Source organism: Dipodomys spectabilis, unplaced genomic scaffold (genome assembly GCF_019054845.1).
Source record: "Dipodomys spectabilis isolate Male_0828 unplaced genomic scaffold, ASM1905484v1 ptg000023l, whole genome shotgun sequence".
Classification (NCBI taxonomy): Eukaryota; Metazoa; Chordata; class Mammalia; order Rodentia; family Heteromyidae; genus Dipodomys; species Dipodomys spectabilis.
Window position 1 is genome coordinate 2,263,582 of NW_024870700.1, and position 144,179 is coordinate 2,407,760.

The 144,179-nt window shown below is 42.3% G+C and overlaps 1 protein-coding gene across 2 annotated transcripts; it reads left to right on the top strand.

Moving 5' to 3' along the window:
- The first annotated feature begins 9,434 nt into the window (after nt 1-9,434).
- On the top strand, nt 9,435-87,845 carry Ets1 (ETS proto-oncogene 1, transcription factor). 2 transcript variants are annotated; one of them, XM_042674959.1, is made up of 8 exons: nt 9,436-9,881; nt 50,670-50,789; nt 52,584-52,784; nt 56,032-56,109; nt 57,315-57,563; nt 62,510-62,770; nt 82,125-82,243; nt 83,873-87,845. In XM_042674959.1, the coding sequence occupies exons 1-8, from the start codon at nt 9,800-9,802 to the stop codon at nt 84,086-84,088; spliced, it is 1,326 nt and encodes a 441-aa protein (XP_042530893.1). In that variant the 5' UTR covers nt 9,436-9,799; the 3' UTR covers nt 84,089-87,845. The 2 variants fall into 2 exon arrangements, with proteins under 2 accessions (XP_042530894.1, XP_042530893.1); XM_042674960.1 differs by lacking the exon at nt 62,510-62,770 and having other exon boundaries at nt 9,435-9,881.
- The last annotated feature ends 56,334 nt before the right edge of the window (nt 87,846-144,179 follow it).

Sequence of the window (144,179 nt, forward strand, 5' to 3'; positions counted from 1 at the left end):
GAGAAGTCTACAGTCTTCATTTATTTATTTATTTTCTTTAAAATTCTAAACATAACTTAGAATATTTAATTCCTAGAAAGGGATCTCTCTTGGGAACCTGCCACAAAAGGGTTTCCTTTTGTTCTGTCCTCCCAGAATTAGCTGCTACCTCCCACCCAGCTGTATTCTTCCACTTCTTCCTGCCAGGTCCCCGGTGGTACTTCCTACATAAGTCCCTTTTTTGTTGTTGTTCAGTAGTGAGGCTTGAACTCAGAGCCTGGACGCTGTCCCTGAGCTTTTGTGCTCAAGGCTAATGCTCTACCACTTTGAACCACAGCTCTACTTCTGGTTTTCTGGAGGTTAATTGGAGATAAGAGTCTCATGGACTTTCTTGCCTGGGCTGGCTTTGAAACCACAATCCTTAGATCTCAGCCTCCTGAGTAACTAGGATTACAGGTGTGAGCCACTGGCACCTGTCCCAAGTCCTTTTGGTGATGAAATCTTTCAAGAAGATTATCCAAAGCCTGGTGCCGGTGGCTCACGCCTGTAATCCTAGTTACTCAGGAGGCTGAGATCTGAGGATTGCGGTTCAAAGGCCAGCCCAGGCAGGAAAGTCCCTGAGACTCTTATCTCCAATAAACCACTAGAAAACCAGAAGTGGTGCTATGGCTCACGGGGTAGAGTGCTCGCCTTGAGCTGAATAGCACAGGGACAGAACCCAAACCCAGAGTTCAACCCCCACGACCGACAAAAAAAAAAAAAAGAAAGAAAGAAAATTTTCCAGTTGGAAAAAAACATGTGTCCCATTCATCTGATTAAATAGATTTTCATTAAGAAGGAACTTTTGTATTGTTCTTACTTCTCTTTGTTTTTCAACTTACTTATCATTATCTATGATTTTGAGACCCAAGCCCTTGAATGTACTTCATGAGTCTGACTTATGGTGCCTCTGTGCACACAAGTGGGAATTTCTCATCTCTTTTTCACTAACTCAAAGAAAGGTTTGTATTGCATGATTAGCTGCTTTTGCTTGCCATGTATGTCATCACCAGCACAATACTATCCACTCTCACTCCATCATAGGGCCATAAAGAAATGCCAAACCAGCTGGATTGGCTTCTCAGAAATTCCTCAGAGCCTAACATCTCTCTTTGGCTCTTAAGAATGCAGAGTCGTGTGTAAGCTATAATGACAGTGAAGCTGATATCTTTCTTCTTTTTGCTAAAAAGTTATAATTCATTATTACTTTTTACATAGTTGTACAAAGGGGTTTCAATCCAACAAGTCAGTTTATGAGTACGATGCATCCATAATCATTCCTTCAACAGTGCTATCCTTTCTCTCCAACACCACTCATTCCCCCAAGTTACCTGGCTTTTTATTTTCATAGACTTACCTCTTCTTGAGGCTGTTTGTCATTGGTCAACCTCACAGAGATGGCATGTTTAGTGATGCTCAAATATTTCAAGTATAAGTAATTAGGTTAGGATAATTTTTTTTCTTGGATCTAATAATCCTGTATATTTAATGAACTTTAAATTCTGTCCACACTTTTCAAGAGAGTACAGCTCATGCCCCAAAACACACCAAAAAAAAGAGAGAGAGAGATTTGAAGTAGCATGAGAATTTAACAAGCACTGTACATTTCTTTCCCTGTGCATTAGATTTAGCATCAATGCAGGGAGAAGAACCTCATTAATTCATTAGGATACTATCATGTAGCTCAGTGAAAGATATTTAAGATAAAATAAGATGCTTACAGACAACTAATATGGTACACTAAATTAACTGCTTGCTCATTTTTCTGTGATAATTAGGAAGTTGTACAAAGGGGTTACAATTCTATAAGTCAGGTAATTGAGTGCAGTGCTTCTTGGACAATGTCATCCCTGACTTCACTTCCCCCATTCTCTCTAGCCACAAGTTGCATAGTTCATTTTTTACACAGTGTCTATCACATACCATGATTTTTTTTTTCTTGGGACTCTTATATAGACTCAGCTCATCATAGTTCAGGTGCCATGATGAAACTGAATCAAGCCCATGGTTTCCTCGGTTTGTATGATTGAGATCAGTAAGTTTTCTGTTGCCATGTCTTTATGCCCCACTAGCAGATATACAGGTTTAAGTACAGAGAGTATACCATTTTAGCACAAGCAAGAGAGGCTAAGCCTTTTTTTTTAACCTGTCTCTGTGTGCCTGCTAGGCATCCAGACTCAGTTGGCAATCCTTGCTCTTTCTCTTCCTGTCCCCACTCAACCCATTTGTATTGTCTACCCATCCTCTTCCTTTCTATACCTGTAATTAAAGGGTATGTTTGAAAACAATGCTTCTGAGGAAGACTGGTCACAGTGTATTTGAGATGGTAAAGGGGATGTGTATCAAACATTGCGTTCTCTTTCTTGTAAAGATTGGGGGGGGGGGGAATTGAGCTTATTAACATACATTTTCCTTATCTTATAAACACTATGCCTAGAAGCTGTATATCTGACCTTTATGGCAATCAGTGAAAAGAAAGACAACTCAAAAGTTCAGAAAGTCCTGAAGACTGCTCTTGAATGGTCAGACATGATGAGCAGCACACTGCATAAAATCTCTATACTGATGATAAAACCTTTGGTTTGTTGTGTCTTTTTTTAAGTAAGTTTTTTTTATTGTGAAAATAATGTACAGAGTGAGCCTTTTGTTCCCCCACAAACAACTACTCCTGCCTACACTTAGAAGAAAATTCACATGTATATTGTGATCTTAGGAATATTCTTCTTTAAGAGGATAGCTGGTGGAATAAGCAGAGTAACCAGTGGTTAGAAAGGCATAAACTCCTTAATCGGTATCATTTATTGGGCTCCCAGGGTCTTCAATCAAATACCTTAGGTATAATAAGGACAGATGTTTCCACTGCTGGCTGCCCTTGGGAATGTGTGAGCCAGGCCCACATATTCCAATAAATTCCAAGAAGGCAAAAGGTGCTGAGGACAAAAGAAAAATTGGTGGGCATGGGATTAAAGTTTCTAAGAAGGAAATTCTTTCACATGGAAAATACACACATGGGGGGAAAACCCAAGAAATGAATCCTATGCTTATGTTGCATCCGTTTTTACCTTGACTTCTCCTTGCATTGTCTGTGATCTCCTGGGCTCTGTCTGCTCCATTCTATCCTGGATCCTTTGTAACTCTTCCAGGTGAGGACCTTCCATTCAGGTGACTGTTGTAGTTCTAAGGTTCTTAAAAGCTGGCTTTGTGTAGGTATTGGATAGATTATCAATGTTTTATTGTTATTATAAAAGTGATATATGTAAGTCTGGTGATGAGTTCATTTTTTTGTGGACAATATCATCCCTCCCTCTCTCCAAGTTTTTCCTTCCTGTTCCACATTATCAACTCTTAATTTCATTTTGGAATTTGGGGGACTTAAGGCCCAGAAAAACAAGGGGTTGGAATCACTGACTCTTACCTCCTACTTTACATCTGGCCCTCAGCATGACCCATGACTTATCTTTCCATCCTTCCCACAGAAGATCCCTTCTACTGCGTCCTCCTTTACCCTCTCCTGACTGGCTTCTAGTGTGATTTGTTTCTTCTGCTAACTCTCAGCCCCAAAAACAGGATGGAGAAATTCTCTATCTCATCTCTGCTCCTTGATCTCCGGGATGATACATGTTAGTCCTTTGGGGCAATTGACTTTGGCATTTAAGAGAAGGAAGACGGTTCCACAGTGAAATTATCTTCATGTGAGAGTCAAGCCACAACTGCAGAGAACATCTGTTTTGAAGTTTGATGTTGTCTTTGTAACCCAAGAGACAAGCAGGGTAAGATCAGAGAAAGGCCTTGAACCACCTGCAGCCCCAGTGGGAAGGGTGGGAATCTTATTCTCATGAAAGAGACCCTGGCCCTCCCTTTCTGCTAGGCTATTAAAGAGTGTTGGCTCTCTTGCCTTCTGTGCTAATGCCACTGTCTCTCTGCCTCCTCACGAGGCCAATTTAGGACAGTGTAAATTGGGATCCCAATTATATGATCCCTACAGGCTTGAAGAGCAGTGTGCATTCTGCATTTACCAGGCTCAGGTGGGAGCAGTGGTCCCCAGAAAGATGCTCTGTAGGCTTCAGAGAAGCAAACTGACCCTGGGTGTAGAAGAGGTAGCCTTGATTGACCACTAGCCTCGGCTGTCTGAGCTGAGTCTGATTTGCTGCAAGGACACGTGATGTCTAAACTGATGCATTCTAAAATGTCGCTTGGTCTGTGGATTAGGCCAATCCAGCCCACATTGTTGGGGCTGCAGATGCAGATGAATGGTTCATAATTATAGTCTAAAGAAACTGCAGACAGCAATAGAGCCAAGCCAGACCCTTTTCTTCTTATAGCCCATGCCAAGCTGTCTCCCACAGGGAATGAGAGAGTGGTTATTCTGCAATCTACTTGTCCCAAGTCAGCTCATCTGGTGTACAGAATGGGGTGTGATTTCTGGAAACTGAGTCTGAGCATTAACATGCTCCTGTATACATCTGATCCTGTTCTGTGTTGCAAGGGTGATTGGAGTGGACTAAGCCAGGCATCCTTGACTTCTCTTCTGAAGAGACAGTAGTTAGGGGATCCTGACACTGCCTTGCAGCCTTGTTCAGTTGTGTGGCCTTGGGCCAGAGTGATTTGCTCTCATTTAGACTCAGTTATTCTCTTTGGTGCATTGGAAGGGCTATGCTTGCCCATCACCAATAGCCTTCTACACAGTTTGACAGTGATGACAAAGGTCTAAATTTTTTTCCTCCAGAAAGTCATCAGTAACTGTGACCTTAAACAGCAGGGAATTTGTTTTGTTTTGTTTTTTTATTTTTAAATTGAGAGCCAGATGCTGGTGGCTCACAACTAGCTAGTAAGGAGGCTGGGATCTAAGGATGGTGGTTCAAAGTTAGCCCAGGCAGGAAAGTCCAGGGAACTTTTATCTCCGATTATCACAAGAAAACTGGAAGTGGAGCTGTGGCTCAAAGTGGTAGAGTGCTAGCCTTGAGCAAAAGAGCTCAGGGACAGCGCCCAAGCCCTGAGTTCAAGCACCATGGGGGAAAAAAGGGATCCTAGCTAAAAGAAAGATTTTTGGTGAATTCTCACATATTTTACCTGATCTTAAAACCAGAAATAAAGACTTAGTTGAAGTTTTTCTGGTGTAGACATGGTGCTAAATGCTTTGTGAGTATGATTTCATTTCATCTTGTCAAGAGTCTTAGAAAGTGGGTCATGTGAGGTGCTGGTGGCTCACACCTGTAATCCTAGCTACTCAGGAGGCTGAGATCTGAGGATTACGATTCAAAGGCAGCACAGGCAGATGAATTCAAGAGACTTTTATCTCTAGTTAACCAGTCAAAAAGGCGGAAGTTGGGCTATGGCTCAAGTGTTAGTGTTGGCTTTTGAGCAAAAAGCCAAGGCTGCAGTGCCTTGAGTTCAAGCCCCAGTATCACACACACACACACACACACACACACACACACACACACACACACACACACACACACAAAGATGCTATTATTTTCCCTTCTCATATGTGGAGGAACTGAGTTTCAGAATTGTTTAAATGACATACTGTGCTAATTCAGCCAATTAATTAGTACAGCTAGAATTGGAGCCTGAATCTTATACTAGAGCCCACAGTGTTCACTACCATAGATCTATTTTATTATAAAGAGTTTTCCAGAATAAATAGACCACCAAGTCTTCTCCCCCTCCTTACCCCCCCCCCCCAACTGTGGCTCTGTTATCCCTTATTGTTTATTGTATCTTCTAAACAATAGCTAATGCGGCTGTTACAGGCTGTGGAGAGCCAGGGTGGTTTTATTCCCTGAAGCAAGATGAGGTTGTGACACCAAAAGGTTAAGTGGTTTGGGTGAGGTCACTGAGGCAGCCTGCAGTCAGCAACACTATCTTCTCAGTCCATGACCTGGGTTCTCAGGCTGACCTAAGGCCTTTTGGAATTTGAGTTTCATTAATAAAGTTATTTTAACTTTTATTTTCTAGCTCTGATTTTTCCATTTTATTGCTGTTTGATAAAGATAGACATTACAGAGAGATAGCCTCAGGCACCTTTCTTACCCAGCGTGCTTTTCTCTAAACTTAACAGATACAAAACAGCTTAAGTGTGTGAAGCTTCCTTTTTGAGTATGATAGGGATTTCTACCTTCTCAGGACAAAAAAAAAAAAAGAAAGAAAGAAAACCAAAAAACCATAAAAAACAAAAACAAAAAAAGCCCCACAAACAGCAACAGCAAAAAAAACAGACCACAAATGCAACTCCAACAGGTTGCAAATCGAGAGCTTGAGAGTTCTGTCATAAAAAAAAATCTTACATTTATACCAGTAAATCAACATCTGTGAGTCATAAACTCACTCTGGATCAGCCGTTAGTGGTCTGAATGTTTTCCTACCTACCTTCAGTGCAGCATATTCTAGCTCAAAACTCAGAGATTTGTTTTATTTTGTTCTGTTGGAGTTCAAGATTGAGGAACAGACAAAATGCTTTTTTATGATTGCTTGAAATGAAGTATATTTTTTACCTTTTTAGCTTTGTTGAGTTTGAGTAGAATTGAGGGGAGGAAAATAGAGGAACAAAATTTGCATTTTTTTCTTTTTACATTTTTCATGTGCTGGAAGAATTCCTATAAAATAGTGACCATTTTCTTCTTATTTTACTTGCCTAGCTCATAGTCTGTCCCCCAAACCCTGTAACCCTTTTTTGACTTGATGTGGAGCTTGATGTCTTAGTCAAAGAAGTTCCAGCACTTGGTAGGATGTAACTGAAGTCTAAGGAATGTTTGAAAATTCAAATCTGTTTTTGTCCCTAATGCAATAGTAACAGAAGAGCACATTAAGCAAAACCAAAGATACGTCACCCTACCCCCTGTACAGTACCTGAGTCACCAAAAAGCTGATAGACCTTCATTTGACACACTTAATGACCATCTGCAAAGGTCTTAGGCATTCAGCAAGGCACTTACTTCTTTTAAGATGTCAGATAGAAATGTCATTTGAAGTTCCTAAGAACTTGTAGAGAAACCTATGTGAGTCCTAATCAGAATAAAGAAATGCATTTATCAAAAAAATGATGAATCAAGTATGACAGACCTGACTGAATATTAATTTCTTATTGCATTATTAATGTCTCAAATATGTAAAATATTTTAATTTTGCCTCCTTAGTTCTTTCATCCTATGTTTCAACAAGATCCAAGGTGTAACTTGATAGTATGAACATTGTAATGAGTATCATATAGAAGTCTGTGGGGTCCCTACAAATCTCCTCAGCAGTCCTGTTTCTGCTCTGATTGCTCTCTTCCATCCACCAAATTCCTGCTTTGAACATTCAAACATTTTGAGCTTCTGAACTTCAGGACTGAGTTAGAAAATAGGATGATTGGCTGGCTGATTTGTCATTGTTGAAAGATTACAAGTGTCCCATCTATTTCTCTCCCTCTGTCTTGCTTGAGTGGAAAGTGTTTACAGTTGAATTATGGTGGGCTGTTTTAAAGTCTCATGTGAATTTTAGCGTTTAGGTTAGAAAAGAAAATGGAAGAGCAGACCTGGCTAGAGAGAAACAAGTGATTCCAATCGAGCTGTATTTTCCAATAGAGAAGTTTTTACACGTGGAATAAAATATTTCAGTATTTTTCATGAGACATCATCAACAACAACAAAAATTTCCCCAAAGCAACCATTGACTTAGCCAGTTCTCCATCAATGTCATTGTGAACAAGACAGGCCCCAGTTCAAGACCCTTTTACTCTGTAGCTTACTTGGATGTGTGAATGTACAATTCATTCATCAGCTGTTTCCCTAAGCTTTTCCCAGGACCCAAAGTGTCTGTTCTTGTCATCTGGAGGCCAGTATTGTTTTCTCATACCTTCTGGAAACACAGCTGGACCCCAATAGTCTTTGTTCCTTCAAAAACTTAAGATTGTCACATATACATATTTTTCCTCTGGTCTCTGACCAAAAACCTAACCGGGTGTAATCTGGAGGTTGGACCCAAAGCCTGAGCTTTACATTTATTCTTGACTCCTTCCCTGATTTGCTGTGAGAAGCTTGCAAGTGGCTAATGCTCAGAGGAGAGGAAACTGGGCTTAGATAAAGGTAAGCAGGTGTATTGAAATTTGCCAGAGGCAGGGGCTACAGTTGGAAGCAACTGGTAGCAGAAAGCAGGAAGCAGTATTAAAAATAGCTTTCTTTGAGGTTGTTCAGGAAAATTTATTTTTTATCTTTTAAAATCTAACTCAGGTCTCAGTGGTTGTATACAGGCATGGATCTACGCACTGGTTGATTTGTTGGTTGAGATCAATTGTCTCCAGGTATAAGCAATGTGTCTGTGGCAATGCGGGCATTACTGGGATTCATTTTGAGTTATTTGAAGTGTTGGGAGTCCCCAAATGTGTCCCCCCCCCCCCACCTTCCCCTTTCCTTGCCTTCCGGTTAAGGGCTTCAGAGATTCACAGCAGAGCTTGGGCTGACCTGGCCGGGGAGGGGTGTAATTTGAGGTGGTGGCAGGAGGTTTATTAGCTTTATCTAATAGTTATCCTGCAAGACAAAGCCTCAGCCTATGATCACATAATTAGAGGTACGGAATAACGAGAAACTCGCCGTAGAACCTTATGGAAGTCTGCGATGAGGCTTCAAATGTGGACTCCCTACTCTGGACTCCCTTCCCCCTCCCCCGTCAATCCAAGGGGCATTTGGGTCTACATGTAGGGGGTCTACATGTAGGAGGTCTCCCGTCGGCAGCCTCAGCCGGGTTGCAATCAAATGCAACCATCCACCAATGCTGCCTCCGCCTCGGCTAAACCTTGGCGAGGGTGGGAGGCTGGTTCCTGAACCACCACCACCGCCGGGACACTCGGAAACCCTCGGAGGACGTCGGCCCGTGCCCCCCACCCCCGCCCGCACGCCCCTGGGTGCCCGTGCCTCACGTCCTGTGTGTCAGTCCTTGTGAATGAATGAATGATGCACACGCACTGGGAAAACTATTCTGCTACTGGGAGGAGGGGGCGCGGCGGGTGACCAAGCCCTCAAGAATGCGTGGAGAATCCGACGGACTTTCCCGAATCTGGCGTAGTGGAAGCGGCCCGGGCGCGGGGTGCAGGGTCCTTCCCTCCGGGCGGGTCTGCCGCGAGGGGAGGGTAGGCTCGGTGGGGTTACCCACCCCCCCAACACTCCCGAGCCCAGCTGCGGGGAGGCCAGGCGCGCCCCGCCCTTCCTTTCGCTTTGGGCTGAGGGCGGTGATTGGCCGCGGGCACTCGGGAAGGCCACGCCCCCTGGCCACGCCCACCGCCCCCGGAGAGCCGAGCGCGCGGACGGGCTCGGGGGGCGGGGGGGCCCTCCTCCCCCCCGGGCACACTGGAGGAACGCCCTAAAGAGGAGGGGAGAGCGCCCGAGCGCGGGGAGGGAGGGAGAACGGGGACCCGGGGAGCCAGGGAGCTGGGGTAGAGCGAGCCGCAGCCGGCGCTGGCCGAGGGAGCGAGCGAGCGAGCGAGAGGCGGGCGAGGGGGCGAGGGACGCCCGCGAGCGAGCCAGCCAGCCAGCAGGGACCGCGGAAAGTGTCAGCCTCCCGGGAGACAGCCCGGGCGCGCACGGCCCCGGCCCGGTGCGTGGACAGCCCGCGGGACAGCCGGGGGTTTTACGGAAGAAAGTCGGCATCGCCTCCCCGTCCCCGTCCCGTCCCCGTTCTCTGGTTAAGAATCCTCCCCCCTTCCACCTCCCCATTAAAAGCACCACCACCACCACCACCACCGCGACAACTGTAACCGCCAAACTTGCGCTCACCCCGCCTGGCCCCTAACTCGTCCCGGATCATGAAGGCGGCCGTCGATCTCAAACCAACTCTTACCATCATCAAGACGGAAAAAGTCGATCTGGACCTTTTCCCTTCCCCGGGTGAGTGGTGATTGCCAAGTGTTCCCCCCCCCCCCACTACCCCCTCCCTCCCCTCCCCACCCCAGTTCCAGGGGTCCCCTCACTTTCCTTCCACCGCTCCCTTTCCAGACAGTTCATTTCTCCCAGGGATGCTGGTGGCAGAGGGAGGGAGGGAGGGAGAGGCCACAAGGAGGGCTGTTGGTGGCCCAGGACCCTTGGTTTGGGGCATAGTTATTTTATTTTCACAGCTGCGTTTTGCTGAGTGGTGGGAAACAGCTTATAGAATGTCTAGCATCCCCTTTTCCCCCCCTCTTCCTCCTTTTAAAATCTCTTCTTTCCGATGCCCTCATTTCTTAATCATAGCAAGAGGACCTGACACTTAAACTTCATGTCTTGCTTTCTGCAGCTTCTAGAATTGGAACTGATGGGAGGGACGGGGCCGGGGCGAGGGGTGGGGGAGTGCAGTTAAGTGGGCTGTCTAACGGGCTGGCCTTCCAGTTCCTTTTCAAATAAAAGTTGCCATCCCAAGCTCCCTTGGGTCGTTGCGGGGTTGATGATGATGAGGCTGTAGGGAAAGAACTGAAATTATACTTTTTTATTCTGGTATTCATGCAGGTTCCTAATTAGATCCGTGTTTCAATTTGGCTATGTTTAGCCCTTTTGGTACCAAAGAGCCTAGAAGAAGGAAAACATCCCAACACCAGACATGACTTGAGTGTGTTTAGTTCATAATGTTGCCTTAAAGAGAGAGAAAGAAACTTCATTGTATCATAGACCCAGATTATGGTGCTAAGCAGATGGAATCAACTCCATAGGACTTCTATAGTCTGAGAGGGGATTCAATCTGCTTCCCCTGCCACCTCCCCCCCCCCCCCCCCACACACACACTTAGAAAAGAGTGGTTTTGGAAGTGAAAGTATCTAAAAGATAGAGGGAAAAGTCCTGAGTTCTGGAAGAGATTTGTTACATGCACCTCTGTTGTATCTGATTGTCAATAACTTTAGATGCTGTTGTCTGGCCTTTGCCTCTGTCATAATTAGCTGCCTGCCTTAATCCTTTCTTAGCTTAAACTTCCAATGGAAGTCAAGCTGATACTTTGACATTGTGAGGTACTTCCAAAATGTTAATAGAGGCATTAAGGTCTTTCCCACTCCTTGCCAGTTTCCTAGTATTGAAACCCCTGGGTTGCTCTGCAAAAGAAGGCTGGACTAGTTTCTTGTCACCACATGAGCATGGCCAGCTGAGGCCCCCAGCCAAGATTTCAGGCAGGGGAGAGCTGCTGTGAAGGTTGCATTTGGGGGTTCCAGGGAGCCAGAAGAGGTTCTGTGTGTCACAATTGATCTATACCATACCGAGGAGGAGTGAAAGGATCGTTCACAGCGAAGATCTAAACTTAACTAATAGACTCTTTCTTTAAAAATGGCTTGTTTACATGTGTTGTTATGTGTGTTTATGGGGAAGAGACAGAGTCGGTCATCTGGGAAATATCATGTAGATATGTCAGTTCACATACCTACCATGGATATTTCTTGCTGGCACTGAATAGAGCCCCTGGCAACACATGCTTTCGATCACAGCAAACAGCTGAAGCATGTTCTTCTGGTAATTTAATATTAAATATTAGAGATTTAAAGTATATGGGGCTGTTACTTCAGTTACGGATAAAAATAAGCCCTGGGCAAGTCAGTTTCTTTAGCTTTCCTATCTATAAAATGGGATGGGATGAAGATGGTAAGGCCTAATGCTACTGTCCACATCAACTATAGTATGCATCTTCCTTCCTTCCTTCCCTTCCTTTCTTCCTTCCTTCCTTTCTTTCTTCCTTCTTTCCTTCCCTTCTTTTTTCCCTTTTCTTTCTTTCTTTCTCTTTCTTTCTCTCCCTTTTTCTTTCTCTCTCTTTATCTCTTTCTCTCTCCTCTTTCTTTCCTTCTCTTCCTTCTTTCTTTCCTTCCTTCCCTCTTCTCTCTCTCTTTCTTCTCTCTCTCTTCCTTTCTTCCTTCCTTTCTTTTTCCCCTTTTCTTCCTTTCTTTCTCTTTCTCTCTCTTTCTCTCTTTGTCTCTCCTTCCTTCTCTTCTTTCTTTCTTTCTTTGCCAGTATTGGGACTTAAATTCCAGTCCTGGGTATTTTCCCTTAGATTTTTGTTGTTGTTGTTCAAGGTTGGCTCTCTACTACTTGAGCCACAGATCCGATTCTGGAGTTTGGTGGTTAATCGGAGACAAAAGTGTCACAGTCTTTCTAGCTGGCTCTGGCTTCAAACTGTAACCCTCAGATCTCAGCCTCTTGAGTAGCTGGGATTACAAGCATGGGCCACCAGAACTGGCTATGATATGTGTCTTTATAATGGCTTTTGTTGTTGTTGTTCAAAAAAGGTTTCCAAGCCGCCAGTCCAGTTTTGTAAGTAATTTTCGATCCAACAGCATTTCAACTTGTCAAAGAAGTCAGGCAGTCTTTGGCCATTTATTGTCCCGCAGCTTTATTTCTAGCATTTTCAGGGTAAGCGAATAAAGAGTGAAACCTGAAAATACATATAGAACATAATAACGGACTTTTAGCTATTTTTTTGGACTTCAGTTGCTTCTATGTAAATAATATACGCATGTCTCAGAAAGGGAACACAAGGGTAAAGAAAAGGTAAGTAACTTAAGTGACAATGTACAGAAAGCCAGTGGGTAAAGTCAAATGAGTTTCTAACTTCTCAGTACCTATTGTCATGAGCAACGTTGCAAGTTGCCTTTGATAGCTCCGCCTAGAAACTTCAGTTAGTATTTACTCTTACAGGTGCAAAGATGGAAGAGCCCTTGGCCGGGGCTGCCTGGTTTTTTACCAGGGGAAGGACAAGACTTTGTCTGAATAGAAATTTGCCAGCAGACCGTAGAGGACATGCGTTTAAAGTTTAACTGCTCACAGTGTGGCTTTGTGTGTCCACAGCTGTGAATTAAATAGTCATCACAATGACTTCTTTGGGTTGCCTGGTTTCTTGTGTGGAGACTACGGTTGTGGGAGTGTTAGCTGGCTTCAGCGATTAAAATAGAATTTCCTTTCTCCTCCCCATCTTTCCCAGTTTGGTCAAAGAGAAGCAGTAAGGAAGTAGAGTCCAAACAGGAGTCAATAGGCCTAGAATATTTGCCCACCTATGTGGCTGAGACATGCTCATGAGCCTTTAGTATTCATTTTTTTCTTTTGTACTGGTACTAGGATTTGAACTCCAGGGCTGTGCTGTATTTTAGCTTTTACGTTGAAGGATAATATCCCTCTACTACTTGAACTACAGCTCCCTTTCTAGCCTTTTGGTGGTTAAGTGGAGATAAGAGTCTCACAGATTTTCCTGTCCAGGCTGATTCCAAAACTCAACCCTCAGATCTCAGCTGCCAAAATAAGGAATAAGTAGGATTATAGGCATATGCCCTGTGTGCCTGATTCTTTATTCACTGTTATTCTTTATTGCCATCATAGAGGATTTTTGACAGTATTACATACCAAATTATCATACACTGTGAAATAACCTTGACATTGAATTTCCCATGTAAGTGTGAAGTAGAATATTATTCTATCTGATTGTACTGTGTCTGATCTTAAATAGGCTCAAACCTAACATGGTCATTGAGTAGTTTCTGGTTTTTTCCTTGGTGTGGAGTTGGCTGAGAAGGGGCTGAGACTACCAAGGCTGGGTGCCAAAGCAAACACATTCCCAAGCCACTTCATTTTTCTCTCCTTCCCCATTCCATTCTACCTTCTGGGCGATATGAATCAGCGCTCTAAGTTCTAATTCTGGACTTGTGTCCATTAATGAGACTAAAAGGGCCATCCATCCCTAAACCCCATCACACCCTAGCCGAGTTGGTTCTTCCAATGGAGATCTTTATTGTCCTTAGTGAGGGGACAAACCTTTTTCCTTTCTCAGTGTAGACATGAAAGGATTGAGCTGCCAGGCATGTAAGGATTACTTGCTCACTGTGTGCCCTGATCCCCACTGACCATGCTCTGTTTGTGACAAAAGAAAGACTCCTGTGGTTCAGAGCAGGGACTCTAGAGCCAGACCAGGTGATCACTTAGTTACTGTGTTGACTTGGGGTAAATTACTTAACATCTCTGTATTCTAGTTTGTGCAAGTGTAATATTACTCAATGTGAACACATGAATTTGTGCAAAATCTTAACACAGCACTGTCATGGATTCTGCTGAAGAGTTCATTCAAAGGCATATCAATAAAGATGACCCTGATCAATAACAGGACTTTCGGTGGCACCCTTGAAAGGTTTGATAGGGAGGTATTGTGGCTACATCACATGCACTGCCCCAAACTATTGTTTGAGAGTGCACAGAGGAGAAACTTAAGACTTGCTTGCTTCACTGAGACCTTGTGCCAACCAAGATTCATGCTTGCTCCAGAAAGCAAGCGTGGTGAGCAGATAATTTTGAGTATCTTGAGGGCTGACAGGCCAGGGGTTGGTCAGTTATCTTGGGCAATACAGACTGACATTGTTACCTCAGAGCAGGAAGTCCACTGAGTGTGTGGATGAGGGGGACATTTTCAGGGTTGATTGAGAACTCGTTTTTTCCATGATGCACGATTGAGAAATGCATCATGTTTCGTTATTATAAAATAGCCTTCATTTTATTTATTTGGTTGGCAAAACTTACATTCCTGGCATTTTTGGACAGTTTGTGTTGCTGTGTCTTTTTTGGGAGGGGGGGAGGTCCTGTGTAATTTTTTTTTCCCCTTCTTAAAGAGCCCAGACCACATTGTAGGAACATCATCTTCTCCTAGAAGCCAATGTAACCTATGGTCAAGTTCCCAAACCCTGGTTTGCTCCACTGGGTCCCATCAGTTTCTCTGCTGGTTAGTGTAGGTCAAGGAATTTCCAGGAAAGAGTCTCCCCGTTTCAAAGAGTGTGGTAGATAATTCTCCACTAGCCATCGTGTAATTACAGACAGTTCTCTGGTCTGCAGACATGAATAACCCGTGGCTGCGGTGGCATTCCATGGGCTTGATTGAAAGATGGACTCTTGCCATGGAAAAGTTATAGGAATCCTTCTGAAAGATGTATTGAGCTTGCATTGTGTGTTTGCCGCGTTCATAGAAAAGAGCCCCCTTTCACACATCTTGCTTGCTGTGGGGAAAGTATTATTACTCCTATGTTTTCAGATGAAGAAAATGATATTCAGAGCAGTGCTTTGAATCACATAAGTAACTAATGAGATAGAGCATGGATGGTTTTTTATTTTTATTTTTTCACCTAAAGTTTAAAGTACGGTGTTATTCTTATGAACTTTGCAAACTAAAACCTGATTGTAGCTGGGGGACTGGTGGCCCACAGCTGTAACTCAGTAGGTTGAGATCCAGAGGATCACAGTTCATTGCCAGCCTGGAAAGAAAAGTCCTCTGGATTCTAAAATATCAACAAACAGCTGGGCTGGAAGCATCCAGATACATTGCTTAAGAAGCTTAAGGGGCTGGGCCACACTGACCTTGGGTTGTGTCCAGAGTGCTAGGATTCTTGTGTTTGTCCTCCAGATATTCTTAGCTCTCACAGGTAGAAAGGATTATATTCCCTTCCAAGGCTAATGTGCCAGGATCTAGGCACCATCTTTAGCTTTTTCATTCAAAGCTAGTGCTCTAGCACTTGAGCCATAGCTCCATTTCTAGCCATTTTAGTGGTTAATGGGAAATGAGAGTCTCACAGACTTTCTTGCCTGGGTTGGCTTCAAACTGCCATCCTCAGATCTCAGCCTCCTGAGTAGCTAGAATTATGAGCGGGAGCCCTGGTGCCTGGACGACGTTGCAACTTTTTTCAAGCCTCTGGATCCTGCCTGCTTTACCTCCTTTATCACTGATGCCTCTGTGTTCCAATTCTGGCTGGGGAAAGATGGAAGACTGGCAGAGGGGTTCATTTTCTGATGACATGCTTGATGTGTAATTTTCCGGCTCACAAAGAGGCTGAGGGACCACAGAAAACAAATTCTATTTTTTTCTCCCTAAAATTTTAGGGTTGTTTTGAGTCTGTTTCATATGTTAGGGAACACCACTTAACGTGCTCATGGAGTAAGGGAGGGAAAGACAGCCCCAAAGGCAAGTGGCTAATGGAGAACAGAGTCCTGCCTTCTCTGTGGCCAAGCTGGTGGTTCCCTTATCGTGACCCATGGAGAGTGTTTTCCCCAAAGATTAGCATCCTTAGGGAATTTGTGCATGAGCAACACGATCATCATCTACTGTGCGTGTCTGTGTGTGTCTGTGTATCTGTGTGTCTGTGGGTGGTGTGCTGGTACTGGTGCTTGAACGCAGAGCCTAGGTGCTGTCCCTTAGCTTTTTCTACTCAAGGATGGTGCTTTATCACTTGAGCCATACCCCCACTTCCAGCTTTTGGGTGGTTCATTGGAGAGAAGAGTCTTATGGACTTTCCTGCCCCAGGCAGCTTTTGAAGTATGATTCTCCGAACTCAGCCTCCTGAGTAGTTCGGGTGAACTGCTGGTACAGGACTAGTCTTAATACTTTGAATACATTTTTATTTGGTTGCTCTATCTTGACACACCACTCTCATTGCTCTGCTTAGAAGGAATGTCTGTGAGGATTTGCTGCTGTGCCATTATGTTCTGGGGCTGCTCTTTGCTCATGTATGTTGTTCTTAACTCAGGGTTAGGAATGTCAAGGTGATTTTCAAATCTTGTGCCTTTTTACTTGTCATGTGACTCTAGTTAATTCTTTGCTTTTTTCCCTTCCCTCCCCAGCACCAGTAGGCTAATTCTACTTGGCTGTTTTTAGTGACCTTTTCTTTTTAATTGTATGGTTTATAATCTTTAAGCAAAAAGAATTGGTCTGTATTGTAGGTTGTGGTAGGTCTGATTGTATTGGCAGAAAGCCATGCTTACAGATCGACCAAAAATATTGCAGTGTGAGCCGTAAATATTTATTATTTGGCCAACTCTGTCATATTTCCCAGGTTCTTTGCAGTGGGCTTGAAGTCAAAACTGTCACTTGGCACTCCAAATGTGACTCTTGTTCGCTGCCCACACAACTTTTCTCAGCTGCCTTTTTTTTTTCCTGGAACTTTCAGTTTTGTCTCTGAGAGTTGGTTGTAAAACAATGATTCAGAAAATGCTTTTTAGACCCAAGTAGCCCTGGGAATACCATCCAAGGAGCAATATCGATAATACCACAGAACAGCAAGTTATCCATGGGGACTTGTTAGCAGGTGGGGTCACCCTATTACACACTAAATTTGGGCCATCAAATGCTTGCACTCTCTCAGTCGCTAATCTTGGGGTTATGCCATCCAAAGTAAGCAAAGAGAACTGGATTAAGAATTTGAAGCATTTTAAGTTTAGCATGGTTTTCCCCAACCATGAGTTATATTTTAAAGTCATTGTTGATTCATATCATAATTTTGCTTAGAGCCTGAGAAACAACTCAAAATCAACCTCAAACAAGTTCACACGAAGCATTTGAAACCTCTAAGGTAGCTTTAGGTAGCTGTGGTAGCCGTTATTTCTTGGGGTGGTGGTGGTGGTGGTGCTAGTATTGGGGTTTGAACAGGGCTTGGGTCCTGTTCCTCAGCTTTATCACCCAAGGCTGATGCTCTGCCACTTGAGCCACAGCTTCACTTCTGACTTTCTAGTGGTACCATCCTTGGAAATAAGTCTCATGGCTTGGGACTTTGACTCTCAGATCTCAGCCTCCTTAGTAGCCAGGATTACAGGTGTGTGCCCCCAGCACCTGGCTAGTAATTATTTTTTGTTTTGCAAAGTTCTGCAGAAGAACCATGAATGTTTTGCATACTTTGTGTGTGTGTGTGTGTGTGTGTGTGTGGTTTATGTGTGTCTGCTTTTATGTTCACACGAATGAATAAATGAACTTTTGAATTGGAAGGAAGTGTCACTATTACATAAGTGAAGACAATTAAATTTTTTGTTTTGTTTGAATGTGTATTCAAGATGAGACATTTTACAGTTGAAATAAGAAGGGACAAAAGAAACAATTTTTTCCCCATTAAACAATGTAGATGAAACAAAGAAACAAAAATACACTACAAGCCTTTAGTGTGTTCAATTGCAACATTGTGTTTTTGGCTAAAAAAAATAAGAGGGGAGAAGGACAGGCAGAGTACTAATAAAAGATCTAGTAGAAGGATAAAAGAGCAAGAGGACCCTTTTAGAAAGAAATGAAAGAAGTTAAGAGGATTTTCCGTAGGCTTTGGGAAGGTCTCCATCAGGGCCAGGTTCTGCGTTTGACTGACTGGACTTCTGTTCTTAGGTAGCCAGATATGCAGATATGGGTCTTTGCTGTTTGTGTGGCCATTTCTAATACTTGAAACCCCACCTGGGCTGATAGCTGGTCAGAATAGTTCAGATATTATCTTCTGTGTGTTCTAGGCACTTCTGTGGCTAAAAGTGTAAGAGTACCAGTGTTTGAATTTAGGAAAATATGTGCGTTTTCTGCTGGGTGGACTCTCTATTCTAACAGTTCTAGGCTGTAACTCTTGTGGGCCAGCTTGAAGGAGATTAGAAGAATAGACAAAGGGCCTCCAGGGCCAGTGGTTATGCCTATGATTCTAGCTACTCAGGAAGCTGAGATTTGAGGATTCTGGTTCGAAGCCAACCCAGGCAGGAATGTCCATGAGACTTTGATCTCTAATTAGCTAGCAGAATGGCTAGAAATGGAGCTTGTTGCTTAAGTGCCAGAGCATCAGCTTTGAGCAAAAAAGCTAAGTGCCAGTGCCCAGACCCCTGAGTTCAAGCCCCAGCATCCTCCCACCCCCCCAGAGAGAACAGAGAAAGGAATGTTTTTGATATAGAACATCATATGTAAAGAATACTAAATTTAAAATGAAAGAAAGGCAGGTGCTGGTGACTCATGCCTGTAATCCTAGCTACTCAGGAGGCTGAGATCTGAGGATCATAGTTCAAAGCCAGAAAGTCCATGAGACTCTTGTCTCCAATTAACCACCAAAAACCTGGAAGTGGCACTGTGACTCCAAGTGGTAGAGTGCTAGCTTTGAACAAAAAAGCCCAGGGACAGCACCCAGGTCCTGAGTTCAAACCCATGACTGACAAAAAGAAAAGAAAAGAAAGAAAGGAGGCTTAAACCAATAAGAAGGCCAAGTTCCAGGTTATTGGAAAAGAGAAAAAGAAATTGGTGTAGGGCCAGGACCCACGACAAAGCTTATGGGATCTCAGGATGGTTTTTGCCTTTGAAAGTAGGTAGGTTAAGGACAAAGTCCTGGTGTTGAGTAGGTTTATGAGACTGTTGATTCTTTTTTTTTCTTCATTATTTTCCCTCCCACTCAAACTGTTAGTTGTTAAAACCTCCATATCAGTTTATCAGAATAGGCGTTAAACCTCAGAGAACATGACAAAATCAATCAGGTACCCTTTTGTTTGAGGTTCAAATGGAAAATAACTTAGTTTAGGCATGGGTATCTCTTGAAGTTGTTGTTTGTAGGTAATTTTTTAAAAGTCTTTAGGAACCTTTACTATGCACCAGGTGCTGTTTCTGTTTTAAGTGGTATTTCTGTGCAACTTCAGTTTTGTGCTATGGTAATTTTTTTGCTATTAATATTCAAATAAGAATGTATTGTGTATATGATTGTGTGTGTGTGAGTGTGTGCTAGTACTGGTGCTTGAACTCAGCCTGGATGCTGTCTTTTAGCTTTTTTTTTTTTTTTTTTTGCTTATGTGGTGCTGAGGAATTGAACCCAGGGCCTCAGGCATGCAAGGCAAGCGCTCTACCACTGAGCCACCTTCCCAGCCTGTCTTTTAGCTTTCTATGCTCAAGGTTGGAGTTCTACTACTTGGACCCCGGCTCTACTTTCAGCTTTTTAATGATTCATTGTAGATAAGAGTCCCACGAGCTTTTATGCACAGGCTGGATTTGAACTGGGATCCTGAGATCTTAGCCTTCATAGTATAGTTACGATTTCAGGCATGAGCCACCAGCATCCATCTGGTGGCTGTATCTGATTCTGATACCTTTGTGAGAAGTTTGCAGGGAGAATTTTTAATGGCAGAATTTCCATGTGACTAACTTACCTACTCCTTGAATTTCTGCAATTGTTCTATTTAATATTCCTTGTCCACTATTTAACTTAATTCTATACACAATACATAGTATATCTTACATCATCCAGATTCTAATAAGTGCACACTGCAATGAGGAATCAGGAATGGTAAGTAGCATAGTAAGTAGTATAGTAAGTAGTATAGTATAGTAGCAATTATTACTGGATCTTAAATAAGTAGAGGGACTTCTCTGGGGCTCATCATTGGTTGGAGAGGAAGGAGGCTTTGTTCTAAGCCATGACTTTGTCTGTATTTGTGTGACTTTGGGAAACTTTCATTTATTCTGAACTTCATTTTTCATCATCAGGCAAATAAATGACTTGGAGAAGGTACCTACAAAGGTTCTCCTATTATTTACTTTTTATGGATTTTGATAAAAATTTTTTGATGCCTTTCCTGGGGCTTGAACTTAGTCTAAGGCACTGTCCCTGAGGTTTTATAGCTCAAGACTAGTGCTCTACCACTTGAGCCATAGCTCTACTTCCACTTCCAGCTTTTGGATGGTTAAATGGAGATAGGAATCTCATGGACTTTACTTCCCAGGCTAGCTTTGAACAGCAATCAGCCTTGTGAGTGGCTAGGATTACAGGTATGAGTCATGGTTGCTCGGCAGGCTTTTGATAATATTTTAAATAACCAAGGCTCCAAAAGAGCACAGTGTTACTTAAGAGGTAGACAAGCACTGGTAGCTCAAGCCTACAACCCAACTACCCAGGAGGCTGAGATCTGAGGTATGTGGTTTGAAGCCATCTTGGGCAGAAAATGTTGTGAGACTCTTACCACCAATTAACTTCAGAAAACTGGACATTGAAGTGTCCCTTAAATGTTAAAACACCAAACTTGAGCAAGGAATGCCAAGCAAGAGCTGTGAGTTCAAGACTCTATTCTGCCACCAAAAACAAAACAAAACAAAAAGAAGAGGTGGACAAATCCCTAAGTTGTGTTGATAATAACCACTGGGGAATTTGAGGCACATCTGGAAAAGGCAGCTTTTCCACAGAGAGAGGTGATGGAAAAACTGATGCAGCTCTCTCCATGGTATTTTTTTTTTTTGGCTGGTCCTGGGCCTTGAATTCTTTTTTATTTTTAAAATTTTTTATTGTGAAAATACCATACAGAGGGGTTACAATTACATGGGCAAGGTAATGAGTACATTTCTTATCAAGCATTGTAGCCTCCTCCTTTGTTTCCCCTTCCCATCCCTTCCCATCCCTCCCTACTGTTTCCCACCCTCTCCCCCCCCCCCCCAGCCAACGTTGTAAAGTTTGTTTTTGACATAACGACTTGTACATCTCATTGTTGCAATGGGGTCCACCTGTATCACGTATCCCCATTTAAATGGTTTGTTTTTGCCCTTCACAAACTATACCAACATCAAAAACAATGAAAGCAGGGGTTATACCATGGGGAAGGGACATACAAAGCAACAAAGAAATCATTTTATAAATAAGTTAGAAACAATCACAAGAAAGAAAAAAATTTGAGTACTTACTTATCTTGGGGTTCATTTCACCTAACATCAACTTATCTGACCTTTTCTGCTTGTCTCAGACATCTACTAGTTATTGCAAATAAGGGAAACCATGGGACTTCTGTTTCTTTGGGCCTGGCTTACTTCACTTAATATAATTTTTTCCAAGTCTTTCCATTTCCTAACAAATGGGGCAATGTCATTCTTTCTGATGGAGGCATAGAATTCCATTGTGTACATATACCACATTTTCTTGATCCATTCATCTCCTAGGGGCATCTGGGTTGGTTTCATATCTTAGCTATGGTAAATAATGCTGCAATAAACATAGGTATGCTGGTAGCTTTAGTGTGGTCTTGTGTGTGATCATTTGGGTAAATGCCCAAAAGTGGGATTGCTGGGTCATAGGGGAGCTCTATGTGGAGTCTTTTGAGGAACCTCCATACTGCTTTCCAAAGTGGTTGAACAAGTTTACATTCTGGGCCTTGAATTCTATGCCTGGGTGCCACCCCTAAGCACCTTTTGCTCAAGGCTTGCACTCTACCATTTGAGTTCCAGTCTCACTTCTGGTTTTTTCTGTGATTAATCAGCAGAGATAAGAGTCTGACAGACTTGCTTGCCCAGGTTGGCTTTGAACTTTGATTCTCAAATCTCAGCCACCCAAGTAGCTAGGATTACTGATGTGAGCCATCAGTGCCCGGCTCTATGGCCATTTCTAAATGCATTGTCTTGGGATGACACTGGACTTCCCTCTTGGTCACACCTCCCTCCCTCTAGGTCTCCTAGCCTTCCACACTTCCTTTCTACATAAGCTTATGCTCCCACCAGCATATAGTGGCTCCTGTTAGGGTCTGAGCTAGAGAAAGAAGATGGAGGCTTAGGAGTTCTGGGAAGTGGCGCAGGCAAGCCCAGCTGCATCCTCAGGCTTGAGCGTGATGGCTGAGTAATGACTTATTTCATCAAAGCTGCCCCTTTTCGTTGTTCTACTCTGTTGAGAAACAGTCCCCTCCTGTAGTAGGAATGCATTCTGCTGGGAGCTACCCTGTGTACCTCTTCCTGACAGGCCAGTGAGTCAAGGCCTCTACCGCCTGTCTATACACTGGGAAGGGCCCCGGGCCTGCACGATGAGGGGCTGGCCACAGATGGTGTCTGGGCAGCTCCAGGATAACCCTTCACAGGCACTGCCTGCTAGTGGAATCAGGGACAGGCGAGGTGCCACCTGCTTTTGGCTTGTGGGCCATCCAGGAAGCTACAATTGCCCTTGGGTGTGGTAAACACCCCCCCCCCCCAATTCTAAGGCGTTGCCCTGTTTTTATCTGAAATCTCTTTTTATTGATGTCTTTTTTCCCCCCTTTATTTGGAGAAAGATCTGTCCTAGTTAATCTTTGTCTGTGAGAAGCAAGGCCCTAAACTCAGCAAGCCAGGCTTTACTTTGGGTTGGGGGTGGGGTTGGAGTGGAAGAAAAATGGCCATGCTGCTAGGTGGAACTTACCAAGGAACTACTGCTTATCCCTGAACTGCTCATCTTTCCTTTGTTGTTGTGTTTTTGCTAATTTTTCTGGTTTGTTTTAGTTTGCTGACTTTTGTACCAAGAACCTCATTGTGTGTGTGTGTGTGTGTGAGTGTGTGTGCACGCGCACACGCACGCACCAGTCCCTGAGTTTTTTTGCTCAAGGCTAACACTCTACCATTTGAGTCATGGTTCCACTTCCAGCTTTTGTTTTTTTATTTGTTTTGTTTTTTGTTTTTGTGGGGGATTTTTGGTGGTAAATTGGAGCAAGTTTCATGGACTTGCCTCCCTGGGCTGGCTTCAAACTGCTATCCTTAGATCTCAGCTTCCTGAGTAGCTAGGATTACAGGCGTGCACCACCAGTGCCTAGCTAAGAACCTCATTCTTTTACCCTAACCCATAATAGTTAAAGCATGATTCCCCATTTGCAGATGAAGAAATCCACGTGTCCCAGGTTGGGGACTTGCTGAGCGGAGGAGTTTAGATTCAAACACATCCAGCTGTAGCCAACCATACAATTGTGTCTGATGTCTTTCCTGGAATATTTGGCTATTTGTTGAATTTGGGTGAAACATTAAGATCTGTGGAGAATCGTGTTCACCAACCCATCTTAATATTTGCTTCGAACCTGGTAGGGCAGTGAGGTTTGACAGGTGGCTTCACCACCCTGAAGCTCCCAGGACTCCCTGTGTAAGAAAGGGAAGTGCAGAGCCATGACACCAACTAACTCTCCCAAGGGTATTGATCCAAAAGTGGCAAAGTTAGGAGGCAACATCAGAATTCACCAAATGCCCTGTGTTCAGGCACACACATACACTTAGCTGATGATAGTAAATGTTAGCCAGGGATGGAGATGTCCACTAGGTATTCGCTTCTCTTTTGCTAGAGGTAGACATCCTCTACATGTTTTACTTATATTTAATGAGTCCTCCACAGCTGGCAGCTGTGGAACTTTGAACAGGTTACCGGGAACCCTGTGCTGTGGGATCGGGGTATGTGGCAGAGGGATTCACAACAAGCTATTGGTCAGACTTAAATAGCATGGCAAGTTTGTTCCTTCTCAAGAAACAAAAGGAAATGTCATTATATCAAGTTACCTCTCAAACTGGGAGATAAATACAGAATCTCCCTTTGGGAAAGTTGACCTTTGACTTAAAGTGCTCTCTCTCTCTCTCTCTCCCTTCCTTCCTTCCTTCTTTCCTTCCTTCCTTCCTTCCTTCCTTTTTCTTTCTCTTTCTTTTCTTTTCTTTCTTTCTTTCTTTCTTTCTTTCTTTCTTTCTTTCTTTCTTTCTTTCTTTCTTTCTTTCTTTCTTTTCTTTCTTTCTTTCCTTCTTTCCTTCTTTCTTTCTTTCTCCCTCTCCCCCCTCTCTCCTTCTCCTCTCTCTCTCCCTTTTTGGGGACAGAGACTTGAACTCATGGCCTCTCATGTTCTCATTGGGCTTTTCTTCACTCAAGGTTGGCACTTTACCACTTGAATCACAGCTCTATTTCTGGCTTTCTGGTGGTTAATTGGATATAAGAGTCTTAGGGACTTGCCTGCTCATCTAGCTTTGAATTACAATCCTCACATCTTAGCCTCCTGAATACCTAGGGTTGTAGGTGTGAGCCACCAAGTAGCTCTTTTTCTTTTAAAGCACTTTGAAAAGAATTCTCCAATCTCTGCCTGCACTAACCATATGACTGTGCCTCAAATTATGCTTTTTAGCAGAAGTTCACCTTTATGATAGCAAGAATGATAGGTAGCTAGAAGACTGTGTCTGGGTAAAGCAAAACAGAAACAAAAAGAAAATTTTGAGTCTTCCAGTGGATGTCATGGGCAAGAACTATGTAAGAACTAGTGAGTGCTTTGAGCTTTTCCTTTGTTTCCATTTGAGATAGAGGGCCTTCGCTATGGTGAAGAGTTGAGCAGAGTTGCATTGGATTACCTCCACGGTACAATGTGTTGTTTTGAGCAATAAAAGCAGGCCTCACTCCCACCCCACCTTGTTTCCGTCATGCTGGAAGCTAGAGCATTCCAAAGCCAAATGACAGGTTGTTAGCCCGACAAGAACTCCCTTGGTGTGGTACTGTTTTCCTTGCCAAGTAGGTGTAAATCCCCAGTAGCCATTGGTGCCAGAGGCCCTTCTGGATTATGGGGCAAGAAGGGAGTGGGAATGGGAAGCCACGGGTGGTTCATCTGATTATAAGCAAAGAGGTGGTGAGAAGAGTTTTAAGCCTGGCATTTTGCAATCTGAGCATTCACTTAATTCTTGGTAGGGAAATTGTAGAGCTCATGAAGTCAGTCTTAGTAGGGCCACACTGAGTGTCTTCCCCTTACCTCGGGGTTTAGTTTCTGGCTTTGGGCTCTCCACTTTGGGATACTTTGGGTGCCAAGCCTGAAGGGTCCTTTGTTTTTAACCTTTGCTTGGATTTAACAGTTTCTATGTGGTCCACTAAGCAAGTGTGCATAGGCAGTCTGCTGCCTGGTGTGACATTCAAGACTCTTGAGACTGCTTTTCCTGGAACTGCTAGATGAATGTTCAGTATTGTTGTGGTATCCTACTTGAAGGAATTTTCTCCTAGTAAATGAGCTACCTTTCCTTGGGAGACAGTGGGAGAGTTAATGAGTTCACACTTAGAGTCATTGGCGAAGTAAGGAGTGTTCTTCAATTAGTGGGAAATGTGCCGTGATTCTAAATACACATGAACCTCTCCAGGGCGAGTCCTATGTCTCTACGCATCCTTGATTTTAGAGATTAAAAAGTGCAGTTTTATACCTTCCTTGTTTCCTAATGGAAATCAAATTGTTTGTCAGAATTTCCAGGTGCATTTTTTTTTTTACTGGTCTTGACACCTATCTTGTGTCTGAGGTACAAAGACTAAGAAGTGACACTTTTTTAGAGGACTTACTAGGTGTCAGGTACGTTGCAAGATTCTTTACAGAAACAGTTATATTCTTTCATTGATGTTGCTGTGTTCTGCCCTGTTGTGTGTATACAGAATTGAGTCCTAGAAAGGTTCAGATAATTTTCCAAAGGCCATAGAGCTTCAAAGTCAGAATTTTCTTTTTTTTTTTTTTTGGTCCGGTCATAGGGCCTGAACTCTGGGCCTGGGCGCTGTCCCTCAGCTCTTCAGCTCAAGGCTAGCGCCCTACCACTTGAGCCACAGCGCCACTTCCGGCTTTTTTTTTTTTTTATTTTTGCTTACGTGGTGCTGAGGAATCGAACCCAGGGCTTCAGGCATGCAAGGCAAGCGCTCTACCACTGAGCCACCTTCCCAGCCCCCAAAGTCAGAATTTTCTACTGAGCCAGAGGCACTGGTGGCTCACACCTGCTACTCAGGGGGCTGAGATCTTCAATTTGAAGCCAGCCTTGGCAGGAAAGTGTGAGACTCTTACCTCCAATTAACCACCAGAAAACCAGAAGTGACACAGTAGCTCAAAGTGCTATCCTTGAGGGAAAAAGCTCAAGGATAGATCCTGGGCCCTGAATTCAAAGCCCATGACTTACACACACACACACACACATTTTGCACTAAGATATTTTAATTTTTTTAAACTAACTTTAATTAGATAAAGGAGGCCCAAAGGGACTTCAATTCACCATATCAATTTAGGACTGCAAGGCATCTTGATCAGTGTCAGCCCTCTGTTTTCCCTGGCCTCTCTCAACTCCATTCAACCTCTAAAGAGACTTGGTTCCATTTTTGACATATATACATTGAGTATTTTGGTGGTATTCACCCACCTCTCAAGATATTTCTTAATTACGTTATCTTGCCTACTTAGGCCTATTAGAAGAGAAAACATGCAACGTTTTTGCAAAAGGACTTGATTCCTGGGACATTATTCTGGGACAGTTTTAGAATGGACATTACTGTCAGGGTTAGGAAGAAAATATGTAATTTATTGATAAATATTTACTAACATAGGGATGTGTGATAGGGGAAAAGGGGAAAAAAATCACATAATTTCTTCTGTGCATTTTCAAGTCCATGATGGCCAGGTGAATAAGGTCTTTTGTTGTTGTTGTTGGTGGTGGTGGTGGTCATGGGGCTTGAACTCTGGGCTTGGGCGCGATTCTTGGGCTCTTCAGTTCAAGGCAAGCGCTCTACCGCTTGAGCCACAGTGCTACTTCTGGTTTTCTAGTGGTTTCTTTGAGATCAGAGTCTCATGGACTTTCCTGCCCAGGCTGGCTTTGAACGGTGATCCTCAGATCTCAGCCTCCTGAGTAGCTAGGATTACAGGCATGAGCCACCGGCGCCCGGCCTACAAGTTCTTATTAAACTTACTGAACTTGGAGGTGGAACTGGGGTTTAGTCCCCCATGTTCTAGTTTGGAAAATCGAGGAATGAAGTGAGAACCCCACCCATGCCAGAGAATTTTCTAGGGAGGTGACATGCACCTACATAGTGTAGGCCTTGAGGCCACTTAAGGCAATAAGAATGTTTGTAGAAAAATAAACATGCATGGAATGCATCAACAGCTACACGGCAGACCTGGAATTAACCTCTGATTCAGTGAGTTTTTTTTTTACTAACAGCTTGGCGCCGGTGGTTCATCACTTGTAATCCTAACTACTCAGAAGACTGAGATCTGAGAATCACAGTTTGAAGCTAACCTGGGCAGGAAAGTCTGCAGCATTTGTATCCCTAATTAACTACCCAAAATCCAGAAGTAGAGCTGTGGCTCAGGTGATTGTGTGCTAGCCTTGAGTGAATAAGAGACAGGGCTCGGGCCTGAGTTCAAGCTGGAGTAGTGGCCAAAGACAAATAAGCCAAAACCAAATCCAGAAAAACATTTCTAGATATTTTGAAAACCTCTTCGGGATTTTCAGGGCTATGCCTTTAGCCATACTTTTTTTGTGATGGATGGGCTGAGGGAAGAACTTTGAAATTTAGGTGCTGGAAAAAACAGCAGGGACTAAGGGTCTTGCTTTGGATTTATAGAGTTCTGCCCAGCACATGCCTCTTACTGGCCCAGGGCAGGCAGTGAGTGACCAGCAAAGATGAAGCAATCTCCTGTCTCCTTCTGCCTTGCTTTGTAAGAAAATAATATTCTTTTATAAGCCAGCCAATTCCAGAGAAGTTAATTTTGAATTTCCTAAACTCAATACAAAATACAGCAGAGTCAAAATGTAATCCACATGCATATCCATTGGTACTTGGGTCCTTGTTTTGCTTTGTTTTATTTTGTTTTGTGCCAGTACGGGGGCTTGAACTTAAGACCTGCACTCTTGCTTGGTTTTTTCTCTCAAGGCTAGTGCTGTACCACTTGAGCCTTAGCTCCACTTCCAGGTACTTGATTCATCCATATTTGCCAGGTAGATTGATTTATGCCATGGTTCGCTTGCCATAATTTCGTGGTGTAAATCATTTTAATCTTTTTCCGACTTGGCAGGTAAGACCTCTTAAGTCAGTAGCAAATGACTTACATTTAGGTGGTTTTCCATGCTATCTAATCTCTTTGAGCCATACCTTATCACATTTATGATATTGTTCACAATAATACTTTGCACTGCAGGCTAGTGAGACAGCCCTAGGTTTGAATTCAAGCTTGCTCTTTACTAATTTGTCCTTAGGCAAATTAAACTTCCTAAGCCTTGCTTTTCTGATCCTTTCAACGAAGATAATCATAGAGATCTCTCAGGGCTATGCAAGGATTAGAAATAATTCCTGTAAAATGCTTTTTCACGCCATGGGGACTCAGTGAATGATGTTATCACCTTCTCTCAGCCAACCAAACTGTGTACAAGTGTTCACCACGGACGCTGTTATTACTTGAGTGGTTCTTAAAACTGTGGTTTACTGTTAACCTGGTTACAGAAAATTTTCCACTTGACACCCCTCTAACCAATCAGGCCAGAGCCGGTTCCTGGGGCCACTTTGTATCATGTTCTAGTCTCTGTGATGCACACTTCTGGTTGCCTGAGTTGGGGTTGAGATTAGATTTGCAACCATAAGGCATTATTTCCCAGGTCTTGCTCTTTCCACCCTTAACTGTGAGGTTTCTTAAAGTCAGTGTCAGGAGGTAACTTTATTCCACTGCGGAAGCCCTCCCCCTCTTTGCTTTAGGACCCTGTCTTATACCTGTGAGATGGATGGAGGAAAAATCTGATGGAATTACACAGTAAGGCAGGTCAGTCCTCCTTTTCTCCCATGTGTCACTTCCTGAGATCTCCAGGTAGTGAACTTCTTTGACAAACTCTTGAAAACTTGTCTTTTTTTTTCCTTCTCGGCCACCTGTCCCCTGTCCCCTAGAATATACCTTGTGGGCTCGCCCATTTCTCACAGACTTTTCCCTAAAGAGCTTTGCAACTGGAGAATCCAAAGGAGCCTTGTGCCTCTGTTCGTTATCAGTTTCTGATTGCAGCATGTGATTTACAGCCAGAATCTGGCATCTAGAAAAGGAGATCGTGTGTCTTTAAACAGCTGTGCGCCAGTGTGTGTAAATGCGCTTGCTAATCCAGTGACTAATTCATATAGTTTAAACCAGCACTGAGCCGGGCTGCCAGGGCAGGGCTGTAGCCTAACTGGATATAACCCAATTATTTCTTTAGTCCTCTCTGTATAGCTGTCTCTGCTTCTGTCTATCTGTCTCTGTGCCTCTGTCTCTGTCTATGTGTCTCTTCTGTCTTCTCTGAACAACAATCAGCAATGGTCTTTGGTTACTCTCCTTCTTGTCCTTCCCCCCACCCTCCTGGCTCTTCACCCCTCCTTTTTATTTACTCATCTGAGGGTGAGGCTCTGCTACTTCTGAGTCAGGGCCAGGGAACCAATCAGAAGTATGTTGGGGCATTCCAGGGGACAGAACTCATGTTCCCTCTTGGAAAAGAATTTCCTCCAAAGCTCCCTTGCCCATTGAAATGCTGTGACTGGGCCTCGCTCAGTTCCAGTCCGGCAATGATGCTGTCTTCCCTGTATGTTTGCCTGAAGTTGCGGTCCATTTGCCCCTCCTCAGTCACCATCCTTTCCTGGTGGGTCTGGGGTTTGGGAAAGACGCTTCCACTCAGTGGGCAAGTGCCAGACTTCTTCCCTGAGAATCTTATAAATATAAAAAAATGCAAATGTTGCCTTAATTGAGACCCAGGGTGGCCTCTTGTGGGAGCATCTTGGGGAGTTGGAAGGATTTGTTTGTCTCCTGGAGTCTGGAGCCTTTCCTCTGGGTCCTCAGCCTAAGTGTTCCCAGAAGTTGCAGACACCAAACAGGTGTCTGGCCCTGGAAATGGCCCCTGCCCAGCTTTCCCCACAGTCTCAGTGAGTGCAGCCCCACTGCCACCTCAAGCTCTGCCATGTGTCAGAGGTGGCGTGGGAGGTCCCAGCCTCTGCCTGGCTTCTCTCAGTAATGCCACCTGTCCCTTCCCTGGCATCATCTCTTCTACCCCAGGACATGACGAAACGTCTTCCTACTCACTCCCTCCAGACTCCTGCTGCCCCTTGCACTGTATTCCATGCCCATTGCAAACCCTTCTGTGTTTGCGGCATGCTCAGAGTGTGCCTCTGGGCATACGAATGCAAAATGATTGTCTGAACTCATGGGTATACCTCAGTGGCTTTTGTTTTGTTCACTAGAAGGGGCTTCCACATGAAGGGGCCCTGGTTAGTCATTTTCAAGGTATTCCTATTGTTCCATGGGTCAGTGACACTTTTCCTTCCCTCCCTCCCTTCCTTCCTCTCTCTCGTTCCTCTCTCTCCTTCCTCTCCTTCCTTCCTTCCTCCCTCTCATTCCTTCCTTCCTTCCTTCCTCCCTCTCCTTCCTTCCTTCCTTCCTTCCTTCCTTCCTTCCTTCCTTCCTTCCTTCCTCTCTCTCCTTCCTTCCTCCCTCCCTTCCTTCTTCTCTCCTTCCTTCCTTCCTTCCTTCCTTCCTTCCTTCCTTCCTTCCTTCCTTCCTTCCTTCCTTCCTTCCTTCCTTCCTCTCTTTCTCTCTCTCTCTTTCTTTTTTTCTTCCTTCTTCTTTCTGTGCTCCTGGGACTTGAACTCAGGACCTAGGTGCTATCCCTGACCTTTTCTGCTCAAGGCTAGCATTCTACCACTTGAGCTCCACTTCCATCTTTTTAGTGATTAGCTGGAGATAGAGTCTCGCAAACTTTCCTGCCAGAAGCTAGCTTTGAACCATGATCCTCAGATTTCAGCCTTCTAGGATCTAGAGTTACAGGTGTGAGCCATCAGTGCCAGGTGGATGGTGTTTCTTTTCTTTCTGAACTCTGGGCCTGGGCGCTGTCCCTCAGCTCTTGAGCTCAAGGCAAGTGCTCTACCTCTTGAGCCACAGCTCCACTTCTGGTTTTCTGGTGGTTTATTGGAGATCAGAGTCTCACGGACTTTTCTGCTTAGGCTGGCTTTGAACTGTATCCTCAGATCTCAGCCTCTTGGGTAGCTAGGATTACAGGCGTGAGCCACCGGCGCCCGGCTCTTTTGAAAAAAATACCAAGAGAGTTCACACAACAAAATGCACCACTTTAAAGAGTATCTTCAGTTGTTTTTGTTTTTAGTACCTTCACAAGGTGTGCAACCATCACCAGCATCTAATAGCAGAATCTTTCAGCACCCCTTCAGATGCCCTCCACCCATCAGCAGGATGAGCTCTCTGAGCACATACCTTTGCATAGCTCTACATCTCACTCATCCCCAAGGACCTGCTCTTTAATTCCTCCTCCACAGCACTCAAGCTCAGACTGTGTCTGAGCACTGGCTTGGTTAGGCCCCTCTGGAGTGAGCAAGTGTATGTCTGGGTGGAGATAATGAACGCTTTCACCAGCTGCAGGCACACAGTTCAGCCCAGAGAGCATGGGCTGTGGTGACTGCAATTTCCTAATGGCTTCCTGATGAGGCACAGCTAGTTATTAGTGGCGGATGAGGGCTGAGAATCCTGGGCCTCCCTTTCCCACCTGACCCAGGCAGATGCAGAACAGCCGTGTCCACCACCCACTTTGCATTGATCACGGTTGCTCTGCTTGCCACTTATCCGTCTGACCTGCTTATTGATTTGGAGGTTAGGTCTGCCTGGGGATGAGTTTGCTGCTGGGACAGCTGGCCGGGGCTGGCTGCCGTGGATCTGTGTGAATGATGCTTGGGGACAAAAGTAAGATTGAAGGAATGCTGAAGTCTGGGCATTCAGGGACATTGGGAGAGACCCAGGGAGAAGGCTGAGAAGACATACATGTCTTCATTTGGTATATCCTTCCTGTAAACTTTAGATCCTACACTCTTTGTGCATTGGCGTTTAGGACCAGAGCTGTTTGTACAGCTCTGTCATTTAGGCTGTGGGAGACTGGGGGCGGGAACTATAGAGATCATTTCACTAGTTAGACAAACAAATTTACTTCAGAAGCCTGAGTCCCTGGCTTTGTGTCCTTGCCTTGTCACTGGGTTTGTTGCATTCCCTTACCTCTATCAACTATGTCTTAGTTGCCCCATTTGGTCCCCAGTGGGACTGGAATGGTAGTGTTGGAGGGCTGTCAAATGACATGATGACTCCTTGTTTTCCTTTCAAGTGATTTTAGTTTCATATATCTGAGCTGGGAGCCAGTAGCTCTTGCCTGTAATCCTAGCTACTCTGGAGGCTGAAATCTAGAAAACAGGGTTCAGAGCCAGCTTGGGAATGAATATTGATGAGATTCTTATGTCTGACCAAAAAGCTGCCAAGTAGAACCATGGTTTAAGTGGCAGAGCACCAACATAGAGAACAAACTAAGAGATAGCACCCAGACATTGAGTTCAAGCCTGAGCACCCTCATTATACAAACACAAAAATCCATAGATCACTGAAATCAAAACCAACTAAAATCTTTACTGCTTCTGGATTGATGAGACTGGCACTCTTAAATTTAAGAGCTGGCATATATCATGATACCCTACCCTGGCATTCAAATTGAGGATTAAAGATTGTACTTTTATGGTCCTTGGTATGCCATAGGAACCTCTCTCCAGCTCCAAGGAGACTCTTTAACTAGAATCTATGCGTTGTCACTCAACACTGTAAGTGGGAGCCAATAGCATTGCAGGCCCATAAAAATCCCATCATATCTGTTGGCTCTTTGGGTGGGTTGTCCTGCTGTGGTTCTGAAGAACTTGGAAAGGAATAGTATGCTGAACCAGGGCTTGTTGGTAGTGAAGACACAGGAGAGACCCCCCTAGCCCTCCTTTGCAATGCATAGCGATAAGGTAGGTCAACAGCAATGGTACAGAGAAGTACTGGGCAGGGAGTCAAAAAGTCTAGAATTAGTAATCATGTGATGTGTGGCAAGTTGAGGTCACCTCCCTCTTCTCCATTTCCCCATCAGTGAAAGAAGAAGTTTGAAGTAGATGACGTCCAGTGTGCCTTCAAACTATGGTCCAGCAATAGAGTTGGAGCTCTGAGCAACAACAGAGCTCCTCCTCTCCAGGAAAGCCTCCTTCCCATTCATCTCCTAATTATGTCTAGTTGCCTGGAGGGAAAACCTCCCTCCAAGGAGTTGATAAAAGTTTTATAGCAAATTTTGCTCTTTTATCTATAGATTAGAATTGAGGGTAAGGTAGGAAAGCAGAGACAAGGAAATATGTAGACACTTAAGAGGAATGAAGGCATGGAATGATAGTTACTGCATTGGTCAGAGAAAAGGGGGAAACTGAACAGATAGGAGGCCAGAAATGATAGATTTAAATAGATCTTCACAAACTGAGGAGTTCCCTCAGATGGTGGGATGAAGAGTGGACCTAATGGTTTAGGATGACCAACCATGCTCCCTTCAAAGTTTACTACCTCTCTGGCTTCTGAGTACTTCCATAGCAGCTTGAGAAACTCCAGCTGGGACTCTTGAAATTATTACCTGAAGGCCTCTAAGTCATGCGATTTCTGGCTCATTAGGGACATACATTTGTTTTTACAGAACTGAGTGGGGGCTCTATTCCATGAGTGGTTGAACATTGAAAGGCTGAATGTGTAAATTCTAGATGTTCCAGGCTAGGGTAATGCTATTGGTTTTGAGTCCATTTACTGAAGTGCAGGCATTGTTGAAGACTCTTGATAAGTAGAGACCCAGGGCTGGCTTAGGTTTAGGCACTTGCCAAACATGCTATGGGTGGGATTTTTTTGTTTTTTTTTGCATCTTCTCTGATGTCAGTCTTGCTTCAGGGTAGGAATGTGTGTGTCTCTGCCTTTTCGTCACTCCTACCATGTGCTTCCCATGTGGCGCTTTTGAATTATCCTGGGATGAGTCAGCAAGGCCTTTGGAAAGAAGAGAATGTTTAGCCTGAAGGGAGTAAGGATGGAGAGAGAGATGGAAGAGGCAGTGTTTGCATGAAGTACTGGACCAGATCAGGTAGCCCATGGATCCACTTTGATAGCCACTGTTTGGTGTATTTTAAATGGTCCAAATCTTCCTCTGGGATTTCACCTCTACCATCTGCGTTGAATGAAAGATATATGAAAGTGTTTGGTGTTGGTGACTTTGCATATATTATCTCTGTTGTTCTGGTAGTCCAGGTTTACTGGCATGCTCTCCAGATGACAGGAAACCTGAGCATCTTCACTCATAACACTTCTGAAGTCACGGAAGAGAGTGGAAGGGAATCTGGGGTAACAATAAGTGGGTTATTCTCTGTGAAATATACTAAGCTCTTTAAATGAAAAAGAGGGGAATAATCTCTTTTAGACTTCTTTGAATATATCTAAGTACTGATTTTCCCAGGTACCAAGAAGAAATTCCCTGCCCAGGACTCAGGTATTAAGTAAAAATCTGAGGGGAACCTCTGCAATGAGTCATGAATTTCTTACCTTTGGGAGAGTCCAGGTTGAAGTTGAGCATTTGTTCAGCTGTGATGTTGGATGGGATTCAGAGACGGCAGTTGCTGACTTCAGTGGCCTGTGAGTGGAGAGTTGAAGATGATGAGTGACGGAAACACACAGGATGACAGCTTTGAGGGACTCGCTGCTAGAGCTCTTCCTCCTCAACCTTCCTCAGCCCTCTTCTGGGGCACACACTCCGTGTTTGTCACAGGCTAATCTGACTACTGCTGGCCCTTTTTAATAATCGTCCAGGAAGGGTTAAGGACATAAGTAACATAGTTGGAGAGGATTGAAATTGATGATCACCCCCAAATCGGGTTAAAGATGAAATTCCAGAAACTTAGAGAAGGAAAACAATCATTACTGAGATTTACCTAGCCCTGTGTTACTTCAAATCACGGTTTCTTGGCATCATGAGGCTTCAGTACAGATTCTCTTGTACTTTACCACTGAGCTGCACCCCTAGCTCTAGTTCTTAGTCTCTTTATTCAGCTCTAAAGAAGGGAGGAGGGCACTTTCCCATGGCAAAGCTCTTTTGTAGTATCCCTGAGTATGTATAATTAACAGATTTGGTAAGTGGAGCGATGACTTCAGTCATTGGTTGCTTTGGCCTTAGCATTCCCATTCTTTCTGTGACTGTCATAGAGATAGGTTTTAATTGCTTTGGGTTGGGCGATTTCTGATTACCCTTCTCAGAGACGGTATGCTTCAGGAGAGGGCCAGCAAACTGCTTCACTTGGCTAAAGAGATCCTCTAGTCTAAAGAAGGAACCATGTGAGCAGAAAATGAAGTCCATTCCTAAGCTGGCAACATTCTGGTTGATCTCATCTTCCTCCCAGCTTGGGTCCAGTTGGAGCTATGCGTACAGGGCAGACTTCCAGTTCCTCCTGTCTGGGACTCACAGGGGCAGATATAAATAGACCAAGACTTTGTCTGCAGGCATTGTTCCCTAACTGCCCATTGTTTCTTGAAGCAGAGCATTGCTGTGTTGCAGTGCATGCTCTCTCTCTCTCTCTCTCTCTCTCTCTCATTTTCTCCCCTCTTTCCCTCTTATTGTACACAAGTCTGAATTCTTACCTTCAACACTGTCCACCTACCAACTTTGCACTTGTTTGATACTTAAGGAGGAACTTGAACAAACTTACCCCCAAGTGTAAAATAGCTGAATCGGAGAGTCTCCTCTTTTGGTTCTAGCCTGCTTTCATCTGAGCCTCTGCCTGAGAGATTTGTGGTTGAGACAAAGCCAGGTGGGTGTGGTGATGGTGGATGAAGAGGATTAGTAACTGTTGAACAACCAAAGGGTCTTGATTAATGTGCCAGCCTCAGGGTAAGACACCGTCCCTCATGTTATACTGTGAGCCATTCAGGGAGGCTCAGTGCTTACTTGGCCTTTGCCTTTTCAACATTTTTGTTGGGGGCTTAGAGCAGAGGAAAGTTGCAGAAAGCAACTGAGTGAATTATAGGTGATGCAGAGCTGATATGGACCGTTAATGGGATGAGGATGAACTTGTGACATTAAACATGATCTCCATACATGGAAACATAGAAACACAGATCACAACAAAGGTGAAGTTTAATACAGAGACATGGAAAACTCTGCTTTTTTATGCCAGTACTGGAGCTGGAATTCAGGGCCTCCCACTTTTGATTAGCTTTTCTGTTCAAGGATGTTGCTGTGCCACTTGAGCCACAGCTCCACTTCTGGCTTTTTGGTGCTTCTTTGGAGATAACAGTCTCATGGGCTTTCCTGCCTGGGCATGCTTCAAACCACTCTCCTCAGATCTCAGCCTCCCTAGTGGTTAAGATTACAGGCATGAGTCAAAGGTATCTGGCTTTCCATTGACTTTTCCATGTTGGCTGTTCAGACCTTAACCAGGCAAAGTTTAAGGAGTGGACTGGTCATGTTGCTCTCATGTTTCTCCTGAGAAGTGTGATGTTGGATGCCTATGATATTCTTTTAGAGACATGTCTTGAAGGACTGCTTCTAGATTTGAGTCAGGAGTACCATGAGCAGTTGAAGGAATCAAAGAGTTTTAAAACCTGGACAGAAGGGATGATAAAAAGAAAGAATAAAGCAGTTGAGAAGCAGTTGGATATAGGATGCTAGAATTTGACTGTGTGGCTTTGAGTAGTAGAACCAAGGTTGATGGATAGAACTCCAAGAAGACAGATCTTTGACTCAATATGTGTGGTTATTTGTGGCTTAGGAGAGAAATAAGAGCTTCCAAAGTAGGGACCTAACTAAAGGTGTTCAGTGGAGAATTTCTGGGCAAGAGTGCTTGCTTTTGATCTTGGTTGGTAGGGATAGGGTATCATTGAGAAGCTTCATCTTCTACACTGGGAAAATGACTGACATAGTCTTTTTTTCGTTTTGTTTTGTTTTGTTTTTGTTTTTCTCTCCTGGGTTAAAGCTGACAGTCTCACAGTATGAATGTGTGTGGGTATGCATTTTCCTTCTCTGTCCAGATTTATTTATTAAAAGAAAAACACATCTGCATAAAAAAGCCTTTAGAAAGGCAGGAAGAATGTTGACTTTGTTTTTCTTTCTGAAGCACTAGGACATGTGGGGTTTCTGCTTCCTCTGAGGGGTGTTTGAAGACTGGCTTTCATCTCCAGTGAGGCTTTTTTTTTTTTTACCCCCACTGGAAAAAAAATGGCCCTTCTTTTGGTTTAAAAATGTATTTATATCATGTATAAATAAGAAAATGGGGAGAGAATTTCCTTTCATGATTTATGGAAAAATATTGCTTTCTGAACATCATTAATTGGGAATAAGTGACTGCTGCTGTTTCCTAGCCCGTTCCCACATGGCTTTGTCTATACTGAAGTTCTTCTAACTTTCCCTTCCCTGCCTTCTGCTGTCTTTCCCTGTCTCACCTCCCATCTCTTAGCTCTTGCTTCTTCCTCTGCTGCTTCCCCATGGCTATGACCCTACCTGCCCCCATCCAGCTCTCTCTCTCTCTCTCTCTCTCTCTCTCTCTCTCTCTCTCACTCTCTCTCTCTCTCTCTCACTCTCTCTCTCTCTCTCTCTCTTTCAGGTTGCCTTCCCTCTGCCCTCCCTTCTGCCCTCCCTTCCCCAGCTGGCTAGCTAGTTAGCTAGCTAGCTTTGAGTCTCAGAGTGCTGTCTCTGTGTTTGTTTCCTGCGTGGGAGGGAAAAGCAGGCCTTGAGAAAACAAGTTCAAAAGTGCAGAAAAACTTTACCTCTTCCAGCCTAAATAAACGGGCCTCTCGCCTCCATTTGTTTGCCCAGAATTTTCCATTGCCCATGAAGAAAACTCATCCTCCACCTTGCCTAGCTTGGCCTTCCTGGTGAGTCTCAGGGCTCTTCCCTCCTGACCATGGCTTTGCTCCCACAGGACATTACAGATAGGCCCTGAACTGAGGTTCTGGGTAGGATGTGCAGTGGCCCAATGGTGCCTAGACCTCAGTGTTGAAGCTGTTTGTCTGTAGCACATCCAGATAGAGACTCTACCCTTCTCCAGATAGAAGAGAACTCCTCTTCCTCCTCCTCCTCCTTCCTTCTCCTCCCTTCTTCTTCCTCTTCCTCTTCTTCTTCTTCTTCTTCTTCTTCTTCTTCTTCTTCTTCTTCTTCTTCTTCTTCTTCTTCTTCTTCTTCTTCTTCTTCTTCTTCTTCTTCTTCCTCCTCCTCTTCTTCTTCCTCCTCTTCCTCTTCTTCCTCCTCTTCCTCTTCTTCCTCCTCTTCCTCCTCCTCCTCCTCCTCCTCCTCCTCCTCCTCCTCCTCCTCCTCCTCCTCCTCCTCCTCCTCCTCCTCCTCCTCCTCCTCCTTCTCCTCCTCCTCCTCCACCACCACCACCACCACCACCATCATGATAATTGTGGACTTGAACTCAGAGCCTAAGTGCTGTCTCTGAGCTTTTGTGCTCCAGGCTGGCCACAGTCTACTTCTGGCCTTTTGGTGGTTGATTGGAGATATTATTGCCCGGGCTGGCTTCAAACAGCAATCTTCAAATCTCAGTCTCCTGAGTAGCTAGGATTACAAGCATGAGTCTCTGGCACCCGGCTATAACAAGAGATGTTTTTGTGTCCCATCATTTCTGCTTCTTGTGCTTTGAAATCTGCAAATAGAGCTAGAGAGGAACTTGCTGGTTTTCTGCAGAAAACCATGTCTGCAGAGCAGGACTTTAATGCTTGTTTCATCACTTTACTACTTACTATCTTGGTCCAATCACTGAGCCTCAGTTTCTTCATCTATAGGATGAAGGAAATAGTAAACTTGGTTGTTCTGAGAAACGTATTAAAATATAAAAGAAAAGATTTTTGAAAACTTAAAAAAAATCCCTCTATTCAGATAGCAGTGATGATTGTTTTAGGTGGGAAATAGGTGAAATGAAAATAAGTAAGCAATTTTAACTGATCAGCATCTTTAGGACCAGGTCTTCAAGGCTGCTAGCCAACCAGAAGGAGGAGCAACTAAGGGATAATAGGAAAATGTTGGCTTATTTCAAGTTGCTTTATTCTTAAACCTCAGCACCCTGACATGAATTTTGTAGTTGAGGGCAGGACAGCAGATTATAGAGGGTGAGGCCTGGGGCTCAGTGGCTCAGTGGCTGAAGCCCTGGTTCCATCCCTAGCACCCAAACAAAAACGTGTGGGATGGGAGAAGAGTAAGTAGGAAGCAAAACAGCTGTCTGCCAGGTGGTAGAGGAAAAGGTCCAACCCAGGCTTTCCTCTTCCTGCTTTCCATGGGGCTTTTGGCTGTGTGGTTTTTTTATGACAAAGAAATCAAACCTTTCCAGGGCTATTAAGACCTATAAAAAATATGTCCTGTGGTAAGAATCAAGTGGAATCATCTATGTCAGAAATTATGATTTGAAACATGTGAAACACTTTGTAAGTGGCTTAGTTTAGTTAGAATCACTCAAAGATTTGAAAGTATCTATTGAGTTCTTTATTTGAGATGGTCCTTACACATGATTCCTAATTGCTGTAGTTAAAACCTTTTTTTTCCCTTCAGTTGTGGGGCTTGAACTCAGGGCCTGAGTGCTACCCTTCAGCTTTTTCAATTGAGGCTAATACTCTATCACTTTGAGCCACAGGTCTAATTCTGGTTTTCAGGAGTTTAATTGGAGATAAGAGTCTCACAGACTTTCCCACCTGGGCTGGCTTCAAACTGCAATCCTTAGTTCTCAGCCTCCTGAGTAGCTAGGATTATAGGTGTGAGTCACCAGTGCCTGGCAAAACCATTTTTTCAAAAACATTTTTTTTTTGTTGGTCATGGGGCTTGAACTCTGGGCTTGGGCACTATCCCTCAGCTCTTCAGCTCAAGGCGAGCGCTCTACCACTTGAGCCTCAGCGCCACTTCCAGTCTTCTGGTGGTTTATTGGAGGTAAGAGTCTCACGGACTTTCCTGCCCGGGCTAACTTTGAACCGCCATCCTCAGATCTCAGCCTCCTGAGTAGCTAGGATTACAGGCATGAGCCACTGGCACCTGGCACAAAAATTAAAAAAAAAATTAGCTCCTGTGCTGGGGGATGGAACCAATGAACTATATATACTCTTAGCTCTCCTGACATTCCTTTAAATTATGAGAGTTGCCTTTTTTTCATACGAAAAAAACCAGACAGATGACTAAGGTAAAAAATATATAATATATTGTATAAATTTAATGAAATATATTATTTAATATATTAAATAATAAAATATATAACACACACATATATATATATAGAGAGAAGCATTTTGAACACAAAATTATACTTTATTTTTGTGTCATAATGATTCTAAGATGGCTCTCAGATAATTTTGGGGGGGATGGAACTGGGATTTGAACTCAAAGCCTCTTACTTATTAGGCACCTGGCTCTACTAGTTGAACCTCATATCTAACCCTTTTTGCTCTTAGTTTGACTTTCAAATAGGGTCTCATACTTTTGCCTTGGCCTCTCCAGTGACTGACATTACAGTTGTTCACCACCACACCCACTTTGCCTTTGAGACAAGATTTTTTGTTAACCCTCACCTGGGCTGATTTTGAATTGTGACCTTCCTATCTCCAACTCCTGAGTTGCAGGGATTATAGGCATATATCACCCTGCCTGGCCCTCAGTGGAAGTTTTTTAAAATCAAAAGCTCCGTTGGATTCATGTACCTCTTAGCAGACTTGGAGGATGCAGACTTGGTAAGAAATTATTCTGCATGTTTCGTTGAATCCCCTTTCTACAAATACTTAAAGATAATACAAAGAAAAAGTAGATTAGTCTACTTTGTATAAGGAAAAACAAAAACAGAGCAAGCCAGTTTCAAGTGAATAATGTCTCCAAAGGGGTTCTTCACTCATTTTTCTCAGTTGTTTTAATTGTACCCAGACAAAGCACCAGCTTAAAAATACCATATCTATGTGTTTAGCCATCACATTTTATACTATGTGCAAATTCAGTCAAGTTTCCCATAATTTATTGAGCATGTAGTGTGTATTAAGGCTTCTGCAACTTCATATACCTTTTATGTAGCCCTTATTACAAGGCAGGGAGAACAGCAGAGTTCTGTCTTAGCGTCTTTGGGTCTGTTTCCTGGGTTGTCATTTGCCATGACTGCCTGAGAATACTTGTAGGTAGATATCCTTCCAGCAAGCCATCTTCATCCACTTAGCTCCTCTTCCAGGCCATTTTTGCTCAATGTTTTAGGTGGGAGATTTTCATTACTCGAAGGAAAAGAACAAGAAAATGTAGCTGTAGGACCCAAGGGGGCGGTTCCATTTTTCTGGCTGGGATCCTGGAACGGAAGAGCCTCTCTGGGTTTCCCTGAACACCTGGAATTGATTTGGACTGTGCTCTGCCTTCTAGTACATTTGCTGAGGTGGAGGCTGGTGGAGTGGCTGGGAAAGACATAAATCTAGTGATTAAAAATAGCTTTTGCATGTCAGGTGCTTGAATGCATTTGGGAACATGCCTGCAATCCCTTTTTGTCTGGCAGGTCTGAACTCCAGCGCTGCCGAATTACAACTGCTTTCATTTGTTTTCCCTGCTTCCTTACCATGTAATGGTCAAGGGCTCATTGAAACCATGTGTGAGCCTGGTGAGTCACCAAATTCTTAGGACTTCAGTGGTAATAATGTGTTAAAACTCCCTTTTGGGGGGCTGGGACGATGGATGAAGGGAAGGAGGGAAAAGTCTGAGGTCACTTCCTACAGATGTTCATCATGCCTTAGCTGGCTCTGTTGGTGTCTTTCTTAGTCCCAGCTGCAGGACTTGTGTCTGGCTTCTTGGCACTATAACAGACTTATCTCTCTTGTTTAGGACAGTTTCCCTCTGCGAAGGGGTGTCTACCTCGGAGTTGGCACTAAACAGTGAGCCTTCTCTGGTAGCTGTGTGCATTGGCAGCATGGCACGATGCGGTAATTCCAGACTAGCTTGCGTATTTGGCCAATCAGGTCAGTAGAGGATGCGCTGGGGATACTCAGTGCTGCTTCTTTCTCCCTTCTTTGGAGTGGTGTTTATTGGCTGATGCCTGAGAGAAGGGCAGGCACCCAGCTATGTTTCTCTAACCATAGGGGTCCATTCTAGGGAATTTGTGTCCCATTGTTTGGGACAGTGATGAACTGTTTGGTTGGGATGGGTTTTCTGCCTTCTGCTTGCTTCCCCATGGTAAGGGCAAAGCTCCATTTATTGCTCAGCTCTTGCTGAGCCAAGACTTCTGCTTTGTCTCATCAGTATGTTTATGAAAATTAAGGTAGGGTCTGAAGAGGAACCATCATCACCTTTCTTTGCATTAACCTCAGTAAGAACTTGGTGGATTAAACCAGCTCCTTGGGATTGCCTCCTGCTTCTGTCCAGGTTTCTAGAGCCTGTTTGCCAGGATTAGGAGTGGAGAAGGAAGACAGTGGCCCCTTTAACTCTGCTTCTGGTCCACTCTTCTTGAATGAGATGGAGGCAGTAGATACCAAAAGATTTCAATTCATTTTGATTCTTAGCCCCTCTATGGGGTACACCTTCATAGGGGCCATTAGCAGCTTCCATTTGTGTTGGTTTGAAGGATGAAGGTATTTTGTCTATAACACTTGTCCTAGGTAGCTATGGTCCTACCTTTGAATCAATTACCCGATAGAGGCTCTGGTCTTTCTATTTAGTTATTTTTAAATTTTCTTCTTTAGCAGTTGTACATAGAAGTTACAATTCTATAGGCTAGGGTTATGAATACAATACATCTTGATCAATGTCGCCCCTTCCTTCATTTCCCGCTTTTTATTCCTACCTTCAAGTTATATAGTTCAGGTTTTACATAAGATACTTTGAATATAATGACTGCACTAAAAAATGTTCCTTTTTAGAACATTGAAAAGTTCAGGGGGCTGTGAACGTAGGAAGAATGGTCTCTGTCATCTTCAGTGTGCAGAACCTGGCTCCGGCATCAATTTTTCATTCTGATTTCAAGTCATTCCTCTTTGTCCAACTTTTACCACTTTTCCAGATTATGATGGTGTTGCCAAAGTTCTGGGCTTCAAATAGGCCAGTAAATGAAATGGAGACCTTGATATAAGCAAAACCAAAGTAACTCAAAGCCTAACTTTCCCTGTTCTCTGGTATATAAGCATTCATACTGAAGTCCTCTATTGCAAACACACAGTGTGCTGATAAAATTGAGAGAGTAAGAGGACATGTCACCTAGGACTAACTCATTGTGTGTGTGTGTGTGCGTGTGTGTGTGTGTGTGTGTGTGTGTGTGTGTGTGTAGCACATGCACACATACCCATACATGTGGGTGAGTTGAAATAAAACTGTAATGTTGATAGATTTTTGAATAGGGGTTCACTATACTATTCTCTTAGCTTTTGTGTATGTATGAAAATTGCCAAAATAAAATACAAACTTGATGAGGGATATACATACTACTTGGAATCTATATCGATTCCATTCAGCATTCTAGACACAGCTCAGATCTCTTCTAGAAACAAACGAGAAAGTGTGGTACCCAGTATAAGAATGCCGGCAAGAATGAGACCAGAACCCCTAGTGTTTTTGTTGTTGTTGTTAGTTGAACACTGGGCCTGGGCACTATCCCTCCCTCAGCTCTTCAGCTCAAGGCAAGTGCTCTACCATTTGAGCCACAGCACCACTTCCAGTTTTCTGGTGGTTTATTGGAGATAAGAGAGTCATGGACTTTCCTGTCTGGGATAGCTCTGAACCATGAACCTCAGATCTCAGCCTCCTGAGTCGCTAGGATTACAGGTGTGAGCCACCAGCGCCCAGCTCAGAGCCCCTACATTTTGACAAGAAAGCCAAGTGCACCTTGTGCAGGCTATTCCGTGTCTTTCCCCCGCATCTTCAGAATCCGGTCTTTCCCATTTGTACAGTTGCTCTTTCTATTCTTCTCATAAGAACCATAATGTCTCTTGGTTTTCTTTTGCTCTGGGAAACATATTTCAGCATGCTTTTATGTAATGAATTAACCTTGTATTATGTGAGTAGTGGCCCACTAGGTGACTCAGGTGAATAGAAGAAGGGCAGGAAGCCAGCATTTAACCTCTTTGCTTCATATGTCAAGAAGAAAGCCTCACTTCCTTTTGTTCCAGGAAAGGAATAGAATAGGAATAATTCTTTTAACAATGTTTTTATGGACAAGCCATAATGAAACTTTGGGTTTCTTAACAATAATTTTGTTTAAGTGTTCAGTGATCTCAGTTTTATCTAATTCTGAACCAAGAAATAAAATATCTTTCCTCTCTCGGTTCTGAAAATGTTTCAGTTTTCTGGCTCTGATCTATTAGACTCTGGATTTTAAGAGTTGAAAGACCATGTAATTGTAACCCCTCTGTACAATATGTTCTCAAATAAAATAAAATTAAATTAAAAAAAAAAAAAGAGTTGAAAGAGTGTTGGCCTTGCTTGGTTTGTCCTATCCTGTGACTTTAGGCCAATCCTTTTATTCTTTGGAAAAACTAATAAGGCTTCCTCATCTGTAACATGGAAGCCTTGTAGCTTTATCCAAGTGATACTAATGGTTCAGACCTTCGTCAACTTTAATCTGTAATTGGGAGTGTACAAAAGAAAGTAAAAAGAAGGAAGGCTGAGGATTCTAGAAGTCCTGTTACAAGAATATTGTAAGATATCTTGGCAAACCTGAAGGCAGTTTTCAGATCTAAGGCACATTATTCTTTCTTTCACATTGCTCTGATTATGACAATACCCAGCACATGTGGCTGCTACCATTGTAATCCACTAGGGTTTGGCCCAGTCCAACCATCTACATAGGACTGGCAAGCTCACTTGAATTTCTTGTCCTTAGCTTGCCTTAGATGTTCCAGTCTTCTATGTATCATTATTGAGAACATAAGAGGAACTTCTCTATACAGTAAGTACATAGGTCTTGAATGTCTTCCTGACTGAAAGTCCCCCTGCCCAATCAAGTTTAGATTCTGTGTAATCTCATTGGTATGAACCATTCAGTTTCAGGGAACTCAGTGGTACCAAAAGACCCATGAAACACCTTGAAGAGTTCTTGGAAGCTGAGCAACCCTTAGCTTGGAGTAACATACAAGTGAACCCTTGTTTTGCACTTCACTTGAACTGTGGATGGGGTGGTTTGTGTTTGGCCACAATGAAACATGAGCAGGTGGTTTGCTGTGTTCAAAATGCTGCTGGCTCAGTAAAAGCCACAGATGTGCAGAGAGCTGCTGCCTTCTTCTGCCTCCACCTTGTACCAGCCTGGGATAGATTTTTAGGTGCTAGCTTCTACAGTTCTCAAGATCCTGGTGTAATTCTTATAAATCTGAACTGGCATTTAGGGTCCTGTGGAACAGTTAGTGGGCAAGAAATCTAATCTATAATCTTATTTATACCTCTAATTTCCACTCATTGAATGAATATGCCCAGTGCACTTGGTAGTTATTCAAGTACAATCCCCAGAATTTTCAAACAAGTTATTTGAATTTCAGATACTATTTTAACACATCTCAGTGTATTTTTCCCACAAAATTCAATTAGCTAATCTCTGTGGAGGTACTGATTGATGTTTAGATGGTATGACTAAAATTAGGATTATCTGAAATGGAATGAAAAAGTATTATGATAGATAATGAGGTAAAATATATTAAGAATGAGAAATTTGTCTGTTTGGGTTAAATCTTAAGATTCTTTGCTTTTATAATGATTTCACTATTATCAATATCAACTGGGTAATTAGCAGAACTGTTATAACCATGCAGACAATGTAGAAGGACTTATTGCCCTAGTATTTTATGTAATAGTATTTTGTATTAATGTCCACTTTGGGTTGTGATTATTCATCATCATTTAAGTGTAGTGCCCACACAACTGAAAAATGCAATTGTTCACTTAAAGATAGAAGGAGAATATTTTTTTATGAAACCCCAATTCCACACTTTATAAATATAAACAAAAAACCAGGGCACTGGTGGTTTACTCCTCTAATCCTAGCTTCTCAGGAGGCTGAGATCTGAAGATCTCGGCCTGAAGTCAGCCAGGACAGACAGATTTTAAGACTCTTATTTCCAGTTGATCAGCAAAAAGGCCAAGGTAGAGGTATGACTCAAGTGGTAGAGCTTAAGCATGGAGCAGAAAAAGCGAAGCAAGAGCACAAGGCCCCATGTTCAAACCCAAAAGAAGGAAAAAAGTAATGGGTGCATAGCTCTTGACTTTGCTTTCTTTGGGTCCAAAGGCAATAGTATGACAGCTGCTGGAGACCAGGTGTCTCAAATGTGTGGAGATAGTTTCCTTCAGCTGGGCTGGGAGCCCTCCCTCAGGGTCGCCAGCACTTGAACCTCCCACAACCAGAAGGATAACACCAGGCAGGCGTTCACCTCCAGGCCTCTGTGCAGCTGCAGCTGACTGCCTGTGGACTAGACTACTGGAGATGGCATTGAGGTGCATAGGTGAAAGTAATCCCAACTGTTTCCCTCAGAGGGAACAAGCCGGAAGTGCTGTGTCCCAAACCGGAAGTAGAAACTTGTAGTTTCCAATAGAAGTATCTGCTTCTGACAAGACCATATTAACGGAGTATAAGGCGTGAGAGGATTTAGACTGAGGTTTTTAGCTGTCCTCCGTGACATTTACTTCAAACTGCTACCCCACTGCCAAAGTTTTCATGTTTAGGAGACACCTGGGTCTCCCAGACAGTTCTCATCCTTCAATTTCAGTTTTCAGTGAGACTACTGCCTCTTCATTAGGCCTGGTTTGCATTTTTCCATGTGTTGCTCTATCCAATTTCCGCCACCAGTGAAGTTCTTTCATCGAGTTCATAAATCTAAAGCAGGGGAACACACACACACACACACACACACACACACACACACACACACACACACACACAGATCAAGCTCATCAATTTATGTTGGATGGGGGTGAAAGGAAGGAAAGTTGATTGAAATTTGGAAAAATTTAATTCATAAAATATTTGTTGATTGACTTGTGCGAGGAGCTGGGGTTGCTGCGATTTTCCCTTCTCAGAACCAATACTCCCTAGTGAACTAAAAAGTCCCTTTCTCTAGTTAAATTGACTTCCGCTTTACAGGGGAGACATTTCTGGACCTGCCACTTAGCTGTTCTTGGACTGGTAGAGTAGGGACAAACGGGGAGCATTAATGGGTTTCATAAGTGACTCATTTGATGATTACTCCATTGTTTGAAGAGCTGGGTATTATGTAATTCACACTCCCCCCCCCCCTCCTTATTTTTTTTTTTTACAACAATCTGGGATTTTCCATCATTTTGTCAACCTTCCTGGAGACATGATGATTTTTCCATCAGATTTCTTTTGGCCACGTCCCGGGGGCAATCCAAATTTACCACTCCCTGGTGCTTCAGATGCCCTGTCATTGGCAAGGCTTGGAAGAGCAGCTACAGTGAGCCCTTCTGGTCTTCCTGGGCAGGACCTAGACTATAGGTCTTTTCCTGACAGCATGGCTGAAAAGCAAAGGCACTGGAGGGCAGGCACTGACTGTCCGTCTTTTGTGCCAAGTCCCTTTCATCCATTTTGACATGCAGATACAATATTTTTGTTCCTTTATTTTTATTTGTATTTATTTTTAATGTATTTTTATTTTCTTTAGGTCATAGTTCAAAGGAGTTGCCATTTAACAGAGCTGTTTATGAATACAGTACCTCTGTATAAATCCCCTTTTAACATTCTCACCCACCCTTTCTACCCTACCCTTTCTCTCACTTTTCTTAATTTTAGATTATGGATTGAATTTTAGGTTATGCATTTGAGTTTTATGTCAAAACCTAACAAAATGAGTACTAGGAAATGGGTATTTGTGAGGTGGGGGGGGTGAGGTCAAGAGGAGGGGGGAACAAGAATGAAGGGGGCAAATGCATAGAATGCAGGCAAGAATGCATTGTCTATGCCACACAACTGAGGAAATAAGGAAAGTGGGGGTAGGGGGGTGTTGGAGAGATGGCATAGGTTAAGATTCACTGTTTACATAAATTGCTTTAACTTAAGTATGTAGTAGAATCCTTTGTTTTTTAAGTCACCCATTGTCATCTTTTTCCTTCTATGTTTCAGCCAATATTATGTACATTCAAGGATATTTTTTAACTAGCAAAAGTTGAAGAATGTTTAGTGGGGGAACTTCTGTAATACTCTGACCTGACACTCAACCATTTCATAAGTCACTTCTAAGGCTTCTAATATTCACATCAGTGAAGTGCATCACTGTCAGGAGTTTTCAGGAAGTGATTAGCTTTTGGGGAGCAATTGAGCCTGATGTGAATTCCAAAGATGTCTGATTTCAACCATAGGTATCTTCCTACACTCTGATCAGTCTGCGAGTTCAAAGAAGGCTGGACACAAAAGATACAGGGATAGTCCAGCTAATGATGACATGTTGGCCTGGCAACATTCTTTTGATGCCTCATTCTTTACTATCTACTTGTTAACAAGTAAATCAAGTTGTATGGAGTTTTACTCCTTCACGCATGTCAAGCTTGCCTGCTTCTCCTATCAGCATTTGGCCTTTTGAGTCAAAGCCACCACTTTCTTTTTTAAAAAAAAAATAAGTTTTTTATTGTGAAAATACTGCACATAGGGGTTACAATCACATGAGCAAGGTAATGAGTACATTTCTTATCAAGCATTGTTGCCTCCTCCTTTGTTTTCCCCCTACCATCCCTTCCCTCCCATCTCCACAACTGAGAGTCCTTCTAACTTGCATTATACACATCTCCTAAACTGTTGTTTATAGAACACTTCCTAAGCTACTCTATAAAACACACTGTGATCAGGCCATTCATTCCTTCACATTAACTCTCAGTGGCTTTCTGTTTTATTTAGGCTAAAATGATAAAATACCAAAATGTTCCCTCTTATCTCTTCATCTTTGTCTCTAATTACTCCCTTCCCTACATTACACTGCTTCTGTTTCATTCCTCCTTTTGGTGCTAGTATGTATAAAGTCCTCCTCAACCTGTCCAGTCTCATACCTTTTATTTATTCTGTTCTCTTGGACTGGGATTTTGGTCTTCTAACTTTGGTGTTCATCAGGATCACCTTTTCTCTGTTCTGAAATCCAGAATTCTGAATGATTATCTCGTAACCTATAATGAGTTGGTCAGGAGAGTAGCTGAGAATTTGATCATTTTTAGGTGATGCCAAGGTAGCTTTTCTGGGTACCATATTTTGAGAACCACTGGTTTAGAGTATTCTTTTCTTCTTAAGCTCTGTGTAGGTCAGATGCCTCTCTTCTCCCAAGGGAGGCTTTTCTTGGTTCCTCCAGGTGTGTAGGAATATCTGTTCATATGTTCACACGTACCTTGTACTTAACCTTTAAGCCTTTGTTGACATTGTATTTGAGCCTATATCCATGGACTTTTTTTTTTTTTTGGGTCCGGTCGTGGGGTCTGAACTCTGGGCCTGGGCACTGTCCCTCAGCTCTTCAGCCCAAGGCTAGCACTCTACCACTTGAGCCACAGCACCACTTCCGGCTTTTTTCATTTTGCTTATGTGGTGCTGAGGAATCGAACCCAGGGCCTCAGGCATGCAAGGCAAGCGCTCTACCACTGAGCCATCTTCCCAGCCCTATCCATGGACTTTTTGAGTGACAACATTTGTTGAAAGAATCAGGTGTCTAGAGGCCATTTCTATCTTATTTACTACTGTTTTCACTGCTTCTTTGCACATAAGAATTCCTTTTCAGGACCAAACAAGGTTCTGGGTCACAATTTCCTATGTAAATAGTGCATCACTTTATATAAAGAACAAGGATGTCTGTGAGTTTTAGTGTCCTGGGGGAAGGCTGTCCTGAAACGGACATCATGTAGACGCTGAGGGGATGAAAAGACTTAGAAAATGTAAGGATTTTCCACTGTTTCACAAAATAAATATGCTTTTACTAATAGCTATGAGAAATTTCCTTTTCTAAACTAAAATTTAGATGGGGTATAAAAATCTCTGTCTTAATGTACTTATTTTCACAAGTAAAAGGACTATAGAAGAAAAAAAAAAGAGAAATGTACTCATTACCTTGCTCATGTAATTGTAACCCCTCTGTACGGTATTTTCACAATAAAAAAAAAGAATTCCTTTTCATAGGAAACTGAAAATATGCAGTAACACTAATACTTTCTGTGAGTATAAAAGGTTAGTAGGTATTATGTTGGGTAAACTAGCAGAAATATGCAGAAAGAATAAACACATCTTGTTTATCAGGGTAGGATATTTATTCAGGTAAGAATCTTTTTCCTTCGTTCGTTCATTCATTCGTTCCTTCCTTCCTTCCTTCCTTCCTTCCTTCCTTCCACCTATCCATTTCTCTCTTCCCTTCCTCTCTTCTTCCTCCTTCTCCTCCTTCTCCTCTCCTCCTCCTTCGCCTCTTCCTCTTTCATCCTTCTCCTCCTTCATCCTCATCCTCATCTGTCTCCCTCTTTCTCTTCCTCTTTCTCCTTTCTTTTACTTCCTATAGGTCATTGTGGAAAGGCCTTTAAATTTTATCTGTTCTGATGAGGATGTGAACATGGTAATTTCTCAGTTGCCACCTTCGTTGTATCCATATCTTACATTTTATGAGTAGTTAATTACCACTTGATTTCAGTTATTCATATACTTCTTTTTTACCTTACAGACATGGAATGCGCAGATGTCCCACTACTAACTCCAAGCAGCAAAGAGATGATGTCTCAAGCATTAAAAGCTACGTTCAGTGGTTTCACAAAAGAGCAGCAACGACTGGGAATCCCCAAAGGTATGTTGTTATAGCTGGAAAAAGAGACACTGTTGGGCAGTTCTTCAAGCAGGCTCCTTTACAGACCCGGTGTAAGGCAGCGATTAGAATAACCACGTGCGAATCAGTAGTAATGGGTTGTTACAGATGTTGGTTAGAACAGATTCATGGACTAATATTCCACCATCACCTGGGCTTGTCACTGCATCTTGCTCTTAGGACAATAGTTTCCAAGCCTATTTGCACATTTAGATCCCTTCTAAATCATTGAAAACTTTGAAGGCTAGGCCCTGTGTTGCACTAACTCAATCTGAACCTTTGGTGGAATTTATATTATTATTTTTGTGTGTATGCTGGTACTAGAACTTGAACTCAGGGCCTAGGTGCTATCCCTCAGCTTTTTTTCTCTCTCAATGCTGATACTACTACTTGAGTCGCAGTTCCACTTTTAGCTTTTTGGTGGCTAATTGAAGATAACAGTATCATGGACTTTTCTGTCTGGCTTTGGAACTGCAGTCCTCAGATATCAATCTCATGAGTAAATAGTATTATAGTGGTGAGCCATTGGCACCTAGTGCATCTGTATTTTTTTAAGCTCCTTAAATGGTTTCAAACTGCAGGAAAAAAAATGGTAAACCTTATTTCAGGATCACTCTGGGCTGCCATTGGGTGTACTCAGTGAACCACATTCCTTGGGATTTACTGATTGATTTTTCTCTTCTGTGTATAAATATGTAGTTGTTCTTTTGGTTTTGAAAGCATTTATTGAAAGATAGAAGACTTGGGTGGAGAAGTTTACTAAGTAACATTTTGTGGACAATTGAGAGCAGAGGTACTTTCCTGTTGGGAAAATAGAAGGCTCTCTTTAGATCAGACCACTTCTACTGCTAGATGAAAGGCTTCCAGCCTAGTCAAACCCAAGCTTAAGGTAGATTCTGTGAATATTGCATGGATTCTTTGAATCTATCCATATACCTTTCCCATGCTTCCACTTTTCCCATAAACCTTGGTGAACAGCAATACCAAATACCCTTGGAAGATCACAGGTAAAATAAAGTAACTTCTGACCATTGGGTTTTCCAGCATCTCATGCGGTATTCTGCTGGGTTAAGTGGGTACTATGGCACATTGGTGACATGGGCACTGCAAGCAGTTGTCATCTGAATTCTTATAGTGCCATTTGTGGGTGTGGTGTGTGAAAGCTCAGGTGCCACGTGAAGAATACACGTTGTATGTGCTACAGTGCTACACTAAGCAGGGCCTCTTATATGAAGAGACTTGTAGGATATCTAGTATAATACAGGCACCTAATAATGACATTACCGGGTACCATTTGAATGACTTATCATTGCTAATTACTACAGTTATTACTGAGCACAATTGGCTGAGATAAAAGTAATTGGGAAAAATGATTGGTCCCCAAGCATACCTAAGGGTTGAGAGCTGAGGGAGGCATTGCAGTCTGTAGAAATCACTGCTTTGTTATTACTGTTATTAAGCCATCTTCCATTCACTAAGGCTTTTAAGAAAGTCTAATGGAAATAAGGCAAGGAGACAGGAGATTCATGGAAATGTTTGCCTCAGTAGAGGGCAGGGACTATTCTTGCATTGCAGTCTGGCTGATTCTAGTCCCTCCACATGGGCAAAATAGAAAAGGTGGGATGTTGAGGGTGGAGAAGAAGAATCTAGGACAGTAGTCCTAGGCTGGTACTGCCCAGCTCTGTGGGGCTGGAAGGGTCTTTGGTGACATTCGGGTCCTTCTGTGTTTTCTTCTGAGTCTGATGCACAGCCCTTTTATTTGATCTTTTTCTTTAGATCCCCGACAGTGGACGGAAACCCATGTTCGGGATTGGGTGATGTGGGCTGTGAATGAGTTCAGCCTGAAAGGTGTAGATTTCCAGAAGTTCTGTATGAGCGGAGCAGCTTTGTGCGGCCTGGGTAAAGACTGCTTCCTGGAGCTGGCTCCAGACTTTGTTGGTGACATCTTATGGGAGCATCTAGAGATTCTGCAGAAAGGTAAACGTGTGAAAACAATGGGGAGGGAAGGGGAGAGGAAGGTTGGAGTTGTTAGAGTAGGTAGGGGGGACTGACCCAGTTGGAGGGCTGTTAATGCCATTGTCTGCAGGGGTTCAATCATAGCATAGATGGTCTTCAGGGATACCTGTGTCGTGTAATGCTTGATAAACAGTAGATGCTCAGTTATCTGTTGGTCCTTTTTCTTCTTTGTAATAGGGTTTCAGCGTTTTTAGTGTTTAGCACGATCGATTGTACTCTTGTCGTTTCTTGTGATCTAACCCATCTTCTTACATCTGTGATTTTTTTCTTTTTGACTGAACCATGCTCAAGAACAGTGTTGTCCCTGTTCCATATCACGCCTGGTAATAGACACTCCCTTGATCTATGGCTATGAAACACTTGGCGATAGGCAGGGAGAAGCTTAGCAGCTCAGAGCTTATTAATATGTTAGCCTTCTCTGCCCACTAAACTGGACTGGAGGGGCTGCAGTGCAGAATCTCTTTTCCATCTGGAGCAGAGACTGGGGTCACATGAGGACGCGGTGTTGCAACCTTGTAATGACACGGCCTTCCCTACCGGCCTGCTCCAACCTTTTTGGACCAAGTGACTCACGTCCCACAGTCCTGGCTGAGTATAGAAACAGCAGCAGGCGGTAAACTTGGGTGTTTTGGCGCTTATTTTTCTAAATTTCTTCTTAAAATAAATTTCAGTTACCAGCAGTCAGCAGTTGCCCCACAGCTGACTGTAAGCCTAGAAGCCCGCTGCCCTCTGTAACCCAGGCCCACCCTTTCCCTGTGGTCACTAGCTCCAGGCCTGGCTCAGACAGGAGAGGGGAGAGGAAGGGGTGGGCACAAAGCTCAGGATTAGCACTTTGAGTCCATAGAATAACCTTCCTTTGTTGAAGAATGTTCTCCACACTGCAGTGCTCCTAAAGAGAGACCCACCTTTGATTCCTCCGGGCACAGCAGGGGCCTGCTTCTCAATGACAATGAAAAATAAATGAACACAGTGATAAACTAGGTGAATCTTCTGGGGCTGGCAGGCAGCTCTGTCTTCCTCAGTCTATGGGCGTGTTCACTGTGTAACTGCACCCACACCCACTCCTTGGTGTTGACATGAGTGGCTTGTTTACAGGGCAAAAGCTATGTCAGGTTCCTTACTTGTCTAATGTATCTGCTGACTTCTAAACACAAAAGCTGACCGTGCAACCCAGACATATTTGACTACTATAATATTTCCCTCTGTTGGGCATCACAGAGTTGTTCCGTATTGGGGGGTCAGGATCAGCTTACCCCTGATCACAAGGCAGAGCTAATATTCTTCCAATGTCTCCTTGTTTCCAAAGTGCTTTACATTTGCTGTTTGGATCCTCAAAGTAACCCTGGGAGGAAAGGGGTGACATTGTGTAAAAAGAAATGTACTCTATCTAACTTACGTTGCTGAAAGCCCTTTGTACGTCACCTTTATATAATAACAATAAAAAAGATGCAAAAAAAGAACCCCTGTGAAACAGGCAAGGCAAGGAATCCTTGTCTGTAAAATGAGGGTCAGGTTAGCTGATTTTCTCAGTTATCATCATTCATTTCCTTGAATGTTTTTTTCATTTAATTTCTCTTTCTTTCTTAATATCCTTTGAAATGTAGCTTCCTGCCCTGTGTTTTTCTTCTGATACTGTGGTCTCTTTGGGTGCTTTTGGCTCTAAGACAGGTCCAACTTACCTTTCCACAAAGAAAACAGCATAAGGGAGTTTAAGTGAATTAGAATGTAATCAAGTAAGTTTTTAAACAAAAGGAAGACCATCCTGCCCAGTGTTCTCCTGTGAGATGCAGTAAAAACCCTCTCTGTTCATATTCACATACTTGAAGAGAGGAGTAAGATTTCTGCACCCAGGGTACAGCCTCTGTTCTGTAATTAATCCAAAGCAACAGGGCACCCAAAGAACATAGCTGATTGGGGTGGGGTTGAAGGTTAAAGGTACAGGGGATGTTATAATCTGATAAGCTGCTACAGCAGTTTAATCATTTTATCTCAACTGGGAACTATTTTTCTTTTTTCTTTTTTTGTTTTGTGCAGGTATAGACATGTCTTCCCATCAACCCTTGCTCTAAGCAGGCTATCAAATACCTGAGGAAAACCCCAAACCAACATACTCTCTTTATATCAGCAGCTGCTCCTCCTCCTCCTCTTCCTCCTCCTCCTCCTCCTCCTCCTCCTTCTCTTCTCCTTCTCCTTCTCCTTCTCCTTCTTCCTCTTCCTCTTCTTCTCCTCCTCCTCCTGCTCCTGCTCCTCCTCCTCCTCCTCTTCTCCTTCTCCTTCTCCCTCTTCCTCTTCCTCTTTTTCTTCCTCCTCCTTCTCCTGCTCCTTTTCCTTCTTCCTCTTCTTCTTCCTCTTCCTCTTCTTCTTCCTCCTCCTCCTCCTGCTCCTCCTGCTCCTCCTGCTCCTCCTCCTCCTCCTTCTTCAGTGAAATTCTTCAGAGCCTGTAAGAGTCAGAGGCTGTCTCATTAGATTACAGAATAAACACTGGATCCTGAGCTCACCATGGCTCAGGGGGAAGCATTTCTATCTGAAGTTACCCTTCCCTCTCTGTTCCTTTCGTATTCCTAAGGAAGAGCACCTGAGCAGTTTGGTTATGTTGCTCTTTGGGTAAACATGCCCTCATAGTTTACCCACTGGTGCTACCTTACCAGTGTCTTGCTTCTTGTCTGGGCCTGAACTTGAATTCTGAGAGCAATGAGAAAAACACAATGCAAAAATCAGACGTCTGCTAGTAGTAGAGGATATGTAAATCTACCTGCCTGAAGGTTGGGAAGTATTTCTGAAGTGTTTGTATTGATCACTTTAAGTGCTGGGTGTTGATTCTTGGTAATCTCCCAAGATATCATCAAGCCTTTGATCCTAATCTCTAATGTGAATATACCCTTAGAGCAGAAAAAGACATCAGGCACGAGGGCAGAATGTCGTCCGTTTCCCCCCCCCCCCTTTAGCGATTACTCACGGATTTGCTTTCCAAGATATTTCATCCCATTTTGCAGCTACTGAAACAGTAAAATTAGCCATACTCGTGATCTCATCCAGAGACAAGGCCCCAGTCAGGAGCAACTCAGACACTGATTCAGTTGACGAACTTGCAGATTTTTTAGAAAAAAGAGTTGAGATCATTGCAGTCCTTGATTCCAAGATCCTCCCAGGCCAAGTGTTGCTTGCATGTGCATGTTGACTTTAGTTCATTCATTACTGTCTCTTACAGAGGATGTGAAACCGTACCAAGTTAATGGAGTCAACCCTACTTATCCAGAATCCCGTTATACCTCGGATTACTTCATTAGTAAGTTCCATCTCCAAACCTCACACCTCTCTTGGCTCTCTATAATAGGGTCTCCCCTCTTCCCCCCACTGCTGTGTGCCTCAGTGGATCTCAGTGCCCTTCATGGTAATTCTATGGAAAATAATGTTTTCTTAACTAGAGACTTTTCTTTGTGATTTATCTTTATTAATTCTCACCAAGCACAAGAGTTCAACTTATGTGCAGGCCTTATTAACCTGAAAGTTCCTGCACCACTCCTACCTCTCTCTGATAAATCTTCAACAAGAAAGTCAGAGGGATAGCCTTGGATCTTAATCAATCCTGTGCACTATAGCAGCCATCAGAAGGCTGGAGTATGGGACCTTGTTCTTTTCTTTTATCTGTTATATATAACAATATTTCCTCAGAAATCCTTAAAGGTGTCCCATGCATCTTCACATTTTACTACAAAAAAAAAAAAAAAAGAACCGTCTACTTTTTAGCACAAAAACCTAACTGTGCCAGGTACCAGTGGCTCATACCTGTAATCCTAGCTTCTCAGGAAGCTGAGATCTGAAGATGGAGGTTTGTCGCCAGCTCAGGCAGGGAAGTCTGTGAGACTCTTATTTCCAGTTAACCACCAAAAAGCTAGCAAGTAGTGGAGCACCAGCCTTGATTGAAAAAGCTAAGGGACAGTGCCTAGGCCCTGAATTCAAACCCCCAGTACCAGCGCACACATGCACAATAATAATAATAGAACCTAACTCCAATATATTGGAGAGGTGACCAGAGGAAGAGTAGAGTGTTGGAATATTCTTATCTGATGGCCTTGTTTTCAAAGGTAATCTTAAACAGACGTGTTTTCATTTTAGCTTCTTTATTAAATTTTTAATTCCGATAACAACAATACTATTAACCACTGTCTATCAAGAGTTCATCAGATATCAGATGTTGGCAGGCATTTTTCCATATATACTGTCATTAGAGCTCTGCCACCATACTCTGGGAAAGACTGGAATCAACTGTGTTTTATAAATGAGGAAATTAAATCAGAAAAGGGAAATAAAATCTTATAAAGGACTGTGGTTGCTAAGCAAAGTAAAAACCAAAGACTTTTTAACGTATTTTCCTTTTGTCTCTAAGGTAGCCTGCTCATTTCACATTGTGGGGCTATTGCGGTTGGTAAAGTACTGCTTGGTTTAGGTCCAAGTCTTTCCTCTCTGCAATTACCAATATTCTGTTTGCAGGCTATGGTATTGAGCATGCTCAGTGTGTTCCTCCTTCGGAATTCTCAGAGCCCAGCTTCATCACAGAGTCTTACCAGACGCTCCATCCCATTAGCTCAGAGGAACTTCTGTCTCTCAAGTATGAGAATGATTACCCCTCAGTCATTCTCCGGGACCCTCTTCAGACAGACACCTTGCAGACAGACTACTTCACCATCAAGCAAGAAGTTTTAACCCCAGACAACATGTGTATGGGGAGGACCAGTCGTGGTAGGTCAAATCTCTTCTCTAAAAAAAGCTCTTGGGCTTCCAAGGATTACGTACTTTTATGAGTTTTTCTCAGGTCCTTCCTTTTATTTATTTTGCTTATGTGTTAGGTCTGTGCCCTAAACCTTCTCATCCAAGAATGTCTAGATATTAAGACCATGGTATTTCAGCCATATCCTGCATGCTGAGAGAATTCTTGGTTCATGGTGGCGTATAGACTTGAATAAACAGTCGCATATCTTACTTGGGTAGAATGTTTTACCCAAACAACAAATCTCATTGAATTTGGTCAGTTTTTAAAAGTACACTGGATTTTTGTAGAGAGGATTTTTCTTGAGGAGGACAGAATAAAAGAAAAAATGGTTTCAATAACCATCTTGGGGAAATCTGGCATCTGTGTGTATCCTGGTATTCCTCCCAGGTACTCCTGGGTAGCTTGGTACCTGGGCTGACCCCTGCTGCTCATTCATGGACCTTAGCCTCTTGTGATGACTTTGGTTTGGGAAGATACAGGATGGTCAACCAGTGGTTTATTCGGGATCACTCATCAACAGTGTGGTGAAGGTGTGTAATTAGGTAGAGGACCAGGGGAAAAGAGGTGGCTAGAAGCTTCCAGAAGCAGATACTCCTGTTGACAAGGGTATTATAAAAGTGATAAAACATTCACTGGCAGTGAAGTAAATGTTTCACAATAGAGCTGGCTGGCATAAAATAAGAAGGAAAGTAAAATATACTCAACTTCTAAGATCAAGCATCTCCCGAGTTCTGATCTTCTTGTTTCTGAGAAAAATGCAATCTCTTCTAAGGGAGGGGCTTGTTTATCTAGGAAGAGCTGGCCAATTTCAGGAAAGATAAACATTACAACTTTTCTGATGGATAAATAGGAAAGAATCATAAATAGGAAGAAGAACAGGGAAGGAGAAGTCTGAGGCAAGTTTTTCTTTGGTCACTCGGGCCCGCCAGTTCACTCTTTCTGTTCAATGGCTGACTGTCTGGTACCCATTTTGTGGCCTTTCATTTTGCAGAGAGCCAAAGACATGTTTGCTTGGATGAATCACCTGTTTGTATCATAGGCCAATACACATTCTCATCTTCTTCCCATGTTGAGGCTCATGCTTTCTCCCAGCATTCTTTGCACAGGGATACCACCAGGTCCTGCACAGGGAAAGTCCCTGAAAATCAGAGCCCATAAGGGCCCTTCTTAGGGCCCCTGGAAATTTGTTTCAGACCAAAGGGGATGGGCGGGGCCAGATTTGCCTTCCTCTTTCTGTCTTTTATTTTTGGATATGTGTCTATTTAAATGTATGCACCCAAGTAGTAAGTGTGAGTGTTTCTTCTTAAGCAGGTCAAAGCATCAGAGGAACTTTCTGATCAGGCTTTCTCTGGATACATGTATGACATTGAGTTGTGGGTTTGGGGTTCAGCCATCATGTTGTACATCTGGGTAGATCTACTGTCACGTTGCTTTAAAATCACGTCTGACGTTGCGTTTGTATAATTGCCTCTTCTCCCTCTCTTTGCTCTTGTTTCTTGGTTTTGCTCCCCACCCAACCCCTTTAAAATCAAACTAATGATTATTAAACCCCAAGCAACCCTTACTATGGGACATAAAGTATTTTTCTCTGAATCTACTTTCCTACTCTCCAAGCTAAATTTAGGCCACAAAACCTTTAAGGGAAGACTACTTTGTGCAACTCTGCTTGCTCTCTGGATGCTGGAAGCACTATAAACACTATAAGCACTGATTCCAAGGGTAGATTGAATCCGAGAGGGTGGTGTGATTGGTTTAGACTGAAAGCATTACTGTTAGCTGCTTATTAATGCTCATAGTATTTCTACACTGCATTATAGTATACAAAGTACTTCTATGCTCCTCTTACTTGGACTCGGAGGACTGTCTTTGTGTTAGTATTTTCAGTGGGTTCCTATGAGCCAACTCATCTACTGTTCTGAGTGCTCTGAGGTCTGTTTGATGGATAGCTTTAGACGGATCTTGCTTAGGCATTTTTAGAAAAGCTACCCAGTGGATGTCTTCTAGGACCCTTCATTCCACATATGAGCATAGTAGCATAACTGAGCATCTAATCCAGTTGGATTCAACCCATTGTTGGAGAAAATACCCATACGGGGAGGAAAGCTCTAGGATTGTAAAGTGGAGCTAAAATGAAAGCTGTCTTTTTGCCATAAACCTCATTTCTTATCCAGTTGTGTTTGCTGATGTTTGAAAGGTTGCCAGAGAAGGGTTGGAACTAGCTTAGTATGCTTGATTATTAGGACTCTTTGGGTAGACAGTTGTCTTGCTTGTGGAAATTCTGATCTCTTCACATCCAAATATAAAAATGGCTGATAGAAGCAGGCAAAGTGGTGTATGCCTATAATCCTAGCATTTGGGAGATTTAAAGAAGAAGAATTGCAGGAGACAGCCTGGGCTATATAGCAAAATTCAGCACAGCCTGGCTTACATAGTGAGACCCTGTCTCAAAAACAGAAATAAAAAAAAAGGCCAACAAAGATATGAATCATTTGAGGAAAGATAAGCATTGACCTGGTAATGTGTTCCTCATTAAGCTGTACATCCTCTTTTCTTAGGCTTTAGTATGTTTTTATCTCACAGAGAAATTTAATGACCTTTGGCCTCAATAGCTGGTATAAGCAAACACCTTTTTCTAAGATTCCAGGAAAATTTCTGTTCTTCTGAACAGAGGCATGGTACTCTGCTTGTGGGCTGTTTTCCAGAGTCACTTGATGGGACTTTTGGAAAGGACAACTCCTTCATCTTTAATAGCAATAAAATAGGTAAAGATCTGACCCTATGGGTAGGCTGGATCAGCCACACCACAAAGCTCTTTGATTTGCCTTCTTTTGAAGGTTACCTTCCTCTGAGTGTCTGGAGAGAGGAGAATAAGATGAAATAGACAGTCCACCTTTGTAGTGTAAGCAGAACTGGAAGAAATAGGAGGTACAGACAATTTACAGCATTGATACAAGTACATTTGTACATTAGTCTTAAGTGTATTTCATCTGGGATTCAAAATAAATTTGGGGAACAGCTCTTTTTTTCTATGTTTTTGTTTTTATTTTGGTGCCAGTAGTAGGGATTGAACTCAGGGCCTCCTGCTCTTCCTAATTTTTTCAAGGTCTGGTACTCTTAGCACTTGAATCACATCTTTATTTCCTGCCTTTTTTTTTTTTTTGCTGGTTAATTGGAGATAAGAGTCTCCCAGAATTGTCTTTGAGGCTGGCTTTGACCTGGTATCCTAAGATCTCAGCCTCCTGATTAGTGAGGGTTATAGCCATGAGCCACTGTTGCCTGGCATTTTGTATTTACTTTTGATTTGCATGCCTGCTTATGTTTAAGTTTCATGTTTTTAAACAATACCTAGTAGTATGTAGGAGAGAATACACTCAATATTTTACATGTACATATTCTGGGATGTAAAATTTATTGATAGGACAGTCCTGAACGACTGAGAATTGATTTATAGGTCTTTCTGCATTGCCATCTGTCAAGGGCTTTTTTTCCATTGACAAGGGCTGAATTGAGATAATCCTTAGGTTGCCTAAAAAGTATCTGACCATAGACTTTAAAATAGATTCTTAAGATCCTTCTTCGCTCTTCATTGTATTTATTTTCTTCTGATATTTTTTATTAGCTCCTATTTTAATGTTTTTTAAAAAATATTTTTCTTATTGTTGGTAGTGGAAATTTCTCCAAATGCCATTGTGCAATCCTTACAGCTGTTTATAACCTGGTTTGGGAAATTAATGAACTTGCATGATCTTGTGGTCAGTTAAGAATGCCTTAAGCAACTCACACATTAAAAGATTTCTGACATTGCTATGGGCCTTAACTCTTTCAGCAGTCTTTTTGTGTGTTTATCAATTAGTACTGGGGCTTAAACTCACTGCCTGGGTGCTGTCCCTTAGCTTTTTCACTTAGGGTTATTGCTCTACCACTTGTACCACTTGTACCACAGCTCCCACTTCCAGCTTTTTGGTGGCTAATTGGAAATAAGAGTGTCATGGACTTTCCTGTCTAGGCTGGCTTCAGACCTCAATCCTCAGATCTCAGCCTACTGAGTAGCAAGGATTACAGGTGTGAGCCACAAGCTTGTTTGTTTTTGACTGTTTTTGTTTTTTCTTTCTTTGTTTTTCATTTTTCAATTGTTGATACTTTCCCAATGAAGTATGCATAATATGTTTTGAAAGGATAATGAATATGGCCTTTTAGTTTAAAAAAATGAGAGCATTAAAATACTAGAAAAAAAAACATGCAATGACTTCCTTTTGTATTTGAGAAGGTCTAAAGGAAAAATATGTATTTCATTTGAAATGGTACATGGCAGAATCTTAAATACTGATGCGTTAGTTCCAAGGTCAAGAAAGCCTAATGGAACTCTGTTTTCTTCTTATGATCAAAATCTGTTGCCAAATTGACTTTTGAAATCATCTGATTGACTTGGGATGGGGAAAGAATTCAATCTGACATTGCTCTGATGTGTTCATCACCTCATTGGGTCTAATACATTAAGCCAGAAATCCATAACAGGTATAATGTTCAATTATTAAGTTTGTGGCTTTGGAATTCTTTTTAAAAAGTATTAAGTATTTTTGTCACCCATTCCTTCTGGCTTTGGAATCCTTGAGGTCCTAAACACTGCCTTATTTTTCTGGCAGCTCTGAGTGGCCCTTGAACCTGAGTACCTATACTAGGAACTGTAAGTCAGGCAGCAGAATGGCAGTGGGTTTTTCAGATTGCAGCTCAGCCCCTTTCCTCAGAGGAGATTGAAGATCTCTGAAGCTTCTATTTCCCTGGGCCCCTTTCCTTCTTTGATCCATCCTACAGATCTGATTAGCAGTCTCTCCTCCATCAGAGGGTTTTTACAGTTGTTTTTTCCCCCAATCCCTCCTCCCCTGTCCTCTTCCGACCTCTCCTCCTTTATCTCCAGGAAAGCTCGGGGGCCAGGACTCTTTTGAGAGCATAGAGAGCTACGATAGTTGTGATCGCCTAACCCAGTCCTGGAGCAGCCAGTCATCTTTCAACAGCCTGCAGCGTGTTCCGTCCTATGACAGCTTCGACTCCGAGGACTACCCTTCTGCCCTGCCCAACCACAAGCCCAAGGGCACCTTCAAGGACTATGTGCGTGACCGTGCTGACCTCAACAAGGACAAGCCTGTCATTCCTGCTGCTGCCCTGGCTGGCTACACAGGTAGGCCCTCTCTCCGCTACCCAAGTAGCCTGTCTTCGGCTTCTGTAGGCTGGGTTACTGGAAATGCTGTACTATGTCCCCCTAGAGACCAAAGGGCACATTCTTTCTTTTTGGTGGCAGTTGGGAGATATCTCTTAGAGGTCTCTAGTCTCGCAACACACTGTGCTTGTGAATAGCCATTGATTATTTTTTTAGGGGTGGGAAGAAAATAGAAACAGTTTGTCCTAAGGGGTTATTTCCAAGCGTGGTAGGAAACTTACATTTTTGGATCTTTTCCATATCTGGGGGAAGGGAGCTATGGTGATTTGGAGTTCCTGGAAACTCTTGTCTAGTGGCCTGGCATCCAGGGATTTTTCCTGGCCTGCTCTTGGAAGGTCTTTCCAAATACAAAACCAGAAACGGCCTCTCTCAAAAACATGATTGAATGGCTGCATGGTCGGCTATAGTAAATTAGTTATCATGAGGTTTGCTGTTTGAATGTGAGAAAAGTATCCCAAGTAAGTCCAGAGATATCCTGGCCTTATAGAGGAAACTTTTCTTTAAAAAAATACTTTGGTGCCATTACTGGGGCTTGAACTCAGGATCTTGTACTCTCACTTGGCTATTTTTGCTCGAGGTTGGAGCTTTACCATTTGAGCCACAACTCCACTTCCATTTTTTGTTTTTGCTGGTTAATTGGAGCTAAAAGGTCTCATGTACTTTTCTGCTGAGGCTGGTTTTGAACCATGATCTTCAGATCTCAGCCCCCTGAGTAATTTGGATTACAGGTGTGAACTACCAGCACTGGGCCTCACCTTAGTTTTATGACTGATTTTGTTCCAAGAGGAAACTAGGACTAGAGTAGCAGTGAGTGAAGACAGATCTCAGAGAATGGAAGGGCCCATTGAAACACTGAGGGAGAATCGAGTAATAGAGCAAAACAACATTTGTGAGTATCTAAGAAATATCCAAAGAGTATTAACTAACATATTAATCATCAGACCCTTTCTATAAACTTGCAAAGGGTGTTAGGTGTTTTTTTAAGCTCAGAAGTCTGGGCCTCTACTCTTTCTTAATATCCTCTACCCTGACCATGTGTGAAGGAAAATGAACAACAAAGTCTGGGTTTTATTGACCTATCATTCTGATCTAAAGAGTGTGCTAGGTTTTATTGTGTTCAGGGACATCTCAGGATTTTTCTTTATTTTGTCAAGGAAAACCAATTGACTTGAGAACAAAGCTCAAATACTTAGGAAAAAAAAAGATTTTCCCTCCAAAGATCAAAAGCCCATAGTGCTGTTTATTACATGAATGGTGCTTAAGAATTATGTCTTTGTTTTGAAATTGGTACTTTGGGTAGCACCAAAGGTTAGGTATAGCCATTAGCCATAAAAAGAACTTCAAGTTCCTACATTCCATGCTCTTCTCTGGAATATGATCAATAGGTAGGGATTGTCTGTATTTTAAGGGAGTCTTTTCTCATCTCTGAGAAAGTATACTGCAAAGTTTATACCCATTTTCATTAAAGACATCTGGAAGGAGAAGATATATGTGAAGAGCTTCTCTGGATGTTCAAGAGAACTGGGCCCTCTAGTTAAGACTAAGATTCTAGTTGAATGCCAGGAGAAAGTGGGAGGGGGAATAGGACTATTGAATTGGGAAGAAAAAGCCTGAGCTCTTAAAATCATTGACTGCATCCTAAATGGATATTGTGTATTTATTTCTTCCCTCCCTCCCTCCCTCCCTCCCTCCCTCCCTCCCTCCCTCCCTTCCTTCCTTCCTTCCTTCTTTCCTTCCCTGCCTCCCTGCTCCCTGCCTCCCTCCTTCTCTCCCTTTTTTCTCTTCCTTTCTTCTTCCTTCTGTTGTTCTTCCTTCTGTTTCTCCTGGGATAAGAGATTAAAACAATGAGTGGAAGAGAAGGGAGAGTGATCCTCTCTTACATGGCTTAAAGAAGTAGTCCTTTGGATATTAAAATAGACAGTTAAAATCATCTCATTCTCTTGTTTCTTTTTTTGTGATTAGGGCTTTTAAGTTTTCAAGTTCAAAAGGTGGTGAGAACCACAGCCCAGAAAACAGAAGTCCTCTGTGCGCCCTCCCAGCTCTAACACACTGGATGATTTTAGGCAAATTTATCTTGTACCCTTTTCTACTTTTAGTGAAGTAGAAGTGTTCATCCTTATCTTGACAGTAAGAGATATTTGAAAACTTAATTGAACCAAATCACTTCATTAAACACATGAGTGCTAGACATTGTGTTAGACAGAGAGAGAATAAAAACCAACTGCTCGATCACTTAAGTCAACAAGTACAGACCGCGTATAGATAAGAGGGTTGCCCTTGAGGGCTTACTGTCTTGCTGAGTTTGTTGCACGTGGTCTTGGGCTTGAACTAGATGCCTTATTGCTTTGCTCTAGATGAGGTTTGGGATTTGTTAGGGTGTGGTAGCACCCCCCATTTTGGTGACTTTTTCCATGTAGTCTATTTCTGGTGAACCCTCCTTGCCTGCCCTACCTTCTGATCTTATGTGGTAGTTCCATGATGCTGTACTCATGGCTCCTTCTCTTGGCAAATATGGGGATGGAGAGGGTATAGAATTCAGCCATTCTTGCCGGGCGCTGGTGGCTCACGCCTGTAATCCTAGCTACTCAGGAGGCTGTGACCTGAGGATCGTGGTTCAAAGCCAGCCGGGGCAGTGCATGAGGCTCTTTATCTCCAATTAATCATCAAAAAGCCCGAAGTGGAGCTGTGGCTCAAGTGGTAGAGTACAAGCCTTGAGCAAAAAGCTCAGGAATACCTCCCAGGCCTTGAGTTAGTTCAAGCTCCAGTACTGGCGTGCGCAGGCGCACACACACACACACATACACACACACACACACCACACACACACACACACACACACACACACACACACGCACACACATACATGCACGCACACAGAGTCATCTCTAATTTCTGTCTCTGGTTATCCCTTGTCTGCTATCTGTTCTCTTAAAATTCTGTCACTGGAGAATATTTGTGGCCTCATAGTAGAAGTACCCTGTATCTTTATGTCCTGAACATTTGGCTTGTTTAGATTCACAGCACAAGCAAAAGTGTATTCTTTCTGCCTTTTCCTGGGAGCCCAGTTTTCTGCCCATACCACCTAAGAAAGGGTAAACATTTTATTTTCCTTCTTTGTAGGATATCTTAGTTACTGTACTGTAAGTGTGGAAATCAGCTAGAAACTGAATTTTCACATTCTCTTGCACAGTTACATTCTTCCTCCGGAGATAAGAAAATTGCATCAACCTGCACTGGGCTCCCATGGCAACTTGTTAAATTAGGTCGAGATGTGGGGGCAGATAACATGGCTGGAAAGCCTGCCTCGTGGCTGAGTTAAGAATACATCAAATGCAATGGTGGCTTCCGCCAAAATGTACCTCCTTACCTTACTGTGAACTGCTTACGGTTAATCAAGCTGATACCATCAAAAAGCTCCATTTTCTCTTGTTCAAAGATACATTCTGAACCCCTTTCTCATTACAACGTAGTCCGAGGAAGGTAGCCCAAATGTATTTTGGCATATTTGCTAGACCTCAGCAAAAGACTTTGCTCACCTTTCTAAAATGTCCCCGGTTTTGTTTCATTTGTTTTTGGTTTTGTTCTTGAATTTTTCTAGGGATAAAATAATATACTGGATTATCAAATCATATTCTCCCTCTCTCTGCCCCTTCTGCCCCATTTTATTGATGGTGAGACGGAGGCATGCAGAAAATGATTTACTCAGCACCATGAAGTTGCATTCTGCATAGCCAGGACATTGAATCTTAAGTGCCACATGGCTGGACTGAATGCATTGTCTGTCCACCATTTTTAGGAATAGCCCTTGGATATCTCATCGCCATTGCTTCCAAGAGGCTGAGTACCTTGCCAGTCTCCTGTCACTAATTAACACTGTATTTGTGTAGACTGTGTAGGAGAGATTCAGTCCAGAGTTCCTGGCCTGTGAATCACCTTTATTGAACTTGGTTCCAGATTGTCAGACATAGCCACAGATAAGAGTCCATTCCTATCATTGCTGCAGTTAAGGTGTGGGTGTGGTAACAATGACCTTGTTCATGTCTAGTGGGGTCTGCCTACCCTTTGAGTTGCAATTATGAATGAAGTGCTTTCTTTTTTTACCTGAAGCCTGCAAGACTTTAAGCCCAAAGCAGTTCATGAATTGCCACGACATTCATTATGTTTTATAGTGTGTTGGTTTGGGGCTAGTGCATAGTTTTAGGACTATCTAGAATTCAACAAATACACACTCTGTGTGTGTGTGTGTGTGTGTGTGTGTGAGAGAGAGAGAGAGAGAGAGAGACAGACAGACAGACAGACAGACAGAGAGAGACAGAGACAGAGAGAGACAGAGAGAGACAAAGACAGAGACAGAGACTCTTACATAGGCACATACAGTCTTATAGAAAAAAAAATAGCTCATCCTTACCCCTGTAGCTCCTTTCAAATTATTTCTTCATAAATTCTCTTGTTGGCTTCAAGTTTAAAAGCATATAATAATAACAAAGTCCCTGGTAGACTATGACCTTGGAGATCCATTTTACAGTTGAGTTTTTCTTTTTTTAAATTTTCATGCCAGTCCTGGAGCTTGAACTCAGGGCCTGGACACTGTCCCTGAGCTTTCTTTTGTTCAGGCTAGTGTTCTACTACTTGAACCACAGCTCAACTTCTGGCTTTTTGGTAGTTAATTAGAGGTAAGAGACTCATGGACTTTTCTGCCGAAGCTGGCTTTGCACTATCATTCCCAGATCTATCAGCCATTATATATATTGTGGCATTACCTGTAGTCATTGTTTTCTGAAGGAAAGCAGGTTGCAAAATAGTCACCATGTACCACACGCACATATGATTGACTGAGGAAACTTTTGGTTTGAAAAGCTATAGTTAAGCACAAAAATGTGTACAGTCTTTGAATATCCTAAGCACTAGTGTGTTTGTTATTCGAAACAATGTAGAGGGTCTTCTTCTTGTTTTCCTCCTCCTGTTCCTCCTCCTCACCTTCCTCCTATTCCTTTTTCTTCCCTATGGCTTGAACTCAGGGTCTGGGCACAGTCCCTAAACATTTTTTTTTCTTAAGGATAGTGCTCTACCACTTGAACCATAACCACACTTCTAGCTTTTGGCTGGTTAATTGGAAATAAGAGTCTCATGGATTTTCCTGCTCAGGCTGGCTTCAAACCATAATCCTCAGATCTCAGCCTCCTTAGTAGCTAAGATTATAGTCATTAAACCACTGGTGTCCAGCTGTATAGAGTTGTTTTGTTTTGTTTGTTTAAATATATTGCCTGTGCTGGGTACTAGACTGTAAAGTCTCTGAAAGGCTGTTGGACAAGACAATTGAGAAGTGACTATAGTTGAGCAGGATATGCTTGTTGACATGATCATTGTTTGGTGCTGTGGCCACATCTTCAAAGTCCCAGAGATGTCAGGTGATTTTCCTGAGCATCTCGGGGGTAGGCCGGGAATGGCTGTCAGGATTGCTGTACCATCATAAATCATCTCAGGGTTAGCTTTGTTAACAATTCTCTTCATCGTTTTCCACTAGCAGAAAAAAGATGGTTAGAGGATTAGGCTCTCAACACTCAACTTTTTTTTTTCTCTTTCTTAAGTGTCTTAAAAATGTGGAAAGCCGAAGTTCTCTATTTCTTTGGTGGCTTTTGAAGGCCACAAGGGCAGTGCCCTTAGAGGCTTGGTTCAGCTTTGGTGAAATCTTGACAAGCTTCCTGGGGCTGGAGTGGTTCACTTAGACGTTGGAATCTATCTGGACTCTTGGTGTTGTTTATGACTATCAGAAGACTCCTGGTTGGATTTTGGATATCAAGAAATGAATATTGACTCCTGGGTTCTGGAACGTTCTCCTCTCCCCTACCCGCCCCAGCACTGCCTGTTTTAGTATTATTTGGTCTGAAGTATTTGGAGTCGCTGTTGCTTTAATAAAAGTTTACTAGGAATGGTAAAATTGGGTGGTGACTCTCAGGAATGCCTCTCTGTCTCCAGTTTGAAGCTTCACCTTTTTGCCTTTGAAGTAGGCTGTTACAATTGAGCAAAATGCAGCCAGTGTGCTCCAGAGATATCCACACAAGTCCCAGCTGCTTTTAAGCTACCAGCCTTGGAAACTCCCATGGCTTTTTGTGGGGAAGGCCTGACCACGTGTTTCATCTACCCCTCTGCTTTGCTTGAGTGGCTGCTCTGGGTACAGGTTCAAGTCCAGAAAAGCCCCACTCTTCACTGTTCTGCAAGGGACTCCTATGTGATTCCTACAGGCTGAGTATGAGCAATACCTTGTCTGTTATTTGAGAATGCCTTCAGATGGAAGTTTAGTTTGGACAAATGAGAGGAGTACTCATCTATGCTGCTTCATTCCAGGGCTATATCTTGTAGGGACAGAGAAAGGACTCAGGCTCTGCCACTGGCCAGCTGTGTGTCCTCGGGCAAACCAACAGTTCTGTGCTTTATATTTCTCTATTGCAAAATGGCGACAATCATGATTCCTATCTCATAGGCCTGTTGTGAGAATTAATGGATGAGCTTATGGAAAGACCCCAGGACAGTGCTTGATAGCTAGGAAGTATGTTTTAAATAGCAGCTGTCCTGAACTTATCTTACCAAGATGATCCTGAGTTTCTTGGAACCAGAGGACAACATATCTAACTTACAGAATTCCTGTAATTGCTGGCAGTGGTGTGAGGCCCCGTTGATCTCTAATGTTAGTTAGGTTAGCTATTCAGCTCAATCCACATGTATTAAGCATGCTATACTCTTTCATAAAGTGTTCTTTTTTATTGTTCTGGGACTGGGACTTGAACTCAGAACCTGAGCATTGTCCCTTAGCCCTTTTTTTCTTTTAAAATTGATGTTCTTCTACTTGGGCCACAGCTCCACTTCTGGCTTCTTGGTTAGTCAGAGATAAAAGCCTCATGGTCTTTTCTGCCAGACTGGTTTCAAACTGCAGTCCTCAGATCTCAGCCTCCTGAGTTGCTAGGATGACAGGCATGAGCCACTGGTACCCAGCTAGTGTTTTTTTATTAGTTTTTAACCTTTCATCAGAAGCCATCCAAAGAAACTTCTATTGTTCCCATTGCATGAGCAAGAAAATTAATCTCAAAGCCACATAACACACAAGGAAGATGTCTGTCAATGTTTTCCACACTGTCCAATGAGTAGTAGGAAAGTACCTAAAATAGTGAGAAGTAGTAGCCAAGACAAGATTAAATGTGCAAGAAATGTCTTGGGGGTGGGGGCATCTGTGAAGGACACAGAGGGACGATGAAGAAACAGGTTCTTACACATCACGCTCCAGGTCTGGAGGGAAAGAAGAGCTGGGTAGGAAGAAATCCTACCAGCAGCGCAGTTCCAAGAACATTTTGGCCTGGTTGATGGAGAACCCATGGATCGTAGCTATTCAGCAAAGAAGCTCTATGAGTCACTGAGCTTGATCTTAATGGCCCTCCATGCTCAGTCCCTGACTACAGCAGTCCCTAGCAGGGCTGGCCTTGGAGTGAACATGGTAAAGACATGCTCATCATGCTCCCTTGCCACTAGAAAGCTGAAGAGCAGTTAGTGGAACAGCCGCATCAGACCTGACCCATCAAGATGACCTGTCAAGCAGGCCAGCACAGCTTTTCCATCTGGCTTGCTGTAGGACAGGATTCAGGGCCACGTGTCTTAATGCTCATAGTAGCCCATGATGGGCTCACAAGCTTGCTGCCTATGGTTAATGATAAATTATCCTGTTGCATTGTTTGCTGTGTGACTCACCTCTCTCTGAGAGATAATGAGAGTGAAAGTTCTCCTAGGGTGACTGAATGTGAAAGTTTAGATTCTGAGAGGAGAATGGATCTTGCCATGCTGGAGGAGAGGGTGATGGGGTTGCAGGTGGGGCTCTGTGGAGAGGTTTTAACATTTAGAGTTGAGATGGGGCTGTTTCTTGTGAACGTCTCTCTGGGCTTCTCTGGCCTTAATAAATTAAAATCCCCTTACTTCGTGGGGAACTGAAAGCATTTGTTCAGGTGTTTCCATGCTTGGGAATATTGTATTTTGTGTTTCAACCCAATCAGGTATACTTGAGGGGAGTTCAGGAATTCTTTGCTGGACAATACTTAAAAGCTCTAGTTGTATTATTGATCACTTTGGATCGAACTCACCACCGCATACATTCTAATATGCCTTGTTAATGTCTCTCATCTCACATCATTTCTCCTTATCCCTCTGATAGAGGAAATGCTTCTCCAGGATAAAATCAGCTACTAGGATGAACTTGAGAAGCCTATGGAGAACTTGGTTTTCAGACTATGAAATCCTTTTCTCTCACTCTAAATAATGAACCCATCTTCCTTTTATTTCTCACCTACTTAGGAAGGTGTTACCTTTAGATAGTTTCACTGGTTAGAAAAAGTGTCTGTTTGGTTTATCACATAGTTCTTGCCACATCTCCAAGTCCCAACCTAAGCTATCTTTGTGTTGACTTCTTCAAACTACTCAGTTCCCTAGAAGACATCAGGAGGAAAAAGCTATCACGAAACCCACTTCCTGACCTGAGCTTTGCTGGCTCTCTGTCCAAGTTCACGTCTGAGAGTTGGGTTGCACATGGTTGGGCACTGTTTGTGGTGGATTTAGAGAAAGAAAGCTGACCACATTTGAATAGAAGCTGCCCCTTTAAGAGAGAGGAACAGCCTCCTCTCTCCGCCTGCCACCCCCTCAAGGGTGTGCACTTGAACGTGCAGGTGTGGAAAGCTTCAGTAAAAACAAAGGTCTTTCTCTCCCGAACACTAAAAATGTACATCTGCAAATGTACAACTGCTTTCTGCTCAGACCCAGCCAGACTGGCTCAGAGAGTCTCACTGAAGACAGTGCCAGACTTGAGGGAAGTCAGGGGGAAGCCCCCTTATCCATTAACAGCCAGATGCACTTGCTGTCCAGTTTGTCATCACCACTGATGGCTGGACAGACTGCCTTGTTACACCTTAGCCAGTGTTCCTGGGGTTTGGCTCTGTAGGCCCCACGTTGGTTGGAATGCTGGCTGGTGAACTCACTCTAGCTCAGCCCAGCAACATTGATATGGCCATAAGGCAGAGGGGGCTTGGTGAGGAGACCATGGCAGGGGGCTCTAGCTCCATTTGTGGCTACCATCTCCCTGAGCCAGAAACTGGTTTGCAGGGCTGGGAAGGTGGCTCAGTGGTAGAGTGCTTGCCTTGCATGCATGAGGCCCTGGGTTCGATTCCTAAGCACCACATAAGCAGAAAAGGCTGGAAGTGGTGCTGTGGCTTAAGTGGTAGAGCACTAGCCTTGAGCTGAAGAGCTGAGGGACAGTGCCCAGGCCCAGAGTTCAGGCCCCACGACCAGCAAAAAAAAAAAAAAAAACTGGTTTGCAATGCTTGTACTTGAGAAGCCATTTGCATCTGCTGCTTCTTTGGGTGTGTAGCTACTTTTCATTAGCACTAAGGATTTCGGAGTCCTCCCTAACTTTAAAATATCTGTAATAGCTATCTTCAGTTAAAATAGATCAAAAACATTTTAACTTATATATTTAAACTTTTTTCCATACTTAAACTCCAACTCTCTACTTTGTCAAAGCTGCAGTCTATAAGGCTGATTTCATTCTTAGGGGCCTAAATTTAGTCGAGTGCTTTTATAATTCAAAGAAAAACTGCCTAGTTTTGTCTTTCTTTGAGAATTCTGTGTTTTTAAAGTAAATTTTATTGTTATTATAAAGGTGATGCACAGAGGAATTACAGTTATATAAGTCAAGTAAAGAGTACTTTTGTTTTGGACAGTGTCACCCCTACCCTTACCCTCCCCCTGTTTTTCCTCCTACCCAAGATTTCTGTTTTTAAAAATATTTTGGCAAGGTTCTTCACTTTCAGTCCATTGTTGAATTTTTTACTGCATCCAAACTGTCTTGTTCTGTGATCTCTCTCTCTCTCTCTCTCTCTCTCTCTCTCTCTCTGTCTATTAGTATATGTGTCTTTCTATAATAAGGACTAAATTTAAATCTCTGTAGAGTAATGAGGAGAAGAGGTTTCTATTGCCATTTTAGGAATAGGAAAATAAAGCTCAGAGAGGGTAAATAAGTTACATAAGACTGCACAGTAAACCAGGAAGAACTGAAATGTAAGCCCTGTGCCCTTAATTCCTGATGCTGGGCTTTTCCAGGTGCTAATATATATTTCAATTTTGTAGGATGCTGTTATCACTCATCTTATACTGCTTGATATATGCCATGTTTGTTAATATAATGTATTTCTGAAATGCTCCATATACTTAATAGTTAAAAGCTGGTTTTAATTGACTTGAGAGCTGCTCTCTAACTTATTTCCTGGATAGCTCAGCAATAAGGAGATGTAAATTGATGAAGCTGTTGTTCATCATTGTGTTTATTAAGTTCATTGTATTTATTAAAAAACATCTGTCAGAATGTTCACCAGTTGCTAAGTGTGATTATACAGTTACTCTGGAGATATAAGGAGGATCATGGTCCAAAGTTAGGCAAAAGGCCAAAAACCCTATCTAACAAAGAACTAAAGCAGAAAGCCCACAGATTGGGAGATCTTCACTAGCCATACAACGGATAAGGGTCTCATTATCTAAAATATACTTGGAACTCAAAAACTTAAATCCCCCAACAACAAATCCTCAAAGAAACAACTGCCCAATAAATAAATGGGCTAAAGACTTAAAGAGAGACTTCTCTGAAGAGGAAATAAGAATGGCCAATAGACATAGGAATACGTGCTCAATCTCTCTAGCCATAAAAGAAATGCAAATCAAAACAACATTGAGATTCCAACTCATCCAAGTTAGACTGGCTATAATCAAGAACTCTAATAACAACAGATGCTGGAGGGGATATGGCCAGAAGGGAACCCTACTGCATTGTTGGTGGGATGTAAACTTGTTCAACCACTTTGGAAAGCAATATGGAGGTTCCTCAAAAGACTCCACATAGAGCTCCCCTATGACCCAGCAATCCCACTTAACAAGACCATACTAAAGCCATCAGCACAACTATGTTTATTGCAGCATTATTTACCATAGCTAAGATATGGAACCAACCCATATGCCCCTCAGTAAATGAATGGATCAAGAAAATGTGGTATATATACACAATGGAATTCTATGCCTCCATCAGAAAGAATGACATTGCCCCATTTGTTAAGAAATGGAAAGACTCGGAAAAAATTATATTAAGTGAAGTAAGCCTGGCCCAAAGAAACATAGGTCCTATGGTTTCCCTTATTTGTAATAATTAGTAGATGTCTGAGACAAGCAGAAAAGGTCAAAGCTATGTACATGTGACCAGATAAGATGATGTTAAGTGAAATAAACCCCAAGATAGGGACACAAGTGGGTTTTTTTTCTTGCTATTGTTCCTAACATATTTATAAAGTACTAGGTGATTTTTTTGTTTCTTTGTATGTTCCTCCTCCCCCACCATATAACCCCTGTTTTCACTATTTGATGTCGGTGCCCTGCATCTCGTATATACACTTCTCTAGCTTGGGGAGGGGAAAGAAAAAAACAAAATGCTTAATTAGGGATACAAGTTGACCCATTGTAACAATGAGATGTACAAGACAATATGTTGAAAAATGAACTTTACAATTTAGGCTGGGGAGAATGGGGAGTGTAGTTGTGGAGGTGGGAGGGAAGGGAAGGTAGTGGAAAAACAAAGGAGGAGGTAGCAATGCTTGATAGGAAATGTACTCATTACCTTGCTCATGTAACCCCTCTGTACAGTATTTTTACAATAAAAAAGTATTTAAAAAAAAACCAAAGCAAAAAGGATGAGTGTATGACTTAAGCGTTGAAGTGGTTGCCTAGCAAGTGCGAAGTACTAAGCTCAAACCCCAGTATTTTCCCACTCCCCCAAATATTATGTTATAAAATTATTAGAATTTATATTCCTAATCCCTCACATTGAGTTCCTAGTCAATGATATAAGAAAATATTTATGGAGTACCATGGTTCACTAAACCAAAGTATCATTGGCCTGTAGTAGAATGTACAATAGATGGATGGATGGATGGATGGATGGATGGATGGATGGATGGATGGAGTTAGATAGATAGACAGACAGAGTCAGAGATAAGGTGAGTTCAGGTCAGCATGGGAATAAATCAGAAGAAATGGGCGAATACATTGGCAGGCACAAAACAGAGCTAATTATCAAGCACTCTCTTCTCTTTGCTTTCAAAGCTCTAGTCTATAAGGCTTCAATTGCCAAATCATCCAGCAGTAGCATCATCTTGCAAGATTTTGTATAGCTTCAGGTTACTCTTGGCGCAGAGCAAGAAACCATCAGATGTTTCCTATTATATTTGTCCTTTAACTTGGAATGTTTTGTGAATGATGAAATCGAAGGGGGTGGTGATAGAAAGGGAGTGATGCTTTAGACTCAGGGGTCACTCTGGTCCCCTAAAGCAAACTCTTCAGCACTTGTGAGCAGATGGGTCATTTCTGGATTCTAGTGTTCTGTTTTTGCTGTCATCGTTTGGCTGTGGGTAGAGACACCTGGCTGGAAGGGAGGGGCCAGCAGGGCTCTTTCTCTGTTTTAAAGCCACCTGCCAGATGTGTGCCCTCAGGGCAGAGTCAGACCTGTTGCAAGGGTGATCAACCATGAGAGTTTCATAGGTTAAAATAAAAAGCGGTGTCTTGCCCATTCTGAGGTATTTGATTTGAATTTGAGAGTAGAGCTAAAAGATTTTAGCTTTTCAAAGTCGCAGATAAACCCCCATGGGACTAGAGGGTGTGGTTGTTGTTATTTTGGGAGTATGTTGATGTAACATTGCCTGGGAGTCACCATATCGTTTACCCCCGGCCTCCCCAGTATAATTGAGTGAAGAGAAGGTTTCTGGGTGACCTTTTAAATCCTCATGCCTTTCTCCAGAGGTGGAACTTTTTCATTAAAAAAAAAAAAAGCATCCAGTGACATTTATGGAGTACCTCCCTAAGAAGAGGTCTGGTACCTGGCACTGAACCATTCAACAACAATTAAACTTGTTGATGGTTGATGAGGCCCTGTTTGAGTCTTTGAGTGACAGCAATGACAATGGTAAAAATTCTCTTCCTGTGTATGTTGTAGTCACATGAGAGAGGGACATTGAGTAATCCAATTTGGTTGGTCTTGGTGTTGGCAAACCACAGTGAAAATACCATCACTCTGCCTGGAGAACAGATGGTCCACATTGACCTCTGTCTCTATGGAAGTCAGCTGTCTTGTGTTGGCCACTTATCTGGGCACAGATGACAGAGTGTGACCTTGTGGCTGAAATGGAAATGAGGGAGGAGTAGAAAAAAATGAAAACAAACAAACACCTGATATCCAACACCAAATCCTGTTCACCAGCCATGGCATACTGTGGACAGCCCACTCCCAATGTGGGAAGGACTACTATCAACAACAGCAAAACGTTCTTCCTAGTTCACTGCTGCTTAAGTTTTTTGGCCTTAGAGTAAGGTGTTTTTAAAAAAAGGCCAGGCACAGGTGGCTCATGCCTATAATCCTAGCTACTCAGGATGCTGAGATCTGAGGATTGTGGTTCAATGCCAGCCCAGACAGGAAAGATTGTGAGACTCGTAATCTCCAATTAACCACCAGAAAACCAGAAGTGGCACTGTGGTTGGAAGTGGTAGAGCACTAGAGTGAAAAAAACTCAGGGACAGTGCCCAGGTCCTTACTCCAGCCCATGTCCCAGGAAAAAAAAAATCAGAGCTTTTATATCAGCCAGCCCTGATTGAAACAGATGGGAGGACTTGGAGTTCCTATACAGAACAAGGGAATTCAGTTACGGTCATAATGAGTAGGAATTTACTTGAAGCTTTATTATTATTATTACTATTTTTCCTTTAGAATTATTTTAGTTTCTTTAAGTAGTTGTACAAAGGGTTTCAGTTTCATATATCAGTTTATGAGTACAATGCATCTTGATCAAAGTCACCTCTTTCCATCATTTCCCCCAGCTCTCCCAACCTCACACATCCTCTCAATTTTCCGTTTTCACATACACATTGAATATTATAACTGTGTTTTGCTACCTTCCGCTCTTCACGCATTGAATGAGTTTGCTGCATTGGATGGGTGTCTGTCAGGCCCATCTGTATGTAGGGCAGCATCCTTACTCTGTATGTCTACTATCCCAAGATTGCTCCAGGTACCCACTTGGTATTCCTTCTTCCCGGGCTCCCTGATTCTTCAAATTAGGCCCCTTCATACCAAAGCTGAGAAGCAGACAAAGGAAATCCCCCAGATCCAGGCAGGGTTGGAAAGGGGTGGAGGGAAGCAGAAATGGGGGGTGTGTGTAGGCTGGGAGCTGGGAGTGGCCTGAGGATATGTGTGTGGTACCCTCCCTCCTGCACCACTTGGGGAAGAGACCTCCTTCTAACAGGGACTCCTCTGTTGTTGTGGCTCAGAGCTCCACTTGAAAAGCATAGTTTCCCAGTGATGCCACTGGATTCCTGATGTGTGACACCGCAGGGCAGCATGGTGAAGGGCGCTGTTGACTGCCTTGGGACCCCAGACAGGGACACCATTGTGAGTCACGTTGAACATGTGAGCTCCCCTTTCCCAGGACTGGTGCTATTCTTAGTACAAGTCTCTCCTCCCTGGGACAAAGGTCACTGGGACCACAGTCCATGTGGGTAGATGGATGAGGCGGGCATGGTGCAGGGAGAATGGAAGAAGGAAGCACTTGGAGCAAGGGCAAGAGAAGGAAGCCTGGAGCCCCATGAATTTGAGCAGATGCACACTTCCTCCAGGGGGATTGTAACCAGGAGTATAAGACTCATTGTTTCCACAAGACTTGGAGGCATAGACTTGGATGTGGCAGGCAGATGTGTGAAGCCAGCAAGCATTGCAAACCCAGAGCTGCCTTCATTCCACATGTTTCCAGCATGGCCCCAATTTCTCCTCCAGATCTGAGTGAGGGCAACAGGTTGCTGTAGAAAAGCCAGAATTCTTCTTGCCTTTGTGGCCAGATGAGCAATCTGCATCTTTCCAGTGGCTCCTCTCCCCACAACAGAAGGGCAATGTAGGGATCAGTCAAAGGGCACAAGAGAAAGTTTTCACGGGCTCATAGATTCCCCCATACAGGGTGCAACAGCCTGAGCTCTTGGAAGGTCTAGAACCCTGTGTGTGCCTTTTAGCCAAATGAGCTTACTAGAGTTGTCTGCAAGAGACCTAGGCTGGAGACTTTTGCTAATTGCCCCTGTGGTCACTTTCCACTGATGGCCCCAGTGGCTACTTTTCAATTGAGGTACAAAACTGTGCCATTCTATGCCTTCCTTGGACTGCTGCTCTTCCTGCTTCTCTTCCCTTCTTTCCTTTGGTATAAATAGAAAGCTAAAACAAAAAAGAGTTCATGAGCATAGCACCTAAAACTTAGATTCCCAGTGTCTAAATTGAACATTTTTGTGTGCCTTCGGAAAAACCACAAAGGTTTACTCAGACCATCTTTACAGACAACTGGGGTCAGAAGCACAGGGAGAAAGAGCCAGAACATCAGACTCTTTGACATTTCAGTTTGGGAAATGCTACTGCAGAAGAAAAATGGCAATACTACTTGCATCTGAAGGTCTGTCCTCTGAGCTGGTGTTTGTATCTGCTACTTGGCTGTGACCTAAGGGCAGGAGACTGTCTGTCCTCAGATCTTCCTTACTGTTCTCTGACAATGGTGAGGGCTGGGTTTCAAGATCTATACCAAGCTTTCCTCAGCTTTGCCTCCAAGAGATTGAAGATGGTGTGATAGAGGTTCCAAGGTAAATAGTGGGAAGGAGAAATAATGATAGAACACAACTTAGCCATTTTAAAAGGATCTGATTGCCTTCAGCTGTAGAGGTAGAAGCCAAGACTAGCAGGCAGTACCTTTAGAGTCCTGTGACTGGAAGGTATGATGCCTTTTAAAACTAGGACCTTTTATCCCTTGGTCACACATTGGTTTGGGCAATGTAATGTTGGGAGAAAGTGAAGACCCAGATTGCCAGGGTAGAAGTCCTAACTACTCTATCTCTGATCTAAATGGCCTAAATTCAAGTTAGATAGCAGGCAGGGTATCAGTTTTCTTTGCTATAATGACAAAAAAAAACTCAGGTAGAATTGGAATAGCACCACCCCACAGAATTGTGGTGAGGAGTTATAAGATAACTGGAAAGCATTCTTAGCGTCTGATGTAGAGAAGGTGGCTCCCGTTAGATTTGTTTTCTGTGAAGGATCTTAAAGGAATCCCTACCCCATATTCAGTCTGCAGTGTTGACTCAGGAGTGGCCTAATTTACAGAGTTTGGGGCTATCTGGCATCTCTCTTCAGGAGTGTTATCTTCTTACTTATCTGTAGTTTCTGAATGCAGTCAGAAAAATGTGAATGTCATTAGGTAAAACAGTGTCTCACCTACCAAGTACATTAGACCCTCCCAAAGGATTCTTTGTGTTTCATGCTGTGTTTAGTTTTGTGAGACCAGAAAGGAAGCAGTAGTTGCTGGCCTTACTCAACTCCCAAGAAACCTGTGTGTTGTGAACCAAATGAATTTTTTTAACAACAGGTAGACATAGGAAGTGAAGGTTTTACCAGTGGAAATCCGTTTCTTAGCGTGTTAATTTACTTTTGCTTTACTAAGTATGTTCATTCATTTAAGCAACATCAGTTGGTGAGTCTTTTTATTCTTGAATATGAAAAAGACATTTCTAGCAAGAGGGATAGGAAGAAGCTATACATTCTCGGAAAAATAATTTGGGTTCCATGCTTAGCTTGGGTATGTGGAGGAGGGGCACAGAGAACCACCATTGGGAAACAGCTCCTATTATGTGAAGCATGGTTTTCAGTAGCATGGAAATGCTAAACTCAACCTGTGGCTAGCTCAGCATGTTAACAAGCCTTGAAGAAGTATAAAACAGAATAAATTATACCTACAGACCATAAAGGACATTTTGTTCATAAAGGACATTTTGTTCTTAAGTAAGAGGAATCTTAAGGCTTGTTACCTGATGAATCTCTGTATACTTTGGGGCAAACACATTTGAAGATTAGAGCCATAGAAAGTCAAGTTTCCAGAGCTGGGCATAGTGGTTCATGCCTCTAATCTCAGATACCTTAGGAGGCCGATATGAAAGTTTGAGGCAAACTCAGGCAAAAAGTTAGTAAGACCTCCTCCAAAGAAAAGCTGGATATGAGCCAGGTGTCGGTGGCTCACCCCTGTAATTATAGCTACTCAGGAGGCTGAGATTTGAGGATCATAGTTCAAAGCCAGCCCGGGCAGGAAAGTCCACGATCTTATCTCCAGTAAACCACCAGAAAACTGGAAGTGGCACTGTAGCTCAAGTGTTAGAGCGCTAGCCTTGAGCTTAAGAGCTGAGGGACAGTGCCCAGGCCCAGAGATCAAGCCCCACAATGGACAATAAAACAAAGAAAAAAAAAGAAAAGCTGGATATGGTATAGTGGTATATATTGTAATCCTAACTATGACAGAGGTGTAGGTAGAAGGTTCATAGTCCAGTTCCAGCCTGAGCACAAAATGCAAGGCCTTGTTTGGAAAACAACCTAAAGTAAAAAGAGCTGGTGTGTGGTGGAAGGGGTAGAGTCTCTGCTTAGAAAGTGCAAGGCTCTGACTTCAAATGCCAAAGCAAGCTGGGCACTGCTAGTTTATGCCTGTAATCCTAGCTACTCAGGAGGCTGAGATCTGAGGATCATGGTTCAAAGCAAGCCCAGGCAGGAAAGTCTGGGAAACTCATCTCCAATGAACCACCAGAAAATTGGAAGTGGCGCTATGGCTCAAAATGGTATTGTGTTAGCCTTGAGCAAATAAAGAACTCAGGGACAGTGCCCAGGCCCAAGTTTTAAGCCTCAAGACCTAAACAGACACACACAGACACAGACACAGACACAGACACACACACACACACACACACACACACACACACACACACACACACACACACACAGAGCGCCAAGTTTTTGGGTGAAATGGAAATACACTGGCTTCATTCTTACTCACTCTGGTGTAGCCAACAACTAGCACATCCTAGTGAGCCTGTATTAGTCTTTCTAGCCATAACAATAAATTGGATAGGATTTGTGGGTCAGCAGTATCAATTCAGAATACAAAGGCAACCTAAAAGTAAGGTTATGTGGCATAAATCCTTTAGCATAAGAAGAATTGTTAGATATTACCAGGCCTTCTGGAGGCAAAAATCTTGTCAGTGTTGATTACTAAGACAAGACGTGAGGGGACTAGAGAGAGCAAGCTAGAGAGAGAGAGACAGAGATAGAGAGAGAGAGAGAGAGAGAGAGAGAGAGAGAGGAGACCCTATGGAAATAGTATGAGAGTCCTCATTTGCCCTCTGAGGTTCTTAGGGTGGCAAGTTAATTCCTCCAAGTAGTGAGAAAATTCTTTCTGTGCTTGATATGTGTATGGCTGTGTGTGGCCTTGGAAGGTGGAATGATGGTGGAGAGAAGCATCATGACATCCTGTTGTCTGTTTCCTAGTAAGGGGATCTGAGATCAGGATTCTTCTTGTTCATAGATCAGTGGCTTTCCTTCTACAGAGGAGTGCTTTTAAGCATCGACTTCAGTTTGGAATTGGCAAACATTCTCTAATGAGTAGGGGCTCTTTCTTCTTAGGCAAACAATAATGACCAGGTTTGCAAGGCTACTGATCAAGCTTCCTAGAGTCTACCAAGTTTCAGTCAATACATTTGTAACCACTTACATACCACCCAACATGTTTATGCATTGATTTACAGGCAAATTTGAGATACCACAAATGAGGGAAACCATGCAACCAAGTAATTCCTTAGACAAATCAAAGCCCCCCAAAATAAGCAGCAGGGAAAGAGGGGCTGGGCCAAAGGGAGAGAGATAGATGAATTAAGGGACAGAGATTGGGATGGAATGCACTCAAGAATTAATTGCATATACTATAATAAAGTTAAGAAAAGTTAAAAGAAGGGGCTGGCTGAAGCGGGGTGAAAATATTGAAAAGGGTAACATTGATCAAGATGCATAGTATTCATAAACCTAAATGACACTTCCTTTGTACAACTATTTAAAAATAATAGCAAAAAAAGATAGGATTCCTATCTTAGAAGGCAGACCCTCTATTTCTAGCATTTTCTCAGCAATTAAAATGGACTGACCTTTATTTAAATGAATCAAAAATAAGGCAACTGCTATATTATCTGTTTTTGTCTTTGGTCTTCATCTTTTGTGTCTGTCTGAGCTCAGTACATAATCCCCCCACTCAACACCTGCAGCTGCATTTTCTCCTGGCCAGGAGAACAGGGGATACAATGTAATGGGATTAGTGACTAAGAAAGATGAATATGGATTCAGGATGCCTTATGTTTGCAGGCAGTGGACCCATCCAGCTGTGGCAGTTTCTTCTGGAATTACTCACTGATAAATCCTGTCAGTCTTTTATCAGCTGGACAGGAGATGGCTGGGAATTCAAGCTTTCCGACCCAGATGAGGTAAGAAAAGAGCAACATGAGAGCTCTGGGCTGCGGGAGGATAGGGGTAAACCCTGGGAGGGATTTAAATGGGTCTGGATGACACTTCCTAGGACCAAAGTCTTCACTTGCTCCTTGTGTGACTTTGAGCCAACTACTCAGCCTGACTGAGCCTTCATTTTATTATTGGAAAACAGCAAATATCTACACTGCCCATTTGTTTCCCAAGATTAACTGATAGTACACAAAATGAAGTGCCTGGCACAAGATAGGCCCCTCAAAAATAATTGCCTTCTTTGGCTTAGCTCTCTTTCTAGCTCTGTAGCTCTGTGCATGTGGAAGGGGCCAGACAGTTCAAGAGACCTTGGAAGATTGATGTAATTTGTTCATTCATTCATCCTTTCATTACACAAATGCTTATTGAGTGGCTGATCTATGCCATACCCAATTCAGCTGATAAAAAACAATGAACAAGAGGGACAAGCTCTCTTTCTGGCAGACATGAGAAAATGTTTGTGCCCTGGGACAGAAGAGATGCTTCCTGTTGATGAAATGCAGGTGTGATTTCAGCTTAGCTCTTCCTCTCCACACTCTCCTTCATGCTTTCAAAACAAGTATACCCCATTACACATATAGAGAAAGAGCCTGAGTGTGGTTCTTCGCTGTTTTTCCTCCTAATCAAATACGTTTAAAGCCCATTACATAAAGAGTTCAGCTTACTACATTTTCACCAACTTAGTTAAAATGGCCACTATCCCTTGAAAACTAGAATTCAGCCACATGAATGTATCAGTAGAAGTGGGCATTATATTTAGTGAAATAAACCAGGCCCAGAAAGACAATTGTCATGTGTTCTTACTTTCTATATGTGGGTCTCATGGAAGTAGAGTAGAAGAGTGGCGGGAAAAGGGTTGGAGAGAAGATAGACCATGAGCACAAGCGTTTAATTGGAGAGGAGGAATAACTTTCCATGTTGTTGTTCATTTCCAGATAAATAATATTTTCAACTACTAGAAAGACCTCGCAGAGAGTAACACAAATATCTGTTGTGGCAGACAAGCCTGTGATCCTGATCTGATCATGCCACATTGTATATCCATGTACTGGCCAGTCACACTGGACCCTCTAAATAGCTACAGTTACTATGCATCAATTAAAAATTAAAATACTAGCCAGGTGCCAATGGCTCATGCTGGTAATCCTAGCTACTCAGGCATATGCTTGGGATGGCAGTTCAAAGCCAGCCCAGGCAGGAAAATCCGTGAGACTCTTAACTACCAGAAAACCAGAAGTGATGATGTGGCTCAAAGTGGTAGAGTGCTAGCCTCAAGCAAACAAAGCTCAGGGACAGCACCCAATCCCTTAGTTTGAGACCCATGACCAACAACAAAAAAAAATACATAAAATATTTTTAAAAGGAAAGAGTGACATTGATCAAGACACATTATATTCAAACTGATGTGTTGTACAATCCCTTTGTACAATTACTTAAAGATAATTAAAAAATTGGTCTCTGATCCTCCCATCTGAGTCTCGATGGGCCATGATGGGTATTTATACACATTGGAACACATGGTTTTGGAATTCCTGTAGAGTTTTTCCCTCTCTCTCTCTCTCTCTCTCTCTTTTAAAAATTTGATTTTCTTTCAGGTGGCTAGGAGATGGGGAAAGAGGAAAAACAAACCTAAGATGAATTACGAGAAACTGAGCCGTGGCCTACGCTACTATTATGACAAGAACATCATCCACAAGACAGCGGGTAAGCGCTACGTGTACCGCTTTGTGTGTGACCTGCAAAGCTTGCTGGGATACACCCCTGAGGAGCTCCACGCCATGCTGGATGTCAAGCCGGATGCTGATGAGTGATGGACAGGAAAGGGCAGAGCAACTCATCTGAGACCTTTCGAAGAACAACCGCATTGGTCGGACTCTTTAATTTTTAATGGTTATTCTATTTTTTATTTTCCAGAACTCATTTTTTAAAAAATGTTGTTTTGTTTTGTTTTTTTTACATTCAGGGGTGGGAGCTAAGGGAGCTGCAGCTGTAATCCATTGTGCAGTGGCTGGAAAGGGAAAGCCAGGACTGGTGGGGTGGGGTGGGCAAGGACTTGTAGGGTAGATTTTCAAAGTAGAGAGAGCGGTCTTCTTAGAAGCTTGAAGGATCTGACGTAAGGGAGGGAGAGATTAATGTGTCCAATCATTTTTTTAAAAATCATCCATGAAAAAACATCCGTCTTCAATTGTGGACCCATTAGCAAGAAAAGTTGTCACATCAAGTCATGAGACATGATAATGATGATGATGATGATGATGATAACGATGAATTTGCTTTTGCTTTAAATCATGGAAGGGAAAAAAAGAAGGAAGGAGGGTGGGCTAAAGACAATTTTCTTTGGGGGATGCACTTAAAACCAAGAATTTATATACTTCACTCTGCTTTTCAAAACAAAAGTGGATTTCTGGGGGGAGGGGCCAAAATTGTTTTTGTGTTAAAATTTATTCTATTACATTTTTGTGCCAGTATTTTTTTTCTTAAAAATCGTCTTAAGCTCTAAGGTGGTCTCAGTATTACAATATCGTGAAAGTTTGTTCTTATTTGCTGGCTGAGGACTCTGTTACAGTGGAAGAAAACTTTTTATATAGACCCCATTGGAAAAGCAAAGCTCTGTTGCTGAGGTCAGAGATTCATTCCCAAGTTCATGTGACTTAGATAAGAAGAAGATGGTCATGCTAAACTGAGTAGAGGGAGACAGTGCATGCAAATCTCACTGATTATTTTATGTTTTAGAAATTGTCGCATTCCCATAACTTACGTTTCATTAGAAGATTCTTGGGGTTTGGACTTAATGCTGAGCTAAGACACATTAAGTCTTTGAAATTGAATGTATTTTGCAGCCCTGATTTTGAACTATAGTTGATATAGAAGCACTGTTGAAGTGGAGGAAAGGAAATTGAATGAGGAAGATTAACTTGGTTCTTGATTCATTCTCTACCTGTAACCTAGATGACTTGGAATAAAAGCTGAATGAATGGGCATTTTTCCTCAGGTTGTAAGAAGTCTTGAGTGCATGTTTGGTTTTGTTGTTATTTTTCTCTCCCAAACTAATGCTGTATAATTCCTTCTTTGTGCCTACTTTTCCCATTTGTTGATCCATCCCCACTCTGATTATTCAGCAGAGCAAAATGTACAGCTTTCTTTCTGATATGTCAGCGAGAGTGTGCCTTCAGAGACAACGTGAATTGAAGACTTGCTGGGTTTTGAAGGCATGGAAATTCAGAGGGAATTTCAGTCAAATGCGAGGGGGCTGTCTTTGAGAAGGGTTAGGCAAGGTTTTCCTTTGAAGAACTAAAGCTAGTCAGGTAGTATATCAGATGAGAGACTTACATTTACAAAGGAAATAGTTCAGACTGTGGTGAGGCCTCATGCTTGGATCTGTTATCTTGGCAGAGGGTAAGTGAAGGTTAACTGCAGAAGGGATGAATGATTGGAAGGCAGAGGACACAGGGCAGGCGCTTGAATGAAGGAAATAAGGTGGTCCATAGGATATGAATGCATTTTTAGTTCCCCCAATGTTTGAAATACATAAATATAGTTAACTGAGGCAGTCATCTATTTGTTGGTTGTGTGTATATGTGTGTTGAGTGGGGGGATCTGAGAAAGAGGTTTAGGGGTAAAACTTAACATCAAACCATTGAACTAGTAAGGAAACATACTTAATATGACTCGAATTCATCATATGTATACATATATGTGTGTGTGTATATATATATATATATATACACACACACACACACACATACATACGTATATACACACACATAAAATCTCCAAGTTAAAATGAGAGTGGACTTCATGAAAGAGGAGAACAGTTAGACGAATGTCTCAGGGCCGGCCCTTTGTGAGACTTAGCTAAGAAACTGGAAGTACTAACTACCTTCTAGCAAAAGAGAACTTTTGCTAACTCCTAGACCCCCATGCAGATCCTGGCCTATCGGGAACATGGCACTGTATGCTGACCAATGGGAATGTCCACACAAACAGCAAAGGCAGAGTGGCCCAGCTGTGCAGGTGCCTTAATGAAGCTCTCAAAGTATTTGAGGAGCTGCTCAGGGAGTGTTAGGTGGCATCATTTGGACTACATTGTTTTCTCTTATAATTACGTGATCTTTGTTGGGCACTGGTCAAATGGGTGTGTGTGTGTGTGTGTGTGTGTGTGAGAGAGAGAGAGAGAGAGAGAGAGAGAGAGAGAGAGAGAGTGTGTGTGTCTGTTCAGACATGCAGAACCACAACTAAAATAATAACTGCATTTTCTAGTGAAGTCTTCTCCACATTTCAATAACAGGTAAGGGTAGAACCAAGGCTAGGTATTTCTTCACTGGCATATAATCATTCTAAATCATCAGCTTTACCTATTCCATTTATATTGAAAAACTCCCCTTTGGTGATTCTGTCTAATACCTGCAACCTCAGTAAGCAGGTAAGATGTGAGAAAAATGCCTCATCCACGCTCTCCTCAGCTCACTTGATTGCTAAGATACTCTTTCTCCCTAGATCCGCCATTTTCAGGAGTTGTAGATAATGTGTTAGTTCAGACAGCTTTTTCCATCTGGCCACTTGTTTTCTTTTGTTCTCCCCAAAGGCCAGAGACCACTCCAGGAAGAATAAGTGGGTGGTTTATACACTGGAAATGTAGCAGCATCATTGCATTTATGCTTTTTATTAAAAATAGAAAACAAAAAAAAAATCACATATGCTAACTTCAGAGGCAGGATGGGCAATTCTGTTCAAGCTGGACGACACTGTATCTTCTCCATTCCAGAGAAGTTTCAACTTGTGTGGGTTTGGGCTTTAGGGCTCAATAGTCAACATGTTCCTTCTCCATGCAGGAGAGGGGTTGCCTTACAGAGAGCCCTGATGTGGTAGCTGTGGGGACTGGAGATAGCATTGAACGATCAGATGTGCCCTTCCTCACTTTGGAGATGAACACTCTGGGTCTTAGAGCATTAACCTGCCTAACTTTCATGGTGAGGAATATACCTTCTCTTCTGCCTTTCTGTGCATGCTGCTTTCTCTGTTGGGGTCTATATAAATCTGTTGAACTCTGAACATACATTCCAAAGAAGTTTCAAGGAACCATTAAGTATATGTATACATATACATATATGAAATAGCTATAGAAAAATGAAATGATCTCTATCAGGAATACTACTTCAGTTATTGAGCTTTTTATTAAGGATACTTTTTTTTAAGCTGAGAAGTATTCGGGTAAAAAAAAAGATGTTATATTGTGTTTGACTATTTTCCAACTTGTATTTTCATATAATTTATATTTTTTAAAAGCTGAAAATTTAAAAGCAAGATTTAAGAAAAAGGAAAAGCAGGTGCTTTTTTAAAAAAAATCAGAACTGAGGTAGCTTAGAGATGTAGCGATGTTAAGTGTCTTATGTGTTTTTTTTTAAACAAATGCAAAAAAAATTTCTTATGGGGGAGTTTTTGTTTGTTTATTTTAGTAGCTGATGCTGGCACATCATTTTGCTGGAGAGTTTTTTATATACTGTAGCCTGATTTCATATTGTATTTTAAACTGTGTGAAAATTAAAAAGAAAAGAATTTCATTCATAATGATGTGGCTTTGGTTTGATTCTTTCCTGTCTGGAGGGCGTAATAAAAATAGGACAAACTAACCGATCAGAATGAACTAAGACAAATTAGCCTATCAGAGACCAGCACAAGGGAAAATAATGCAGCACAGTCTTCCTGACTTTGCCAGCTCAGGACCATTTCAGATAAAGATTTTCTGATACAAGGTGAACCCTAATAGGATTATAAGGAAGTCATCTAAGATCCCAATTAGTACAAGTAATATGTCATCCTTTGTAGAATGTCCTTGGCTTTGTTATACCTCACTTGTTCCTGTCTGAGAGCCACAAGAAGAAACGTTTTTATGGAGGACATTTGACTTCAGCTAGAACAGTTCGTGATGTTAATATAGAAAGTTTAATGTCATGGATGCCCCGGACAGAGAACAGAACAATATTTTGTTTCTTCTTATAACTTTGCTCTGTGCTAATGTAAGCCTATCACTTCCATTCCTGTGGCTCCACATTTCACTGGGGCTGAAAATTAGGGAATGATAATATCTGTCAGAACCTCCTCAACCCAGGAACCCATGTCATAAATAAAACACATATTTATAAGTTCTCTGGAGAAAGAATGCTCAGGAATGCATTTTGCACGGTGCCTTTTCTTCGTTGAAACTGTAGAAGGTGGATGTTTTTCATTAACACCAACATTTACAACATGAATCTCAACTCACAGCTGGAAAGAGAATTTTTGCTGATTTGTTCACAAAGAGAGTTCTGTTTTTTATTTTATTTTATTTTTGGTGGGGGGAGGAATCTCTTTGGGCCTAAAACTTGAGGTTTGCTGAGTACACGCTAAACAAGGATTGTGTGGTCTAGTGGTCAGGGAGCCCATTTGGCCAAGAAGGCTCTGGCCTTCATTGGGTGAGTGGGAGAAATGGTTTTGGGTCCTCATATGTTTTAGTCTTCAGCTGCAAACCTGAGCAAAACCACAACTCCTGAGCTAACCTGAGGCCACATCTGAGATCTTCTCCCTTTAAATCAACAGCTTACAGAGAGCACATTTCTGCCTCAGTCAACATTTTGGTCAGAGAGCTGTCCTTCAGTGTCAAATTGGTATTGTCCTTTAGAATATCTGATTTCATGCTGACCAGGGTAAAAGATATAGGGTGTACTTGAATGAAATCGATTTAGGCCTGTGTCTCAAACTAGGAGCTAGAGTTCTAGTGGGATGTTCTCAACAAAACAGTCATTGGTAATCTCTTAATGATGTTTCAGAGAGCCTCAAATCCAAGCCACAGCAGAGGGGTCAGGGGGAAAGATGACATCAACAATCGCAGGATTTAGGAGGATGGGGTAGTGTGAATGAGAAGGAGACCCAGGGGAAAGGTAGGGAGGGACAGCTCACACACAAAAGATAGTGGTCAAAAATCTATAGATTTCAGACACTTTCTGAAGATGGTGGACAAAAAACATTGGCCAAGTCTACGTACTCCTCACTTTGATAGGTTTGGAACAAATTATAGACCCAAAGCTCTGATACCTCTTTCCCTGCCCCCTCCCCAAATTGAGCAACAACAGTGCTCTGTCTGTTTTCTGTTACTATCACAAAATAATCAAAAGTTAGATCCTAAGTTCATAGTTTTGAAGGCCAAAGTCCAAGATGAGTAACCTTTTCTGCAGACGTGGGCCGGGAGAGCTAACTCATAATGGCTAGGCTAGCCTGGTGGTGCATGTGGGAGAGAGATAGCTCACGTAGTGAGACTGAAAGTCAGAAGAGTGCAGGAGTGGGGGATGCCTCCTTTAAAACAAGTTTCATGAGAAGGAATGCATTTTTTTTCAAGGCCAGCTTTAATTCCTTTCCAGGTAGGTAGTACCCCGATGACTTAACACCCTCTCATTAGGTCTTGCCTCTTAAAGGTTCTATGTGTCAACACTGGGGACCAAGCATGTAAGCTTTTGGAGAACACATGCACACACACACACACACACACACACACACACACACACACACACACACACACACACACACACACACACACATGATAATCCTACACAACAAGGGCTTTCTAAGAGAGTGAAGTGCAGAAGGAGGAGATAGTAACTTGTGCTTTGGGCAAGAGGCGGAGAGAATATAAACAAGGTAACACACAAAAACATTCCATGACAGTTGCTTCATTTGGCCTTCACAGTGTTGGATCTACCCGCACAGCCCGCATGAATAATGTCCCACAGTAGCGAAGTGGGGTGGTCTTTGAATTTGGACCCTCAGTCCTCCATGGGTGCCGAATAAGCTGTCTTTCACACAGGAACTTACATCTGCCATTTTATTTCTGGTACGCAAGCACCACACTCATTATTATCCCTGCCCAATCCTTATAGAATTTGAGTTTGTGACCTTCTCCATAGCTATCTGTCCACAGACCCTATTTTCTTGGCATGAATTCTAGAATCACCAGTGGAAGGGAGTACAGGAGGTCATCAAGGTCATCAGAGAGCCATCTGATTTCTAAGCCCTTGTTCTTTCCATTACACCATGTTGCTGCCATACACCTTGAATGATCTTCTTTGACGAAGCTGGGTGACAGCTCCCCCCATGTGGGAGAGACAGCTCTGGTTACTTCAAGTTATATTTCAGCCACTAACATTGGTTGAAAACAGAACCTTCCTTCAGCAAGGATGCCGTTTTTGCCTTCAAAATCCTTGCTGGCCGCTTCTTTTCTCTCAGTGGTTGGTAAAGGTGGTTTATGATATGGTTCCAGTTGCTCTGTGTGGTAGTTTGCTCCTTTGTGGAACCCCCACTGTATACTAAATATCCTTGCCTAAGAGCAAGAAATAAAAGAAGAAAGAACACTTTCCGCGTACTTTTTACAATGAGCCAGACCTTTAAGGAGTCTGATTACAGTAGAGGTTGATCAATTGGTACAAATTTTGCAAGGTTTGAAGTTGAGGGGGGGGGGGGTGGGGAATTGATTAATTGAGAATCCAGAATACCCAACTAGGACATAGAATGGATCTGGGTTTTCTGCCCTTGGGTCAGTGCCATTTCCTGGTTTACTCAGCATCCCAGACCCTTTCAGGGTTTCCATTTTCCTGACAAATACATCCATCCTGGGAAAGCAAGTTTCATTCACATGCCTGGAGTATATCAGTATGTTGATATCCAAAGCAGTGATAGCAGACGAGCATCTGCCCATAGCAACACTAAGAAATCAACAAATAACCAGGCCTGTGACAAGTTACACAATTCCCCAAAGCTTGTGTGAGTTTATGGTCCTTTCTCTAATCTCTCCTCCCTGACATTCAGGCTCTTTTGTGCTTTCAGTCACAGCTTGTGTACAGAGCTTTGATGTCAGCTCAGCTCTGGTCACTCCCTGTGATACGACAAAGAGAAACAAGGGAGTTTTCAGCAGCCTCTTGTGGGGATTATTAGGTCAAGAGATAACCACCATCTTTTGTCTGTCCAGGTCTCGACTCTCATCCTAACGCACTGGTTCTGAGCAGCAGAAGATTCATTTGAACCTTTTAAAAGACAAACCTGATATTTCACCTCTGGCCATTCTTGTACCCTTTTGACTTTGTTCCCGGAGGTGTGCAGAGATGTTTAATGAAGTGACTATAGTTTTTGTATGAACATTGCCTTGGTATGAGAATGCTTTTTGAGGCTAGAACCTTCCAAAAGATGGAACCAAGAGCTTATAAATAGTTTTGGGAATCATGTCATGCTCGTAAAGATGGTGGCTATTCCTCCAGATCTTGAGAGGCAAATTCAAAACTTGCATTGGTGATTGCTTTAGGGATCTTTTTTTTTCTCTGCCAATCTGGAACTCAACTAGTTTTGTTCCAGTTGTTGTAACTTCTGTCAGAATAAGGCAGTTTACAAATACAGTGCAACTAATATACACTAATTTGAGATGCTTATACATAGTGGGGAATTCTGTAGCTGGTAGAGACAATGACCAATGTGACTAGTGTTTTGAGGTAATGGATATTTTATGCAAATGTCTGTTTCTCATGGCCATTTTCCTCCAAGTTGTGCCCTTAGGCCCAAGACGTTTCAAGTAATTGAGGTGGGGGGGGGGGTACTGTGTCACCTGCATGGTGATGGCACCTGTTATCAGTTAGCTACTTAAAAATCCCACATCAGAACCCTAACCATGAATCCCCACCAGGCTTCACGCTACTATTGTAGGTAACAACCCCACACCTGAAGTCCACCCAATTAAAACCAAGGTGAAGATTACATCCTGGTATTTATGAGTCAGTCAGTCCTACTGCTCACCCATTGTTCTGGTGTGGATATTCCTAGCAGTTTCTTTCTCTTCTATAATACTTTTCACAGGCTCCCAGGTAAGCCCAACAATGGCCTAGAGGATAATGGTAGAATAGCAAATGCCAGTTGCTTGAAAGTCCACATTTTATAGAGTCAAAAGGGTTCTCTTTTTTGTCAGTTGTGGGGCTTGAAATCAGGTCCTGATCACTGTTCCTGAGCAATTTTGCTCAAGGATACTGCTCTACCACTTTGAACCACAACTCCACTTCCAGTTTTCTGGTGGTTATTTGGAGATAAGGTGGTTACTTGGACTTTGCTGCCCTGGTTGGCTTTGAATTGTGATCCTCACATCTCAGCTTCCTGAGTAGCTAAGATTATAGGTGTGAGCCACCAGAACCCAGCTCAGAAGGGTACTTAAATATGATCCAATACAGTAACTTTAATTAAGCATCCATGAACCAGAAGTTTGGAGAAGTCAAAGGCTTGCTTCATATTACCGCAGAACAAATTAAACAGCAGATCCATCTCTCCCGTGAGCTCTCACCACTACCCCATTGCTATAATAGATCGAGTCTCACTTAACTTGCTGATAGTGCATTCTTCCTTAAGCTGACACCTAGATGGTATAGTGTTGACTTTATGTTAGCTTGGATAGGCATATCAGCCTGGTAAATGCTGAGGTTTAGCTTGGATGATGGAAGGCATTATCTCTTAGTTTGCAGAAACACAAAATCCAAGGTGTTTGAGATTCTGTTCATGAGACCAAAGGGTGTTACAGGTAAAACATACCCAGCACAATGTTATCAGCCAATGACTTTATCACATAAGCGGCATTCACTGAGCATCTGCTATGTAGTGGGCACTGGGTTGAGCTCTTCCTTGGGAAATCCCATAAGGAAGAGTAGACAACAAATGTTCCTTCCCTTTCAGTGAGGTTAAGATGAAAGACAAGTGAATAGAGAGTTCCTATCCAGCGAGCTAACGCTATGACTTGGCGTTAGGAAAAAAATTCAACCTGAATGTAAGTGTAACCCTAATAGTGAGGAGCAGCCAGCTAGGTGGACAGAAGAAAAAATTGTTTCAGGTAGAGAGGAAACATATCACAGTGTAGAGAAGAGATACTATATGGACCAAGACAGAAGTTTCTTGAAAGTAGGGCACGGGCTGCAAGAACAGAAATGAAAGTCAGGAGAGGTGGGTATAATATGTGATGCATGGCCACTAGGCCAGTGTGTGAAGAGTAGGGCAGAGTCCTGGGGATTTTCCTGCAGGCTGAGTCCCATGTGCTGCACTACTATAATCCTGCTGACTCGAGAGAGAGAGGACTGAGAAGACCGGATGGAGGAAGAAGGCCAGCTAGAAAACTGGCAGAAGTTGTACTGGGACGTCAGAAGGCTCCTCAGATGGAAGAATCACAGCGATGGACAGTAGGTTTATGTGGATATTTTAGGCCCCGTATTAAGGATCCCAACTGAATGGTACACAAAGTTGACTATGGTAATCCAAGTCTTTGGCTACAATGTCATTAAAGTATGGGTTTTAGATGTGGAAAGAACCTTCGAGATAAAGCCCAATCCTTTTGTTGTAGAGATGAAGGGTCTCTAAGAAGACGGTATAAGTGACATTATCAAATGGTGACAGGTCAAAGTAGGACTTCTGTCTACTAACTTCAAGGCCAATTCTGTGCATCTATTGAAGGCCAGGGACTTGTCCCTCTAAACAAAGCCATGTTACACTGTGTCTCTTTCCTCTCTCCCTTTCTTCTTTTCTTTGTTCTTTCCTTCTTCCTTCTTCTCTTTCCTTGGGACAACTAGAACTATCTAGCTTACAAATGGAAATGGCAGGCCTCCCTGCTCGACTGGCTCAGCGGTCTCTTCTCATCAGGGGGCAAATCTCTCCCCAGGGCCCCTAGTACCTGCCTCCACCCCAAGCTGTAACTGGAAAAAGAAGAGGTGTTCATTCCGCTGCTCCAGCTGCTGCTGCTCCTCCCTCCCCCAGAGCAGGCAAGCTCCAGTTGCTTAGTGAACCCTCAGCATATACCCAGAAGCCAATTTGAAGCATAGGCATAGGCTCGTGTCTCTTTGACCTGTCTTGTCATTTCTTCCATCCTCAGCATAGTATTTCTTACGGTTATTGGACAGACAGCCTCATTATATTATTGTATCATTCTATTCCTCGATGATTCTTCCTCTGTCCTTTTTGATCATTCCATTTATTTGCCACCTTATTTTCTCTCTTTGGGTCTCACTTCTTGCATTCCTAGAGAGGAAATTTGACATGCCAAAGAAAGGAGGCAGTTGTATTTAGGAGTATGGATCCCGAAGTTAGCCTGCTTGGTTTCATTTATTTTTATGTTTTGGTGTCCTAGTACTGGAGCTTGACCTCACGGCCTCTTGGTTCTCTCTTGGCTTTTTCACACAAGGCTGATGCTCTGCCACTCTACTTCCAGCTTTCTGGTGGTTAATTGGAGATAAGAATCTCACAGACTTTTCTGCCTAGGCTGGTTTCAAACTGCACTCCTCAGATCTCAGCCTTCTGAGTAGCTAGGATTAAGTGTGGGCCACTGGCTGTCTGGTTTTAAATTCTGCCTTTTTGTTATCTGTGTGACCTCAGTCCAGTAACTTTCTTTGTGTCCTGTGAAATGTGAGTAATAGTACCAACCTATCAGGATTGACATGGTGATTGCCAATTCATCGATGTTAGCATTGGACAGCCATGAATGCTATATAAGTAGGCGCTGTATGAGTGTATGTGAATAAGCTTGAGTCTTTTTCTCTCCTCTTTGAGAGCCATGTTTTCCCTATACTTGTCAAATAAGGACAACACCTCAGCATTCAGGATGAGGTCTCTGAAGGGTTTTTGCCTGCAGAGAAAGCCATGTGTATTCACAGCCTTGGGCAGGGCTGTGGGTGCCCAGGCCCTCTGCCTGCCAGTGCAGCCACAGGTGGGCAGAGTGCTGGCTCCCAGGGTGGAGAAGGGACGGCTGCCCCTGCCAGCTGCAGGGCTCAGCATTTTCCACTACTCTCGCTGTGTGTTTTCCTCTCTGGGCTCCTCCTGCTGAGCCAGGACTTCTGAATGATGGCCAACAGCAACCATGGGCCTGCCCAAAGTCCTCATCCACCATGGGGCTCCCAGCCCTCCTCCGTGCTTCCCTCTCCCAATGGCAGGCAGAGGGAAGTGGAGGCTGGCCCCGACACCAGGCTCACACACAAAGTGCCATTGTACGGGCCTGGTCTGTGGGAGACAAATGAAAGCGATTTCAAAATCAACGGCCAGTTATTTTTATCCGTGGAAGAGCTGAAATGCCTTTATTTTCCATCTTGGAAAACAAGTCGTAAGGAAGCATTGTGCTACAGAGAGTGTTTTCGTTTATTCTGGTATTCAAGAATTTAGGAGGGACTTTTCTGAAAAGACTTCAACACAGAAAGGGTGAGATCCAGAGAACCAGGCAGCCTCTATACCCAAGGCCTCCCACACAGCCACACAGATTGGTGATGGCTCAGAGCCGGCCAGCTCTGGCTGCTTTGGTTCTCAGCCTCAGGGTCCCATCCTGTCCACTCTCTGTGGTCCTCCGGAGAGGGCGCATTCCTATCCTCGACATCTCAGATCTTCACAGGTCTGCTTTTCTCATCCCTTCCCTGTCAGCGTGTGGTCCCTTTCAAGAATGTCCTGGTTGTGATCTCAATGGGCAGGGAGTGTCTCTGAAAAGGGAAGAGCTCATTCCAACTATCAGACAATGAAGCCTGGAATCAGGGGTGGAAACCAATAGAACTCCCATTCATAGTCCAATTTAATGAAAAATAGGAAGGCCACACTCATTTATTCATACTGAATACATATATCAATGATGTCATTGTAACAAGAAACTCTTCTAAGATGGACAAGTAGCTTAACTGATTGCTGCAATGAAACTACGGATTGTAAGACAGTAAATCCAAGCCAGGCTCAGGATGACAAGGGAAAATCCCCATTATCTTTGCTACTTCTGTAACAAATGATTAGTCAGCCACATATTGAAATCAAATCAACAACAATTTAATTGGATTTGACAAGATCCAGCCAAAACATTTTCCAAATTATCAAGACTATGCTAAATGTAGGTTTACATTCATTGTCATTAGTGATGATTAGTACTCTAGGGTATTATGTTGTTCATGCTAGCTAGCTGACCTTGGCTGGTATGTGTAATTTCTGAATAAATATGCATGTATTTTAAAGGTATCCAGTGATTGCTGTGATGGTAACTCTTGATTGAGTTGTAAAGTGCCTTGATAAGTAACACTCATCTCTGGATGTTTCTGGGAGGGAATTTTTTCAGGGGAAATTAAGTAATGAGGGATGTAAGAGGCATCATCCCATAGGAATTAAAGGAAAGAAAGGAAAAGGCCCAGGACACAGGAATTCTCTCTGTGTGTCTCTCTTTCTCTCCTCCCCTTCTTCCTTCCTAGCTACTGTGATGTGAGCTGCTCCACCGGCCATGCCCACCCCATCATGGTGGCCCATGAGACAAAATAAGTTCTTGCTCCCTTCAGTTGTTTTACCCACATATTTTGTCCCAATGATGAAAACCTGTAAAAAACGGACACAGAGGGCATTTTCTACTTGTGGTAGAAAAAGCTCAACGTTTGCAATCAGTACAAATTATTTTAAATTGATTCTCCCACTTGAATAGCATTTTCATCCTCTATTTACAATGTGGTATGAGAAGACATTTAAAGCCTCCTTTTCCTCAAAATTACAAGAGTAGCAACATAGCTCAAAGGTCTGTTTTGAGGATGAATGGGACTGACATACAATAAATACTCAAGAAGTATTTTCCCCTTCCTGTTTTCACTTGTCTACTGCTGGGTAAAGACTTGCACCATACGTGATGATATCCTACTACCAACCCAAGGAGAATATTTCCTTAGAACAAGAAGATAAGTTTGTGCTTTTCAATAGAGGATAGATGGGGAGAGCCACACTTGGGTAGGTTTTCTTGGTGGTTCCTAACTAGTTTGGAATAAATGGTTATGTGCTGGTGTTAGTCTATATCCAAGAAGACAACTTTATTCCTTCTCTCCCTCCTCCCCAACTTCCTTTTTTCCCCTTCCATTACTTTCTTCTTTAGACAATATCACACATGAGTGCCATAATTGGCAATAGTTATCTTCTCCACAGTGCGTGCAGCTCAGCCCAAAATCTCAGAAGTAAACTAACTCTGAAAAGAAACTAGGAGTCCCTCAATGGTCTTTATACTGACCTTTGCACAACAATCTCTTACTTAAGGCTTCATGCATATGGTTGTATCTCATACATATACTTAAAAACCTTGTACATGAACAGATCCTTTCCAAAGTCTGCCATGCCATGATCCCTCATGAATTCTACCATATTCCCCAAACCACAGAAAACTGAAACCTTTAACTATGTGCATGCTTTTGAGTCATCTAGCTCAGGTCTGCTTGTCCCTTCCCTTCATGGGGTACTTTTCCTATGAAACTCCGTGCTGGGTCATTTTACTTTGTTGGAGAGTAAGAATCTGGTATCTTCACCTGCAAGACCATCCCTAATAACAATCATACCCATCAGCCTTATTCCAAACAGAGGTTCAGGCTCAAATCTTACTCTGTTATTTCCTCGTAGATGGCCGTGGAGGAACTTGGGAGTCAGAGACTCTATTCAAGATACTCAATTGATGAATATTTCATTGATAGTCCTACCCTGGGAGAGAGAAAGGACAGAAGGAAAAGCAACGAAGGCCATTAGAGCACTCAGGGAGTGTTGTGGATATTGAAGACTCTTCATAACGAATCAGCCCCCAAAAAGCTGGCATGAGCTACCATGGTTGGAAGATCTGACCTGAGTACAATTCAGGGAAGCTGTTCTGGCCCATTGCACCCTGGGTGATGTCACTACTGAATCCTTTGCAATCCAGACAGGTGACCAACCTGTGAGTCAGGCTGGCCTGGACTGAAGGAGGTGATACTGGAAAGATGCCCTTTCTGTTCCTGTAACCTGACAGCCTTGACCCTTTGCTTCTGTGGTGTTAGTCTGTCTGGAGACAAAGTGCCCTTGTTTTTACAACCTGCCTCTCGAGCATTAGGATGAATCATATTCTCCCCCTCTCACACCCCCTGCCACGTGGTTTCCTAGATCATTTGGACTTTATCTTGAGCCATCAACTTCTTTCCTTGTCTCAAGTCAGACTTCCTCCAGTGTCAGGTTACCTATACTTCATTCGTGATGCCGACAGTTGACCATTCAATTTGTCCTTTTTAAGAGGAAACCTCCAAAGGCCAGTCTCTCGGTTCCCATGTCTATACAGTGATGTACTCCCAAGGTCCTTCCATCTGTTCTAGCATTCTTTACTCTCTGAATTAAAACAAATTTACCCCTGAAGGCTTAGTTCTCCCTTTTAGGATTAAGGACTTGGGAAGCAGGAAGAGGGAGGTGGCAGTTGAGCACCTGTGAGCACACACACACACACACACACACACACACACACACACACACACACACACACAAAACCAGCTGCCTGAAACAACACTTCCTCTTTTGCAAATGAGATCCCACTTACTTTAAGGATTTGCCATATTGGTCAAATGAGCTGATGTAATAAAATGACTTTTAAAGCAATGGAGACCTAGCCCCACAGACATTATATATGTATATCTTAAAGATTCAGATAACAGTTGTCAATCTGCCTCTTTGTCCCCCAAAGGCCCATATGGTAAAACTGGATCCCTAGAGTGGCACTACTAGGAGGTAGAACCTTTAAGACATAGGGTTTTATTGTTGTTGTGAAGGTGATAAACGGAGGGATTACAGTTACATAAGTAATGTAAGGGGTTACAGTTACACAAGTAAGGTAATGAGTAGTACATTTCTTTTTGAACAGTGTTACTCCCTCTATCATTTTCTCCACTTCTCTTCCTCCCCCCCACGAATCCCCTGCCCCACTCTGTTGGAATTGAACCTATCCAACAGTGTCTAGTGAGTATCACTGTTGCATTGGCTCACCCTTTGTCCCACTGTTTCTGTGATTCCCCTTCCCTTCTGCAAATCAGCTAAACTTACATACATGACAAAGGGTACAGAAATCAAAAACAGTGACAACAGGGCATAAACCAAAGAAAAAAGAAATAACTGCAAACAGTACATTATAAAAACCACTCGTTTCCCTTTCCTGGAGTTCATTTTGATAAGATTCATTTTATATGGTCATATGCTAGCTATTGAGCTATTGTAATCCTCTGCTAAGAATATCCTAAACATATTCTAGTTACTACAAATGAGGGAAACCATGTAGCCTGTGTTTCTTTGGGTCTGGCTTTGCTTTGCTTTGCTTAATATGATTTTTACCCAAGTCTTTCCATTTCCTTATGAATGGGACAGTGCCATTCTTTCTGATGGAAACATACAATTCTACTGTGTATATATACACCACATTGTCTTGATCTTGCTTGGCTCCATATCTTAACTATAAAGACATAGGTACCTGTAGGAGGTCTTCAGGTCCTTCAGGTATGCTTCCAACTTCCAAAGTAGATTGTGGGATATTGGTGGTTCCCTCCTCCCCTGCCCTGCACATACTTGTATTTGAACTTAGGGCCGTGTACTACCAATTTGAATCATGCCCCCTGTCTTTTGCTTATAGATATTTTTTGGAGAGAGTCTTGAGTTTTTTATTTGTTTGTTTGCTTTTTTTGTTGGTTGTGGGGCCTGAACTCTGGGCTTGGGCACTGTCTCTCAGCTCTTCAGCTCAAGGCTAGCACTCTACCACTTGAGTCACACCACCACTTCTGGCTTTTTCTGCTTATGTGGTGCTAAGGAATCGAACCCAGGGCCTCATGCATGCAAGGCAAGCACATCTACCGCTGAGCCACCTTCCCAGCCTGAGAACAAGGTTTTTGATTGGAGCCAGCATCTGACCTCGATTCTTCAGTTTTTGCCTTCCATATAGCTGAATGACAAGTGCCTTGACACGAGCTTTTGCCTGGGCTAAACTCTAATGATCATCTTTCCCATCTCAATCTTCACCTCCTGAGTAGCTGGGATTACAGGTATATATCACTATACCAGAACCTTCTTTTCTCTTTTACTTCCCACCCATGATGTGATTAGCTTTAAATGACCTTGAATTGACACCCTTCTTATCAAGGACTAAAACTAAATGGGTACATCAGATCATAGAGTGGAATGTGGAATATTGTGAGGCAAAATAAGCCCTTTTCTATTTATAAGTTAATGATCTTGGGTATTTGTTAGAGTGATGGAAATTTAGCATGAAAACTGAAAGATACTGAGAAGATAACTTAAAAATTCATGGATATTTATTGTCATTAAAATTTTGGCATAAATCATTTTTATCATATATACATATGCATCTATATTAGATCATAATCATACATTTTTATTAAGGTAAAACTTATGTCTGATAACATGCACAAATTTTTGTCCAATGGGATGAATGTTGATAAATATATTTCATAAGGAACATTCCAGAAAGACCTTGTATCTATATCTTGACAATCAATCACTGTTCTGATTTCTGTTCCCAAAGGTTAGTTTTGCCTATTTGTAAGTAATTTATGGAGCATTGGGTAGAGTACTGGAAGCTTTTACATCTGTAGTGGAGTAAAATTAGCCTTCGACTAAATGCTGTTCTCTTCCTGCCCTATTAGCTAGGAGACAAGACTCAAAAGGGTCAAGCTGTTTCCAAGGAACTTAGCTCAGAAATATTTTTAGGCATGCAAAAATATCCAGAAAGTCCATATTGTCTGACATCCAATCAGAAACTACTAAGCATCTAAAGAAGCAGGAAAATATGACCCATCGTGGAGAAAATTTCAAAGAAATGGCACAAATGGTAGAATTTGTACATAAAAGACATTAGCAAAAAGGAATAATGTCACATATTCAAGAAGCTAGAGACTGACTTTGTCAGTCAGAGATACAGAACATAGAGAACTGAAAGCCCTGGGTGGGATTGGTGGGGACTGATGACAGATCCAACACTGCAGAAGATAGGAACTCCTCAACTCGAAGGTACAGTTATTGAATATATCCAGGGTGAAGCTTACATGAAGTAAAGATGGAGAAGAAAAATGTGCAGTATGTTAGTGCCTTGGGGTAAATTTAGTGGATGAATATGCTTGTTGTTGGAGTCTCCAGGGTGGTGAGAAGTATAACAGAAAAAAATAGTTAAGGAATTATTAATGGCTGGACCTATTCCAAATTTAATTAAAGCCATAAACTCACAGATCCAGAAGCCCAAAGAATGTTAAGCACACGAAACATCAAATGGTTATATGGAACCACATTCTAATCAAATTGCTTAAAGCTAGTGATAACAATTCTTAAAGCAACCAGAAGTGAGCTGGGCATGGTGGTACCTATCAGTAATCCTAGCAACTCTAGAAGTAGAGGCAAGGAGATTTAGAGTTAGAGGTTAGTCAGGGCAAATGCAGTGATGAGATCTTGCCTCAAAAACAGAAATCTAAAAATAAAACAGGGAGTGTTGCCCAGTTCACATTATCATATAATAATAAAAGTAATAATAAAAACAAAAATAAACAGAGAGTCTTACTGCATAGAGAGTGTCAAAAATAAGAAACAGATTTTTTTTTCCGGCAAAAACTATTTAAATAGGATTCTAGGGCCCAAGAATAGTGAAAGAGAAAAACATCGATCTAGAATTCCATACCTAAAGAAAAAAACCTCTTCAGAACAAACATGAAAGGATTTTTCAGACATAGTACATTAAAAGATTTCCATATACATGAATAGGTGATTTGTGTATCTTCTAGATAGTATCTGCCTCCTGGTTCAGGACATAAGCCTTTCCGTCTACCTTAGGCTCTACTGTGATGTATTTACTGTCTCATGAGATCATAGACACAGATTTGCCTTATCTTGTAGAATCTTGAGCTAAAGAAACCTTTTTGCTTCACAAGTCCATTGCCTTGGGAATTCCATTGCAGCGGCAGGAAGCTGACTAATGCTGAATCCATCTTGTTCTCTGCTTCTCAGTTGTCTCTTGGCAGGGAACCTTCCTGGGCTTCCTTGTTCTATGTGACAGGGAGCATGGCAGTCACCTTTGTGCCTCATGAGCCCAGATAGTGTAGCAAGAGGTTCAGTCTCCCTCTTTCTCAGTGACACATTTCTTAAAGACATCTTTTTATCATGGACAGGCAGTGTCCAGAGCAGAGACAACTCCAATTTCCAGAGCTCATATGTAACTGTGTGTGTGTGCACGCGTGTGTGTGCGCGCGTGCTCGTGCACATGCATGCATATGCACGTGCTGGTACTGGAGCTGCTTCACTTTTTCACTCTAGGCCGACATTTTACCACGTGAGGATCCAGGATTACAGGTGTGAACCACTAGACCCCACCTGTAACAATTTTAATGTCAATATACATATTTCACCCTAAAATGTTCTATCTCTGCCACTTGAATATGTGAGTAGCTGTTTTTAATTAAGCTGACTTTTTTCAAACCTATTCCATTAAGTCCATGTATTTTAGCTATAATAATTTAGGTAGATAAAAGATTGTAGAAAGAGAATCTAATGTTATGTCCTCTCTGATGAAGTAGAAGACTTTGCCTCTATCTTAGCTCCTTACTACACTTCATTACTAGAATTACCTTTCATCCCTCATTTTGGGTGATCTCAAAGTAGAGGGCTCCACCTCTCCATCTGGGCTTCCTCTCTTAAGTTAGTTTAGTATTTTTGTGACAATGATCTCCATATTGCATTTCTTTTTCCTAACTTCTCTTATATATGTTAGTATATGTTAGTAAATAATTATAAGACTATAAGCTGAAGCATCAACTAGGATGACTCCTATATAGTGCCTCATTTCTCACCAAGTGCCTTCATCATACATAGCAAACTCTTTTCTCACTGTCTGGCCTTTGCTTGTTTCTGTTATGCTATCTCCAGATAGATAACAAATGACAGATCCTTGGCCACATACAAGGACCAACTCTCTCATCTCCAAATTCCAAATTGTCTTAGGGTGTCAGACTCCTGTTACTCGACTACTTGGGAACAACAAAGATGAGGATCTCATAAGCAGAAATATAATTCAATGTAGGTGGCTTGTGTTGCTCCCAGAAAAGAGGTTCTGGGATTGAGGGTGGACTTCCATAGGTACCTTTGACATGACCCATTGGAACACGGTAGGAAGAAATGCAAATGTTGTCAGTAATCATAACTTTGGATATATTGATAATCTTTTGATGGAATTGAGGTTTAAATATCTTTTTTTATTGTAAGTAAATAGAGATAATTTTATGGTAACATTTTCTTTTAGTCATTTCATAAAAAAATATAAAGCCTGAAAATAAATATGAAAAGGGAACTACAATCCTTCTTTTTGCTTTTCATTGACCTAAGCCATCATACTCTGCAATCAGTAGCCTTTCTGGGCTCACATGGGTTGTGTGTGTGTGTGTGTGTGTGTGTGTGTGTGTGTGTGTGTGTGTTTCAGACACACAGCTTGTGATTCCCCAAGGACAAGATTGGCGGCCTCAGCTCCTTGCAGCTTTAGGCTGCCAGAGTGACATCAGCTCTCCGGGGTTTCCCAGATATAAGTCCAGAGGATCTTACTCTGAGTGGCTTTTGGTCAGGATGAGTAAGCAGACAAGTGCAGAGGAGGCTTCACTTTATAACTTCAGATCATCGTCAAAATTAAACTCACAGACAACATTTACACTTACAGTACAAGATTGGACCACGTGGGGTGCGGTGAGTGGATGTGGAGATCGGCGAAGACTGAAGGCTTCATGCTGGCTCCCAGACTTCAGTTTGAGTATCTGGGGGAAAAGCTGGAAAGATGAGGCATATCTGATTGTAAATCATTGATAATTAAATCATTTGTGGTCATGACCTCCAAAATTCAAAGATAAGTATTTTTCTCCCTATCAGTTAATTATCCTCAGGTATCATTACAATGGTGGAACCTGAGCAAAACACCCAACACCTACACATACATTGCTTCTTCTTAAATATGCACTATGAAACATGCCTCAATATCCTCCTTTCATAAATTAGAAACTAAGGCAAAGAAAGATTAAGTAACTTGTCTGATGTGGCAATATATGGCCAAGCTAGGCACCTGAGTTCAAATCCCAGTACCATCACAGATGAAGGAGGAAAAAAGAAAGATTATAATTGGCCAAGTGTCTCCTAGCTACTCTGGAGGTAAAGAGTGGGAGGATTGTGGGTTGAGGCCAGCTTAGACAAAAAGTTAGTGAGATCCCATCCCAGTAAACAAGCTGAATGTTGTGGTGCCTGCTTGTGTCCCTAGCTACAATGGAGGCATACATAGAATACCTGAGGGGAAAGGATGAATTTCAAACAAAAGCACTGGTGGAATTTGAACTAAGTTTCCAGCTCAGGTATTTTGTATTCAGAGATATTGAATGCTCTTTGCCAAGATGTTACAATGTTACTCATGGATCTCTACAATATCCAAAAAGAACACATCATGTGCCTTCTATCCACTTTCAATTGACAACAGTGCAGCCTTGATATGACTCCCAAGGTAGGGGGTCTACATGTTTCCAGTTCATCCTTGTTTCTTGCCTGAGCAGACATGTGTTCCTGCAACCCTCCTTAGAGACAGGAGACCGTGTTTAATTTGTGCCTGTGGTCACAGCCCCGGTAACTCCTTTATTGGAAATAACTAGAAACAAAGGAACCAGCAGTGTAGAGACCCCTGTAACATGTGAAAGATGGTGTAGGAGCTGGTTTGGGGAATGAAGGTGCAATGCAGGTACATACAACAAGAGACTGCTCTTCCAGGTCCCCCTCTTCCAATCTCAGTAAGAGACAATTCCCTTCCAGTGAAGGCCGCTGACATCTGTTTCTCATCTGACTCTCCATTTGAGATTTTCTTCTTCTTCCTCTCTCTTTGGCTCTTGGGTTGCCTGCAGCCGGAAGGCCTGTGTGGAAGTGAAGTTCTCGGTAAATCACCGCGAAGGCTCCAGGGCTTTAGGGCTCATTTTTCATGGGGAAGAGCCAAATCCAGCAGAGGCTGTAAGGGATACAAAAGAATGCCTGGCCTGGGCTATCTCAGTAAATGAGAGGGGGATGTAGTGTGTGTGTGTGTGTGTGTGTGTGTGTGTGTGTGTGTGTGTGTGTGTGTGTGTGTGTGTGTGTGTGTGTGTGTGTGTGTCTCCAGGTGTTCAGTCAGACCTTTCCTTATGGTAAGAACCGGAACTCAATGTCCCTAAGTGGCCGAGTCTAGTGGATTCCACACTCTCCTGCTCTGTCCCGCGAAGAACATAGCTGCATAGCTGCTATCCGTGCATGAGAAAGTCTCCACTGAGCCTAGAGTAGCCCCAAGGTTCTTCTTGCTCTGTGCCCACCACTCACCTCATATACCACACACGTCACAGGAAAGTAAACAGAGGCAGGAGGGCCACCCAAATGGCTAGGTGGCTGTGGCCAGACAGGAGCTGTGCTAGGCAGAGGAGGCTGTGAGGCCATCTAGATGAAGTACAGGACATACCACGTCCAGATGGCTTCTGTGGGGCTGTGGAAAGCAGATTTTTTTTCCTCCAGTAATTATACTGCTTTTTAATTCTTTTCTTTCCTACTTTTACTTCAGACATTTGGTGACATAAGATTCTACTGGCTGAGAAAAATCACAGATGATCTCCCTGCTAGGATGATGGAGTATCTGAACTCTCATGGATGCTTCAATTCTGCCTATATCATTTAGCATTGACTTGCATCTCATTCACCTTTGAAAGTTAGGTGCTAGCAAGAAATCAGTAGCTCATACCTGTAATCCTAACTACTTGGGGGCTGAGATCTGAGGATCACAGTTCAAAGCTAGCCCAGGTAGGAAAATCTGTAAGACTTACCTCTACATCACCATCAGAAAGCTGGAAGTCGGGGTACGGCTCAAGTGATAGAGCACTAGCATTGAATACAAAAGCTAAGGGACAGTGCCCAGATCCTGAGTTCAAGCCCCAGTACCAGCACTCTCTCCCTCTCTCTCTCTCTCTCTCTCTCTCTCTCTCTCTCTCTCTTTCCCTCTCTCTCTCTCACACACACACATACACACACACGATCAAGTGTTGCTATGTTTCATAACACATCTCCCATTATATTCCTAAGTGAATATTATGGGAGATTCTCTAGAGGCATGGTAATCTTGACTCTCTGACTATGAACTTGATTGTTGTTAAGAAGGAGTCCTCTGTTACTAGAACCTTAGACAAAGGAATCATCTTGGGTGGGCCTTTGTATCTACGCTCGGCTTTGGGTGTAATTTGTGGTCTCCTCCATGTCTTGGCCCAGCAATGTCCTAAAGGAGAGTAGAACCAGCTTCCAACCTAGAGTTCTGTCCATTCATGCACAGGCAGAATTTAGCAGACTAAATTTGATACTCACATGGTACGAACACGAATTTCTGTGTCGTGTCCAAGCATGAGGAACAGTCTGGGAAATGTAGTTTCCAGAAATTGTTATGAGAATAACAGATGAGATTATTTGAAATTGAGACTTCCTGACAAGCTAGGACTCAGGATTCCCATTATACAAGTGCATTCTCTCCTGGTATTGTAGGGTTAGAGGAAACATCTCCCGCCCTCTACATTTGCCTCCAAAATTTCATTTAACCCTGAGAATAAATATGTCACAGAAACGGCTATACACATGTCAGGGAAATGCCATGGTGGCATTCATATAAAGATGATGCTGACCACGGCTGGAGGGAAATGAGGATCCAGTTTGAATGAATGAACTAGATAGTTTCCTGCCCCTTCCACAGCAAAGGTATGGAGTTCCATTTAAAAGAACAGGAAAGCTAGGCTCCAGTAGCTCACGTCTGTAATCCTAGCTACTCAGGAAGCTGATATCTTAGGATCACAGTTAGAACCTAGTATGGGCAAGAAACTCCTTGAGACTCTTATCTCCAATTAAGCACCTCCCTCTGTCCCCCCTCCCAAAAGAAACAGAAGTGGAGCAGCGGCCAAGTGATAGTGTTAGCTTTGAGCGAAAAATTTAAGGGACAGTGCCCAGGCCCTGAGTTCAAGCTCTAGTACCAGCATAAAATAAATAAATAAATGAATGAGTAAATAAATAGGAATAGGGTGTAAGAAAGCCTGGGAATTGCCTTACATCTTTGTTTTAATAAAGCTGTGTTACTGGCAAGATTCACTATTCTTAGCTGTCACTTGGCTTAGAAGGAATCTGTGCCAGAGACCCCACAGGGCTAAGGAAAATTGATTTTTTGGATGACCTCAACCATGAATTTGACAGAAATGCATAAACATGTTGAGTCCAGCTGTGTCATCCAGTAGATTGAGTGATAAAAGTAAAAAATAACAGCAACTATAACATCTAACATTTGTGGAGTTACTGCTATGTTCCAATGCCTGGAACACATTTAGTCATTATCACAATCCCAAGTGGAAGGTACTCTTAGCCTCATTTTGCAGCTGAACACACTGAACCTACCAGAGGGCAGTTAAAGACACTTGCCCGAGGCTCGGAAGGTGGCTCAATGGTAGAGTGCTTGCTTTGCATGCGTGAGGCCCTGGGTTCAGCATGACATAAGCAGAAAAAGCTGCAAGTGGCGCTGTGGCTCAAGTGGTAGAGTGCTAGCCTTGAGCTGAAGAGCTGAGGGTCAGTGCCCAGGCCCAAAGTTGAGGCTCCATGACCAACAACAACAACAAAAAAGACATGTGCCCGAATTCACACAGCTAACATGCCCATCCTGGTTGACTGCAAAGTCTATACTCACCCCAGTGTTATTGCGTCTTAGAAACAGCTCCAAGATGGAGGTCAATCGTTACCCCACAGTTTTCATTTGATTCCTCCCTGCTACTGTGAAGTAGGAAACAGGACTAATACTTGGATCTGGAAGTAGGCATCTGTTTCCATCTTCTCAAGAGGCACTGTTGGTGAAGCCTGTGCTTCTTGATAATCACATTAGCCCCATGTCAGCAGTGGGTGTGGGCTGGAATGGGAACCTGCTGAAAATGTGGAAAGGGGAGTCACTCTTTCTGGGAATGTTGAGATATGACTTTCTGAGAAAAGCCAAGGCAGGGTGGGGAGAAGGCAGATGACCCCATTGCTCCTGCTGTCCCATCCCACATTGGCTATAAGCAATGGAAAGAATGAAAAGGCCAAGCATGGCTGGAAAAGTGGAAAAATGTCTCTAGGTCCACCAATGCAAGTAACTGAGGATCACACAGACTTTCCAGACAAGAACTGCACTCTTCCCCAATACCCTGAGAAAGAACCCTGCAAGGTAGGTCAAAGGGCACACTCCTGTGCAGGGTCCTGCCACTCTCCACCTCATCTGAACTGCTCTGGCTAGCCAATCCCCTACTTGGAAAGTTCTTCTTGATGCTTTACGTGTGAGTGGAATCCAAACCTTCTCCCCACAACAGCTGTGAACTTCAGGCAAGCTCAGCATTTGGGGGAGAGGGTGTGACCACCATGCTTTTCTACTACCTTGGCTCAGCGGGTGGGGGTGGAGGGAATCTGTACCTCCCATAAGGAGCCCTGGAAGATGGCTCAGCAAAGATGGCACTAGTCAGAAAACCTCCCTGGTTTGAAGGGTGTGAATAGTTCTCCCACTACTGAGGGACACAGGCCTGGAAATCCCACTGGCTTCCCTCCCCAGGGGGCTCCTACAGTGGATGGGCATCTTTATTTCTTGGTTTGAAACTTGATGTGACTGGAAGGCAGGTCCTATAAGAAGGCTGATGTGTGTGTCATTCAAAGTTTTGAAACCCAGCAAGTTGCTAAATCTATTTACCAATCAAGAATGCTGGCCATTCTGTAGTTGCAATTGGTAAAGGCAGTGATGCGCAGGGGTGTTATAGAGAGACGAGCAAGTGAGCATGGGATCCTGTGACAAAGTCAACTTGAAGGCCAGAAAAGACAGGGAGGGGTGGAGGGAGCAGGTTCACCAGGGGGACCAAATGCCAGACAGTGTGGTTAGGATCTCAATTTCAGAAGGAAGCCACTGGAAAGTCTCATTAAGAAAGTGACAAGCCTGCTGTGCTTTTATTTTGGGGCCAGTCGTGGGGCTTGAACTCAAGGTCTGGGCACTTTGCCTGAGTATCTTTTGCTCAAAGCTTTTGCCACAGATCCACTTTTGGCATTCTTGAGGGGTAGTTAAATGGAGCTAAGAGACTCACAGACTTTACTGTCTATGCTAGCTTCAAACCACCATCCTCACATCTCAGCCTCCTGAGTAGCTAGGATTACAAGTGTGAGCCAACTCTGCTGACTTGCATTTTTAAAAAGAGCCCTTTGGCAACTGGTAAGCAAGATGAAGGTGGGGCAGGAATAGGAATAAGAAGATACATGAACTCAACTACTTATCCTAGGAACTCCAAGAGGCCAGGCATGGCACATTCTGATGTTAAGGTAGACCCTGAGGATTAAGTTGAGCCTAAGTGGATTTTTGCATGATCAGACTGCAAGTCAAAGAAACATAGGTCCCATAGTTTCCCTTATTTGCAATAACTAATACATGTGTAGGACAAGCAGAAAAGGCTAAAAGCCATGTACATATGACCATATAAGGTGATGTTAAGCAAACTGAACCCCAAGATAGGGATACAAATATCTTTTTTCTTTCTTGCTATTGTTTCTAATGTATTTATAATGTACCATGTGATTTTTTTTTTGTTTCTTTGTACATTCTTCCCCCACAGTATAATCCCTATTTTCACTGTATTTGATGTCGGTGCCCTACATCTTGCATATACAGGGAAGGGAAGGAAAAAACAAAATGCTTAAGTAGGGATACAGGTTGACCCATTGTAACAATGAGATGTACAAAACACTATGTTGATGAAGAACTTTACAACTTGGGGGGGGGGCGGGGGACTGTTGTGGAGGTGGGACGGGAGGGATGGTAGGGGGAAAACAACGGAGGAGGCAACAATGCTCAATAGGAAATGTACTCATTACTTGGCTCATGTAACTGTAACCCCTCTGCACAGCATTTTTACAATTAAAAAAACAAAACAACACAAAAGAATTTGAGACCCAGGAGTCTGGGATTCCAGAGCCTGATTTCTCTTTGATAATGTTCCTTCCATGCAAAGCCCTTGGAATCTGGTGCAAGTGCTGTTGCTAACTGTGGCTAGCCAGCGATGAGAGACACAGCAGCCAGCAGCCCAGCGCTGCTAGCGTGGGGTTTGGCTGGACAGGGGATGGAGCGGTGCCCCCGCTGTGGCCCGTATCTGCAGGGGTGGCTGTTCAGGGCGGCAGGAAGAGGCTGTGCCCCTGCCCCCTCCTCTTGCTCAGGCAGAGTTTCCTGGCTCCATTACAGGGTCTCCGTTCCCACTACGGTGTGTCCCAGAGGTTCAGCTATGTGTGCACCCAGAGGGCTCCATCGTGGCCCCTGTGGTCATGCGGTGGTTTCCGTCCAGGGTCCATGTTCTGTCACAGGTCGGATGCAGGTGGGACTGTTCTGTTTGGCAACAACAGCCGCCTCCATGGTAACAGCGCATGACCCTCCCGCCCCCTGACCCTGCCCCCCCCCCCCCCCCGAAAAGCGATTTGTGTGAAAGCAGAGCTGGAGAGCTCCGGTGTACAAAGATGCAGGGAGCCAGCTGTGCGCGCGGGCGCCCCAAGAGTTCAGACACGCCAGGTCCCTTTCTGTAGTCCTAGGCCCTGTCAGACCCTTCCCATTTAGGCTTAGCAAATCCAGATGTTCTGAAAATAGCTCAGGCGTATTTAGCCCAGATATAAACTTCTGTTCATTTTTCATGAGATCTCACAAACATTTGCAATCACCTTTTGCTCTGCGAGTTCTGGGACCCCTAAGCGGGTGGAAGGGGTTAATGAGGACAATCCTCCCAGCCAGCCCCCTACCCCACCAACCCGCTTCCCCTCCCCCCTCCCCGCCCACTGACTTGGGCAGGTGGGAGGATTTGCTGTCCAGAGGATCTCATGAGACATCCAAGCGGTCTTTTCTTAGAAACAGGAAACGGCCTTCAGCCAAGTACAAAAGAAACGAAGCACCCCCAGAAACCTGGGGGTTGCTCCAAACTGCAGGCCTGGAGGCAGACAGGGAGGGCTTAGCTCCTTGGCAGGTTATCCTGGACTCCTTTTGCTCATAAATGAGATTGAACTCAGCTGGGGTCTGGGCCATTCTGTTCACCACGGACGTGCTAAGTAACGAATCCACGGAAATTCTTTCAGCAAATTTCTTTTTCAACCTCCTCCCCCCGCCTGCCGCCACCCCGTCCCCATGCACATGAGTCTACCCAACATTAATGTAGCTAATTATCATAACCACATAACTTTTTCATTAGGACAGATACTAATCAACTAGTGGTACTGGGAAGACTACCGACATACTACTTAGGCAGTTATTTCAATAAAGGAAAATGGAATAAAATGAAGATCTTAAGAGTTATTCTAAATATAGCAAGGAGAGTAATGGGGAAAACCCCTGTGGGGGTGGGATTTGCTGAACTGCTTCAAGAGGTCCTAACATCTTTTCAAGGATGAAAATAACAATCTCTTTTCTCTTTGACAGCTGGTGCTAAACCTAGTTTGATGGCTGGGATTGTGATTGTATTCTGTAGCTACTCAACAAACAGGTGTCAGAGAGACCAATGATTACTCAAATGAATACATCAATGAAATTGGTTTCTGGTTCATCAAGATCATTGCAAGCCCTTATGGGAGGGTGTGAGGAAAGTGTCTTTTCTATCAGTAGTTTGGCTTCTTTCTGTTAATCTTGACAGAATTGTGTTTTCTGGAAGTTTCCTGCTTTGGCCAGGCGGCCCAGCCCTTGTTTAATTACGTTTTAGTTACATACATGCTTTTCCTGAGCACTTTAAGACATCCTATTAGGTCTCCTTGAAGTTTAATTACATCCTGTTAAAAGCCATATCCTTTTGCAGAGTGTGAATGTGCGCTCAGCCAATGGGAGAAGAGGGGCGGAGCCTGATGGTTAGGGATAAAAAGGGAACAGCCTTTCTGCTCTGTGGACTTGCTTGTCAGATTTTTGGCCAATGGCCCACCTTTCTGCAGAAATAAACTTTGCCTTGCTGCGTGCGTTACTTTCAAGTTGGTGTCTTTTCCTAAATGACATCTCAACATCCTGAACTATTCTTTTCCTAAATGACATCTCAACATCCTGAACTATTTTTCTAAGGGGGAGGGCAGAGTGGAGAGAATAGAAAGAAAAGGGTATGTATAGTGGTGAAAGTAACTTTCTGCAGGATGCGGGGAGGAGGAGGAGGAGGAATATTAGAATTAAAATCCAAAGAGCTTGCATTCAGTCCTGCATGTATTATTGAGTAGCTGTGTGACCTTAGGTAAATTGTTCAGTCTCTTGGAGCCTAAAGTGTTTCATCTCTGAAGCAATACCTTAAACACATACAGGTGTGATTTGATTAATCATTTTGGGATTAAATGGGACAAGGATGGGAAGAGGCATAATAGAAGTCTCAGCATACTTTATTGGTAGTATTGGGAATTGAATTCAGGGCCTTCTGCTCTATTACTTGGTCTACTATTTGCTTCAGTTTGTTTTACAAATAGAATTTTGTGTTTTTACCCAAGCTGGCCTTGGACTGCAATCCCTTCTCTTCCTTCCATTCTCTTTCTCTATCCTTCTTTTCTTCCTTTCTTTCTTTCTTCCTTCCTTCCTCTCTCTCTCTTTCTCTCTCTTTTCTTTCTTTCTTTCTCTCTCTCTTTTCTTTCTTTTTTTCTTGCTTGTGCCGTTACTGGGGCTTGTACCCCAGCCTATGAAATCTCACTCTTTTTTCAATCAAGGCTGGTGCTCTACCACTTGCCGTACATCCAGTTCTACCTTCATACTGGTTAATTGGAGATTCATGTCTCATGGATTTATCTGTGTGGACTGGCTTTGAATTTGGATCCTTTGAATTTGAATCTGCTCTCCTATGGATAGAACTCACCATCTGTTCCCACAATCAACTTACAAGCCACATGGCCAGATGTTCTCCTGCCCCATGGAGGCTTTCTTTTCCTGGGCTAGGCTGTGTAGCTTCTTCAGTCTATGGTTGCTGTCATTGCTGTTGTCAAAACAACAGAATATGTATGTTTTTGGAGCTCTGGAGTATCAGCCACCAGTGGAACACTTTTGTGGGCTTTTTCCTGAGGTTGATTGAGCCTGGGGGAGTGTTCACTACTGTTCTGGGCACACCCAGCTTTCCTGGACAGACAGACACACACACACAAATGCATGCCCTGCACTTCTCGCTCATCCTTGCCAGACCCCTCCGCAGTCATGTACATACAGGCGCTCTGAGGATAGCTCTTCTGGGGGAGGAGGGGCAGCCTCCCCCCTCCCATGGCACTAGGGCTTTCCGATGAGCCAGCCAGCTGAAGGAGTGGTTTCTGTGGTATGGTCTGCCACAGCTCATTTTCCATGAGGGTCACCAGGCAACCGCCAGCAAAGTGACAACTCCTGACGCAAACTCGACTTCACCCAGCGACAAGCTCTGGATCCCATTACTCAGCCTGGGCTGGCTCCAGGCTGGCGGTGTCAGGGCATCCTGCATGCGAGGGTGGGCGGTCTGGAGAGTTCAAGACACACTCAGCACACTGTGTAGGTGTGGGGCCTGGGCCAAGAGGGTGAGGGTGTGCTGGGTGGAGCAGGGAGAAGCCAGTAAAGGTTTAAAATCAGACATTGATCCCAAAAGAAGTATTCTCCTTTTCTTCCATACTAAATGGAACATTTTTTTTTTTTTGATTAGCGTCACTCAGCTAATAAATTGCTATGTTACTTTAAAAAAAAGCAGTGCCAACATCTCATTTTTACATAGCGATTTGCAGTGTTCAAAGCAGATTTATTCCTGTGCTTGAAATTCAGCCTCCCACTAGCTTCCTATTTTATTTTGTGTGTGTGTGTGTGTGTGTGTGTGTGTGTATGTGTGCGTGCATGCACGCTACTATGAACTCAGGGCCTCGGAGCTGTCTCATCTTTTTCACTCAAAGTTGTCGCTCTATCACTTGAGCCAGAGTTCCACTTTTGGTAGTTAACTGGAAAGAAGACTCTCATGGATTTTTTTTCCTAGGCTGGCTTCAAACCACAATCTTCAGATCTCAGCTTCATAAGTAGCAAAGAGTAGAAGCATGAGCCATTGGCACCTGGCTTAAATTTCTACTTTAATATGACTCTTTAATGTTGTGTGCGTATGGGTAAAAATAGATAAAAATATGAAGACAATAAAAATATCACTCAAATCTTCCTACTCAAAGACAGTGTCTATCACCACCTTAATACACTAGTGTTCTCTCTTTTTTCTAAATTTTCTTAAAATAATTTTCACCCAAAGCAGAATTCTCTGGAGAATGGAGCTCTCACTGATGGGCTCACGTGGACATGCACGTGCGCAGAAATAAACCTGACTCCAGGCCCAGCATCTCTTTTCTTCTCCTTCATGTTTTCTCCTTCAAGTTGCATAGGAGTTGACCTGGAAAGCAGCCACGCCTGGGCTTTGCTCTCTTCTGGAAGACCTAAATGACTGACCCTAAACTCAGGGACAGCCCAAGGGCATTGGCCTCTGCTACTGAGCTATACGTTTTCCCACCACCCCGCCCCCTTTCCCAGCAGGAGCTCCTCCTGGTCCTCCCTAGACTGCAAACATATGCAAACAGACAGCAAGATTCACGGCTGTCTGGCTTCTCCCTGTCCTCCTCCAGATGAGTTGAAGCCAGATGACAGCCTCACCGCCCCCGAGGGGGTCGATGGCAAGCCAAGAAGGAATGAATGATATCTGGTCCAGCTAGGTCCTGGGCTTAATCGCTAACACATGAATACAGACAGGGAGGCTGGAGAGCTCCAGGTGGGATTACAGTTAGGGGATAAGAACTTACACTACAGGAGACCCTGCACTGGCCCAGATAGAGTGTGATGCTAGTACTTGATGTTTACTGAGTGCCTGCCATTCACCAGGCCTGGTGTTAAATGCTCTCATTAGATCTTATAACACTCTGCTCTGGGAGAGCAGAGTTAACCCTACTTCAGAAATGTAGACTCTGAGGCTCCTGGAGATGAAGTCACCCAGCTAGCCAGAGGTGGACCTGTGATGTGAAACGATGTGGTCTTATTGTAGGTTATGAAAGTTTGCTTGATGTGTGATTCCACTCATTTCTCTTACTCCATTTATTCACTTATTTATTCATTCATGCCCACCATGACTTAAGTATCTGCTCATACCATTCATCCATTGAATTATTCACTCATACCATTCACTTACATCATCCCTCATTTATTTACAAATCCATGCATTACATTTATTGATTCACCCATTTATTTACCCTCACCATTCAGTTATTTATGTACACGCACCATTTACTCATTCACTCATACAGTTCATTTATTCATTCACACCATTCATTCACGCATACCATCCATTCATTCATTTACTCAATTCATTCATTTATTCACTCATACAATTCATTCTTCACGCACATCATGCATTTGCTTATTCGTTCACTCACTGATCACATGAATTCAAGGGGCTTTCATAGTTCTCCTGGATAACAGGTAACAACACATCCTAAATGTGAGCTTTCTCCAACCCAGAGCGTTCCAACCTTGGTACCAGCTGAGGAAATTTCAATAATTCTGACCAATGTCAAACGCTTGGCTCGATCTCTTTCAAAACCTATCCTGTCTGCCCACTCTGGGCCCTTTCTTCTCCATATCAACCTTAGTTTGTACAGTTCATCCCTTCCCTCTCCTGAACCCTTCCAATTTGGCTTTGTAGAACTTCCGGAATGCTGCATGTTTTTCCACTATCCATTCTCTTTCCCTCTGTCTGATTGACTTATTAATTCTTTAGTCTTTAATCTGATACCGTTGACTGCAAAAATACTCCCCTCTCCCCCTTTGTATGGCCACTCTTTGTAAGGTAGTCTTATAGCTTTCTCCATGTAGCAATGAGTCTTTTTTACCTTATGATGCGGGCTGGCCTTGTAACTTGCCCTGGCCAAAAGGATCCCATAGAAAGGTTTGTGGTAGCTATGAGCATGACCTTCAGGAGACCTTGAAGCCTTTGCCTCATCCTATGAGTCCAATTAGAAGATCTAATAAGAAGAGCATTCCAGGTAACAGCCAGGGCAGGGGATCAAGAGGAAGGAAAATGAATAAAGGTCATTTAGACTATGAGGAAAAGAATCAGAGTAGGGAGTAGCACTTTAGATCCAGGAAGTGAAGCATCTTTTACTCCAGGTGGAGATACCAGAATTGGTTCTTTAAGGAATGAGGGGTGTCACTGAACACTTTGGTGAGGGAAGTGAGTGTAAAATTCAAAAGTTATTTTAGAGTAGTGGGTTGGGAAAACAGTTTCTTTTTTCCCCTCTTTTTCTTATATTCTGGATAAACCACTAATACAGAAATACTCCCGGTCCCTCAGCTTTTTAAGGAATGACTTGTTACTTGGGAAATAAACCTGGATGTGCAGTGTTCAACCCCTTCCTTCTCCACTCCTGAATAGTTTCACAGAACATATTCACCCCTGTGCTTGGCACTCTGTCTTTTGTAAGCTATGTTAGTGGCACATCGAGAGGCCTGCAGGGCTCCTGATGTGTTTGTGTGGCGGAGATGCTGTAGCAGGTCTGGTCTGCCTAATTAAGGAGACAGTGTGCCCGTGTACCTGGCTGAAAATCTCTGCTGTGGTCTCTAAAGTAGATTTCATCTGTTATAAAGCTGATTTTTTTTAATCCCAACCTGTCTGACTCCTATATTTCTCTCTCAATGAATTCCAACGTGAATAGAATATGCCTGGTGCTTTCCAGGCTCTTTCTTAGGAGAGATAAAATATCCAATTAGACAGAGATAAAGGAAATGCCTTATCAATCAGAAGACTCTGGAAAATATCCACCAAAGAAAGCTTATGCCTGATTTATCTTACACTTGCAAATAGGTTGGCATTAGAATCATCAAGATCGCAGGGCAACTGATAGAGAAATTTCACAGTTGACAAGCTGTGGTCCACAGGGTCAAATCAGGCCTGTCACTTTTTTATTGTTTTGGTTTGAGGCTATAGCTCTACCACCTGACCATACCTCCACTTTAGGAGTTTTGGTGGTTGATTGGAGATAAGAAGAGTCTTAAGGACTTTTGTGCCCAATCTGTCACTTCTTTTTGTGACTAAAATTTTATAAGAACACAGTACTTACTCATCTGCATGTAATGTATGGCTGTTTTTATATTAGAGCCAATCACTAGTATATTTGGATACAAGTTGAAGTATCTGAAATACTTAGGACCAGCAAACATTTCAGATTTCAGACTACATTTTAGACTTTGGAATATTTGTACAGAGATATTTTTAAGCATGGGAACAAAGAAACATGAAATTCATTTATATTTTATACGTATCTTATATACATAACCAGAAGGTGAAACAAAACCTAATTTTTTTCATGAAACCAACTTTCATGCTGTGGAAATTTCCATGTGTGGTGTCATGTTGGTAATGCATAAGTTTTGGATTTGGAGGCATTCGAGATTTTGAAGTTTTTGGGGTGTATGTGTGTGTTTTTTCTCAAAAACTGGGACTTGAACTATGGGCCTGGGTGCTGTCCCTGGGATTCTTTTTGCTCAAAGCAAGTGCTTTACCACTTGAGCCACAGAGCCACTTCTGGCTTTTTTGAGTAGTTTATTGGAGATAAGAGTCTTGTGGAGTTTCTTGCAAAGGTTGACTTTGAACTGTGATCCTATGATCTCAGTCTCCAGAGTAGCTAGGATTACAGGCGTAAGTCACTGGCACCTAGTGAGATTTTGAAATTTTGAATGTAGAGATGTTCAATCTATATATTCATCAGAGACTAGGAAGCGTTCTGAAACTTGAAGTCATTTATGAATTCTGCATGGTCAGTGGGAAATCTGTTACCATTTACAAATGTTTAAATTTAACTTGCAAAAGCATAAACTTATTACATGGAAACTTTGAGATATATCAGGAAGGGAGAGGAAAGATCTTCCTCATATTTGGTATTTGCAAGAGAATATGGAACACTGAAGATAAATAATATGTCAAATAAACAATCAAAGCTAAATCTCCCGCCTCCATAAATTCTGTCCATGCAATTCATCCTTGTGCTACTGGTTGGATGTAAGGGCAACAGTCTGTGTTCATGAAATCATCTGCTTTTGAACTAACAAAGTTCCAGGAAATCACCATCCAGGCCCAAGCTACCATTTAGCACAGCTTCGTGAGCCTGAAGTTCAAAAGCCAGTGTTTGTTGAGTTTTCACTCCTTGAAATATAACTTGTTCAAAGAACTTGGTATGGTTCTTGCATGAGACACTGAGATTGTCCTTTACTGATGACCAAACTGCCCTATTTCCAGTAAGCATCACAAGAAAGCCGATGATATTTGTAGATGAGATTAAGGCAATCACAGCACGTGTGGCTAATTTGTTACAGTCATCAGTAATATACAAATGAATGGGTACAATTCAAATGACATAGGGACAAGGCAAAGCTTCTTCATGAAGATTTGAACATTTCTGCATAAGAGAAGACCTTACTATGGAGAGTGAAGAAAGTAGTAAGTTTCCAGAAACTTCTAATTCACAAAGTGAACACTTACTTTGTTTTTGTTTATATTTCCATTTGTCTCTGTTTTTGAGATCTTGCGCTTTAGCCCAGGTGGGTGTGGATTTTCTGATTGTCCCACCTCAGCCTCCCAAGTATTGGGACTACAGACGTGCTCTACCACATCCAGCCTGAATAATTATTTTAATAACATTTTCTCTATGGACAATTATCCTTTGATCTCATCACTCTTCCTATGCAGTTCTGGAAATATTACTGGGCTAATTAAGAAGTTGAGCATATAACCAATATACCTACTCACTTCCAGTCATTGTCTTTTTATAAGATGAAAGAGAAAAGGCCTTGATACTGCATAGGGCTTTCTGGGAAATTCCCCTAGTAGTTTTAATTGTTTAGTTCTGTATTTTTTTTTCAAGTATGGGATACACTATTAGCAATCAAATTCAAAAGAGTTTTCAAGGTACAGTTAATGGCTTGATTAAGAGAAGTCTATGGATGTCTGAAAAATAATAGTGTGATAGCCGATATTCTGTATCAAACTTGGCTGAGTCACTTGATTGAGTACTATTGGGAATATTTTCGTAAGGTTGTTTTAGATGCTATTAGTGTTTAACTCAGGAGACTGCTTACTATATCATGGATGGGTCTCACCCAATCAGTTTGAAAATCTGAGTAATTAGTTGAATGACTAAACTAGTTTGAGTTATCCAAACTTTACATAGGTGAATTTTTACATAAAATTTCTTCTGTGCTAGCAGTTTCTACAAAAGGGCTTTTAATTCCCTTAAAAACATAGTTAAAGGGCTGGGAAGGTGGCTCAGTGGTAGAGCACTTGCCTTGCATGCCTGAGGCCCTGGGTTCGATTCCTCAGCACCACATAAGCAAAAAGAAAAAAGCCGGAAGTGGCACTGTGGCTCAAGTGGTAGAGCGCTAACCTTGAGCTGAAGAGCTGAGGGACAGTACCCAGACCCAGAGTTCAGGCCCCACAACCGGAACCCCCCCCCCCAAAAAAAAACATAGTTAAATACCAGTTTAGTTTATTTTCTAGGGAAATATTATGACTTCTGGGAAAATGTTAGCTGTATATAAATACTTATTCCCTCTAGACTGAACAGACAGAGCTTCTTTAGTTTATAATATTTTATGATCTGTGATATGCATATATTTATTAATATTTTTTATTATTAAGGAGTTGTACAGAATATTTATTTTAATTGATATGTAAGAAAATACTTCTATGGGGTACAATTGTGACATTTGTATCCACGAGTAGGTAATTGGCATATCAGTTCAGATATGTATGATTTATGTTGAGACCAAACATCTTCTTAATAGCTATTTTAGAATCCTATTTAAGTATGGTCAACCATATCTACCCACTATGCTTTAAAGCATGAGACTTTATTTCTCCTAGCCAATTGCCTCCCTGTACTTGTGGATATACTTTCTCCAGCTTGTCCTTTCTTAAGTCTGGGACACACTTTTTCTTCTTAGTGATGAACTTTGCAGTTTCTATACATAAGTGAGGAACATGAAAATTTGTCTGTCTGTGTCTGCCTTGCTTCACAGAACATTCCCGCCCTCCAGTTCCATATGTGCTGCTGCAGATTACAGAATTTCATTATATTTTATAGTTGAATATACATCACATTTTCTTTTTTAATATGTTTTTATTGTAAAGATACTGTACAGAGGGGTTACAGATACATGAGTAAGGTAATGAGCACATTTCCTATCGAGCATTGTTGCCTCCTCCTTTGTTTTTCCCTTACCATCCCTTCCTTCCCCACCTCCCCAACTACTCCTCCCCCCAAGTTGTAAAGTTTGTTTTCAATATTATCTTGTACATCTCATTGTTACTTTTTCTATTTTCCTTCCTTTCTTCCCTCCCTCCTGCCCTTCTTCCTTCCCTCCTTCCCACTCTCCCTCTCTCTCTCTTTCTTTCCTTCCGTCCTTCCTCCCTCCCTCCTTCCCTCCCTCCCTCCCTCCCTCCCCTCTCTCTCTCTTTCCTTTCTTTCTTTCTTTTCTTTCTTTCTTTCTTTCTTTCTTTCCTTCTTTCTTTCTTTCTTTCTTTCTTTCTTTCTTTCTTTCTTTCTTTCTTTCTTCCTTCCTTCCTTCCTTCCTTCCTTCCTTTCCTTTCCTTTCCTTCCTTTTCCTTCTTCTATCTCCCTATGTATTAGTTTAATATTTGTGTCAATACTGGGGCTTGAACTCAGGGCTTGAGTTCTGTCTCTTAGTTATTTTGCTCAAGGCTGGTGCTGTACCACTTCCAGCTTTTTGGTGGTTAATTGGAAATGAGAACTGCATGGACTTGGCTGCCTAGGCTGGTTTCAAACCATGATTCTCAGGTCTCTCAGTCTCCTGAGTAGCTGGGATTACAGACATGAGCCACTGGTGCCTGGCTTCTTCGTCTATTTTTCAAATATACTACAGAGGTAGGAAAGCATTTCACATACACAAGCTAAGAAGTAAATCCTGTGCACAGAAGGTCCCATGACTTCAGTTAGATATATTCAGCCTTAGGTCCAATTAAACACACCACTCGCTATACTAGATCTCAAAGATTTGATCTTGTTAGCACAAGATACACTATTTTTTATCTCAACTAACAAGTTCATAGAAGACACACAAAAATTAGTAAATCAGCCTGGTGCCAGTGGCTCACGCCTGTAATCCTAGCTACTCAGGAGGCTGAGATCTGAGGATCATGGTTCAAAGCCAGCCCGGGGCAGGAAAGTCCGGGAGACTCTTTTTTTTTTTTTAATTTTATTTTATTTTATTTTATTTGAGAACATACTGTACAGAGCGGTTACAATTACATGGGCAGGATAATGCATACATTTCTTACCAAGCATTGCAGCCTCCTCCTTTGTTTACCCTTCACCTCCCTTCCCAGCCTCCCCCCTCCCCCCCGCCCAATCATACCCCCCCTCCCCCCCACACCGACATTGTAAAGCTGGTTTTGACATGACATTTTGTACTTCTCATTGTTATCTCCAATACACCACTAGAAAACCAGAAGTAGCGCTGTGGCTTCAGTGGTAGAGCGCTCACCTTGAGCTGAGGAGCGCAGGGACAGCGCCCAGGCCTAGAGTTCAAGCCCCACGACCGACAATAAAATAAAAAATTAGTAAATCAGATTCTTTATTACCTCAATACCTTAGAGACCAACATATAACCAGATGACAATGTTGACAATTATGGGAAATAATTTATCAGCAATAAACAAACTATCCCCACAATCAAACTTGGTCCAGTAAATACACAAAAACAAGAACTCCAAGGCAAGAGAAGTAAGACTTGTGTTGTTCCAATTGCCACGGTGTTACCAGTTGTGAGTGCAAGACAGAACTTTGACAAATATTTACCCATACCATGACTGCCCAAATGCAAGAAGAAACACTGATTTTTCTCCTGAAATGAGGGAAGAGGTGACAAGTTTGACAAGAAATGTACTCACCTTATTTATGTAACTATAATCCCTCTGTACATCACCTTGAAAATAAAATTAAACTAATTAAAAATAAAAAGAAGACACACTGTACTCAGTGTGGGCCAAGGGCATTCACTTGAAAACGTGAGAAATACCAAGTTACAAGGGCTCAAGAGAAAGTAACTGTTTTTGCTCACATCATTAAAACAGTGATGTCTTCAGCTAACAAGGAATTCCTGAGCCCTCTCAATCTGGCTTCTCTTTCTCCACTTTCCCATTCTAGGTCTCCTGAATGGTGCTCACCACTTTTGGAAGGTTCCTGTGGACACAGTCGCTCTACACCCTACTTACATTTCAATTCTATGCCTCGCAGAAAGGATGAGAACTTTCATTCCAGAATTCTCAGGAAAAGTGTGGTTGGGTCGTGAATCCATCTCTTTAGGCCAATCTCTGTTGGGCCTAAACTTGCAAGGCCCATATAAATGAGACACGCCACCTATGAGTTAGCAGGTGGAGAAAGGATGGAGTCAGTCTACTAAGAAAGGGTTTATGGGTATAGCAAAGCTATTGTAAATTACTCTGGGGTTGTAGAGGAGCTTCTCCAAGGAAATATGGCACCTCAAAGTGCTGAAGGGTGCCTTAAGCATTACTTACATCTCAGACAAGAGAGAATTCTAGGTGGAGAGAAGATCGTGTGTGGAGTGTTTCAGGAACTCTGATAATGAAGGACATTTTATATTTCATGTCAAGCTATAATGATTAAAAGGTAAGCATGCCAAGTACCAGTGGTTCATGCCTTTAGTATCAGCTTAGTTACTCAGGAGGCTGAGAGCTGAGAATCACGGTTTGATGCCAGCCTGGATAGGAAAGTCTGTGAGCCTCTTATCTTTAATTAATCACCCCAAAAGCCAGAATTGGAGGAATGGTTCAAGTGGTAAAGTGTTAGCCTTGAGTAAAAGAAGCTCAGGGATAGCACCTGGGCCCTGAGTTCACGTCTTAGGATCAGCCCCTTCCTCCACTCCCCCAAAAGAAAAACAATGAAGAGGAGAGGAGGCTCTAGATACAGACAGACACCATATCACACCCGTTCTTTCAGGCCAGAGGAAGCCATTTAATTTTATTCTTACTTTTCTGCATTATGGAGGTTTGAGCTCAGGGCTTTATACTTGTTACACAGGTGCTCTACCACTTGAACCTTGCTCTCATCCCCACAGTAGGTTATTTTAATGGCTATATGGAATCAAGGAATGCACAGAAAGATTTAAATAAAAATTTAAAAATGAATTAATTTATGTGGGTGACTATTATGCTCTACAGACAAATTTCATTATCATTTCAAGGATCTGCCTATTAAAAAAATCTTAAATGTAGATGCAACTTTTTTTCTGGGAGTTAATGATTTTGTAGCAGAGCATTAGACATCATCTTGCTTGCTAAGGCTATTTTATATAATCATAGCAAATGGGAAGGAGTTATGACTTACATATGGAGAAACAACATTATCATCATTCTATTTTGACTTTGACTCACATATCCTTCAAGTGACTACTTCTTTATCTCAAAGTAGTTGGATCTGGGCCCAGTTCTAAGCAACAGCCCAGCATTGGTGTTAAGAAAAGAAGAATGAATGTTCAATATCTGAGCATTGCCATAATTGCACAAAACATGGGCAGGAGGTGGGGGGCTGACTCATGAGAATAATGATTGGCTCCATTCTCTCTTCCTGGAGACCAAGATATTCTCAGAAGACAGAAAAGAAGAAAGCAATGGAAGAATAATTTGGTGAACCTTCTTTAAATCGATGCCAGCTCTTCATGTTACCACCCTGCAGGTTATTAACAAAAGATTTTAAAGCAATAATTGACAAATGAACTATCTTGGCTGCCAGCAATGGAGTAAGAAGTTTAATGACTGAAAAATATCTGCATCTCCCTGACATAGAAATGAAATCCAAGCTTTCTTCCTAGCAAAGTGGAAGGATGATAAAAGAATGTTAGGAAGAAGACAGGCTGGTAACGTATTAAATCACTGAGTAAATTGTCTTACAAAAGTGGGATTAGCAAGAGGGGTTTGATAATATTTTCCTACAGCATTACTTTTCTGAAGCAATGACGAAGGGAAACAAATTAGGGGCATTTCTAGAACTGGCAGAAGCTGTCATCTTTTAGAAAACTAGGAAGTGACAAATTGAAAAATAGTCTTGTTTATGCCAGATGTGGACAGCTGCTGATTCAGAAATATAGGAAGTTTTGAGCTAAGAAAAAATAAAGGGAAGCATGTATATTAATAGAGGGCTGTGTTAGGGAACTGGGAGAGGTTGAGTGAAGAACCTAGCTTCCGGAGGCTCAGAAGCAGAGATGATATAGAGATCTCAGAGACAAGGTATGTGGGAGAGGTGACCACACAGGATAAACGGTAAAGGAAAGCACTAATTCTGTCCTAATGTTTGCTAAGATGTCCAGTGTAGAACACTCTGACATGTGAATCTTGGATGGTCAAGGAAAAAAGACAGTGTTGTGTGCAGAAGGGCATTGTTTGGGGAGAGGGGGGATAGGAATATTTACATATACACAGCCTTCTTAGCATAGCTTCTTAAAGTTAATTCTTCCCAAACGTGTGAATTAAACACACACACACACACACACACACACACACACACACACCATTTCCTATGTAAAAGAATATCAAGTCACCTGTTTCAAAGATGAAGACCTAGGCACACATTAAGCTGGACTGAAAAGAAATCTGGCTGTGGTGTTTTAAAACTTGGGCCAAATTCCTGAGCTTTAATACAAAATTCCTTTGGACAGCTTGTATCAGATATTTCATGAATAGCCTGTGACTGATGTCTGGTTTGAAAATTGCTATGGAGTTGTATGAACCAATCTTTCAAGGATGAGTGGGTTTTTTAAAAAAAATATTTATTTTGGGGATCCCAAATGCCATGTAAATGACCAGGATTGGTCCCTTTCTTGTTTGGGGTCAGATGAAATATGGCTGGGTAGAGATGGACTTTGGTTTTGTAAATTGATGATTACACAATTTGAGGAATGGATAAAAGCTTTCTCAGCATATGGGAGCCACAAAAGCTTTAGGGAAGTCTTCAGACAGAATTCCTTGGAATAATATGGTGCATTTCTGGAGGTGAGGGGCTTTCCTTACCACACACAAGAGGGTTCACCACAGTTCATATAAGCTAAGCAACAGCTAATTTGCTAATCTTTCTTCCACTCCTTCTCAGCCTTGGTCCAAATCAAAAGATTCAGTAATTGGTTGTTGGGTCTCTGGAAAAATAATTTACCACCTCACCTCCATTTTCCCCTTGTAGAGAAATCGAAGGAGACAGCCAAGATGATCTGAAGTTTGCATGACAGTGAGCAATGTTCACATCTGTGGAAGTATACCAGGAGGACACTATGTGTTTACTGAAATGCTTGCTCAGGGAAGAATGAGGAGAATGAGGAGGGGTGACACTGTTCCAAAAGAAATGTACTCATTGCTTGACTTATGTAACTGTAACCCCTCTTTACATTCCCTTTATAATAAAAAATAAAAGATTGGAGAGGTATGGCTATAGGTTCTGGAAAAGCCAAAGTGGACAGGGAGGAAGAGGGGCTGCAGGGAAGGTCCTTCTAAAGTCAGAAGTACTTTGACATTCTCATAAACACAATTTTATTTTTCCTGTTGTATCCTGTCCTGTCCTGATATTTTCTTCCATAGTAGAGAAATTTTCCTTCCTTCCTTCCTACCTTCCTTTCTTTTCTCCCTTCTTTCTTTCCTTCCTTTCCTTTTTATTCTCTCCTTCCTTTCTTTCCTCTGTCCTTTCTTTCCTTCCTCCAATCCCCCATCCTTCCTCTTCCTCTCCTCCTTCTCTCCCTCTCTCCCTCTTTTTCCTTTCCTTTCCTTTCCTTTCTTTCCTTTCCTTTTCTTTCCTTCCTTCCTTCCTTCCTTCTCCTTCCTTCCTTCCTTCCTTCCTTCCTTCCTTCCTTCCTTCCTTCTTTCCTTCCTTCCTTCCTTCCTTCCTTCCTTCCTTCCTTCCTGTTTTTCCTTTCATTTAACTAGTCCCAAGTTTCTCAAGGTCCTTCTCTTCTGTACCTTCACCTTTAAAATTTATTTTCTCACCTTTGCTCAAGGCAAGACAACATGCGCTTAGAGGCCATTTAATGTGTGTGGCTATGGGACACCAATTTCTCATTCTTTTCTTTATGGTTTTTGCCCCTCTACAGTAAACTTTTGTTTATGATGTCCTAGACCTTGAGTGATTACTTATGATAGCAAAATATTTTTTTTCTTTTCCTTACTCATCAGGCTCATGAATTTCTCTCTGTTGAACAATAGGCCAAGGTATTCCATCGTACCCATTCCAGTGTGTGTTTTCCTACATTAAATATCTTAGAGTTTGGGGACCTGGGTAGATCTGAACGTTCCCTACCCCTCAGAAATTGGCACATCCTATAGGCTTCTGGGCACAAGCCTGCTGGTAAACCCCAAACTAGGTCAAAGATGCTTTGAAGAAGTACTGTGTGTATCAGCTCATGCTTTCACCAATAGCATTCCCTGACTGACAGACACCACAGAGTCAAAGCTACTTCATCTTACAGAAAAGGCAACTGAGGTCCAGACAAAAGAAGTGTCCCACCCAGGACTGTTCATGGTAGAGGGGTTATGGGATTCACATTTGGAATCCCTGTTCCTCGCCTTATGCTCTCTTCAGTCACCTGCAAAACTCCCACGGGCTCTTCTTTCATCTTTCCAATCCCTAGAGGTGCCCAGAGGAGACAAATGTGAATGACCTTACACCCAGCTGATTCTGTCTAGTGTCAGTTCCTCAGCTGTGTTAATAGAGCTATTCACAATTTATGCTCCCTGGTTCTTGAGATTCCTGGGCCACAGTCCAGGCTGACACCAGAGACTTCCGTCCTAGGAGCGTCCGGGGCAGGTCAGCATTTTCCTTCTTCCCTGGGTCAGAAGGGGCTCAGAACCTGGCTTCTTAAAACTCAGCTCAATCTGTACCTGACTCAGCATGGGTTTCTGGGTTCTCAGATGAATGCTAACCAGAAGCCAGTTAGGTTGGCTTTCTGTTTCTCTAATGGGAAGACCAAAAAAAGCTAACAACAACCACTGAGGAAGAAACTGCACACTCATGAACACAGCAATCTCTACCCTATAAATAACCTTAATTAGAATGAAAACACCCGCATACTGTACTCTCATCATCTTTTTAACATTTTTTTTCCCTGCTGGACTGCTTGGGAGGTCCTGACAACAGAACCTTTGGTGCTTGCCAACAATAACCAGTCTCCAAGAAGAAGAAGTTGCTCTGCCTCTCTAATTTTTTTTTCTGTCAGCTCAATTTTTAACTCTTGTCTGAAGCTTCATACTGGTCCTTTCCCTTTTCCGCTTCTTTCTGTCTTTTAAGGTGACTTTCAGAGACTTCTCTCTCAGACTCCATATTCCATCTTGAACTCCTAAACATTACCCAGTTGATTTATGATATCAGTTCAGCCAGGCTTAATCCATCACACAATTAAAAAAGCACACGAGGGTTTCCCTTGGAGGGAGGAATTGTGGCTCTTGGAGTCTCCCTTTAAAATGGACCAGATAACATTAAACATAGCACAGAAGTCTCTCTTTAAAAAAAACATAAACCAGTGGGAGTGGGAGATGAAGCTCAGCTGTCGAGGGGTGCTGGAAAAGTCTTGGGGTGTCAGGGGAGAGTGCCAAAAGCGCTGGGTCTCTATAAATGGAGGGGAGGCGGATGCTATTGCAAGCGACCAGACTAAGAGCAAACCAGCTGTGTGCATTTTAAAAATTTAAGCATACTTTATTGTTATTGTAAAAGTGATGTACAGTTACCTAAGTTAGGCACTGAGGACATCTCACTTTGAAAGCCTTCCTGGATTTCTCGTAGTTTTTCCCACCTGTCCTAGTGAGCACCTCTGCTTTATTTGTTCACCCTTTATTTGTCACCTCTGATGTGCTCCCCTTTAGCCTCCCAAAGACAAATAAACTAACAAACAAAAAGAGAAATAGCAAAGATAGTAACAAGTCTGATGACTTTAACAATGTAGATTGACTCTGGAAGATGAGGATTTTATCTAATGTCTTGTACAAAGATATAAAAAGAAACATTGTATGGGTTAGCATATGTGACACCAACCCTTTGGGCGTGAGTTTAATTCAGAGCCATGTTCTGTTTGATAAGCTAGCTTTCTGACTTTGGTATGCTTTAGCAACATTTCTCTCTAAAACACTTTCATAAGAAAAAAACCTCCTTGAATTCCCGCTCTAATTGGATAAAAGGAATCAAGGGATGCAAAATAGCACGTTTAAGTTCTTGAGTGCTTCTTTTGTTTTTGTTGGCCTTTGGGCTTGAACTCTGGACCTGGGCGCTGTCAGCTCTTCAGCTCAAGGCTAGCGCTCTACCACATGAGCCACAGTGCCACTTTCAGTTTTCTGGTGGTTTATTGGAGATAAGAGTCTCATGGGCTTTCCTGCCCTGGCTGGCTTTGAACCTCAGATCTCTGCCTCCTGAGTATCTAGGATTACAGGCGTGATCCACCGGCACCCAACTCTAAGTTCTTGAGTATTTGAGAAGCACGGTGCTATTTCTCTACTTTAACTATGACATGCCTACACAACTGCATCACAGCTCATCCTGGTAAATCAAGTAGAAAAGTTTCAGTGAAACTAATAGTTCTCGCTTTGTTCTTATTTGTGCTGCTTGTTTCTATTGGAGATATAGAGTAAGAATAGGAAGAAGAGATAGAGATAGAAGCAACTCAGGAGAAAAAAAGACAAAATGAATTGCCACCCAAAGACAGGTGTAAAAAATAAAAGAAAGTGAGTAGAGGCAAGTAAATCAGAGTCGGTATATGACTTAACTTTAGATTCACAATGCAAGAGTCTGAAGCTTCCTTTTCCTTTATCACTGTGTGTCCTGGCTACCCTTTGCACTGTCTCTCCCTGATGCTTATAATCCCTGAGGTCCTAACACTGACATCTCTGGGCCTTAGAGCATCTTGGATGAATGGGGTCAGCTTGAACTCTAGCGTGAGGTGGAGAAGTGGTTTCCAAAATAGTTACATTAGCTCACCCTTTGCATGTATGCAGCCTTACAGAATATTCCACTGAGTCAGATATTTGAAAAAATGCACTAAACTATTGTAAACTATGGGGAAAGGAGCAGAAGTCAGAAAAGAGCTATTTATTGTGAAGCACAACCTCACATTTTGACTTCTGGCTTGGTCTTAAGTTATTTGGGTCAAAATTCAGAAGTTTTCATGACAGGATCTAAGAACCCATGGGCGAAACCAATCTAGAGCTGATAGGTCTGTTGGACGCCCCACCCCCCCTGCTCCTTCCTGCCCCCAAAGCCCATTTTGCTTTAAAGCTTGGTTAGCGATTGACTTTTCCAGGAGAATTTAGGAAGAACAACATAATTGGGCAGATGTGTCTCCCTCTTAAATAACATTACTGTACTGCTAGCAATAAACTTGGAAAATCAAGTGCTTACAGCGGTTAGTTATATGGGCACTGGCGTACATTAGCCTGTACTGAAGTCCTATTTCAATCTTAAAACCTGCCTGAACTTTAGCATGCTAACAATAATAGATTGATAAGTTTTGCTTTCTACTCCAAAACAAGGTACCGATAATAATTAGCAGCTATGTCAGACAGTGGTTATGAACATGGAGTAAAATAAGGCAGAATGTTCCCTTTGTATCCCTGGAGGATGAGTTCCCAAACCCCTCATGAGTACCAAAACTCACAGACTCTCAAATCCTTTAAATAAAATGAAGCATTTGGTTCTTTTCCTCCCATATGACTTAACATAATCATCTTGTATACTTTAATCACGTGTGGGGATTATTTATAATACCAACTACACTGTAATACTATGTAGTATAATTCTTGTAGTTTAGAGAATAATGACACCAAAAGTCTGTATATGTAGAGATGTGGTTTTGTTTCTATTTTCAATAGTCAATAGTTGGCTCAATCAATTCCCTGATGGATTCATTTGTGGGCTGAATACACTCATGTAGAATCCGTACAAATGGAGGGCTGATTGATCATACATGCTAGAGATACTATATATGTTCGAGATTCCTTTGTTTCATTATCTCCAAAAATGCTAGCTGAAATTTAGACTTGCTATGTCCACAAGATTCATCTTACTCGATAGAGAATACTCACAGGTACCCTTCACATTTGTGATCTTTTAAAAAAAATTATTTTATTTTATTGTAAAGGTGGTATACAGAGGAGTTACAGTTACATAAGTAAGGTAATGAGACATGTCTTGTCAAATATTGTTACCCCTCCCTCCTTTTTCTCCCACTTTCCTTCCCTGCTGATCCCCCTCCCCCAAATTGTAAAGTTCATTTCCAACATAGTGACATGTGAGTATCGCTGTTGCATTGGTTCACCTTTTGTCCATTGACTCACTATGTTGTTATTCCCCCTTCCTTCCCCAAATCAGATGAATGTATGTACAAGACACAGGGTACCAAAATCAAAGACAATGACAACGGGATAAACCAAAGGAAGGAAAAAATGAAAGTAAAAAGAAATACCTTCACACAGTACACTACACAGAACAAAACAAAAACAAAAACAAACAAACAAAAATCCCTCTTGTTTCCATATCTTGGAGTTCATTTTGATTAGGATCATTTTATACGGTCATATGTACCTAGGTATTGAGATATTGTGATCCTCTGCTAGGACTATCATAGACATATGTTAATTATTACAAATGAAGGAAACCCTGGAGCCTATGTGTCTTTGGGTCTGGCTTACTTCACTTAATGTGATTTTTTTCCCCCAAATCTTTCCATTTCCTTACGAATGGGGTGATGGCATTCTTTCTGATGGAAGCATAGAATTCCATTGTGTATATATACCACATCTTCCTGATCTATTTATCTACTGAGGGGCATCTGGGTTGATTCTATATTTTATTTACCATAGTAATTAATGCTGCAATGAACAGAGGTGTGCTGGTAGTACGGCCTTATTTGTAGTCATTTGGGTAAATGCCCAAGAGTGGGATTGCTAGATCATAGGGGAGCTCTATGTTCAGTCTTTTGAGGAACCTCCATACTGCTTTCCAGTGTGATTACATCAGTCTACATTCCCACCAGTTGAATCAGTCTACATTCCCACCAACAGTGTAGTAGCGTTCCCTTTCGGCCACGTCCCCACACACATCTGCTATTATTTATTTTCTTGATAATGGCCATTCTAACTAGGGTGAGGTGGAGTCTCAATGTTGTTTTGAGTTGCATTTCTTTTATGGTCAGAGATGTTGCCTTGAGGCTACTTACAGATTCATCTCTATGAAGGACTCCTCAACTTGTTTCTCAGTGGAGCATTGCATCAGTTGTTTGGTTGTTGCTGGTTAGGGTGGACCTATTTCAAATACCAGATCATAATAATGATGGAGGAATGTGAGTAAAAAATGGCGGTGTAAACTCCAGTTGTGTTAATCAACATCCAAGAACTAGAACAAAGGAAAAATCCCATTGTTTTCTACACAGGCCAGTACTCAGCTGAGCATCCAACTAATTTCTGAGCATTGCATTTTACCAGGAAAAAAAATCAACAAATTAGAGTAAGTTCAGATATGGTTTATCCCCTGTTGTCACTGTATTTGATTTTGGTACAATGGGTATTATATACACATTGATCTGAATTAGGGAAGGGAAGGGGAACAACAAAATGGTGAGACAAAGGACAAAGAGGGAACCAATGTAACAGTGATACTCACAAGACAGTATGCTGGAAATGATCTGCACAACTTGGGGGGGGGGCTGGGGGAAGGGTAAGTAGGAGAGAAATGAGGGAGGGGGTAACAAGATCAACAAGAAATGTACTCACTACCTTACTTATGTAACTGTAACCCCTCTGTACATCACCTTGACAATAAAATTAAATTCATATCCTAAATTTAAAAAAAGAAAATAAATGGAAGAACTGAGAAGACAAGACCAATTAGAAATAGGACCCTCACACTGTTTTTAAACCTTTATATGAAACAATAATTCAGCATTTTTCCTACTTCTAGTAAGAAGAATGGGAGGATCCTAAGTAGCCCAAGGGGGAAGAAATTTGAGGTAAGAGAAATTTTGTCATAATGCTAAGGGTTAAGAAAGCAAACTTCAGGAGAACAGGGTTGTTTTTTTTAATCGGTTTGTTTACTGCTTTTCTCTAGTGTCTAAAATAAAGCTTGGGCACGCAACACTTAATAAACATTTGTTGAATGAATGAATGGATGAACAATGACTTTCAGTTAGAGGTGCCTCAAATTGGACTTGAATATCCTAGGAGGTAATAAATTGATCATGCCTGGAATTAGCCAGGCATGATCTTTGGTGAGATGTGATGTAAGCCATTCTAACCTTGGGATTGGGGCTAGGGCTAGGTGACCTTCCAAGTTTATACCAACCTTGAAATATAATGATTGTATAAATCATGGAAAGGACTAGTGACCGGCAAATAATCATTAGATTTGGTGTCTTCCAAAGCAGTCTCTCAACAATTCATTTATCCACCAACACCTTAACTCCAATAGTCTGAGTGTTGGTTGTAATAAACTCATGGCTAGCAAAGGAGCTCATTCCTTAATGAATGATTGTAATGACCTCCTGCTGATTTGGGAAAGACACAGCTTTCAGCTCTGACTTCCATCATCTTCTCCTGAGAGTGTCCTGGATAGAGTCTGGCCATCATCAGGATGAGAGAAGGATACATTTTTCAGCAGGAGTCCAGGACTGAGAAGTCTTCCCCATTACCATATATGCTTGCAGCTACCAACTCCTTGCTGTGCTGCTTGGCCCCTTTTGTCCTTACACTTTACTGGGTCTCTTCCTCCCTCTTTCCCTCCCTTCCTCTCTCCCTCCTCCACTTCTTTCCTCTCCTCTTCCTTCCTCTCCTTCCTTTGCTTTCTTACTCCTTCTTCTTCTCTTCCATCACTCCCTTCCTGCCTTGCTCCCTTCTCCCTTCTTCTTTCCTTCCATTTTTCATTCCTTCTTTTTCCTTTTTGCTTTTTCCTTCCTTCCTTCCTTCCTTCCTTCCTTCCTTCCTTCCTTCCTTCCTCCCTTCCTTCCTTCCTTCCTTCCTTCCTTCCTTCCTTCCTTCCTTCCTTCCTTCCTTCCTTCCTTCCTCTCTCTCATTTCTTTCTTTGTTTCTTTCTTTCTTTCTCTCTCTCTCTCTCTCTCTCTCTCTCTCTCTCTCTCTCTCTCTCTCCCTCTCTTTCTCAGAGCCAGAAACAAATTCCCCAAGCCTCTAACTGGTGTGTAGACTTGGAGCATAAACACAATCCCTGGCATTAATCACGGGTAATAGAAACCAGAGATGAACTGTCACGTAGTTGGCTGCCTTGTTGCTGAGTCAATGCAACCTTCTAAAAACACACCAAGAAATACACACACAGGCTGGGAACAGAGCATGAAAGAAATTCCAAGGAATATTTTCCCTTGCTTTTCTTATTTTAATTATACAGGAATTCAGTCACCAGAAAAAGAATTAAAAATAGAATCAGGACTTCTAAAGATCTACACTAGAGTAGTGTGTGGAGGAAAATGCTTCTTCTTTTTCTAGACCATTCTTGGAATAAGAGTTTTAACTATTTCAAGATGAAAACAATTCATGGTCCATCTGGTGGCTAAGTTTTCCCTGCAGTGCTAGCTCTCAGCACCATGTGCTTGTAGCAAGCAGAGAAAAAGAAGTGGTTCTGAAATTATGATTTCTTTATGATTTCTGAATCATTCAGCTTGGCTGAATTATTTCTTTCTTTCTCAACTTGGTTAACTCACCAACAAAATAAGAATCACCATATCTCCTGCACAGATTTCAATAAAGATTAAGTGATGTCATATGTCCATTTCAGACCCTTGAGAAAATGATTGATTCTAGATTTGATTGTAGTTGAGAAACAGCACAGGAGCATGAAGCCTGGCCGTATCCAAGACCAAGAACGCAACAGCCATATTGTATATGTGTATGCTCACACATGTGTGTAGGTTAAAGTAGTCAATAATATATACTTATGTATATGTAACATATTCAATCTGTGTAGAATTGGGATTTTTTTCTTGTATTTTATACTGACAGAACAATACTTGCATTGATATAAAAATCACTTTTGCTTGGCCACACTCCCATGCCTTTACTGTTAAAGTCAACAATTGCCCAGCAAAGTAGAAGAAAAGAAAAGGCAATATCAAGCCCAGCATAGAATTGATCCTTTTAAACAGAAGATACTTAAAGTAGGTATGCTATCAAAACAAGATCAGCACCAAAGTAAATATTAGAGATGGCTTACCTCCATTTGGACATCCATCAACCACAATCATAACCTGTTAAGCTATCACCCTAAATGGTACTTAAACATTATACTCAATTTCTGCCCAGTCTCATTGCTTAATGATTTCCAGTTAATGTGAATAAACCAGAGAGGCTAAATAAATTCCTGAAGTCACTCAGTGTCTACTATGGATTAAGGCTGAGATTTGGACTGATTTTGTGTTATTTCCAATGTAACGCCTTTGTTGGAATGAAGACTTGTCTGCCTACTAATAACCACCATTGAGCCATGAACACAAGGCCATGTGTGAAAGTGGCTCACTGACTGTTGAATGTTAAATGAGCTAGCACACTCCACATGGCTGGAGTAACTATTTTATAGCTCACCATTCAAAGTGGAATGCTTCTGAGAGTGGAGGGGACACTGTAATAAATATTCTGGAGGAATTTATATAAACAGGGACGTGGTAAAAAAGCCAAGACATATGTTATCCTATCTTTAGCACACACGAGGCTGGGGAGCTGTCATGGGACCCTAGAATATCAGACACCTAACTTTCCACCAGTAGGCTTCAACTTAACCCTGGAACATGAAGTCCAGGCTTTCTTGGAGATTCTTAGCTTAGAATTATGGGCAGAAGCATCATCCTGGGAAACTGATCATGACGTAGTTTCTACTTCACTTATCTGGCAGTTAGTGTATAGAAAAGGAATGTATATGATTACATAGATGCTTCTTGTTGCCCTGATCTTAAAACTAGAGTCAATCTTTCTCCAAGGTAGCACAGAGAATCATATAAAATGTTTTGCCTAAAGGTCCAGAACATGTCCTTTTTATTTTCTTCTTTAGGGGAAAGCAGCTTTCTTCTATTTTTAGAAACAGCTTCTGAATCAAATACAGAGTTTCTAAAGTCTTTTCATCCTTGATTTCCTCTATCAGGTCTTCTGTGAAAGTTCATGGGGAGGTTCTGTAATAGTTCAGTTGATCAGAAAACTACTTAACCTGGCATGTGAAACAATGGAGGTGAAAGGTGGCTAGAAAGAATAGTATTTTGGCTCGAGTTTGCCTTGAAAAAGCTTTTGAAACAGTTCTGCAAATTTTCTAGAGGCAATGTTTCTCTCTTCGTGCCTTTGTCCATCTGTCCTCTCCAAGAAGTATGAGTACACACACACACACACACACACACACACACACACACACACACACACACACACACACACACATGTTACATATATCTGTCTACTCTTAAGCCACATCTTTCATTGAGGGATTTTTTGACTGTTTCTACTTTTTAGCTAATGTGAATAGAGGTGCAATGAATATTCTTGTGCAGTTTTTTTCTCTCTCTTATGGGGCTTGAAGTCTGGGCCTGGGCACAGTCCCTGAGCTCTTCAGTTTAAGGCTAGTGCTCTACCGCTTGAGCCACAGCACTACTTTTAGTTTTCTTGTTGTTAATTGGAGATAAGAGTCTCACCGACTTTCCTGCCTGGGCTGGCTTTGAACCACAATCCTCAGATCTCAGCCTCCTGAGTAGCTAGGATTACAGGTGTGAGCCACTGGTGCCCAGCTCTTTTTTTTTTTTTTGGTCGGTCGTGGGGCCTGAACTCTGGGCCTAGGCACTGTCCCTCAGCTCTTCAGCTCAAGGTGAGCACTCTACCACTTGAGCCACAGGGCCTCTTCCTGTCTTAATTTCTTTTAGGTATCTTCCTAGCAGTGGAAGCACTGGATCATTTGGGAACTATTGCTTAAACTTCTGGGCAGAGTTTTCCAAAATACCTGTTGTTATATCATGGATACTCAGTTCTTTACATCCTCATCAACATTTTCTATTATTTGCATTTTTTATTGTGGCTATCCTAGTAGGTGCAAAGCATTATCTTAGTTTACTTTGGATTTGCATTTTTTTCCCTGTAACTACTCTTATGGACATAGTTATTTATCCTGATTGGTGTTCAGAATTCTGTCTGAAATATGTCAAGTATAACGGGAATTCCTAAATGTGGGTTGTGGTAAGAAATTGACAATGAACTATTTACTTATTTTATTTATTGTCCTGGTTGTGGGGCTTAAACTCAGGGCCTAGGCACCCTTCTTTAGTTTTTCAATCAAGGTTAGCACCCTACTACTTCTTACACCTTACTACTTAAACCACAGCTCTACTTCCAGCTTTGCTTCTCTTTTTTTTTTTTGTTGTTGGTTGTGGGGCTTGAACTCTGGGCCTGGCCGCTGTCCCTGAGCTCTTCAGCTCTAGGTGAGCGCTCTACCACTTGATCCACAGAGCCACTCCAGCTTTTCTTTCCTTTTTCTTTCTTTCTCTCTCTCTCTCTCTCTCTCTCTCTCTCTCTCTCTCTCTCTCTCTCTCTTTCTTTCTTTCTTTCTTCCTTTAGTGGTTAATTGGAGATAAAAGTCTCATGGACTTTCCTTCCTTGGTTGCATTTGAACTTTGTTCCTCAGATCTCAACCTCCTGAGTAACTAGAATACCAGATCTGAGACACCAGCATCTGATTTTCAAGGTCTACTAAGTTTCTGTCTCTAATTACCCAAGATGCTAGCCATCCCTGAAGAGGAAGGACTGAGTGTAAGGCATTCCTTTTCCTGTCATCTGGCTGATGTCTATCAGTGACTGGCACATTAACAGACTGGGCCAAGCCCAACACTTCTGCAGTTGCCCCAATACTGTTTGTCTAGTGGCTCTTCACCAACACAAGAAAGGGAATCACCACTCCTTTGAAGTCACATCCATCTTTCAGCTCCCAGGACACCGTTCATGTCCTCTGACCTGGGTGTTAGTCTCATTCATGAAGCCTCTTACTCCATCAAACAGGTTATGTGAAAATGTAGTCTGAGAGTGAAAAGGAAGCATAAGAAAAATGTGTCCTCTTATATGTTTTAAAACCCATCATTTAAAGGTAAATAATACACCTGTAAAGACAAATGATAGGACAATGGGTGCAGAGAGTGTGTTCTCATGGCCTGATTTATCTTCTGTGGACACTGGAAGTACCAGTGAAGATAATGTTTTTAAAGCACGCTTCTTTACTTACTCAAATGAATTACATTGCAATATTTTATAGAAATGCACTAATCAATTATTTTTTTTTTGCCAACTATCTGAGTCTCCCTGAATGTGCTGGCTAAATTGACACATATAATCAGCCATCACAGTATACCCCCAAGCCAAGTTAGGGTACATACATTTCTTTGAACACCCATTTCTGACTTTGTGGCTATGCATGTGCAATGTTTTGTCTAGGAAGTTTTTTCTCAAACTTTTCCATTTGGTGAATTCATGTTAGTCATTCAAAATTGAGCTCAGTAAGAAAGGTTTTTCTGTAAAATCTTGTCTAACTCTATTCCAACCCTCTACCAGATCTGATTATCCTTCCACATTGCATCCAGTAACACCTTTGCAAAAAGAATTCATTTCTTCATTCAGAATTTACTGAGTACATATTATATACAACATACACTATAATAGGCTCCCAAACTTATTGCACCATGGCTGATTTCCCTCTTAGTTTTCTTTGCAAGGGCAAAGGAGAAAGAAAAAGTTACAACAAATGACAATAGGTAGGTAATAACACTGCAATCCAGGAGATGCTTTGAGATCAGATAAGAAGGACATGTCTTATAGAGAGGGAAGATGTTATTGTCAGATTTTGTTCAATTGACATCTGAAGGAGGGATAAGAACTGGACCCAGGCATCAGTAGTTCCTGCCTGTAATCCTCGCTATTCAGAAGGCTGAGAACTGAGGATCAAGTTTGAAGCCAGCCCAGGCAGGAAAGTCCACAAGACTCTTATCTCTAATTAACCACCAAAAGCTAGAAGTGGAGGTATGGCTCAAATGGCAGAGTGTCAGCCTTAAGCAAAAAAAGCTAAAGAGCAGCACCCAGGCCTTAAGAGTTCAAGCTCCAATACACAGACAGACACACAGACAGACAGACAGACACACACACACACATACACACACATACACACACACACACACACACACAGGAGTTAACTGAAAAGAGAGGGGAGAATAGCAAACTAATAGCAAAAGGAGAAATTGAACACAAAGCTTGACAGCACGAGAAAGGATGGCATGGGCTTGAGGGTGCTAGCTATCAAGGTGATTGTAGAAACGAATAAAAGCATCGTGTGTGTATGGGGTGGGGGGTAGGGACAGTTGGTACCTGTGATATACATTGAAATTGGAGAGTAGGCAAGATTTATTCCAAAATAATTACTCTACAACATTTTCTACTTCCCTTGTCCTTGAAAGCAGGAAACTTGTTTTATTCATGTTCATACTTCAGTGGTTAACACAATACAGTGTCTAGCAAGCATTCCACAAACACTCATTCGCTGAGTGGGGAGACAGACAAGCAATAGAATCTGTGATCACAGATTAACTGCCAATTGTCCATACAGATGAAACATGAATTTTTTTTTTCCACAAAGTGTTTGGTTGACTTTGAGAAAGGATGTTGATTTCATCCTGGTTACTCCTCATTTCATCCATTTTATTACCATATATTTCCTCAAAAGAAGGTCTGGCCAGTATCAAAACAAAGCAGGCTACTCTGGTTTTAATTACCTCTTTCAAGGGTTGCACTGGGCCAGGCGAATGCTGTTTGGATCTCACTTGAGCCATGATCAGAAACATTTTGTCTGCTTTCCTTGTAAGCGTTGAATGGTGTGCGTGAAGCTTCTATTGATAAGGGCTGAATTTTAGGCGTTATCTTTTAATAGGAGTGATAAGATTTTAATGTCTCAGCCCTCTCTGCTATCTGCTTGCTGGTGGTGGGAACGGTCGCCAAAGTGCTGTGCTGGGTGGTGGTGGTGGCGGTGGGGCCCTGGGTTAACCTCAGAGAAACACAAATATGAGTGGGTGGAGTGCTTTCTTTCCATGGGAATCTTTCTCCCTCTCTTTCACAGCCTGGCCTCCAGGATCTGGCTCTTGGCCAGCTAGCTAAGCAATAGATTATATTTTCCATTGGTCAGAGGAAGTGTTCTTTTCTTTTATTTTCCTTCTTTCCCCCTTTTTTTTTTTGTGAATGGAGATAAAACCTTTCATTTTTAAAGGAGAACATGAGGAATTCCGTTTTAGGAAAATGCATGACAGTTCAGATTTCCAGGAGCATTGGAGGAAAGCATGCATCCTTGGAATACTGCAGATGTGAATTCGAATCATGTTTCTATTGGAGGCCAGCTGTGTACCTCTTGAAGTGGCTCTACCTTTCTGAGCTTTTTTTTTTTTTTTTAAAAAAAAAAAACTATATCATAGAGAAAACTTTAGACGAGTCAGATAAAATGAGTGTAAGTCAAATATTAAGTAGACATTCAAAATGTGTTAGTTGCCTTCTTTTGCTCTTAAATTAAGACAAAGGATTGTTCCATTTTCCCACAAGTCTTCTATTTGAGAACAAAGTCATGAATACAAATCTAAGATGCCCAAGGGAGAACTTCACATACACAATGTCTCATCCCACCAGCTGATCTCATTCCAGTCAACTCACCAAATATTTATTAAGTACATGCTTTGTGTAAAGCTGCTGGAGACTGCAGAGTTTATAGTTGGTTAAGAGATGCTTATTGGCCTCAATCTTGCAGAAACCCATCTCTTACTATGACAGAATTTTATGCACGGGCTGAAGAAGTAGTACAAGGCAATGGATATATTTGTGTGCGTGTTTGGGTATGTGCATATTTTTAGATGTATCTCCATGTATGTGTGTGTTTGTGCAGATATATGTGCATGTAGTGTATATGCCTGTATGTGTATGTTTGTGTGTGTGTATGTATCATGCACATGGTAAATAGTTTGAGGAGATCAATAAGAGTTGGAGAAATGAAATAATTTTTTTTTATTTTTAAATTTTTAATTATTTTTGGCCAGTTCAAGGGCTTGAGCTCTGGACCTGAGCGCTGTCCCTGAACTCCTTTTGCTCAAGATAATGCTCTACCATTGAGCCATACTTACACTTCCAGCTTTTCCTGTGATTAATTGGAGATAAGCGTTTCATGGACTTTCCCCCCAGGGCTGCCTTTGAATGATGATCCTCAAATCTTAGCTTCCTCAGTAGCTAGGATTACAGGCATGAGCCACTGGCGCCTGGTTAATACATGTGAGGGGATGTATAGTGTACAAAAATATGAACTATACAACTGTTTTTCCTACAGACTCTAGCTTGGTCAGTGAAGGAAGACTTTAGACTGCATGATTTCTCTTAATACCACTCAAGCGTTGGTGGCCCTGTGTTTCTGGGCCAGTTCTTCTGGTTGTAATTCTATTCTCCCACTCTTCCAGATCCAATTTTAAACTTAACTTTTCTACTATGCCTCCTCTGTCTCTGTCTCTGTATGTATGCATTCATGTGAATGTATATCCTAACATAAACACAAGATTCATGAATGAAATCAGTCTCACAAGTGGTTTGAAAAACTAATTTCTCTCAAAAATATTCCATTGATCCCCAAACTGGCCTGAGAGCTTTAATAATTCTTCAAAACCCATCTATCCTGTCCTCAACTTCTCCCACATTCACTTCCTTCCAGGGACAGAGAGAATGAGCTCTTGAAGAAATCTAAAGCTCCCTCTGCCATTAGTTTCCCTTGAAATCAATGCAGCAGTCAGAAGCAAAAGCAGAAGCTGAGTTTGTGAAGCATCTGCTCTTCTTAACAAACCTACAATACCTCACAGAACAGTAATGCAGATACTGGCCAGCCATGTAAGTTAAAGGAGAACATGAAAAACACAATATTAGATTGTGGGTGCTAGGTACTTTGTCTTTTTTTTTTTTTTAAGGGAAAATGCATTCATTTTGTGCCCACGTGATACGAAACCAAAGAACTGAAGACAGGACCACCAACAAGCAGCCACAATGTAGCCTTTCTGCAAATGTGTTGATCTTGCCATTATAATCTGATATTCAAAACACTGATGAAATATTTTGATATTCTAGAGATACTGGAAAGCAAAAGGCTCCTCCTGTCATTCTTTTAGTTGTGTTTATGGGATATGAGAGCTAAGAACTTAATAAGGCTCATGTAACCAGAATGGCTCCACGTTGGCAAGGCCTTCAATTTTAGTTGATTAATTTTTTCCATTTATTACTATTGTAAGTTTACTATTTTTTTTTCTTTTTGTTGGTCATAGGGCTTGAACTCAGGGCCTGAGCACTGTCCTTGAGCTTTTTTACTCAAGGTTAGTGCTCTACCACTTTGAGCCACAGCTTCACTTCTGATTTTCTGGAGACTAATTGGAGATAAGAGTCTCTCAAACTGTGATCCTCAGATCTCAGCCTCCCGAATAGCTAGGAGTTCAATTCAACATGTCAGCTTATGAGTACAATGCATATTGATCACTATCACCCTTTTCATTATTTCTCCCAATCTCCCAACCCTACTCATCTCCTCAGTTTTCCTAGTTTCATTTTCATACCACACACACACACTGAATATTATGAGTGCATTCTCCCAACCTTCCTCCCTCCATTCATTACAACCTCTCCCCACCTTTTTCTTTACCCTCTCTTGATACCTCAAGTACCAATATCTTGAAAACAGTACAATGGAAACTCAGTAGAAAGCCCTTGGATCTTTGCTATTTATCTAGAATGTCCAGGGGTTATGTTTTGGAGATCCAGAGAATGATTCCCATTCCTGCTCAGTTTTTGGTGCAGGTAAGTCTGCTGATGCCACAACCATGTTTCCTTTGTGGCCTGGTTTATTTTCCTTACTTCTCCCTAGGGACTGCGGATGACAGCTGAGCAGGATGACCTTGTAGCTATGAATGAGAGACAAGCCCATGCTCAACTCCACAATCAATGGACTGACTTGTTTTCTCGGAATCTCAGCTGCTATCTAGTCTTATTTCAGCCCTTTCTCACAAAAAAAGCTCTCTTGGAAAAGGTGAGAGAGCACAGTCATAATTTTCAATATCTAGGTGCAAAAATGAAACTAGGTATTCAACAGGTATATGTGAAATGGAACTGAGGTGATGGGTTTGGTTGGAGGAGATAGGGAAGAATGGCGGAAGGAGCAACACTGATCAAGATACACCATACTTATGACAAGTTGAATTGAAACTTTTTTGTACAATTGCTTAAGCACAATGAAAATAATTATTTTTTTTAAAAAAAGCACAAAAGAGCTCTCTTGCTTCTTATGCACTTTGTCAGGAATGGGTTAATTATTTTTCCTGTTTTTTCTAAACTCCAAGGCAAATCTAAAGGGTTTCCAGAGCATAGAACAGCTGGTTTTTACCACTTTGATAACTGAATTCATAGCATTTTTCTTTGCCTTTTCCCCCTCCCCCAATTACATGGAAATTCATTGGCAAGGGAGATAAACATGTTTTTCCCCATCTCTCTCTCTCTCTCTGTGTCTCTATGTCTCTGTCTCTCTCTGCATCTCTCTCTCCCCCTTTTATCAGGAAAAACATTGGAAAAATAGATTGCATGCCCAGTCAGTGGGTGTTGAAATCCCCTCCCTGGTCAGATCTATTATCTTAGTAACAAGAACAGTGTAGATAATCTGAATCTAACCAGCTTTCATTTTACTGAGCCCTTGGGACAAATGGGACATTCTCTGTCTCCCTCCCTTTGGGGACAGGAATTGGAGATTTTCAAGAATTCAACTCTAGCATAGCATGTTAGCCATTTGCAAGTAAAGTGGATTTATTTTTCATACAAATTTAAGAGGGGTAAGTCAGGACCACCCCAGTATAGGCAGCAAGGTATTACTTTAGGAAATGTCCTCTGGCTATCTACCTGGGACTTAGTCACCTTTCCCGATTATGCCTGAGATAACTTGTGACTCAAGAATTCATTATCCAAATGGCCTGAATCCTGTTTCCAGGGTATTCCTTGGCCTCTTCCCAGTATGTATTCTCCAGAGCGTAGATCATTTGCACTTTTCAAGTCTCAAGGCTGGCCAAAGCATGGTTCTTTTTGGGATGCAGGTTGAGCCCGGACTTTGACAAGAGAAGACAGGGCCAAGGAAGAAAGATATGAAAAGACTCTGCTCCTGTCTCCACGTATGTTGTAAAATTTGTAAGAGGCTGAGAATCCGAAATTGTCACCAGGGCATGGGAGGTGTTCACAAAGGCAAAGTTCACAGGGTGGAAGGCTAGCTCATATTGTAGAGGATGTCCAGTGAGGTTGGTACATAATGTTCAGTGCTTATTAAACTTACAGTATGTTGTCTTCCATTTAAATTGTTGCCCAAGGTTCCCATATCCTGTCATGGGGAAAAGTGATTCATTAGTGTTTTACTCTGGCACCTTTCTCTGATGAGCCAAGTCAGTAGGAATGAGTTGAACACTCCCTTTATTCAGAGTTTCACTTTCTGAGGTTTCAGTTCCTTATAGTCAACCAAGGTCCAAAAATATTAAGTGGAGGTAAGGAGGATTTAGCTCAGTGGAAGAACACTTTACCTAGCAAGTGAAAGGTCCTGAGTCTGGTCCTCAGATCTGTAAAAAATTTAAAAAAAGTGGAAAATTCCAAAAATAAACCAAATAATTCATAAGATTTAAATAACTCCTACTAGTTGATTGTCACAATTATCTTATTTTTATAAATTTTTGTTTTTGATCTCTTATTGTGTTTAATTATGAATTAAACTTGTTATATGTATATATAGAAATAAACATAATACATACAGGATTTGGTACTATCCATTTTTTCATGCATCCATTGAAAGCCTTAGAATATTGCCCCCTCAGTGTATAAGAGAGAATAATCTATATTTGATGGGTGAAGCTATCTCGCTAATTTTGGGGGAAAACTAGAAAAAGGAATCTACTATTGTGGACAGTATCTGAGATTTGGAACAAAAGAG

Excerpts from the sequence above, each read along its gene's own strand:
- Ets1 (XM_042674959.1), top strand. The coding sequence starts at position 9,800 with ATGAAGGCGGCCGTCGATCTCAAACCAACTCTTACCATCATCAAGACG. Across the intron at positions 56,110-57,314 it reads TACCTCGGATTACTTCATTA|GCTATGGTATTGAGCATGCT; the intron begins GTAAGTTCCATC and ends TTCTGTTTGCAG. Across the intron at positions 62,771-82,124 it reads TGCCCTGGCTGGCTACACAG|GCAGTGGACCCATCCAGCTG; the intron begins GTAGGCCCTCTC and ends TTATGTTTGCAG.